The sequence below is a fragment of the Gossypium hirsutum genome, chromosome D05 (assembly GCF_007990345.1).
Source record: "Gossypium hirsutum isolate 1008001.06 chromosome D05, Gossypium_hirsutum_v2.1, whole genome shotgun sequence".
NCBI classification, from domain to species: Eukaryota; Viridiplantae; Streptophyta; class Magnoliopsida; order Malvales; family Malvaceae; genus Gossypium; species Gossypium hirsutum.
In genome coordinates this window covers 15,087,690-15,229,907 of record NC_053441.1, presented here as the reverse complement: position 1 = coordinate 15,229,907, position 142,218 = coordinate 15,087,690, and the positions used below count along the sequence as shown (strand labels likewise).

The 142,218-nt window shown below is 33.7% G+C and overlaps 15 protein-coding genes and 2 pseudogenes across 19 annotated transcripts; 10 read left to right on the top strand and 7 right to left on the bottom strand.

Moving 5' to 3' along the window:
* The first annotated feature begins 3,409 nt into the window (after positions 1-3,409).
* LOC107905953 (gibberellin 2-beta-dioxygenase 8) lies at positions 3,410-9,385 on the top strand. The gene is made up of 5 exons (XM_016832755.2): positions 3,410-3,518; positions 3,735-3,815; positions 5,975-6,405; positions 8,580-8,901; positions 8,989-9,385. Exons 2-5 carry the CDS (start codon positions 3,777-3,779, stop codon positions 9,217-9,219), a joined length of 1,023 nt encoding a protein of 340 aa, XP_016688244.1. The 5' UTR covers positions 3,410-3,518; positions 3,735-3,776; the 3' UTR covers positions 9,220-9,385.
* A 2,801-nt stretch (positions 9,386-12,186) lies between these two features.
* LOC107902698 (cysteine-rich receptor-like protein kinase 25) lies at positions 12,187-15,600 on the top strand. Its single transcript, XM_016828836.2, has 7 exons — positions 12,187-13,089; positions 13,360-13,475; positions 13,559-13,792; positions 14,026-14,236; positions 14,366-14,603; positions 14,787-14,937; positions 15,017-15,600. Exons 1-7 carry the CDS (start codon positions 12,327-12,329, stop codon positions 15,290-15,292), a joined length of 1,989 nt encoding a protein of 662 aa, XP_016684325.2. The 5' UTR covers positions 12,187-12,326; the 3' UTR covers positions 15,293-15,600.
* Positions 15,601-17,232: 1,632 nt separating this feature from the next.
* LOC107905955 (sulfite exporter TauE/SafE family protein 5) lies at positions 17,233-20,168 on the top strand. Its single transcript, XM_016832757.2, has 4 exons — positions 17,233-18,506; positions 19,242-19,376; positions 19,464-19,589; positions 19,691-20,168. Exons 1-4 carry the CDS (start codon positions 17,709-17,711, stop codon positions 19,997-19,999), a joined length of 1,368 nt encoding a protein of 455 aa, XP_016688246.1. The 5' UTR covers positions 17,233-17,708; the 3' UTR covers positions 20,000-20,168.
* A 43-nt stretch (positions 20,169-20,211) lies between these two features.
* On the bottom strand, positions 20,212-22,338 carry LOC107905957 (transcription factor ILR3). 2 transcript variants are annotated; one of them, XM_016832760.2, is made up of 5 exons: positions 21,777-22,338; positions 21,361-21,423; positions 21,183-21,260; positions 20,944-21,106; positions 20,212-20,775 (listed from the first exon to the last, which is right to left on the bottom strand). In XM_016832760.2, exons 1-5 carry the CDS (start codon positions 21,956-21,958, stop codon positions 20,509-20,511), a joined length of 753 nt encoding a protein of 250 aa, XP_016688249.1. In that variant the 5' UTR covers positions 21,959-22,338; the 3' UTR covers positions 20,212-20,508. The 2 variants fall into 2 exon arrangements, with proteins under 2 accessions (XP_016688249.1, XP_040949882.1); XM_041093948.1 differs by having other exon boundaries at positions 22,203-22,338.
* A 596-nt stretch (positions 22,339-22,934) lies between these two features.
* Positions 22,935-24,506, bottom strand: LOC107905960 (thioredoxin-like protein CXXS1). The gene is made up of 3 exons (XM_016832762.2): positions 24,119-24,506; positions 23,743-23,865; positions 22,935-23,247 (listed from the first exon to the last, which is right to left on the bottom strand). The coding sequence occupies exons 1-3, from the start codon at positions 24,218-24,220 to the stop codon at positions 23,095-23,097; spliced, it is 378 nt and encodes a 125-aa protein (XP_016688251.1). The 5' UTR covers positions 24,221-24,506; the 3' UTR covers positions 22,935-23,094.
* Positions 24,507-24,848: 342 nt separating this feature from the next.
* Positions 24,849-30,261, bottom strand: LOC107905954 (kinesin-like protein KIN-14C). The gene is made up of 17 exons (XM_016832756.2): positions 29,754-30,261; positions 29,420-29,659; positions 29,191-29,335; positions 29,008-29,117; positions 28,802-28,921; positions 28,517-28,720; positions 27,943-28,152; positions 27,791-27,865; positions 27,531-27,677; positions 27,322-27,457; positions 27,124-27,233; positions 26,673-26,834; positions 26,352-26,572; positions 25,948-26,029; positions 25,747-25,851; positions 25,562-25,666; positions 24,849-25,302 (listed from the first exon to the last, which is right to left on the bottom strand). The coding sequence occupies exons 1-17, from the start codon at positions 29,796-29,798 to the stop codon at positions 25,123-25,125; spliced, it is 2,397 nt and encodes a 798-aa protein (XP_016688245.1). The 5' UTR covers positions 29,799-30,261; the 3' UTR covers positions 24,849-25,122.
* A 123-nt stretch (positions 30,262-30,384) lies between these two features.
* Positions 30,385-31,842, top strand: LOC107905958 (oxygen-evolving enhancer protein 3, chloroplastic). Its single transcript, XM_016832761.2, has 3 exons — positions 30,385-30,801; positions 30,974-31,269; positions 31,452-31,842. Exons 1-3 carry the CDS (start codon positions 30,501-30,503, stop codon positions 31,548-31,550), a joined length of 696 nt encoding a protein of 231 aa, XP_016688250.1. The 5' UTR covers positions 30,385-30,500; the 3' UTR covers positions 31,551-31,842.
* Positions 31,843-32,256: 414 nt separating this feature from the next.
* LOC107905956 (uncharacterized) lies at positions 32,257-34,643 on the top strand. The gene is made up of 3 exons (XM_016832759.2): positions 32,257-32,394; positions 32,955-33,638; positions 33,793-34,643. Exons 2-3 carry the CDS (start codon positions 33,056-33,058, stop codon positions 34,425-34,427), a joined length of 1,218 nt encoding a protein of 405 aa, XP_016688248.1. The 5' UTR covers positions 32,257-32,394; positions 32,955-33,055; the 3' UTR covers positions 34,428-34,643.
* Positions 34,644-47,076: 12,433 nt separating this feature from the next.
* LOC107905961 (anthocyanidin reductase ((2S)-flavan-3-ol-forming)) lies at positions 47,077-49,377 on the top strand. Its single transcript, XM_016832763.2, has 6 exons — positions 47,077-47,496; positions 47,929-48,095; positions 48,198-48,398; positions 48,488-48,647; positions 48,765-48,978; positions 49,060-49,377. Exons 1-6 carry the CDS (start codon positions 47,370-47,372, stop codon positions 49,199-49,201), a joined length of 1,011 nt encoding a protein of 336 aa, XP_016688252.1. The 5' UTR covers positions 47,077-47,369; the 3' UTR covers positions 49,202-49,377.
* A 10,953-nt stretch (positions 49,378-60,330) lies between these two features.
* On the top strand, positions 60,331-63,345 carry LOC107905962 (BTB/POZ domain-containing protein At3g22104). 3 transcript variants are annotated; one of them, XM_041093945.1, is made up of 4 exons: positions 60,331-60,736; positions 60,962-61,119; positions 61,287-62,393; positions 62,714-63,345. In XM_041093945.1, exon 3 carries the CDS (start codon positions 61,338-61,340, stop codon positions 62,280-62,282), a length of 945 nt encoding a protein of 314 aa, XP_040949879.1. In that variant the 5' UTR covers positions 60,331-60,736; positions 60,962-61,119; positions 61,287-61,337; the 3' UTR covers positions 62,283-62,393; positions 62,714-63,345. The 3 variants fall into 3 exon arrangements, with proteins under 3 accessions (XP_040949879.1, XP_040949880.1, XP_016688253.1); XM_041093946.1 differs by lacking the exon at positions 60,962-61,119 and having other exon boundaries at positions 60,338-60,736; positions 61,287-61,838; positions 61,991-62,393; XM_016832764.2 differs by lacking the exon at positions 60,962-61,119 and having other exon boundaries at positions 60,390-60,736.
* Positions 63,346-74,740: 11,395 nt separating this feature from the next.
* On the top strand, positions 74,741-77,841 carry LOC107905963 (transcription factor bHLH112). Its single transcript, XM_016832766.2, has 7 exons — positions 74,741-75,217; positions 75,496-76,129; positions 76,262-76,378; positions 76,479-76,544; positions 76,677-76,742; positions 76,883-76,933; positions 77,062-77,841. Exons 1-7 carry the CDS (start codon positions 74,901-74,903, stop codon positions 77,209-77,211), a joined length of 1,401 nt encoding a protein of 466 aa, XP_016688255.1. The 5' UTR covers positions 74,741-74,900; the 3' UTR covers positions 77,212-77,841.
* Positions 77,842-82,897: 5,056 nt separating this feature from the next.
* On the bottom strand, positions 82,898-88,140 carry LOC107905965 (G-type lectin S-receptor-like serine/threonine-protein kinase At1g11410; annotated as a pseudogene).
* A 1,960-nt stretch (positions 88,141-90,100) lies between these two features.
* On the bottom strand, positions 90,101-93,441 carry LOC107905964 (G-type lectin S-receptor-like serine/threonine-protein kinase At4g27290). The gene is made up of 7 exons (XM_016832767.2): positions 92,026-93,441; positions 91,670-91,798; positions 91,431-91,585; positions 91,141-91,351; positions 90,796-91,033; positions 90,554-90,704; positions 90,101-90,464 (listed from the first exon to the last, which is right to left on the bottom strand). The coding sequence occupies exons 1-7, from the start codon at positions 93,296-93,298 to the stop codon at positions 90,162-90,164; spliced, it is 2,460 nt and encodes an 819-aa protein (XP_016688256.1). The 5' UTR covers positions 93,299-93,441; the 3' UTR covers positions 90,101-90,161.
* A 2,934-nt stretch (positions 93,442-96,375) lies between these two features.
* Positions 96,376-96,930, top strand: LOC107903204 (calcium-binding protein KRP1). The gene has a single exon (XM_016829245.2). The coding sequence runs from the start codon at positions 96,517-96,519 to the stop codon at positions 96,880-96,882; it is 366 nt and encodes a 121-aa protein (XP_016684734.1). The 5' UTR covers positions 96,376-96,516; the 3' UTR covers positions 96,883-96,930.
* A 13,120-nt stretch (positions 96,931-110,050) lies between these two features.
* Positions 110,051-112,928, top strand: LOC107924484 (uncharacterized). The gene is made up of 5 exons (XM_016854957.2): positions 110,051-110,634; positions 111,125-111,188; positions 111,370-111,534; positions 112,119-112,184; positions 112,356-112,928. Exons 1-5 carry the CDS (start codon positions 110,363-110,365, stop codon positions 112,548-112,550), a joined length of 762 nt encoding a protein of 253 aa, XP_016710446.1. The 5' UTR covers positions 110,051-110,362; the 3' UTR covers positions 112,551-112,928.
* A 2,680-nt stretch (positions 112,929-115,608) lies between these two features.
* On the bottom strand, positions 115,609-117,645 carry LOC107923122 (putative cyclin-D6-1). 2 transcript variants are annotated; one of them, XM_016853332.2, is made up of 6 exons: positions 117,180-117,645; positions 116,989-117,075; positions 116,704-116,799; positions 116,397-116,622; positions 116,145-116,275; positions 115,609-116,037 (listed from the first exon to the last, which is right to left on the bottom strand). In XM_016853332.2, exons 1-6 carry the CDS (start codon positions 117,357-117,359, stop codon positions 115,765-115,767), a joined length of 993 nt encoding a protein of 330 aa, XP_016708821.1. In that variant the 5' UTR covers positions 117,360-117,645; the 3' UTR covers positions 115,609-115,764. The 2 variants fall into 2 exon arrangements, with proteins under 2 accessions (XP_016708821.1, XP_016708822.1); XM_016853333.2 differs by having other exon boundaries at positions 116,397-116,598.
* Positions 117,646-127,329: 9,684 nt separating this feature from the next.
* Positions 127,330-131,679, bottom strand: LOC107924571 (uncharacterized; annotated as a pseudogene).
* Positions 131,680-142,218: the final 10,539 nt, after the last annotated feature.

Sequence of the window (142,218 nt, the reverse complement as noted above, 5' to 3'; positions counted from 1 at the left end):
TATTTTATATAATTCGCCCTTTAAGCCATAAAGTTATACTTTATATTAACAAAATATTTTTTTTAATTTTTAATTATATAACTTTAATAATAATCAAATATTAATGTATGATGAACCTTAAAAGATTAAACTTAGAAGCTTAATATAGACTTTAAAGTCAAATTTCAAAATTAAATGATTTTGGCCCATACCCATACATATTAAATTAGTGATTTTCTTGTATTTTGATTTGTATGTCTTGCTAATGAATTATTTTCTTCTGATATGGTGCCGACATTGCCGAGAGAAAAAGAAAGGAGTTTGATGCCGAGACTGAGAGCATAGAGTAAAAAAGTACAAATTATCTTCCTCTTAGCTCCTTATGCAAAAGACCTCTCGGTAAATATTTTTGCATAAATTATATTCTTTATTTATTTAACTTATTATTTTTTCTTTTTCCTAATATGCTGTTGTTTAATATATTATTACAGTCTTCAGGCTTTTCGATTAAATTATGGTCAACAAAAAGATCGAATCTTTTTTAAAGAAAAGGGTGTCAGAAAGCAATAATTATCAATCAGTTCCTCAATATTCTGTTATTAGTGGAGAAAAATCAAATATTAAATTTTTAATACAGTACTAGTTATTTTTTTACATATTGAAAAGAAATATTTAATTTTACATAGTGTGGTTTTTTTAAAAATTTTTTATAGTTAAATAATTCATACTTTTAAAAAAAACATTAAATTAATTTATTTGATAAGAAAAAAAGAAGCATTCGAGAAGAATTGACACTTTTTTACGTTAAAAAAGATTGTTCGAAGTTAGAAATTTTACCCCCGAATTAAAATCCTGATTCGTCCCTAACTCTGATGATGCCAAAATAATCCACGCTTCATATTCAACTTTAATTGTTATAGGGCACGATTCATAATTCCTAGCCTGCTAGCCATACATGAAAAACAAACCACCACTGTTTTCTTTGGGGTGTTATTAACATCCCTTACTGATACACTCCTAAAATACATTTGAACAAAAAAATCAAGAAAATAAAAAAATCGATTTATTTAGTTTGGTTTGGTTTGAATTTTATATTGTTTGATTTAATTTTTGATTGATATTATTATGTAAACCACACAATTTAAATTCGTTTTTTTCAGATGAAACCTATTTCATAAAAAAAAAAATCATGCTTAAAGAAATAGCTCTAATAGATGTCTCTGGGATAATACATTTAACCCTATTATTATTATTATTAAAAAAAATAGATATGATCGTACAAAAAGGTAAAGTTATAAAAATATTTCATAAAAAAATATATAAAAATAATGTAGTTTTATATTAGAGTACGTGAATTATTTTTTAAATATAATAATTATAATTATAATAATTTTAGAAAAACAAGTTATATATTAAACGTTATAATATTTTACTTATAAAAAGAATTTTTTTCACATTTTTCAAATATATATATATTTGATAGTTATGAATTTAATTGATTATATGACATATTATAATGTCTCAATTATAACTAATTAAACTTAGCAATTAATTAAATTAATTAAACAATTGACAAAAAAATAGGTATATCAATGATTTATGTATTAGATTTCCTTTTAACAACTTTGAATGATTTATCAATTTCAACTTACTAAATTCATTTTTGAAAATGGGTCTTAAAAGAATTTTATTGGATAAAATGATATATTTGATATATGATTGGTCATATAATCGTAGTTACATAGATATGTTTTATTCAATATCCTTAACAAAATATATAAGAGGATTGATAGAACTGACTCATTTTTTTGATAGGTGAGTAATCAATGGAATTACAAATGGAATAGGCATTACAATTTTTTTTGTGGGAGAAAGTATAAAATATCTAAGGGGAAGTCGCATATCGTTTTATCTATTATTGTATTTATTTTATGTATTAATTTTTTTAGTAATTTACTACTTTATTTTATTTTAATTTTATTCAATTTATATATATATATTATATTTTCATTTTTTTATTTATGGGAACAACTAAATAAATAGAAAAAATAAAAAAATAAATAAGCGTAGGAATGGATATATCAGAGAAAATTGGATTTTTTTATTCTTCCCTAATTTTTTTTTTGTTTAGCTTTTCTCTAAGACAAAATATAAAAAATAGGCATTTTAGGTTATAATGGATCAATGAATTATTGGGTTGAGCTAGATTTAAACCAGCATAGACATATTGCCAATGAATTTATAATCCATTCCCATTAACCGCTCGGGCATCAACCTAGAAAGAATCAATTCTAGGTTTATTGATAATACACAATCAACTTCCTTTTGTAATACCCTACCCCCAAGGGGAAGTCGAATCTTCGTCGCTTCCTTGAAAGAGAGGCGTCTTGAACCACTAGATACTGGAGGCTCGCTATACCAAAAGCGAGAGAAATTTCATCCCTCTCTTCCCTTTTTACACTTCCATGTCGCCACATGAGAGGCACCTAGGGGCGTAAAAAAGGATCCTATCAACTTGTTCCAGCTTAAGATAATAAGTTCATGGGATTGGTCTTACTTCACTGTCGAGAAACGAAAGAAGACTTTGATCTCCAAGTTTAATTCAGACGTAGCTCACTTCTTGTTTGGTGTAGAGTAATATTAAATTGAAATACCCAACAAGCATTAGCTCCCCTGAAAAGGAGGTGATCCAGCCGCACCTTCAAATACAACTACCTTATTACGACTTCACTCCAATCACTAGCCCTGCCTTTGACACCCCCTTCTTTGCCGTTAAGGTAACAACTTTGGGCATGACCAGCTCTCATAGTGTGATGGGGCGGAACCGACCTTGGAACAATCATGTGCGTTGCTTCTCAAATTTTAGCATTCACCATTCAAGAAATTAAATATAACTGGAGTTCCAAAACCCAAAAACCTTTAATTGGTTCATATTCAGCCAGGTATCTTCTCACCATTCACATACTACACCCGAAATTTTGTTTGGTTTTCCTTCTTACAAGTCTTTCCTATCTATATATATCATTAGAAAAAGTGCTTTTGAATTGTAGCAGTTGGTTGAACGAAAAACAAAGAGTTGTAGCATTTTGTGTTTCAAAAATCTCCCATTACCTTCCTCACTCCAATTTCAAAACAATGAGAAGCAGCAAGCCAGTTTTGTGTGTGGTTCTGCTAAATTACATTCGCCCAGCTGAGTTTCTCTGATATTCACAAGTGCCGCGTGGTCTTTGTATAAAGCATAGGTTCTGAGTAATCCCGTACTGTTTTCCCATTCGGAAATAATTAACGCCAATAATTATAATGATTGATGGGGGGGGGTCATTTCCAATAAAATATCTGTCCTTCAATCTTTTCCCGACTACACAAATAAAGTATTCGAATCCCCCCTTCCAAATTTTGCTCTACTATAAATACATGTTACCTTTCCCTTTTCCAGTATAACTCCCTCTAAACCCCTTTTCTGAGTAATAATATATAATATATCAAGCATTCTTCTCCTTCAAGTCGACTTGTTTCCTTTCCTGAGAATTGTTAGCTAGGTAGCATTTTTTTTCTGTGTGGCCCAATCCTCCTTTGCGTTATATTCCTTTTATTTTCAGTTAAGGATAGTTATATAATAAGAGAACTGATAACAACAGATAGACGTAGACAGCCACCGTCTACGTGCAGTGATGTGCAAGTAGTTATCAAATGAAACTCTTACGTTGTTTCCTTTCCTTTTCTAAGTTTTCTAATTTTTAATGTTAGTCATGCAGATGAATATGTTGTGCGAAGTTGCATATTGATGGAAGAGTAAAATGGCGGAGGGTGATAATGTCATGGTAAATGTTAACCAGGTAAAAATGAAGAGATAACCCGTTACAAACATTTTGAGTTTTTTTGGCATAATGATAAATTTAATCTTCAATATTTACATATTCTATCAATTTGACCCTTAATCTTAAAAAAAAAAAGTCAAATAGCTTTTTTTTTTGGAAATAATGACTAAAACATTAACTTTTAACGTTGTTGGTATAACAACTAACATAACAGTTCATATGCACGTCATGCTAACATAACATCATTTGTTTTATATTTAATATTAATAAATACTTTAAAAATTATCAAAATAAAATAAATCAAAGTTAAAATTTAAAAAAATATAAGAAGTTCATAAAATTTTTAAAAAAATTAGCGAGGAGTAATGTGGATTATTATGCAAGCTTTCGTGTTTAAAATTTTAACGTTTTAGTTAGTATTCTCATTAAACAAATCATTCCAACTCTTTTTCAAGAGGTTGTGGTCAAATTTAACTCTTTTTAAAAGATTGAGGGTCAAATTCAGTTAAAAAAATAAGGGCTAAATTAATAAAAAATATAAACATGAATGGTTAAATTTGTTTTATATTTTTTTATTACTTTTATGCAATTAATTTAAGTGAATTTGTTCGGTTCAGGCTAAGCTCATGTATTATCTTAATTTTATATATATAGTTACCCACGCCTATGGATTAAATTTTTATTATTATCTTTATATATTTTGAAAACATGCATTTTGAATATCAAGTAGGTATTGGAGTTTAAAGGAATAAATTAGACTGTGTTGAGCCCAAAATCAAAATATTACCTAAAATCAGAATTAAATAGCAAATTGAATTGTGTGTATTTTGAGATGCAAAATGGTTGGCTATAATAAAGACGTAATTGGCGTTTAATTTCATCAAAAATATTAATGTCTTTTGTCCGATTACATCACCATGTGAATATTATTATATAAAGAACAAAGTGGCCACCTCTTTTCTGTGATTTTCTCACTCCAAAATAATAAAAATAGAGACACCTAAAGACATATCCTGTTGACAATTAACAAGAATGATGTGACCGATTTAGCATTATTTGTTTGTGGCAATAAAATCTGGAGTGTAGGCAGCCCCAGTGGGGAATATGCGATATTGTTGCAATGTTGAGTTTCAACCTTGTAATTATTAGTAGCTCTCTTCATCAGGTTAGTTGGAGGTGGTGGTGCAAATTGACCAATATCCTAGCGTTTTATAAATGATCAAAGTGGGGATGGCGGCATAGCTTAGCGGACATAGAATTTAGTAACTTTGCATGGGTTGCTTATAGCTAGCCGTCCATTAATTCCAAAGGCCATCTGTTTTATTCATCCACATTTATTATTACATTACCTTCTATTTTCAGATATCGCTACATGCTAAAACCCGCAAATATTGGTACCCAATTCACATCCATTTCATTTTTGCATTGAAGATTAGATGTGTTAAATTTTATGATTTTTTCCAATCCAGTTCGATTCTCTAATTTTAATTTTGAAGTTAGAGCTTTTAAATTTATTTAGATTAAAATGGATTTTATTTTATAAATTTTGGATGTTATTCTTTTTGATAAATATTTTCAAAACAAAAATAAAATTTCAAACTGACAAGAAAAATCAATAGATCATACATATTTTTTTCAATTTTGATTAAGAAATTAGTATAAATATTCATTTAATTCCAATCAGTTTTAAAAAATAATAAATTTACCTATTTAAAAAAACAAAAAATTCCAAACTTTTATAATTGTTTATATATATAATTTTTTAAAAATTTCATAAAAACCATAAAAAATTTTAAATGGTAAATTTGAAACCTTAAAATAATAAATTATCAAATTAAATTTAATATAATTTAAATCTACTTAAAAAATACAAATCAAATTAAAATAATAAAACAAGACTCATTAATCAATTCAATCCAACCCTCACCTACAGTCCGTAAACAAAAAGACATGCAATGGAACTTTGTCTCCGAAGTCAAAAATGAGAGGGAAGAAAAAAATGAAAACCCGTATAACGTTTTCATCGAACGGAAACAAAGAAAATCTTCTTTGTCCCAATCCCTCCTCTGTCCCCTTCTCCCTCATCACTACCGTACGAACCGCTTATATGATTAGCCGTTTTAACCTCTCTCTTTTTCTTTTGCCTCTCTTCGATCTCCGTCTTCTGTTTTGATCAGCCTCTACACATGGATTCAGACCCCCCACTTCTGGAGACATACAAGACCCTCTTCGCCAACTCCAAGACCTCTTCCAACAACCACGACCACCGCCTTGTCATGGTGGAGGAACGCCACCTTCCCTTGATCGATCTCAGCCGTTTAAGCCATAACGAGGCGGAGAAGGAAAGGTGCCAGAAAGAGATAGCTAGGGCTGCACGTCAATGGGGTTTTTTCCAAGTCGTAAACCATGGAATCTCGATGGAGTTATTGGAGATGTTGAGGGAGGAGCAAGTGAGAGTCTTCAAGCAACCTTTCCACCACAAGTGCAGGGAAGACAAGTTCTTGAATTTCTCCGCTGGTAGTTACCGTTGGGGCACTCCCACGAGCTACTTCCTTAGGCAATTATGGTGGTCTGAAGCTTTCCACATCCCCGTGAACGATATCTCAAGGTATGTTATAATCAATTTACGGTTTTTTATTTTTTATTTTTCTTGACGATATCGCATTCTCTTCATCTCATTACCTCGTTTCTTTTCGACAAATTCGGCAAAACAAATAGTAACCAAGAATTAAAGAGCTAACGAAATGAGTTTGTTGTTATTATATATGTTCTCTTTAAGTTAAGACAGTAAAGCCTTTTGTTTTATCTATTAGTATAATTTATGTTGTATGTACTGATATCTCATGTCGGCATACAATTTAAGTTTACCTACGTATAGTTCTTATTCAAAAAAACCAACTATTACAACGATGAGACAGGACAACAACGCTCAAATCCATACTGTTTTTTCTAGGTTAATCCGATTGCTGTAATATAATAAACTCTTTTAAATCTTTGTCATATTATTACTTTCTGTTTTCCTTAATATTCTATATGTTGTGTCTAAGTTAAGTTTGTACGATTTTTTTTAAAAAAAAATTGAGTTTTGGATAATAATTTGTTTGTTCACAAATAAAGTAGGCAGTTATATGTATTTATATATGAGAATTACTAGTTAATATATATGATTTGTTTTCCATATTAATTTAAATGATCTCTTATAAAACTCAAGCTTAAAGCTTGCTTAGAAGAGCTAATAGTTGTAGACATTAATTATGGGATGAATTTAATCTTTCATACTTGTCTAGGTACTATGTGATTAGATGGGATAAGTTTTTATTATTTTACTAAAAAAATGGATTAAATAGTTTAATTTAATATTATTTGAATGGAGCAATATTATGAAAATATTTATCTAAAATTAATGGATAGCATTACATTAAAAAGAGAGAGAGAGAGAGATAGATTATGTTATAAATATTCAATTTTAAAGAAAAATAGTATTTTGGAAATTAAAACTATAATGAAAAATTTTCTTATTTTCTCTAAATAGTCAGAATATGGTTCACAAATATCATATTAATATAATAGTCCGGGGTCAATCTTGATAGGATAAAATTTTCAATTGAGTTGTTTTTTAAATTAGTATATCTTAAAATGAAGAACGTGTATTATCCTCCCAATCTCCGTTAAATTTAAAATTTTCACGGTTAGCATATCATATGAATTTCCTTAATATTACCCATACGGTTTTCTATGTTAAATAAGTTTTCAAATATTTAAGTTACAAGAACAACACAAGAATAACAAATTAAATAATTACACATGATAATTTGTGTGGGTGGTGTAGTTGGTTATCACACTAGAGACCCCAGGCTCAGATATATTTTTTAATTTTTCCAACTTTTTATACTTGATGGTCCTCTCTGTCAACTCGTACAACACTTACTGGGACTAAGCTTCAGACTGAGTTACTTATTTTCACAGTAAACATCAGGAATCACAGCCCCATGGTCAAATTGTGTGAGGTGTCACCCTATTTGTGGAATTAAGCTGCAACGTTTCGGTAGCTTTTTTCTCAGATATAGTGAGACAATTCAATGTTCGCTTTTATTTTATTTTTTTCAAAGAAGTTGGCATTTATTTCTTGTGGTCATGTTTGGTGGTAAGTGTATGGAATTTAACATACAGTACTGATACATTGCACCCTGATAAAAGAAAATGGTTCTGAAAAATCAGCATCAAATCCTTCAAAGTAACATGGGTATTTTCCTTTCCTTTGCAATTCCATTCCATGCATGTTCTTCTCGTTTTTATCTATGGCGAGTGGCTATGCATCATCCCTACTGACTTGAAGGTCACGAGTTTTTTTTAGACGAACTCAGTCAAATATTCCAGTCTCACAGCAAGGAAGGAAAAGCTTGACGTGGCATCACCAGTGGCTCTCGTTTTTGCTGATTTTTATCACTGTTATTTTGTTAAAATTAAATGTAATGAATTGGAGGTTGGTAAAATAAAATAAAAGTAAATTCATATAAAACTACAATTCTTTTATTTTAGAATAATTTTTTTTAAACTTTATTAAATTTTATTTATTTGATATTGAGTAGAATAAGGTGTTTCAATCTGCGTATTCTTTATTTATTTTTTCTTTTCCATATATTTTCATTATTCACATTCTATTTTTTTAGATACTCCCTACTGTGTGTGGACCACTTCCTCACAATTGGGAGATTCCTTTTCTATCTTCTTTTTTCAAACTACATACGTAATGATTCTAACACCTCGTAATGTATTAACCAGCACACCAATGGAACCGTTTGCCACCAAAGTCGCCATTCTTGCTCAGAAATTAGCTGAAATTTTGGCAGAGAAGTTAGGTCACAAATCGAGTTTTTTCCAGGAAAGTTGTTTGCCAGGCACTTGCTATCTCCGGCTGAACAGATACCCACCCTGCCCGATTCCTTCAGACATTTATGGTCTAATGCCACACACCGATAGCGACTTCCTAACTATATTGCACCAAGATCAAGTCGGAGGATTGCAATTAGTGAAGGATGGGCAATGGATTGCTGTTAAACCTAATCCCGAGGCTTTAGTCATCAACATTGGAGATCTATTTCAGGTGATCAATTTCATATATACCAATCACCTTATTTACCGGTTCGAAAATAGTTAAGGGTGTTAAAAAGCTTTGATTGATATTGTGCAGGCTTGGAGCAATGATTGTTATAAAAGCGTCAAACATTGTGCGGTGACGCATCCAACGAAAGAAAGGTTTTCAGCAGCATATTTCCTTTGCCCATCGTATGAGACAGTGATAGAGAGTTGCAGCATGCCCTCGGTTTACAGAAAGTTTAGCTTTAGGGAATATAGACAGAAAGTGCAGGAGGATGTTCAACTCTATGGATATAAAGTAGGGCTCTCCAGGTTTCTTGTATAAATTATTACTATCACCAGCTAAAATTTATCGATTGCATCTTCTTTCTAGCTATATACATAGTTAGGTCATTAATTTGTTTACAAAAATATCTAAGCTCTACCCCATCCCAAGAAAAACTTACGGTATAACCTATAAGTCCCGCTTAATTAGAAAGAATTTTGTTTTACCTCGGCTTAATCTTTCATGATTTTTACTATCTTTAAGAAATAATATTAAATGAATTTCAGTTACTACAACTCCTTTTGAAAAGCTAAGAGCGATGTTAAAATAGTTAGCTTTAAAACTGCTTTTCCAATTAGACTTCAGAAGCTTGCCTTATATTTGAAGTAATTGAAGTAATTTTAACCATTTTTATTTGAGGAAAGAAAAATAAATCCTTAATTATAATGAATTTCTACAGTTTTAAACTTTTCATAAAATTATTTATAAAAGAAATAGAAGGAAGAAAGAATAAAAAGAAGAAGAAGAAGATATTTTACAATTTTAATTTTATAAGCGGGATCCAACTATATCAGTGTAACGTTATTTTAATTTCACATACTTTTGTATCTTTTTGTACGTTTAATATTTTAATAATTCAATTGTTAAATTTATTGATATAATTGTATTTATCATACATGTAAAAATTTTAAACGATCTGATATCTCTAGCATATCGATATAAAATACTATATATATTAATATTGAACTATATCAAATTTAATATACATTATCTATACGAATGCAATATGAAATATGACGATTTGATCATTAAATATTAATCAAATAAAAATATACGAAAATGTATACCGATGTAAGTTGATCTCTCCCTTGTTTATATATAATTTTAATATCTAAAATATGATTTATATATTTAAATTAAATTTTAAGAACAATTTATATTAATGTTTTAAAAACATTTAAGATTTATATTTCATGTATCAAAATATAAATAATAAATTATAATAAAGCAAACATTTAATAATTTATTATAATTTAATTTGATATATTTATATATAATTTTAATGAATTTAAGTATATTTTTTACTTTATAACATTAAATAAATATTTATCTTCTCAAAATATTTTTTTCTAAACTCTTAAATATTAAATTAATTTTTTATAAAACATTTTTAAAAGTATTTTCTACAATATTTTTAAATGCTTCTCGCAAGCAAAATTATGACCATGATAACATTGAGAAATCCCATAGAAAGATAAAAAAGAACATTAGGTATTGGGTAAAAAATGATTATATTTATTTAAGGTAAATTACACTAAAGTCATAAACTATTAATATATTTATATTTTGGTCACAATGAACTTCAGAAAGTTAAAATATGGTTATTGAACTATTCAAAACTTTTTTATTTAAGTTATTGAACTATTAAAATCACTATTGCATGGCCTTCTTTGCTTGCACCGTCGCACTAATTGAATGCTTTCATTCATTCCCCTTCTCTTCTTCAATTCATTTTTTTTATAAAACAACTTTTAACATCACAAATTTACGAACCAAAATTCAAACAACTTTCTTTTTTTATTTTCAAATTGATCATTAGATTGATTTGGATTTAACGTATGCTCATTTACTTGTGGATAGGTACTGATCCATTGTACCGATTATCAAATTGTTGTTTGGAGGTTGCTAATCAGACTTTAAAAAAAATTTAACAATCCACTAACTTAAATAAAAACTTTTAAATAATTCAATAACCATTTTGTAACATTTTAAAGTTAAGTGAGTAAATTATAAATTTACTAATATTTTAATTACCCTTTATTTAAAAACTAGTGCTGAAATCTCATATTGTCTTGATTAGAAATAAGATATTATTTTGTGTAGGATAAAGGTACAGAATCATTTATCAAAACTTAATTAAAGCCCCAATAATGAACTTCTTGGCTCTTGCATAATGAAATTAAAGGAATTGGGAATTTGACAACATCATTTTCTTTCTTGCAAAATGAAATTACCTTAGAATATAAGAATTATTATTTCGTACATTAATATCTCCATAATATATTTTATTTATTCTATTTTAAATGTTTTAAATACCAAGTGAAAATACACATGATTACAATTACTTATTGAATTAAGAAGCTTGACGAATAATTACCTAAAGATTAAAATATGTTGTTAGCCTCTATACTTAAAAAATTAAGATTTAAGTCCTATTTTATTTATTTAAAAATCTCAACTAATCATTAAAATAGTAAGTATTTTTTGTCAAAAATGATCAATTTGAATTTTTAATTAGATTGTTCTCATATGACATGGCATATAATTAATAAAATTAATAAATTTTGACAGATACAACACAACCGATGAAAATGATGATTGAACATTTAACTTTAAAAATACGAAGACCAAATCTCAAATTCTATAGAAATACAATCACTAACCTTATCTAAAATATAAATGATCTTATCAAAGTTTGAAGTTGAACTTAACTGCTGTAAAAAATATTTACTTGATGTTTAGCACTAGATATCAATTAAATTAAATTTTTAAATAATTCAGTATTGATTTTTTATTTAAAAGACTTAAATTCAAAATTTCACATCAACCATATAATTCAAACTAATTCAATTTCCCAAATCATAAAAAAATGAAGGTCAAATTGTTGGGCCCTTTCAAATTGGTTTATTTTTTTTAATATAATTTTCAGTTCTATTTTATTATCTAGTTGTTTAATTATATCGTATTTAAAATTTGTATTTATCTTATTTCTTTGAAAATGCATACCATTACGCCCAATATTAATTAGTTTTTATTGTTATGAGGCTGGCCATCTTACAATAATACAATTACATCATAAAATGTACTCAATCAAGGTTCTTCGTATTTTCCTTCAGAAAAATCAAATGCGTCATTCGACGGACTCATTCTTTGAGAACCTTCCAAATGTCATTGCAGGCCTTTAGAAATCAATCAACTAACTCTCCAAACGAAGTGAGCATTTATTCATCAAAGCTTCACAAAATCAACAACGTGCCGTGGAAGCTGAACAAAGAGAGACGTCTATTTACCTAACCCAATCTAATTTCTACAAAAGAACAAATGGCCACCCAGAGCTTAGAATCATACCACTGATCCTTTTCTCAACCCATTTTTCCATCACAAGTATGAAGAAAACAATGAATTCCCTTTACAAACCCATATATTTGATCACAATCTTCGAGCTTATTAGCTTCATCGCTTGTCAGTCACCAACATATAATTATCATTTTTGTTTAGGTCCAGGTAATGATACCGCCACCGCAAGCTATAAATCTGACCTTACACTGCTCTTGGATTATATGTCCTCAAACGCTTCCGACAAGAGCTTCTACAACGACAGCTTGAACGGGATTTACAGTCTCTTCCTTTGCCGAGGTGATGTTTCTAGTGATGTGTGTCGGGTTTGTGTCAGCAATGCCTCTCAAACACTCACGCAAACGTGCCCTTCTGATAAAAGGGCAATTATTTGGTACGATCAATGCTTGTTTCGATACTCGAACATCAACTTTCTTGGCCAGCTGGAGCTTTATCCAAGGCTGTTCATGTGGAGTGCTCTGAACAACACTTCACCTGAAGAGGGCGATATCGGTACCCGAGGTTTGTTATATTCCTTAGTTTCTCAGGCTCCGTATAAGAACATGTTTCAAACAAATGAAATGGTGGTCGGAAACGGACCGGGGTGTAGGTATGGACTCGTTCAGTGCAGCATAGATCTTGATGTCGACGGCTGTTCTACTTGTTTGAGAGAATTATTGAATCAGACAGAGGATTGCTGCATAGGGAGAAGTGGGTGGCGAATTTTAACTCCAAGTTGCTGTATAAGGTATGAAATGTATCCTTTCTATGAGCAAACATCAAACCTACCAGGATCAGCACCGGAGAATGAAGGTAAGCCGAACAGGCTTAATATTTAGTTATTTTATCACCCTTGAACAATTTTTATTTAGACGGCAACTTAGCTTATATATGAAGTTAATACCTGAGGAAAGGGCACTATGAAATCTTTGGGGTGCTTTCTGATTCCTATGATAAATTGGTCTTATTATTATGTATTCCTAGCAATGAGGAATGATCTTCTCCACAAAGGAAATGTTACTAGCTTTGTTGATAAAATTGTGACTTGTTAAAATAACATGAATATTTGGTACAATGTGACAGGAGGAGTAGGTAAGGGAGGGAAAAGCACAAGGAAGAACACCATTATCACTGCATCATCATTGGCAGGCTTTTTGGCATCAGTTTTGGTGGCGGGTTTCTCGTATTATTCGTCCTTAGTCAGGAAGAGAAAACAAAAAGGTGTTCTTTGACTTTTAATTTTTTTCTGGTCAAACTATAACTTGTCGATTTTGCACAAAAGGTTAACATTATTGCTCAATACTCAGTAGAAGGAACAAGCCATGAAATATTAAAAAGAAGTTCTCAAGGCTCAAAGCCTGCACATTTGACGGAGGAAAGTATTCATCTACATCTATCAGATGAGGATCGCAGCGGGGACTTGCATCACTTCAATTTAGCTACCATACAGACTGCAACAAACAACTTCTCAAGGGAAAATAAGCTTGGAGAAGGTGGTTTTGGACCTGTTTACAAGGTTGAAACCAGTTCTTTGATCTATTGACATTTGGCAATTGATTAGTATTTGTCTTAGGATTAAGGGATTCACTAACTCATACAGGAGATGATTTCATGTGTAGAAATTTCAATACAAGATTGGATCATATGTATATTAACATGCCGTTAACCTCTCACCAACGACAGACATGCACTTTTGAGAATTGCAAGGAAAAATCTTCTGTTGCAGCACTAACTTCAAAATGCTTTCAGGGGAAAATGCCCACTGGGAAGGAAGTAGCAGTTAAAAGGCTTTCGATCAACTCGAAACAAGGTCTTGAAGAATTCAAGAATGAAGTGAAGCTAATTTTCAAGCTTCAACACAAGAATCTTGTAAGGCTATTGGGATATTGCTTGGAGGAAGATGAAAAGCTTCTTGTCTATGAGTACATGGCTAACAACAGCTTGGATGCTTTTCTGTTTGGTCCGTAACGTTCGTCCTCTCTTTCTTTAACCTGTCATGTCAAAAGTCTGGTCTAAGGATTTATTACTTATCAGATCCAGGGATTTTTAATAGCTAAGAACGTTACTCTTGTGCTTTTTCTGAAGGCAGATTCTGAAAAATGTAAAGTACTGGACTGGGAAAAACGCTCAAACATCATCACTGGAACAGCAAGAGGTCTTCAATATCTACATGAAGATTCTCGGCTAACAATAATTCATAGAGATTTGAAGGCTAACAATGTGTTGTTAGATGATGATATGAACCCTAAGATATCGGACTTTGGCACAGCAAGAACATTTGGAGGCAACCAAATGGAAGCCAATACTGAGAGAGTTGTTGGCACATAGTAAGCACTTCATTTTGTTCCTTCACGCAATTATCGTTGCTAAGCATTATGTGTTATGCCTCTCTAGCTATATTTCATCAAAGGTCAATATGAGATGGAAAACAAAAGGGGCAAATAGATTTGAAATTCATAATATAAACGATTGCAAGAGCGTAGGATGTTAATATTTACTCTAATGTGCAGTGGATACATGGCACCGGAATATGCGCTAGAAGGATTGTTTTCGAACAAGTCGGATGTTTATAGTTTTGGAGTCCTAATGCTAGAAATATTAAGTGGTAAAAGGAACAGGGGGTTCTACCATCAGGACTGCGGCCAAAGCCTTCTAACATATGTAGGCATCCTCTCTTTGTTATCTCTTTATTGTACCTAAACTTAAGGCTTCTTGCACCTAAACATATGGCCCTGAGCAGGCATGGCTGCTGTGGAATGAAGGCAAAGGACAGGAGTTGATAGATCCAAACATCGCAGGCAATTGCGCGATTCAAGAGGTTCTGAGATGGATACACATTGCATTGTTGTGCGTTCAGGATGACCCTGCACTTAGGCCTACAATGTCATCAGCTATTCTCATGCTTGGGAGCAAATCAGTTAACCTCCCCCAGCCTTCAACATCTCCATATGCAGCAGCAAGATTTTTACATATGATCAATCTTCATCCACTGAATCTTCCTACCTCAGAGATTTAAGAATTTAAAGGGATAGACTCCATTGTGGTGGACCTTATAGGTTCCAATTATAATTGTTCTTTGGGAGAATGGTGCTTTATGTGCTTGCAAATATAGATGAAATGGATTCTGAAGTTGATGTTGCACCATCTAAACATTCTTCATCTGATACTACTTTTAGCCTTAATGGAAAGTTTCATACTGTACAGAATATAGAATTGCTATAATATAGTACTGTTGTATCAGTCCATATTAACAGCCTAAAACCCAAGAATTATATGGTCCAAAAGGTCCAAACTCCTCCTCTATCAGATCCATCAAAACCCCGAAATGACCTTCGAAAACCAGTGATTTCATTAACAGCTTCATCTCAAAAAGGCCCAAACAAATACATACAAGTAAGAGTTGTAATATCATTCCATTGATGTTCGAAATAAAAAAACAGGCCGATTGTGACATCATCTGATAAATGCTTCCCCCAAGTTGAAAACAAGAAGAGTCTGGCAACTTGAGAACTTGAGAAACATCTTTCATAATAAAAAAAAGGCGTCGATTTGAAGTCTAAGATAAAAGAAAATGAATGTCTTTGAATTCCCCGACCATTTAATATCAACTTGACTGTGTTTTCAATGATAAAAAAACAATAGGTTTTTCATTTTAAATGTACGGAGGGTGGAATTGAGATAAACTTGACAAAAGGAAATGGATTTAACGCTATAAATCTCAGCCCTAATTGACCTAAATGAAAGTGACATTTTTCTTACATTTCATCCATATCCACATCAACCATTTCTTCCAGTTCAAATATTATTATATTAGTCAATTTTTGTATAATACCTTCACCTTGACAGTGATCCGTTCCAATCCAAACACTGTGTGTGTATTCGCACTGAGACCTTAAACCTTCCCTTACTTCCCTTGGGAAGATCAGCTCGAAATTTTCTGAGGGATGCTTTGCTGTTTTCACTATGTGGATTCATCCCATATAAAAATTAAAAGCCCCAAACATATGTCTGGACTCTAAAATCCGTTTTTTACAGCTAGTTTCAGGTGATCACTTCTTTTCTTCCCAGTTTTTGCTCTCATCAATTGCAATTGATTGTTGACTTTTCTTTATTCTTGAACGCCGTGCTTCTTTTGTGAGCAGAAGGGTCGCCAAAAATTAGCCAATTCAGGGGTCGTTCTTCTTTGCATTTTAATAAGTGTTTTTAATAAGTTAGGAAAGTGTGGGACCACGCTCTTTTTTAGGCCAATTTTAGTCCATGGGATATTTCTAAGTCCTCCACTTGTTGAACAACGAAATGCAAATGCAAATGCAAACCAGTTTCCTTGGTCTATTAGCTGAGTGTGAAACACATGCAACAAAATTTTTAAAATTTTAAATTGATAATCCTTTTAAAATTATAAAAATTTGATTTAATTATTTAAAAATTATAAAAATATAAATTTTATTTCACCTTATTTTTCTTACTGATCCTTCCATTTATTTGGATAGAAGAGGGGAAAATAGGATACTCCATGTACAAAACACAAACAGGAACTTTATTCAGGAGAAAAAGAGAAATTTAATACTCTTGCTGCAATTGTTATGCATATTAACACAAAAATGTCTGCTTATATATCTCCATTTCTTTATCCACTTCCAACCTTCATCACTCGGTTTTTTTGTAAGCAATTGCATAGCAGCATATCCTTAACAAACACAACACGTTTAATCAAGTTTAACACGCACATTGTTTTTAGAATTTCAACATAAAAAAGAAAACATGACAATTCTCCCTCATATTACATTAAAAGTTTCAAGGCATGCAAATGGGTTAATCTTAATGGTTAGAAAAAGCATGTGCCACTAGGAACAACCTTATAATAAATTAACCTACAAGAGGATAAAACCTGCCGCAGCAATACCTGCATTTTGTTTACTTGTCTAGTTTCACTTCAAAGTTTTTCGGAGTTTTCTGCCATTAATTGTATATGTATGTAACTGACGTCCCGCTTGGAATGAGAAGGGGCACTAGCTGTGCTTCACCCCCCCTATCCCCAATATAACCTTAGGTCGAACTTGCCTGTTGAATGACAAAGAAAAATAAGATATTGAATTCTTAAATTTAATGATTATATTTTTAATCATGTAATCCTTAGTTTGTATAAAAAAATGCTTAATTAAATCTCCGAAGAAGGAAGATACAAACGGAGCTGACATCAATAAAGTGAAGGAGATTTTTTTTGGGGGGGGGTATAAGCGGATGAGATATATGTGTTTATTATAATAATATGGTTAAAAGTCATCTCAAAAACCCATATTGAAATTGATCGCCTTTTTGTTCTTTTTCCCACAAACTGCCATGCAATTCAAGATTCCCGTCTTCAATATAAGAACATTCCCTAGGACTCTTCTTTTCCACACGAACAGCACCATCCAAAAATTGCCAGCTAAATGAAGATTCAGGATTTGCTAAGATGGGTTTCTCTCATTTTCCTCATCAGCCAGGGCCAATCCCATTCAACGCAAAAACATCCTATTTTAGATGATAATCTCACAATCGAGAGCTTCATCAACAAAACTCTCCAATGGAGGAAAAATACTCTTCACCTGTTAAAGTTGCAGGGGAACAGACTGGAGCTATCAACCTCCACAGTGGTAGCAGCAGTGTTGAGCTTCGTAGCTGCCTCCATATCTAGTGCGGGAGGCATTGGTGGGGGAGGGTTGTTTATTCCCATTCTCACCCTCGTGGGTTGTTTAGACCTCAAAACTGCCTCTAGTTTCTCAGCTTTCATGGTGACGGGAGGGTCAGTTGCGAATGTTATGTTTAACTTGGGTGCCCAAAGTGCCATGTTTGGGGGTAAGTCTTTGATTGACTATGATATAGCACTTTTGTCGGAGCCATTCATGTTATTAGGCGTCAGTGTGGGAGTAGTTTGCAACCTTGTGTTACCAGAGTGGTTGATCACCATCATGTTTGCCGTTTTCCTCGTTTGGTCTACCATTAAGACTTGTGGAAACGGGGTCAGGCTTTGGAAAAAGGAATCGGGTCGACATCCAGGAACCTTAGATGGGTACGGAGAACTGGAAAATGGTGAAAGCGGCGAGGTTAAGAGTCTAAAAAAACCTTTGGTGGATACGGAAGATAAAGAAAGTAGTAGCAGGTTTCCATGGAAGAAACTGATGGTCTTAATTATGGTCTGGTTTTCCTTCTTTGCCATCTATCTCCTTCGTGGGAATCGCTATGGACAGGTAACATTTTCTTGTCTAATTGTCTCGTCTTTCTTTGGGATAAATTTTGCATGACTTTCCTACTGTTTTCATTTTCAAATACGTCTTGCTCTTGTAATGTCCGGATTATGAAATGATTATTAAATGAAAATAATAACAACAATCCCATTTTTCAAGAAAAAGTATTACCTGACTGTTAGGCTTATGTTAGAATATCTCACAGGATTCTGCAAATCAGCTTTATGTGTATACCCTATTCTTTCCTTTGCAAAAGTTGCCTGGAAATTAAAGGACCATCTACTTTAAGGAAATTCGTATATTCTGTAATTAGCTTAGTGTAATCTAAAATGAATTTAAAATAATAGGTAGAATTGCTGATGCTCAAGGGTTGATTATAGGCCAAGGTCTATTTTCTCTTTACAGCAAACCCACTGGAAACATAAATAAATAAATAAAAAGGAGTGCAGAGTGAAAGCTACCTTATTTTGGATTTACCTGGAGAGTGAAAATTATCAATAGGCATTATGCTAAGTATATATGGTCCACTAGCTTTCAGTTTATGTGCCCACTTTTTGTATTAATCTTAATCCTTACATAGCATCAATTTTACAAAATTAGAAGCATAAAAAAGAGAGAGAGGAGATTTTTAACTTTTATTTAAAAATTTAAAATTGCATGGAATGATGGGGATGATCTTGAATCTATGTGATCAATCATGGCATGTTCAATGTTCATAGTTATTCAAGAAACATGCAGGGTGTCATACCACTGAAGCCTTGTGGAATAGGATATTGCTCTCTCTCCTTGCTTCAAGTTCCCCTCGCCATAGCTTTTACTGCATGGATCCTTCGCAGAAAAGAGTCCATTGCAGGCCAAGGTCCAAATCAGCAGGTGCTTCACAAAAATCTATTTACAAAATTAGCCAGCTACTTGAGAAATGATTAAAAGTTTTTATATTTTTTTTCTTTTTTTGTGAAGGGGTTGGTTAACAAGCTAATTTTCCCCTTAATGGCTCTAATGGCTGGGGCCTTGGGTGGAGTTTTTGGAATCGGAGGTGGCATGCTTATATGCCCACTTCTTCTTCAAGTTGGAGTAGCCCCCGAGGCAAGTAAACCAGTTTACATATCCCTGTTTAACCATAATAGAGTTCCATAGTTTTATCTACAGCAAAAGCCAAAAAGCAATGATGTAACCATTTGCTCCAGGTGACGGCAGCTACATGTTCTTTCATGGTTTTCTTCTCATCCACGATGTCTGCATTCCAGTACTTATTGTTGGGCATGGAGCACACCGGCACTGCCCTTATATTTTCGGTTATTTGTTTCATTGCATCGCTTCTTGGGCTGGTGGTGGTGCAGAAGGCCATAGAACGGTTCGGAAGGGCATCCCCAATTGTGTTCTCAGTTGGTACGGTGATGGCTCTGAGTGCCATTTTGATGACTACCTTTGGAGCTCTTGATGTTTGGGACGACTACTCATCAGGAAATTACATGGGATTCAACCTACCTTGTTGAAATCAAATTTTGAAGACCTGTTTGGATAGCCAACCGCGTTATATTTTAACTTTGTAATCGAGAGGTAGAAGATTAAAAACCTTACTGTGTTTACAAGAATCTGAGGTTTCCATTTCCCATTTAGAGATAAAAACATTTTCAAGGAATATCAAAGGGCAACTTCATCAAATGGCTGATGCTATCAAACGATTGCAGCTAAGGAATCAAATAGGTAAAAAAGCAAATAAGCTGGTTTCACTTGATTACACGTACAAGTTACACAAAACTGCTTTAACTGCAATGTAATCAATGCTTTCCAACTTTTGGGGATACAAAAGTTAGAATATCCGAGCAATCAATGTAGTTTCAAACATTGCTTTCAGTTCTCACTTCACATACTCTTTCAAAAGGGAGTAAAATAGTAAACAGTGCAGATCAAAAAGATCAACACCCGATGAGATGACAGATACAATTATGAACAATGGTTGTTTCTGCTAAGGAACGCAACCTCAAAATAACAGGTTGCCAGCTTACGCAACAGGAGGGCGGAGCATATGATCCTGTGATGTATCGACAGCAGCAGGAGGCAAGAACTGCCACATGGAAACTCCGGGATAGCCAACGAAAGGCACCAGTTTCCCACCAACAACTTGGCTTGGGGTAGAAAATGGAGTAGGAATAGCAGGAGCCTGAGGTATGAATCCTGGCTGAGAACCTAATGCCTTTCCTTGCCGCTCGAGATTATCTTTCTCGGTCTTTAGCCTCTGCTTCTCATCACGAAGTTCGTTCTTTTCAGCCTACAAATAGAACTCAGCCCATCATATACAAGAAGAAATGGATACTCAAGCCACCTGGAAATTTTAAGCAATACTGATGCATCTAATAAATTTTTTAACATGCAACACTTGTACATGTATACTGCCAAATATAACATAGAATAAATGAACATCAAAATCCAAGCTCACCTTAAGCTCATTAATCTTCTCCCGCAGACTCTCATTTGACTCCCTCAGTTTCTGGGCCTCATCCCGTAATTGAGTAACCATCCGAGCAGCGTCAACTAATATTACAGCCTTGTCCACTTTGGAAGACCTTCCAGGCTCTAGGATAGAACCCAATTCTAGGAACCTTGAGACATTAACAGACAAATATCAGAGGAAGCAAATTGGGTTGAAGGGAGAGAAATAGGGACAACAATACATGCCTGTCATTTAGCTTATCCCTTCGCATCTTTTCTCTGCAAGCTTTGGACCCAGATGCACTGGATGATCCAGACCTCATCCTGAGACAGAATAGGGAAGGGATTACTAAAGCAAACCAGGTATGAAACCAAGCACAATGGCAATATACAATAACAAAAGCAAAATAAAGTAGTTACATACCGTTTTCGGGAGCCTGTTTCATTAAGATTGTCTGAATTCCCAAACGATTCAGTGAATTCAACACTGCAGAAGCATGAAGAAAGGTCAATGAGCAGGTTTCAAGAACAGTGAGAAAATTAACATAGCCTAACTTGAAGGAGAAACTGGGGGCCTTGGTAGCTTGCCAACCACTTAGTCCATTGCTAAACATAATGGTAAAATATAAGGCTAAACAAATAACAAACTGGAAACAGAACTACAAAAGTTGTAAAAAAAAAAATCATTGCTTTGAGAACTATAATGTTAGAAAAATCCTTCCTTGGAACTTTTGCCCACTTGAAAGTTGAGCTAACCTAACATGAGGTTTACAACTAGTAATGAATTCCATGTCATTTCGAAGTTCATAAGCAATGAAGAAAAAGGGAGAAAAGAGGAACCTGAGAGGAGTAGAGCAAGTAAGGGAAGGAGATGACCAGATTGGGGCTGAAGGGTCAAGTGAGGGAAGATCACCACCAGGGACAGGAATGTCTTCTAACAAACCATAATCATCAAAAATCCAAGCATTGGGATTGTCAGAGGAGACCAGGTCCTCTGCACCCGGTTGCCGCCGGGATATCATTTTTCCCGGCAAGGATTCAGTTATGCCAGACAGCGGAAGATGTTTGATGCAGGAAGTGAAGAAAACAAAACAAAAGAGAACAGAGAGATAGATTGGAGATATGGAACGAGTGAATTTGGTTGATTTGGGGGAATCTGTGAGGGAAGAATGTGATGGTGAGGAAAGGTGGGGAATATTTTCTTTGGATTTGGACTCGGGAACCGAAAGAGATTTATCATTTGAGAGAAAGTCTACTCCTTTTTACCTTTTCCCAAAGTTGTTTCTTTTTAATGTCACTTGCACTCCACCACTGTCACAACTAAAGTCACCACACCACGGCCACATCCTTTCGGTTTCGCCTACGCAAGAAGAGTCTGTGTTGCTTTCATTTTATAATATTGTTCCCACATTTTAAAATGTTTACCTATTTTAATTACATTTTAAAATTATCAAAATTACGAAGTTATTTTTATTAAAATTATTAATTTAACTATTAAATGAGACATTAAATTCACATTTTATAAGATCTGTTAAAATTTTTGAAACATTTTTAAAAAAATTACTGTTTAATATTTCATTTTCATTTTCATGTTCAGTTTTAATTTATTTTAGTTTTAACTTTTATTTAAGATTTTCATTTTAAATTGTACTGACATGTTATTAACATATAAATTAACAGCTTTAATAATAATAATAATAACCTAATTAATATAAATGTAATAAAAATATTTTAAAATTTCAGGATTAATTTAAAATAAAATTCATAATTTGGGAATATTTAGTTTAATTAACTCCAAAAATAAACAACAGTCCTTTCTGGAATTGGGCTTTTATGTTTAATTCTTTCAATCACTAGAAAAATAATAGACTTGTAGATTAGCTATGAAATTCTCATTTGTAAGCCCAGGAAATAGGGCTATTTTGGTCCGCCGCTTAGGAAGCAAATTTAAAAAAAAAAGTTTGAAGTTTAACCCCCTTCACTTTCACCACTCGATAATAACAAAACAAGAAATTCGATATCTTCATGCTTTATACAACAAATATGGTCAAGTGAATCGGGTTCTAGAGTGCCATCTTATCAATCACACTTATAAGAACGCGATGCAAACACCTTTTTTTACACCTTCAAACATGTATAGACATCACAAGCATCCATACTATGCGACATATACACGATTGGATTGCACAAAGGCATCAATCCTTTTCCTTATCTCTTCTGGGTTTGCTCCCACCAACTTCTCTACTACAGTCCCTCCCTTCATCAGTAAAAATGTTGGCATTGCCTTCACCTCCATCCTCGTTGCTACCTCCTACAATAATCAACTCATATATATATATCATTGCTAAACCGCTTGACCTAACCAGAAACCTAATCTGGAATTAAAAAATAGAGCACAATGTGAACCCACTATACCTAATAATACCAAAAGAAATCATCCTTATCACAAAAGGAATGATACTTATCCTCCAATCCACAAGTTGTGATGATCCAACTTACAAGCCAGACCAGGGGCGTAGTTGAGGGGCGGGCCCCTCAATTTTTTAAGATCTATTTGGGATTTGGTCCTAATTTTTTTAAAAATTTTAAATTATCTTTGTATAATGAGTTGAAAATAATGTAAAATTGTATTAGGTCCTCCAATTTTCTTTTCAATTTAGTCCTAATAAAATTTGTGTGGATTACAAACAGCTCTATCTCCATTGTGATCAGTAGGTGTGAAGTCTAAATTTAAATGCCAAATTGCCAACCTATTATTTTAAAACTCAAATCTGAACAAAATATCAACAGATCATATAGTTGTTACCTTAACATCATCAACATCAACGGTGAGAAACAGGGCATCTTGAAAAGCTGAGGCCAGTTCTTTAAAATAGGGGTTCATGGTCACTGAAGGAATACACCATGAAGCAGTAAAGTGTACAACAATCTACAACAAATCCAGAAGAAAAAAAACTGAAATTAAAAAATAAACCATAACAAATTCCTTGGTTGAGATCAACAGACTGACCATTTATGATAAAGACATGAACCGTGGAATGTGGATATGGAACTTTTATAAGACAAAGCAAAGGGGACAGATGGGATTGTTGTAAGGAACAATGATGGAGGACGAGGACCAACGCTAAACTATTACCACTAGAAAGAAAATAGACATGGAGGTGACTGATTGAATAGCTTACTGGGCAGCCTTGATTTGTAGCTTGGTTAAAATAGAAGTCCCAGGATTCAACAGAGTCAATCTTCACAACTCTGGACTTGTTATGCTGCTCTGGAGCCTCCATGTTTTTCTCCTTCCTGCTCTTTCACCTCCCTAGGCGGTTCTCCTTGATGCTTTGGTTGTTGGCTTTGCTTGTTTGAACAAGAGAAATGTCTTTTTAGACTACGACAATACATTTAAAGCTAGGCCCACATTATTTTGATCGAAATTGTAAGATGAACCTTGAAGGAAAAGACAAAAGGAACCCTTTGAAATTACTGTGGGCGTTCTCCTGATAAAACCCCTGTTTTTTCCTCCCTTGATCTTGATAATTTCAACTTGTTAACGCTGTAGATTTCATTATATACTTTTGTCATATTAGCTGCCATTCCTATTCTGTATATAATATTAATACGTTTATCTTTTCTTTTGGAGATACTTGAAGGTTCTAGACGTCTAGAACTACAATGTCCATCACAAATAAAATATCTCCCCAGTTTGTTACTTTTTCATTAGAAGAGAAAATATGAAGTGTTTTTTTTTTTTTTGTGGCCATGAAATTCGTTTCAGTTTTGTCAAAACCTTGTTTTAGCATGTTTACAGAAAGGTGTCTTCCAGTGTTCTGAAATCCCAGTCTGCTTATATACTTGACGAAATATCGAATTAGAACTTGAAGAACAGTAAGAAAGCAAAAGCCTAAAACTGAACTCTGATAAAACATAGAATTCCTTTGTTTCTGTATTCATCAAATGATGAACTTTATATCATACAACAATGAAAGAGTTACTTTTGTGCCAGAGTCAAATAAAATGCACCGTTTTTTTTTCCTATCAGAAGCAGCATAAATCTAAGAACACAAGTGATTAGTAGTAGTAGCTCAAGCAGAAACCCTACAGTGATACAAAAATTCAACGCATAACACTTGAATTACAAAATATAGTTACGACTACAGTTATAAAAGAATGTGATAATAATCAGAACTTCATTTCAGCCGCAGCTCAACCGAGAATCAGCTGCTCGCAATGTCATCTGACGGCGGGGAACTCCGATTTCACATGCATTCACTCTAGCAGCAAAACGGAGGGAGCACAGAGACTCACCCACCGAAGAAGGATCCGGTGATACATTCACAAACATAAGGGTTTTTGAATCTCCACCAAGACAAGGCTGTAATTGTGGATGGAAACAAATTTAAAAGGAAATACAGTCATTCATTGATAATTATGATATACAACAACAAACTCAATGCTATCATAGATTATGCCCCCATGTAATGTATTAAAAGAAGGTATGTTTGTCAAAGTGATGCTACATTCAGGAGGAGGAACCGTTACGGTAATGTGAACTCAAATATGATATCATCAAACAGAGTTAGCATCAACAAGAGAAGGTATAAAATATTACAAGTTCTTTAAGAGCACTTTACCTGGAGAAGATATGTCAGCTTGGAATTCCTAAAAGGCACATGATCCTCCTTTTTGGCCAACGCAAATATGACATCACTCAAACTCGATAAGCTCTTGTTAATGGCCTAGTTTTATTGAAAGACGTCAGCGTAATAACATTAAAGAACAATTTATGAAAAGGAAAAATCAAGTAGTATGTAAACACCTGAGTCTCCTTCAACCTATCTCCAGTTGCACCACTCTTTGACAATCGTTCACTTCCTGCAAGATCAATGAGATTCAAGACACCCTGTACTTGTTGCTCAGTCCCCTTACAGAACCAAAGGAAAGAAATGTCAGTATACATAAGAAACAGGGTTATCAAGAGATTCAACATAAAGAACGCACTCAAAGGAAGTACAATTACCTCGTTTATGCCCAATATCCTTAATGTAAAAACCATGTGACTTCTAGACGATTGTTCATTCATCTGCGTCCTGCCCACAGACCTGGAAAACAGAAAAATAGAACCCCCTTGAATATCCAAATGTACCGTAACATGGTCATTAAGAAGAAACTCTTTTAGTTTTGTGCTACCTACACTAGAAACTAACTGCCTCATCATTCATAAACATTTCATAGTTTGTAGTGATTAGTAATTTAAAAGAACCAAGTCTTTCCATAAAAAGTCATTCACTTGGGAAATTTCTGGAACAATTTTAATTCCAACTTAACACTGTAGAAACTTACTCAAACTAAGGTAGATGCATAATGCAAGACAAATCAGTTCAACATTGGAAAAAAATTCATCAAGATTGTAAACAATTTTACCTGCTTTGAGCAGCCTGCCTTAAAAGAGAGGAAATCTCTGTTATGGTACTAACATCGACAATGGTCAGATCACTGACATGTGTATTACCATTTGCATCATGTTTAATTGTATACTGCTTTCCAGAAACTGCACTTTCTGCACGCGTTGGATCTGAACCAATAGATCGATTGGTTGATAACAAATCACGAATGGTCTCGTTGTATATTTCCAACATTGAAGCCTAAAATTTTATAAAGGGATGATTAAAACCATGATTAACCAATGTAATCGGTGGAAACCAGAATTTTGTAATCATGATTAACCATGATTAAAACAATTACCAGCATTTTGTATTTCCATCCTTGTGCCTGCAGTGACTGGCTACTTTGGAATATCTGCTCCAACGAACGAGGTATCAACCCTTTTTGCTCTTGGGCTTCTGGCCTTCCCATCATAGTATAAGTCTTACCTGATCCTGTCTGTCCATAGGCAAATATACAAACCTGGAAAACAAAACAACCCACCAACAGCCTGTGAATGCATATTTCCTCTGTATCTAGAGGCAAATAATGTAGATCAAATAGCAACCATAGACAATTGCTAGTGATTTTATAACTCAACTATCAGAATAGACATTCAGGATTTAGCTTCAAAGAAGACAAGTATGTGCAAAAGGAATTACCTACCTTTAAATGTAAATCTTCCTTAGTTTTGAAAAGAAAGAAAAAGAAAAAACAATCCTTCCCACCACTCTCAAAAACACAAGTATAAACTATAAAGTAGGTAAATCACCTTGTATCCATCAAGGGCACTCTGGACCAACTGGGATATCTCCACAAAAACATCTTGCTGTGAAGCTTCAGGATTGAAAACCTTGTCAAATGTGAAAGGATACTTTTGCCCTGTTAACAATGAGATAAAATTTATTAAGGCTGTTGCTTTTGACATGAACAGAAATTGAATAGCAATGAAAGAACAGAAAATTCATACCATTTTGTATCAAGTCAATTCCACGGCCAAGAGATTCCGTTGATGTAGGATAAGAGACTACTGCACCTTCTGCCACACCATCATCCGGTAATAGAGGACGTACCCGACAAAATACACGAATATTCCCTTTCAGTTCCTGCAATTATAGGTAAGTTAGTATCATCACATAATTACAAGCGACAAATGGAGGGCAATCGATCTTGTAGTACCAAAATAGTATTGTGCAGCTTTTTCCTCAAATTCTCTCCTTCAATCAGTTTATGTTCCATATCTGCCAATCGATCTTGTAGTTCTTGTATGGTTCTTTTTTGTTCTAAATATTCCACCCTTGTTTCTGAAGCTGATAAATCAGCCCTCTGGAGAAAGGAAAAGGAAGAAAAAGCTATGATATCAGGAGACAGATTGATGATATTTTTGCAGAAGAAGATAAAGAAAATAAAGTCTATATTTTAAGCATTGCCATTGTTACCTTTAGTTTCTCGTTTGCAGCTGCAAGCTGAAGTTCCAGTATTCTTAGTTGCTCCCTCTGAGAAGAGCATGTTTCCTGCAAAAGGTAAAAAGCAATCTAGGAAAGCTGGCCCAAATGGATTTTACTATTTGGTATTAAGAAAGTCAACCAACCTCCAAGGATTTTGATTTCATAGTCAAGTTATCTAATTCTGCAAATGATCTTCCAGTACTTTCCTTGAACTTCACTATTTCGGCAGATAAGGCTTGAACTTTTGACACTTGGTGTTCACGATCATCCCTCACTTGTTGTAGTTCCCCTCGTAGACATTTGACTTCATTAACTAATGTTTCCTTTTGATTAACAGCATCATCTTGTGAAGCCTGAAAATAATAACAACCAAAGGATAATACAGGTTGCCTCCATGCAAACCTAAGTGCTATAGAATAAAATGAACAGTTGGCATGTATGAGGACATGTATATCACAAACCAGCTACTATAAAAACCGAAGGTTACATCACTTAGGTTGACAAATAAAACAGAAAGTTGCACTAAAGACCTGAAAATGCTTTTGCCAGTTCAGAATTAGTCATCATGAAAATCTAACTTAACCAAACAATGGCAACATTAAAATAAGGTCAAACAACTCCAATGAAGCATATGGAGGGAAAAAGGGGAAGGGAAGCAAAAGAAACAACTGAATAAGCTAAGAAAAATTATACAGCAGGCTAAAGCAAAAACCATACTCTTGACAAAGTTAATTGCTCTTGCAATGAACTACAGTGGCCCCTTAGAGAGCTAAGATTCTCCACTATTGTCAATTTCTCCTTTTCTACACGTTTGAGCGACTCACGGACTGTTTCAAGGTCAGTGATTAATTTGGAATTGTACTGTTGAAGACTCAGGATGTACTCTTGTAATCGCTTGTGTGTATTGTCAAGTGATGCAGCCTGCAAAATACAACAAAATTCAGCCTGTAAGTAGACACTAATTTAATAATAGCATCAAATTCAATATGTATATTACCCTACCCTCTCATTCGCAGCTGCTATATCCTGCTGAGCTTTCTGAAGATCTTCTGTCAAAGAAGCAACTGACTTTTCAGCAGTAACCCTAGCTTCAATTTCACTTTTATGGCGGTTAATAGCATCCTAGTTATTAAAACCAAACACATATATAAAAGAACCATTAAAGAAGAGCATCTATGCACAATAGATTTTTAAGATTGATATCATACCAGCTTTTCAGACACTTCCTTCGAAAGCTTCTCCTGTAAGGACGCATTACTGTCCCTTAACTCAGAAATAACCGCATTCAATTCTTCCTCCTTGTTTTTCTTCTCTAACTCTGCAGAATCAAATTTTAATTAACATAAATCAAGCAGTAGTGCAAATTAATGTTTAGGAAGAAGTAAAATTACCTGTATCAATGCATTTTTTCTCAGCAGACTCTAATGAATTCTTAAGCTTCTCTTTATCAAGTACATGATTCTCATCACATTGTTGAAACCATTTCACACAAAGCTTAAGCCTTTTATTATGTTCAGCCGCGTGCTCATATTTAGCCTACAATAAAAATAAAAAATAAATAAATGACAAAATTAAAATCTACAAAAGGACAAAAAAAACTAATTGCAATAATAGCTTTACCTTCAGATCGAACTTTTTAGCTTTCGGCCTCTCATTCAAAATCGCTTCCACTTCTTCTTTAGTGAATTCATGACATTCCTCAGCGTTCTCGGCGTTAGCAGCGGTTGTGGCGTCTTGGAGATTGTTAACAGCTGAAAAAGCTCGTCGGGTTCGCCCTGTTGCTGTGGGTCCTACTCCTCTTCCTAATGCTCCAAGCCTTCTCCGTTTGTCTAACGGATTTTCATCTCCAATTTCCTTCCTCTGAAATTAATAATAAGAACAGTAAAAATTAAAACAAACAGATTGAAACATTAAAAAAATTCATAAAACTAAAACAAATTGAAAAACCGCTTACGGTGGAGGGGCTGCGAGGCGGTCGGTTCTGGTTGCGGGAAGCCATAGTTGTAACTCAGTCAAAAACTCAGTTGAAGCTATTGGTTAGAGTCGTTTAGTTTATCCTAGTGTTGTATGGGACGTTGATATCAGAGAAAAGGGACTTGAAGATTGGAATTTCGATTTGATTCTCTTGAAGAATGTGGATTTGGGGAAACAAATTAGAACGTTAGGGTTTGGAGAGCGAAAGAGAGAGCGTTGTGAGCCTTCGGGAGTGGATTTTTTGAATTGATTTGAAATTAGATCTGGCGCCCTCTCCTACGAAATGAAAAATAAAAAATTACTAACGTTAACGTCTTTCGGAGTTGGACCCATTTGGGTCGGGTAGCTTAGCCCATTAATATTGATCCTCTTGACCCAGGTGTGGACTCAAACATTGGGCCTCTGATAATTAGTCAACAACTGCTGACGTAAGCATCAAACTCCTTGCAGAGCCGACGATCCAAAATACAAGCAGGTCAACATTACACTGAAATCTAACATGTCGAATGTCAAAATCATCGACAACCACGTGTCTAAGAACAATTGGTTAAGGCCATATCCGTGTTATCCAAAGTAGAAAATGGCAGATAAGGTGCCTGCGCAAAAGGCCAAAACCAATCAACATCACTGAAAAAAATAAAAATTGGATCAAACCTGAATAACACCGTTAAAAAACAAAAACCATTATTCCACATTTCCCGACATAGTAAGTCAGATTGTTGTGAAGATGGCGCAAGCAATGGCATCCATGGCAGGCTTACGTGGCTCCTCGCAGACTGTCCTCGAAGGCAGCCTCCGGGTCAGTGGCCAAAACCGTTTGAACATTGGTAGCAGCAAAAGACTGGGTGTGGCTACGCCTGGTTTCACCGTCAGAGCCCAACAGGTACCTACCGAGCCTGAAACAGGACGCAGAGCCGTGCTGGGTCTTGCTGCTGCTGGTTTGGCCACAGGGTCCTTTGTTCAAGCTGTGCTTGCCGATGCAAGAAGCATCAAGGTCGGCCCGCCTCCCCCACCCTCCGGTGGATTGCGTAAGTCGCCGATTTATCTTTTGTTTTCCACCTTGCATTTAGTTCTGTTTGGAGGGGAATTTGGTTGAATTTGTGTCTGTTGGCCATGGTCTACAAAGAAAATGAAAACTTGAAATTGTAGGTTGAAAATGGAATTGTTACATATTTGACAAAAATGGGGGCATTTTGGCAGCTGGAACTCTGAATTCAGATGAGCCAAGAGACCTTAATCTGCCATACAAAAATAGGTTCTACCTCCAACCACTTACTCCAGAGCAGGCAGCTCAAAGGGCAAAGGAATCAGCCAAAGACATTCTTGGTGTCAAGAGTTTGATTGACAAAAAGGCTTGGCCCTATGTCCAGAATGATCTCCGTCTTAAGGCTGAGTATCTCCGCTATGACCTAAACACCGTCATTTCCTCAAAGCCCAAAGATGAAAAGAAGTCTCTCAAAGAACTCACTAAAAAGCTCTTCGACACCATTGACGAAGTAAGTTTTGAAATTTGCTTTTCGTTTTTGCCATATAGTTTACATCAAACTAATGCCCTATAGATAGTGTCAACGACTGGAGATTAAATGCTGAGATACCTCGTATTTGCCATTGAATGATGAATTGTCCAATCAAGTTCACCTTGTCAGTTCTGATATGGATTTTCTTTTGTTTCTTCAAGCTTGACCATGCAGCCAAGATCAAGAGCACTCCTGAAGCAGAAAAGTATTATGCTGAGACCGCATCTACTCTAAACGATGTTATTTCCAAACTTGGCTAAGATGAATTGTTGTATTTTGGATGTAAGCATAAATCACTGTTCATAGTTTGTACATGTCTATGCTTTCCAAAGGGAAGCTTTATCAACAAGACCATATCAAAGCCTTTATGCATCAGAAACCATGCACATTGCATCTCCATTCACGTATTTACCTGTAACCAAGCCGAGTTGGTCCGTTGCTAGGGTTGATCTCAGCTCAAATCAAAAATTTGATGCACAAAGTTTAGCTCGATTCGGTTCATACTCAAACTTGGTTTTTAATTTACTCTGCTATTGAACTAAGGTTTTCATACTAGTATTTTCATCTTTTACTTGAAATTTTATCTCCTAATTTTCAAGTACTCTGGCATTATTGTTCATTCTTTCGTCTTGAAGCTTTAAATGTCCAAAAATACGGAAGAAGAAAATACAATTAAACAGGGCAAAACAGTATGCTTTTCACACTTAATAGTTGTATTGATTTATAACAGATAATAACGAAAATTAATAATTGGAATATGATCATGTTCTGTTAGCATGTTGAAGTGTGAAAACTACGACTTCAATTCATTTGGATTGTAGCATAAAAACGTACTTAAACATGTTTCCAGCAGGTAGAGTGATAATCATCTTTCTAAACTTACAAAACATTAATATTTGTTCTGATTGATTTCTCTGTTCTGGACGTGACAGTAATTCATGCCCCCGCATGCTACGCTTGGCACGTAAGAACAAGAGCCTTACATCAAGTCATAAAGACTTTGGTGTCATCCGATATTAATGGAGATGATCAAGTATCTAACATCAGCCAACAAAGCCAAGGTTGCGGTGACAAAATTGTTATATGTTGACTTCATAAATCAAGGTTAAAGCCCTATGCAACTCTTCTCTTCAAAGTTTTCCAAAAAAACATTCATATATATAATACTGATCGGCACTCAAGTTTAAATCCTGTGACTTAAACTGTGAAGACTTCATAGACAAGACAGGGAGTTAAGGCAAATGTTTCTTTACATGTTTCACGGAAATAAGTACTATAAAATCTCTGAAATGTCTGATACTCCTAATAATGGATTCGGATCTCTAATAATTAGTGATTCATTAATTGGGAAATTTTATTTTTAAAAAAAGAAAATCAGAGGAGAAGAAAAAGAAACGGCCAGGCAACTTATTGATTGAATATATTTGGCAAGTACTTCTTAGGAATCTTCTTAACTTATTGCCTAAGATTAGCTTTGTTTCCCATTTTTCTCTGTCTGAAACCTTGCCTAGATTTTGTAATGTGTATGGCTGGTCCAAGCAAGGAAATAATTGCCAAACACAGAGAATAGTGCACAAAAACAGAAACAATATGCGCGAACTAAATATAGCTTTCCGTGATGGTATGTATGCTTGTCTTGTTTAATTCTAATGGCGCAATCATAGGGTGTGAAAGGTGAGACTTTTAGGAGTTGTGGAGATTGGAGACATAGAAAAAACATACTGGTAGAGAAGAGAAAAAGGGGTTCAAAGCAAGGGAGAATAAGATGTCTTCAGCTTGGTTAACTAGTCTCAAGAGATCAGTCAACTGTAAACCAAAGTTGCCTGATGTGAAGGAACCAGCAGCCGACGACAGCACTGAGAAAAACAGCCCATGTTTATGTAGTTCAGGGTGTTCAAGATCCTTATCTAACTTGAGAGATGTCATTCATGGAAGCAAGAGACAGGCTGACAAGGCACCACGAATTGGCAGCCCGACATCTATAGCGAGCAGTGAGATTATCAATCAGATAACCCATCAAGACGTTTTCACCGACTCCAAATGTGTTCTCGAGATCAAGACTCAGTGCTCAGCTAATGATGATGGCAAGGGGGGTTCAACTTTTGTGGGAACCCTTAGGCCTGGCACACCTGGTCCTGGAGACCGTTTTATGGAACCGGCCTACAATAGCAGAAGGTCGAGGAAGATCATTGCGGGTCCTTCACTCATGAGAAGTAGCTGTGGCATCTCTTCTTCCAAGCCTAGAAGATCCCTTGATTTTGAGTCCCAACGTTATGTTTGCCAGAAATGTGGTGAAATTTTTAAAAATTTGGAAGCCATAGAATCACATCATCTTTCCACGCATGCTGGTAAAGTTCATTACTCATGTATGAACATTTATATGTATTTTTCATCTGTCAATTAGGATGACAATTTTAGTTTTACATTCTGTGATTTATTGGTTCTTTTAAAATTATGTTGTTCTGGTTATCGAGAAACTTGAAAGTCATCTCATATGTGCAGTTACGGCACTTTCTGAAGGAGACTCCTCCAAGAAAATAGTGGAATTAATTTGCCAAACAAGTTTTTTGGAGCCTGAAAATAAATTTGGTGAAATTGAAAGGATACTGAAGATTCACAACATGCAAAGAACTCTTGTGCAATTTGAAGATTACAGAGAAATGGTAAAGCTCAAGGCAAATAAACTATCCAAGAAACATCCACGTTGCCTAGCTGATGGGAATGAGCTTTTGAGGTTCTATGGCTCAACCGTTGCATGCTCTCTTGGCATGGAAAACACTTCAAGCCTCTGCACATTGGATCAATGCGAAGTGTGTCAAATTCTAAGACAAGGGTTTTTCAGCAAGAAGGAAGCCAACGGATGCTGGGGTGTTTTAACTTCTTCCACAAGTAAAAGGGCTATGGAGAGTGTTGAACTTGATAAAGAACAGCATTCCCTAAGAAAAGCTCTGGTAGTGTGCAGGGTAATTGCAGGGAGGGTTGTTAAAGGTTTAGAGAAAATGCGGGAAATGGAAGGTCAATCAAGCTTCGATTCAGTGGCTGGAAAAGCTGATTGCCATTCAAATATTGAGGAACTCTATTCACTAAGCCCTAGAGCTCTCCTCCCTTGTTTTATATTAATCATCTGCAAAAATTGATTGACCACTCAAATTTTGACTTTGAGAGGAATATGTTGTACTCATCAAACATGTTGTCTATTTTCACTGGATCCTATTTCCTTTCTCAACCTTCTAGGTGGTTATTAATTCTTGTCGTTATTATCTAGAATAAATCTCAAAGTAATTTATTTCAAATAAAGGACAACCGCAAATTACATTAATTATTTTTAATTAAAGATATTTTCATATTTCGTATCTATACTTTTATAAAATGTTCAAATGGTACTTATACTATGAAAATATTCAATGTAGTACGTGAACTATCAATATGTGTTTAATCATAGCAGTTAGTGTTAACACTGTTAATGAATTATTAAACCCACCGATAAAAATTCAATTTGTAGAACTCTTTTTTCCAAATCATCAACTCCACATAGATAATGTACTATTATGTGAAAAACTAAATAAAATAAAAAAACAAATAACTAAACATATAATTACTAAAAAGAAGTAAATATTAAACTTACAATGTACACTTACTTTCTTGGATAAAACAAAATATTATTTAAAAACCAATTAATTAAAAAAAAAGTCTTTATAGAAGATAACCTGTAATAGCCTGAATTTTCAGTGATATCGGAATGGTGATTCGAGATCACTAAATCTGACAAATGAGTAGAAAATATTATTAATTTAATGAGTATAAGTTAAATGTGAAGTTAGGAAAATTTTTGAAATAGTGAATAGTGTACTAGGAATAAATATTAAAATAATTAGAATCAAAAAATGAGGTATCGAAACCTCAAACTCATAAATCGAGCCATAAATATTTTTGGAAACATTTATAGAGTGTCAATGAGTTGGTATTAAAGTTTCGTTAGAAAATTTTAACGTTTGGATAGTCAATTAACTAAAAAGAACTAAATTGAAAATAGTGTAAAATTTGTTAAATTGTGATTAAATAGCTTAAGTGACTAATGAGGAGGGATTTAAAAGGCAATTAGGCCCAAAGTATATGGGCTGGACGGTTGGGTAAGAAAAATCAGCAGAAGGTAAGGAGAAGCAGGGGCAAAATTGGGAACTTAACAAATTAAATATAAAAAACAAAGATAAAAGTGAAAAATCTAGATATTTCTTCACAATTTATCAGCAAAAATGCCATAGGAGGTCTGAAACAAGCTGGTTTTTCATATATTTGAATCATGTAAGTTTAATTCTTTATTATTTCTTCTAATTTTTGTGATTTTGATACTTTTACAATTAGGTCCAACTAATTATTTCATTAGTTTTTGATTTCATGGCTGATTTTGAAAGCTACCATTGATGAGTTCTGGATTTTTATGATGAATCAACATGTAATTAAAGCTTTAATTTTGTTATATGATGATTTTATTAAGTAATTTTGATAGAAATTGATTTTAGGGACCTAATTGTGAAAAAGTTTGGAATTAAGGTTTGGTGTTTCGGTTTTGAATATGAAAGGCTATGTAGTAGTCTAAAATAGTTTGAAAAGGTGTTAATTTAGAAAACTTAGATCAATTGAGAGGTTAATTGAGTAGGGACCAAATTGTAAAAATTGTAAATTTTGGGGTAAAAGTGTAATTTTGAAAATTAAAGGGCATAAATTGTGAAATGAGTTAGAATATAATTAGATGCTGATGAATGAATAAATTCTCATTTTAGATCGAGAACCCGAAGCAAGTCGAGGAAAAGAAAAAGTAGCTAATTAGTCCCTAAACTTTTACAAATTCAGTAAATCGACCCAGGTAAGTTATATGACTGAAATTTAATGATTAAATGTTAATTTCCTGAATTATATAATGTATGATGAAATATATATTTATTGTTGAAATGAGAATAAAATAAAAATGTGAAATTTGAATAAATGATCAAATTGAGCGGATCGTGCGGATTTGAGTACTTCTAATCAAGTGATAAAGTGATAAGTGGTAGCTTTAGCTACACTTATATGATCAAGTGACAAAGTGATAAGTGGTAGCTTTAGCTACACTTATCTGATCAAGTGACAAAGTGATAAGTGGTAGCCTAGCTACACTTATCTGATCAGGGAAAAGTGATAAGTGATCATATGTAAGACCATAGTTAAACTATGGCAAAGTGGAAGTGAAGTACTCAATTTTCCGTAACTGTTCCTTAATTTTGATCAAGGATGGTAAGTGACAAATGGGCCCAAATGAATCATGGTAAAAGAATAAGTAGCTGTGAGTTTATACCAAGGAACTCACCAAAGATTGTGGTTGACAGGTAAATTTAGTAATGGTGTATAATGTATAAGTGTATAAATGTTTGGTAAGGTTTATGTTTTGTGTCTATGAACTTACTAAGCTTTCTATAAGCTTACTTGTGTGTGTTTATTGTTTCATGTAGATTGACGTATTTATGCATTCGGAGGATCGGATCTACATCAAGAATCACACTATCCAGATTTACTCCGGTAGATTTTGTTAAACAACTTTTTGGATTTATATGGCATGTATAGGGAATTGAAGTAAAAAGTAATAGAATGAATGATTAAGTATGCAAAGTAAATTTGAATGTGATGGTTGTGTTAGACATTGAAATATACATGTTTTTAGTTTGAAATGGTTGACTGGTTGAACTTTATTAGTATTTAAATGAAGTAGTTGAAATACTGGAATTGGTTGTGGTTTGAAATTTGCAAAGAAGGTTAGATAATTATAAAGGGGTTATATTGAATTTAAAAAAAATTTGCAATGAAACAGTTTTTGGACAGCAGTATTGATGTAACTTTGAAAAACCACCAAAAATGGTGGAAATTGAATTAGAAGTTGAGTGAGATATGAAATTAAAGCTGAATGAATCTACTTTCACATGAAAGAAATAGAGTAAGAAAAAGAGTTATATATTTTTAGATATTTGAATTTTAGTGAGATAGGGTAAGAATAGTTTCCGAAGTCCCCTGTTCTGACTTTAGAAATTCATTAAAAATTGTACAGAAGGAATTATGAGTTATAATTTATATTTATAGATTCCTTAATGAGTATATTTTCAGTATAAATAAGTAGGAGCACTATATGAAGTCTGTGCAAAGAGAAAATTTAATTTTAGTGACAAGAGGTCAGGATAGTCAGTCACTGAAATAGGGGAGACTTTAACTAATAAACTGTATTAATTGGCTGAACCAAAAATTCTTAAAATTTTATGGTAAAAATATATATGAGTCTAGTTTCAGGAAAAATTTACGGATCTAAATTTCAAGTTTTTTATCTTTATTTTTAATTAATTTAGTGACTGTTGCGCAGGTGGACAGCTTTATTAGGAATAGTGAAATAACTTTTAAAAGTAAATTTTTATGCCCTTAACTTTTAAATTAAGTCAAGGAACGTCTCATGCTCGACTCCGGAAACGGTCTCGGGTAAGGGGTGTTATATAACCCCTTGCCTACATAAAGAATATGGCGTTTATTTAAAGGAAGAAAATGGCATTTTTATTTATGTAAGTTTTATTTTTTATTAACCATATGTTTAATTATTTATTTTTTAATTTAATTTGCTTTTTTTTACTGTACTTAGTTTTCACATATTCCTGTATTATCCATGTAGACTTGAAATAGCACAAAACATACCAATTCAACTTTTTCAATTGTAAACCATTCATCTAATCAACTAGCCATTCAAAAATCAACTTCTCATCGATGCTAATCTATGTGCAATCATGTTATTTTAAGTGTCATGTATACCTCAACCACAATTGCCAAAACATACTATTTCAATTAGGCATTAACATTATCAAAATCATGCCTTAAACTATGTTTAGTGTTCAAAACTAACATATATAAAACACCTATATACATGCCACAATTTCGGACTTAAAACAATTAAAAAGCTACTAATTCAAAAATGGGATAGTGTGAACTTTTAGGCGATCCGCTTGACATGTTCTGTAAAGTGACAATCTACAGGGAAAAGAAAAACAACAAAATAAGCATATGAATGCTTAGTAAGTTCCTATGAAATTTACTTAACTTACCTTAACAATTCAACAAGCTAAACATTTAAACAAGTTGGCAATCAATAAGGCATTCTTTGGCATACCTTGGAATGACTAATGCATAAAATCATATACAACCAAAAGGTTAATCCATTTGCATTTTAAGTTCGATAGATAAGAAATCATATACCATAATTTCATTTGCTCACACAAGCTGACAGTGATCAAGGTTGCTCACACAAGTTGACATCGTATCGAGGTTACTAGTCCAAGCTAAACCAACGATACTTATAAATCGAGAATCCACAACAAATTCTAGATTTCGTATCATCATGCGAATCCCTGATTAATTTCGTATTCAACCCTAATGGCATGTCATAAATATCGTAGTCTTTTTCTAAGTTACACTGGCATCGTTATCGTAATTGTATCATTTCAAATCCTGTATCAGTATACATGTTTCACACAAATCCTATAAACATTCCATATCCATTTTAGTACCTTGTACCTATTCATAATAATCATTAAACTTATGCTTTACAATTTAGTCAAACTAATGCCAATTTGCCATAATTCACAAATTTCATAACAATTTAAACTTATAAATAAAATAAACATAATTAATCAAAACAAAATAGTAAGTTCCATATGAACTTACCTAGAAAATATAAAACAAGCAAATATTTAAGGACTATTCGTCAATTTTTGCTTTTTCCCGATTATTTTAAGTTTGATTCAATTCCCGATAAATCATATTTGCTCTTTTGAGACAATGCCTAGAACTACCCATAACTCATCCCTACCCAATAAATAGGAGGATAATGCATGTAACACCCCTTACCCGAGACCGTTGTCGAAGTCGAGCACAAGGCATTACCTAACTTAACTTACTAGTTCGGAGCATAAAAATTTTCTTTTAAAATTAATTCACTCACATTCATTCAATATGTCCCTAAAAATGAATCTCGAGACCTTAAATCATGCAATATAAATAGTTCGGGTCCAAACCGGGAACATTAATAATTTTCTGAATACTAAAACAAATCAAAACAATTCATTTCACTATTCATAATAAAATTGTCCACCTGCGCAACAGTCACTAATTTAATTATAACTCAAGTTAAGAAACTCAAAATTTAGATGTAACACCCCTTACCTGAGACCGTTTCCGGAGTCGAGCACGAGACGTTACTTGACTTAATTTAAAAGTTCAGGGCATAAAAATTTACTTTTAAAAGTTACTTCACTGATCCTAATAAAGCTGTCCACCTGCGCAGCAGTCACTAAATTAATTAAAACTCAAGCTAAAAAACTAGAAATTTAGATCCGTAAATTTTATCTGAAACTAGACTTATATATATTTTTATCAAAAAAATTTTAATAATTTTGGTTCAGCCAATTAATACAGTTTATTAGTTAAAGTCTCCCCTGTTTCAGTGACTGACTATCCTGACCTCTTGTCACTAAAATTAAATTTTCTCTTTGCACAGACTTCATATAGTGCTTCCACTTATTTTTACTGAAAATAGACTCATTAAGGAATCTATACATATAAATTATAACTCATAATTACTTCTGTACAATTTTTAATAAATTTCTAAAGTTAGAACAGGGGACTTCAGAAACTATTCTTACCCTGTCTCACTAAAATTCAAATATCTAAAAATATATAACTCTTTTTCTTACTCTATTTCTTTCATGTGAAATTAGATTAATTTAGCTTTAATTTCATATCTCACTCAACTTCTAATTTAATTTCCACCATTTTTGGTGGTTTTTCAAAGTTACATCAATGTTGCTGTCCAAAAATTGTTTCATTGCAATTTAAAAAAAAATCAATATAACCCCTTTATAATTATCTAACCTTCCCTGCAAATTTCAAATCACAACCAATTCCAGTATTTCAACTACTTCATTTAAATACTAATGAAGTTCAACCAGTCAACCATTTCAAACTAAAAATATGTATATTTCAATGTCTAACACAACCATCACATTCAAATTTACTTTGCATACTTAATCATTCATTCTATTACTTTTTACTTCAATTCCCTATACATGCCATATAAATCCAAAAAGCTGTTTAACAAAATCTACCGGAGTAAATCTGGATAGTGTGATTCTTGATGTAGATCCGCTCCTCCCAATGTATAAATACGTCAATCTACATGAAACAATAAACACACACAAGTAAGCTTATAGAAAGCTTAGTAAGTTCAGAGGCACAAAACATAAATCTTACCAAACATTTATACACTTATACATTATACACCATTACTAAGATTACCTGTCAACTACAATCTTTGGTGAGTTCCTTGGTATAAACTCACTACTACTTATTCTTTTACCATAATTCTTTTGGGCCCATTTGTCACTTACCATCCTTGATCAAAATTAAGGAACGGTTACGGAAAATTGAGTACTTCACTTTCACTTTGCCATAGTATAACTATGGTCTTACGTATGATCACTTATCACTTGTCCTTGATCAGATAAGTGTAGCTAGGCTATCACTTATCACTTGTTCCTGACCAGATAAGTGTAGCTAAAGCTATCACTTATCACTTTGTCACTTGATCAGATAAGTGTAGCTAAAGCTACCACTTATCACTTGTTCTTGATCAGATAAGTGTAGCTAAGCTATCACTTATCACTTTGTCACTTGATCAGAAGTACTCAAATCCGGCATTCCACTCAATTTGATCATTTATTTAGTTTTCGCATTTTTATTTTATTCTCATTTCGTCAATAAATATATATTCATCATACATTATATAATTCATGAAATTAATATTTAATCATTAAATTTTAGCCATATGAACTTACCTGGGTCGATTTGCAGAATTTGTAAAAGTTCAGGGACTAATCAGCTACTTTTTCTTTTCCTCGACTTGTTTCAGGTTCTCGATCTAAAATACAAATTTATTCATTCATCAGCATTTAATTCAATTCTAATTAATTTCACAATTTATGCCCTTTAATTTTAGAAATTACACTTTTACCCCAAAATTTATATTTTTTACAATTTGGTCCCTACTCAATTAACCCCTCAATTGATCTAATTTTTCTCAATTAACACCTTTTACAACTATTTTAGACTACTACATAGCCTTTCATATTCAAAACCGCAACACCAAACCTTAATTCCCTACTTTTTCAATATTAGGTCCCTAAAATCAATTTCTATCAAAATTACTTAATAAAATCATCATATAACAAAATTAAAGCTTTAATTCCATGTTGATTCATCATAAAAATCCAGAACTCATCAATGGTAACTTTCAAAATCAGCCATGAAATCAAAAACTAACGAAATAATTAGTTGGACCTAATTGTAAAAGTATCAAAATCGCAAAAATTAGAAGAAATAATCAAGAATTAAACTTACATGATTCAAATATATGAAAAACCAGATTTTTTTAGACCTCATATGGCGTTTTTTCTGATAAATTGTGAAGAGATATCTAGATTTTTCACTTTTGTCTTTGTTTTATATGTTTAATTTGTTAAGTTTCCAATTTTGCCCCTGTTTCTCCTTACATTCTGCTGATTTTTCTTACCCAACCGTCCAGCCCATATAATTTGGGCCTAATTGCCTTTTAAATCCCTCCTCATTAGTCACTTAAGCTATTTAATCACAATTTAACAAATTTTACGCTATTTTCAATTTAGTCCTTTTTAGTTAATTAACTATCCAAACGTTAAAATTTTCTAACGAAACTTTAATACCAACTCAATGACACTCTATAAATATTTCTAAAAATATTTATGGCTCGGTTTAAAATCTTCAAGGTCTTGATACCTCGTTTTTTATTTTAATTATTTTAATATTTATTCCTAGTACACTATTCACTATTTCAAAAAATTTTCTAACTTCACATTTAACTTATACTTACTAAATTAATAATATTTTCTACTCATTTGTCAGATTTAGTGATCTCGAATTACCATTCCGACACCACTGAAAATTCAGGTCATTACATTAGATCTATACATTTTACCTAAAACTAGACTCATATATCTTCTTACCATAAAATTTTCAGAATTTTTGGTTTAGCCAATTAGTACAGTTTATTCTTGAAAGTCTCCCCTGTTTCATTGTTCGACAGCTCTAACCCCTCTTTACTAAAAATTAATTATCTCATTGTAAAAAATTTGGATAACATTCTCGTTTGTTTCTATCGAAAATAGACTCACTAATGAATCTATACATATAAATTATAACTTCTAATTCTTTCTGTACAATTTTTAATTATTTTCTAAATTCAGAACAGGGGATTTCAAAAACTATTCTGACCCTGTCTCACTAAAATTCAAATATCTAAAAATATACAACTCTTTTGCTTACTCTATTTCTTTCATGTGAAAATAGACTCGTTCAGCTTTAATTTCATATCTCATCAGCTTCTAATTCAATTTCCACCATTTTTGGTGATTTTTCAAAACCATGTCAATGCTGCTGTCCAAAAACTGTTTTAGTGGAAAATGTTGATAACTAGGTTTATAACACCTTCACTTTCTTTCAATTAAACCCTATACATGTCATATAAACCTTAAGATGCACAATAAAATTTACCGAAGTAATCTGGATAGTGTGCCCTGATGTGTTGATCCAATCCACCGATTTCACATCAATCTACAAAGAACATTAATCACACAGGAGTAAGCTTATGTAAGCTTAGTAAGTTCATAGGCATAGAAAATAATTCTTACCGAACATCTTATAACAATTATACAATATATAATTTCACTAATTCTTCCTTTTCTTAATCAATTTAGGAAACGTTACGAATTGGAGTACTTCGTTTTTTAAAATGCCATAGTATAACTATGGTCTTGCAAATAATCACATATCACACACCGAAGCCATAGCCCAGCCATGGTCTCACATGGAAGCATATATCACACCGATGTCGTATCTTGAATATGGTCTTATACGGAAATCACATATCACATATTGCCATGGTCCAACCATGGTCTTTTCCGTCAATGCGTATAAGTCACTGAACGAAAGTACTCAATCCAATGTTCCACTAAATTAGAACTTTTATTCAAACATTTATATTTTCACAATTATCTCAGTTTAATAACATTCATATAAAATAACATATCATAGCATTCATGAAATTTCAAAGTATAATACAACATTTCCTGCCAACCACAATCTCAAACAATGAATTTACTCAATTGAGCTCAATATCAAATATCAACTTATATTCCAACATTTAGCTTCAATTGCACTTACAAATACTTGTCAAATTAAAGATCGTCTTACGGATTTGAGTACATCGTTTGCCCGGTGCCACGATTTGCTTGAATATTTTACAATGCTATAACTCAGTATGGTTTCCTTCATTAAAATACCATACCTACTTTTCACAACTCAGTATGATTTTCTTCACTAAAACACCATACTTACTTTTCACAACTCAGTATGGTTTTATTCACTGAAACACCATACCTACTTTTCACAACTCAGTATGGCTTTCTTTACTGAAACACCATACCTACTTTTCACAATTTTCCATGGATTCACCATGGGCTTATTCGTCAATTCATCACTGATTACAGAACGTATGTACTCAATCTTGCATATCCCTTAATTTAAACTAACAATCTTATTTGTTTTTCTCATTTTTACCATAATCATAATTCAACAATAATATACGAATTGATACAATATATCATTCCCACATTAACAATTAATCATAAAAATTCAGTCGTATGAACTTACCTGGGCCAATTTGAAGGATTTGTAAAAGTTTAGTGACTATTTTGATACTTTTTCTTTTCCGCATTTATCTTCAGATTCTCGATATGATGAAAAATATGAAAAACCAGCTTGAAAACTCTCTCCTATGGCGTTTTGGCTGAAGAAAAATGATGATATCTCTAGATTTTTCAATTTTGTCTTTATTTTATATGTTTAATTTGCAAAATTTCCAAATTTGCCCTTATTTCTTCTCCTAATTTTCTTGCCCAAACCGTCCAGCCCATATACTTTAGGCCTAATTGCCTTTTAAATCCCTCCTTATTAGTCACTTAAACTATTTAATCACAATTTAACAAATTTTGCACTATTTTCAATTTAGTCCTTTTTAATTAATCGACTATCCAAACGTTAAAATTTTCTAACAAAAATTTTATACTAACTCAATGACACTCCATAAATATTTATAAAAATATTTATGACTCGACTTATGAATTCGAGGTCTCGATACCTCGTTTTAGACCCAATTTACCAATTAAATTCTTTTTAAATCACAAAATTCACTAAATCGCAAAATTCACTAATTCAAAAATTCTTCTAAATTCACACTTGACCCATAATTATTAATTTATTAAATTTTCAAGCTTACTTGTCGGATTTAGTGATCCTAAATCACTATTTCCGATACCACTAAAAATTAGGCTGTTACAATGTACTTCAGCGTACTCGAAACCACATCCCCCTGCATTAGCAACAATGCTTATGTCAATCGAGCTAAGACTCAATTGGCTATTTTTCTTTAATTTTTTAACTTATATACTTTGTTTAAACTTAATAAATCAAGATTAATTTAATTAAACATTAATTAATTAAGTCTTAAGCATGATTAACCAAAGTTAGTGGATATTACCATCCACCATCGTTTGAATTAAAAATTATCTAATTACCATTTTGATCCTTTAGCTATTTAAAAATCTATAATGATTAAATTTTTACAATCTAGTCACTGTACCCTATTTAAGCAATTAATAGGTAAAATTAAAGGACCATACTTTAATATATTTCTATATTAACCTCATAAATATTAATATTTAATATTTACGGACTCGAACAATAAAAATAGGGTTTTGAAATCGTTGTTTCCGATACCACTGAAAATCAAGCTGTTACAGATTATTTATTGGCATAACAAAAATTTTAGTCCCTAATGTTTATTGTTTTTGTCATTGTGGTCCTGATTTTTTAGATCACTTTGATTCTTAACTTTTAAAATTTAATCAAACTGTTTTTCTTTATACAAAAAAGTTTGTTGAACTGTTAAAAAGTTTAATGGCAATGGCATGATAACCCACGTGATAGTCTTTGTTTACTTCATAAAAACTTAATAAAATATATAAAAAATGATAATAAGAATTATGAAAAATGAAATACGCATGAACTACCACACAAGCTACCATGTCAACACCATTAAAATGTTAACAATTCTATCAACTTTTCATTTCAAGTTAAAGATCAAAATGATAAAAAAAATAGTTCCAAAGTGATGAAGGAACATATTAGTAGCTAAATTTATTTTGTTATTCTCTCTAGATTTCTTTGCAATGCTTTGATTTTGAGCCAAACAGCTTGGAGGATTGTCGGCGCAAATAAAGTCAATCAGGCCGTCAAGAAAGGTTGCCTTTTGTGTAATTCCCATTGATGGTTTCATTTCCAGGTAAATGCAAGGAAAAATAAGAACCGCAGTTCAATTTCCAGGTAAATGCAAGGAAAAACAAGAAAGGTTGCCTTTTTTTTTTTTTTAAATTTTGTACAAAGGAAGGAAACATTTTTATCTAGAAGCTAATTGAGCCCACTTATTAATGCTATTGAACTCAGACCACAACAATGCTTCTATATATACTAATGGTATAAATTTAATATCCTCTGATAAAGGTTGAAGCCTCCAATTGAAGTTCTCTGATTTTGACTCAAGGACTTTGTGCAGAAACTTTGATTTATGAAAGTAGATAACTATCTTCAAGCCTCTCCTCTTAGCTTCCAACATAGCTTCCCTAACGATGAATAAAGAAGCTTGTTTAACATCATTTACTTTCAAACTGCTGCAAAAAGTTTATATCTTCCTTCCATCCTTGTAAAAAAATGAGCAAGTAGTAAACTACCTAACCAGGGAAGAAAGGTAGATGGAGGTGGAGGAGTGTGTTTTTTAGGTGGCCATTCACTCAACTACCCCCGCCCCCTCCGGGTATTTGGCATTTTCAGGTTGCAGCGATGGTGGCCCAACACTAAATCTTCACCTGATTGCAACTTCAGTCTTCAGTACTACTCTATTTTCCTATTATGAATGTTGGGAGAAGTAAAAAAAAATCTTATTTATAAAATTATAATAGATAAAAACTAAATTATTTATGTTAAAAATTTAAATTAAATTATTAATTCTTCAGAGGGGACAAAAAGGCAAATTTTCATTTAATTAGAGGCTAAACAATTTTAATTTTCGGAGAACCTAAGAAACAATTATCCCATTTGTTCAAAGGGAGGAAAGCCTCTATCTACCTAACAAGCAACGGTCCTCGTACTTTATAAAATTAAATTGTTGTCGCAAAACTATCAGTTCCCTTCCCTTTCTTCCATAATTGTAATAATTTAGCCTACAATTACTGGATTAACCTTATTAATCCAAATTTCAATTGGAGGCTTATCTGCCTTTTCCAAATCACTTCAGAACTTAAGAGGTCGAAGAGAGGAAGAATCATTCGGGGTTAAGATTTCAATTTTCTTTAACATTAATTATGAGATGAATATTAAATTTAGAATTATTTTGTTTTAAAAATTGCTGCTACTCTTTTCGATTATTACATGCGCAGTTGAAAATTTATGTAATAAATTTCTAAAAATTAAATATGACTTTAATTAAAAAATGATAAACTTAAGATAAATGCTAGCATGTTTTAAATTTAAATCTTATGCTGTTATAAATATTTCTAGATTTTTATAAAAATATAATGAAAAATAAAAATATCTTTTACTTTATAAAATTAATAAACTCTGATCATTTTTGAGAATCAAATATAATTTTTACATCACATGTAGTAAGACTTTTTGTGTCGTTGGTATGCATAAGGTCGCGTTCTCACCTAAATATCTAATCTAGTCTAGCTTGGACCGAGAGATCAGCGTTTATTAAAGCAGTAGCTCATTCCACAAGTGTTTCTTCGTCGGAGTCGGAGAGCAGTCCCTAGAAACAATTAAAAAGAAGCAAAAAAAAACACACACACACACACACAGATTAAGACAGAAGCATGGCCAGCCAGATCGTAGGAACAAAGAAAGCTTGTGTCGTGGGTGGCAGCGGATTCGTTGCGTCATTGCTGGTCAAGTTGTTGCTCGAGAAGGGTTACGCCGTTAACACTACAGTCAGGGACCCTGGTTAGATCTTCTTTGTCTTTTATGTTTACTTTTTTATGGAGTTGTCTGTTCTCATTTTGCTTGCTTACTAGGAGAAATGTCGATCCGTCCCTCTTACAAGGGAAACTTTCACTAGCAGGTGGTAACAGTTGTTACTAGATTACTACAACTGCCTAACTCCCTAGCTTTTATCAGTTCGGTTTTGGTGGTCCATTCTAATATATGATTTACCTCCTTCGTTTTTTTCCCTTTTTATACTCCTTAGGCTGGCCAAGAATTCCAGGGCTTTTTAACCCCTTCCTCAGACCTTTTAAGCTTTTACCATGATATGAGATATCAACTGTGTAATGGGTAGAGTTTTCTTTTTAATTTTGATTTTTCTCGCGACACCCAAAGGCCAAACAAAGTAAGCAAAACATATAAATGGGGTTAATTAATCTCAATCTTATGCAGACAACCAGAAGAAGATCTCTCACCTTGTAACACTACAAGAGTTGGGAGACTTGAAAATCTTTCAGGCGGATTTAACTGATGAAGGGAGCTTTGATGCCCCTATTGCTGGTTGTGACCTTGTCTTCCATGTTGCGACACCCGTTAACTTTGCTTCTGAAGATCCAGAGGTATATAACATTAACACCCTTAGATTGGTTTTTTTCATTGATAATCAAATGACTTGCTGCTTCTGGAATGACAAGGTTGCTTTATTTTCTTTCATCTTATAGAATGACATGATCAAACCAGCGACCCAAGGAGTGGTGAACGTTTTGAAAGCTTGTGCCAAAGCAAAAACAGTTAAACGTGTCGTCTTGACATCATCTGCCGCAGCTGTGTCTATCAACACACTGAATGGGACAGATCTGGTCATGACAGAGAAAGACTGGACCGATATCGAGTTCTTATCATCAGCAAAGCCACCAACTTGGGTAACAATTTGATGCAAATACAAATTTTTTTTTATCTTATAATCAAGCAAAAGATAGTTGTTGTAAGCTTTATCCATATATATATGCAGGGGTACCCTGCATCCAAGACGTTGGCTGAAAAGGCAGCTTGGAAATTTGCTGAAGAAAACAACATTGATCTCATTACAGTTATCCCTTCTCTCATGACTGGTCCTTCCCTCACCCCAATTGTCCCCAGCAGCATAGGCCTTGCTACATCTTTGATTTCAGGTATTAAATCAGAACCTAATGTCATAGCTTTGTTTCATTGTGCTGCAGATATATATCTAAATTCATCTGAATAGGAGCATCGTAAACTATATCTGATGGAATTTCAACATTTTGCAGGCAATGAATTCCTCATAAATGCTTTGAAAGGAATGCAGATGCTGTCAGGTTCGATCTCTATCACACATGTGGAAGACGTATGCCGAGCCCATGTTTTTCTGGCTGAAAAAGAATCTGCATCGGGTCGATATATATGCAGTGCTGTCAATACCAGTGTGCCAGAACTAGCTAAGTTCCTCAACGAAAGATACCCTGACTTCAAAGTCCCTACCGAGTAAGTCGATATGCATTGAAAAAGTTCTCTTCTTCTATGTGAGAAATGTGGTTAACATTGTCTACTTTATAACGATTGCAGTTTTGGAGATTTCCCCTCCAAACCCAAGTTGATCATTTCCTCAGAGAAGCTTATTAGCGAAAGGTTCAGCTTTAAGTATGGGATCGAGGAAATCTACGACCAAACCGTGGAATATTTGAAGTCTAAGGGGCTGCTCAAGTGAAGCGCTCTGACGCTTCCCCAATGATTATGGTGTTTGATTGTTGTGTTATTGTGATAATATTCGAATAACTTCATGTTCTACAAATGAAGGCAAAACCGTGTGGCGTTTGTCATCCATTTTGATTATGAATTTCTATCACCTCATGTCCTTCAAATGAAGCATGCATTTTGATCTTACTTTTTAGTCTACTCAGCTAATCTCAAAACAAAACATAAACTCTCCGGTCTTCATCTGAGTCTCAAAAGAAAAAGGAAAATGAATAACCAAGTTACCTAATCACTTCAACGTTCAGTCAAAGAAGGATGAATAAATAATAGTCTCTTGTAGATCCATGATTTATCCAGTAATAAGCAAGGGCAGCAATGCACTTCACTTGTTAATTAAACATCCAATTTTCCTTGAAGTCAAGAATCTGTAATATCTTCCCATCCTACAATATTTTCCACATCAGTAAAATAAAAAATGTCAATGAATCATGCAGACATTTGTACATCATGGCTTGATCAAATGCATGTCTATATTAGTAAAACATGTCCATGAATCGAGCATGAAAAATTGTGTACCTCTTGAATTCAAACAGTGTTGAAGTCAAAAGAAAGGTTGGCCCAAGGAATACCAACTAACCATATTAGTGAAGGACTTGACCCAAAAGAGTTGAAGGCATTGCTTAGCTCAAGATCCCATCATTGGTTTATAATAGAAACTAGGAAAAGTCCAACAAATCTTTTTAGCTGTAGTTTTCAAGTGACTCAAGTCCCGTTTTGATGACAGTAAGCAGCGGAAGAAGTAACACAACCGAACCGAGACAGACAGACAGACAGAGGGAGACATTAACGTTTCTTTGTATCGAAGAAGAAAGAAAACCAGAGAGCCCGTCACTAAGAGGCAACCCATCCAGAGCTTCTACATTCTTCACTTTTTTTTTTTTATCTTTTGGCCTATTATTATTATAGTTTCTCCGTTTGCATTCCACCTTTTTAATAATTTGGGGTTCCCTCTTTTTTTCTATTTCCTTTTTTTTTTGCTTTCTGTTTGTCTTTTCTATTTCTTTAATTCAAACAAACGCATATATTTATCGAGAGTGAGTTAGAGACTTTTGTTTTTAGAAGAAGCAACTCTCCCATCGTAATTAAATCATAATTAAAACAATTGTTACATTAAAATAACAACAATAAAATATCGGAGGTCCAATTCATCCACTGGACTTTTAAGCATCAACTAAAAATTTATGTCTCAATTTAGTTAAAAATATCAATAAAGATTGTTGTTGGTATTTTGGGACAAGGCAGAGTGAACGACGAGGATGGTTGGTTCATGTCGTTTAGTATAAGGCAGAAAGCTGTTGGATAAGGTGGCTGGAGATGGTAGGAAATGGAGGGGCGTCGAAATAGGAGATGGCGAAGGTAGAAAGAGAATGAGGAGAGTCTTGGTGCTGGCCTTAGGCCTTCGGCCTTATATACCTCCTGTGCCAGTTTTGAGGTGTCATGTGTCAAAGTTTAAAAGGGAAGTGACTATTATGTGCTCTAAATAGCTTTAAATGGGACATGATAATTAAAGTTTGATGTAATGGTTAATTAGTATGACCCTCTAAATTATTGTCCGGAGGTGTGATTTCAAAGGTACTCTTAAAGAGTGCTCTTGTAGGGTGCATTTAGACTACTCATAAACTTAGTTCTCTTTCCGTACAGTTAAAGTATAAAAAAAGTTATTCAAAACGGGTAAAATACCATTAAAAGTCTCTCTTTTTTAAAAAAATTTATCGAAATAGGTCTGGTATTTTATTATTTACCGGAATGGGCCCTTTTTCCTGAAAACGCATCCACGTCAGCGCGATGTCAGGGGACATGTCAGCAAAACGCGTCCCTGAGGGCGCGTTTTGCCTACGTGGCAACAAAGCGCGTTCATGCCATCATGTAGGGGTGAGCAAAACTCGATTCGACTCGAAAAAATCGAAAAAAATTCGAATTTCGAGTTAAACGAATCGAGTTATTCAAGTTAATCGAGTTATTCGAATCAACTCGAATTTTTTTTCGAATTTCGAGTTCGAATCGAGTTGAGTTTTCGAATTCGAATAACTCGAATAATTCGAATATCAAACTATAATATTTTACATTTTTACCCAACTCCCAAACCTTTTTACTTTTCCCTCAAAACTTTTACTCCTTCCCACTTTCCCCCAAAACTTTTATTCCTCTCCCCTCCCAACCTCCCAATCTACCCAAAATCTATTTCCCACCAAAATTTTACTCTCCCATTTATTTTTTCTCAAAATTTTACTCCCAAAAACCCTCAAAACCTTTTATTTTCCCTCAAAATTTTTACTTCCTCCAACTTTTGCCCTAAAACTTTTATTCATTTCCCATCCCACCTCCCATCTATCCCAAACCCTTCCCCCTCCAATTTTTTTTTAATATTTTCCCTCCACCTATTTATTTTCCCTCAAACTTTTATTCTCTAAAACTTTTTATTTTTCCCCTAAACTTTTACTTCTCACCCTTTACTCTCAAATAAAAAATCAAAATTATCCAAAAAAAATCACTAAACATAAATAGTAATAATTTTATTTATATCTACTATTTATATTATTAAATTAAATTTCACATTTTATATTATTTATATTATTAAATTGTTTAGTCATATTGAATATTTATATTAAAATTGAATTATTAATTATGCCATAAAATATTCGTGTTAAAATTTTATATTGATATCAATTTCACATTTTATTTTTAAAATAACTTTTATTAAAAATCATATTTTTACATTTAATATATTTTTTAATTCTAAAATACATAGTGACAAGAATCTGAAAATTGAAACAACTAAGCAAGCAAAGAAGCTAATCAATATATAAAAAATTAATAAATAAATTATGAAGTGATGAAAGTTAATAAAAATTTTGATTAAGGTGGACAAATTTTATTACGATGGGTGACAATGGTTACAAGGACTCAAAATTATTTTTTAAAATTTAACTCGAAAAAATTTATTCGATTCGATTCAACTCAAATTCCATCTCACTCGACTCGATTCGAGAAAACTTCAAATAAAGTTAGGATGATAAAATGAGATTCGAAAACTCGATTAACTCAAAAAATTTTGATTCGATTCGATCGAATGCTCACCCCTATCAGGGACGCGTTTTGCTGCCACATAGTGCACCCCTGGGGACGCGTTTTCCCACGAGTGAACAGTGCAACGGTCATTTTTTTGACCGTTGCCCCCCTCAACGGTAAAAAAAACTATAAAACCCCCCACCCTTTCATTTTTTTCACAAACTAATCATCTCTCAATTATTTTCTCAATTTGCTCTCAATTTCCTTCCAAATTTCTCTCAAATTCATATTTAATTTCAATTTGCTCTCAATTTCCTCTTAAATTTCTCTTAAATCCCTATTTTTAATTATTTTTAAAAATTTTAATTTTTTTAAATTTTTTAAATCGTAAAAATTTTTACGAATTTAGTAATGGCCGGAGAATTGATTCGTCTTGATAACCAGCACATATCCGTCGAACAAATGAAAATGGTAAGTGTTAAATTTATTTTTTAAATATTACTTAAGATTTTTTTATTTATGCATTTTTAGATAATTATTAATTTATTATTTGTTATAAAAGTATGTAGATCGGATATTGGAATGCTATATCCGGAATATGCATGGTCCTCCATCACCGTTGGTAGAGAACTTCCTGCGGGAAACGGGTTTTTGGCACGTGGCGACGGTAAGCCAGGGATGCAAGTTGGACCCGAAACTTATCAGTGCGTTGATCGAGAGGTGGAGACCCGAGACGCACACATTCCATCTTCCATGTGGAGATGCACTATCACTTTGGAGGATGTCAATCTGCAATTGGGATTGCCGGTGGACGGGTACCAGTCATCGAGTCTGTTCAATCTGGCGATTGGAGAGCGGTGTGCTACGAGCTTTTGGGCGCTATTCCAGAGAAAATTAACGGAGGTCAGATCGAGATGGGCTGGTTACGAGACACATTCCCGGATCCGAATGATGATTCAACCGAAGTAGAAAGAATTTGATATGCTCGGGCATACATTCTTCAGATAATTGGAGGTTATCTGATGCCGGACTTGTCACGGAACCTCGTACATCTAAGATAGCTACTGAAACTCGTTGATTTTAGAGCAGCTGGTGAATTGAGTTGGGGGTTTGCCGTCTTGGCAACGTTATATCGGGAGATGTGCGGGGCGACACGACCGAGTAAAGCAAAAATCGGAGGTTGCCTGTCACTACTGCAGTCATGGGCACAGTTTCGCTTTCCATTTCTACGTCCTCAAGTGGACCACCCATATACATTTTCACTCATAACGAGGTAAATTTTATATTAGATTTTTTACAATTATTATGTAGATTTTTAAAAATAATAGTATGCTAAAATTTTATTTAATTAGGTAAAACCATCCGGCAAGTTATGCTCGATTACCTATCTCTCTTGAAGATATACAGCTTTTATTAGACCAACAGCCGGAAGCACATGTAAGTATTAAATAAAATTGATATTTCCATCATGAGCTAGTCGATTGGTATTTAGTATTTAGTATTATCTATATAACTAATATTTCTATTATGTTCATATAGTTTCAATAGACACCATACGAGGATCTGGCAATTTGGGCAGTAATTCCGGATGAGTTCTTCCAAAATGCAAACGCTTGGCACGTGAAAGTCACGTTGATCAGCTATACGACCGTAGAGATGCACCAGTCAGACAAAGTGTTACGGTAATTTGGATGTAGACAATGGATTCCCGTGGCACCTGAGGTGTTTGATGATCACCACAAAATTGATCTACGGCAATTACATACGGATTGGCCGAGATTCTGGTCCCACTACATCCAAATGTGGGAAGATCGGTATGATTATATACCTACTCGGGAACCGATCATCGTTTGGAGTTGGCGTGCGTGTCGGAATTCATGCCATGGTTTAGGATCCATTGTAAGCCATATTTACTGTCAGTAGAGGAGAGGTAGCGGTAATTACGTGTCCAAAGGGAACGACGTGGGCCTTTAAATCCAAGACGAAGGGACAATGACGCAGGCCGATCAACGAGGCCTAGACATTCACCCGGCCCATCATCAGCGGCAATTCAATCACCAGGCCCAGCGAGAGCACTAACACAGTCACTCAACCCAACAGTTCAACTAACGATACCCACGGCACAGCTTTTTCAGATGATGCCAGGTGCGTATCCTAGCCCTTTTATTTATCCTAACCCTTATATGTTTCATTTTTCGAGTCCTATAGCAGGTTAGAGCCAATGACCCGGTTCATCTCCATTTTCGGTTACGCCGAGTGGACTGTCGATGTATAGGCCAGCATCGCACGAAGGATCGCAAGAGGGGCCGTCGGGGAGCTCTTCTTTTTACCAATCTCCATCACCATATGAGTTTCAAACACTGTAACCGTTGGTGATGCAAACACCTCCACATTTATTATTCTATCAAGGTGACTCATCGTCCCAACACCGACAACCAGATGCCCTACCGGAAGAACCAGAATTCCCACCGGAGCAACCACAACCCCGGCCAGAAGCTGGATAAAGGAGGAATCCAGCGCATAACCGTCGACGACAGCCATGTGGCACTGAATCCGTCGGGCACGGAGATTGATTTGTATTTTAATATATTTATACAAACATTTTGAATATTTTAATATTACTTGATGTAATAAAATAGAAATTTATTTGAGTTATTACTTAAAAACCCTAAACTAATTTATTAAAAATTTATAAATTTATAAATTATAATTTAATTTATAATTTAATTGACAAACCCTAACAAAAACCCTAACCCTTAACTTAAAAACCATAAACCCTTAACTTAAAAACCCTAAATCCTTAACTTAAAAACCCTAACCCTCAACTTAAAAACCTTAAACCTTTAACTTAAAAACCCTAACACTTAACTTAAAAACCCTAACCCTTAACTTAAAAACCCTAAACATAACCCTTAACTATTCAAGCCCCAAAATCCTAATCTTAACAAAAACCCTAACTCTAACCCTAACCCTAATATGATATAATTTGATAAATTTACTAACAATTAATATAATTAACAATTAATAAATTGAATAACAAAATATTAGATTTTACAAAATGTTTTGACTGGTACTAACAATTAATAATTTGATATAATTTGATAATTTTACTAACAATTAATACAATTAACAATTAATAATTTGATATAATTTGATAAATTTACTAACAATTAATGCAATTAACAATTAATAATTTTACTAACAAAATATTAGATTTTACAAAATATTTTGATTGGTACAAAAAAATATAATTTGTTTACAGTGACATTCAACTATTGCGATTTGGGCATGATCATTTTGTATGGCCTGGATTCCTACACCATTCGCACAATTTCTGTTGACTGGCTGTTTCTCGGATATCTATATTATTACGTATTATAGTCGAGCAAGGTCGACCCTTTGGTTTGCGACACAATTCTCTATCCGGTAACAGCTTAAAAGGAGCAAGAGATACGGGTAGCCACTTACGTTCATCTGGGACTGGTGGGAAAACGTGTCTCTAAAAGTTGTACATGTTTTCTAATTTGTACACTTCGTCCACATAACTCATCAGATCCAGACGGAGATTCTGACAAGCTGCAATAACATGAGCGCATGGATAACGAACTGCATCAAACATCCTACAGTCGCAAGTCCTATTTCGCAAGTGTACACGATATTGCCCACCAACAACACCTTGGCGCGATCTGTCAAACTCTGTCACGCGAAATCATAAGTTGTCTCGATCGTGACACACTGTGTGCATGGTGTTCGTCCGCACCTTGGCCTTTTTAATTTCTTGCACTACATTACTGCACCATACATGGCCTCCTTGCATCTGGCCTGCATAATTCACTGCTCACTTTGGAAATAGCGTCGTCAAATGAAAATATATCTCTCGCACAACCGATGTTATCGGTAGATGGTGCGTTCCTTTTAGAACAGAATTTATGCATTCAGCCAGGTTTGAGGTCATATGACCATATCGTTGGCCGCCGTCGTATGCTTGTGCCCACTGTTCGAAACGTATGTTACAAAGGTAGTCCGCTCCTTCTCCATTAATTGAACGTAAAATTGCCAACATCTCGTGAAAACGGTCTTTATTTATTTCATACCCTGCCAATATAAGTTCATAGCGAATATTACATACCACATCTTCATTTACAACTAATTCAAATTGACAAATGAAATAACACAGATATATGGAGACTAAATACCCATGTTGGTCACTTGTCGTCGTTCGCTCTTAAATGGATATTGCCTGTAGTAATTGGAAGCAACGTGCCTTAGGCAATATCGATGGTGTGTGCGCTACCATAAGCTTCCCTGTTGATCAAATACAGCTAGTATATCGGTGCCCCGATCTGAAATAACACAGATATCAAGTTGGGGGCGCACATGCCTCCTTAACCTAGATAGAAAGAAATCTCAATCATCAGATGACTCTCCCGGTGTTATTGCAAACGCAATTAGAAGAATTCTCCCACCGCTATCCTGTGCCACTGCAAGCAATAGCCGATGAGTATACCTACCAAACATAAAGGTACCGTTAATTTGTACCAATGGCTTGCAGTATGAAAATACGTCTCGGTATTGCTTAAAGGTCCAAAACAGGCGTTTGAACACTTGGCATCCACGTAACAATCGGCCGTTGTAGTACGCATGTTCCGTTTCAAGGTGTATGATGGCACTTGAGACGTATCTCTCTAGCACTTGACACCACTATGCATCTTCTCCAACGCCTTCTGCTTAGCTATCCAAGCCTTGCAGTAAAAGGGCGTGTACCTCATTTGGCTACGAAAATTGGCAATTAACACCGGCACTGAAGTCTTGGGATTTGCTTTCACTGTAGACAGTATCAAGCTAGCTAACATAGCTGAATCTATCTTGGGATGATCTTGTGAAACACCTATAAACGGGGTACATTAAAAATGCAACATTACATAATAATAGTATTATTCAGAAACCGTCAATACTGTACTTGCAGCACATGTATGTGGACTTTTGTACTTTTTTATCTCCCACAACCCTGTCATTTTCCTCAACGAGGCGTAGATTTTCCATCAATATGTGTAGTCTTGCACGGCACACTTCGCCTCAAACTTATCAGATTTGGATTTAACGGCGTGGTAGTTAACGCCGTTTTTATGCTATGTTGTTTCAAAGCACCAATAAAACTATCTTTGCTGGAAAACTGATTACCAACTTCAAATTCACCCGAATCTAGCCCCGAACTTGTATGATCACACAATCGGTGTGGTAGATCTGGAAAATCTAACGCATCATCTGCAGACAGATCGACATTATGCACGTGGGCTGGAGGTGAGTATGCTCTGGATCGTTGATTTTTTTCTTCATCTGAACTCCTTTCAGCATCTTCAGGTTCTGTTGGAATAGATTCCGGTTCAAAAAATAAGCCAACTTCTGCACTATCAAGCCTAGGCTCTCGAGGTGGATCCACATCGGAGTCATCTTCTAACCCACCATCATCTGTAGTGTACGAGGTCCCTTTACCGGTGGATGTCATAGGGAGTACATCATCCCTTCTTCTAGGCATTTCATAACGTCCCCAATTGGATGTAGATTGTCAACCACTAGAACTTGATGTCGTTCCCCAATACGTATTTCTAGCATCAAACATTGAGCCACCGACGTACATGTCTCATCCACTGACAGAGTGTCTTGCAGGGAATGTGCATTCCACACCGCTACCAAACATGGGTTGTTCCGTGTTTTGTAACCCGCTAACCGAGTGTCGACCAGGGGTCGTGTATACATCTCGAACACCGGTCGTAAGTTCATCATTTGGCGATGTAAATTGTACATATAACTTAATATAAGGTGCTCTACTGGCAAAATGAGTCTGCACCATTGCCTCCAAGCTACGAACACCTTTTATGTCGAACGAGTCATATGTCACCGGATCAACAGAAGAACAAAATCGATACGTAACAGATAGAACTTTCATTGGTGTCATTCCGAAAATTTTACGCCTAATTCTTTTACGAAGTTCTGTCAAATCTATATTCTGGTTAAAAACCAGTCGCATCGTATTCTCCGAAAAAATAACACCGTTCTTGGTGTGGCAAACCTCACCATCATAGTAAATAACAGCATTAATACATTCACTCATATTTAATTTCTAATTTCTTTAGCCTCTCTAAATTGTTTTTGCTGTAACTTATGCAATTTTTTGCCTCATTTATAGCCTCAGCCCAAACATACTACTGTAGCAAAAGCGCGTCTACGAGGGCGCGATTTCAGAAATTCTTCTGATAAAGCATCCTGCTTGAAGCGTTTTTTATACTATTTGCTTAGAAACGTCAACTCGAAATTATTTTTCCAGGACCTACTGTAGCAAAAGCGCGTCTACGAGGGCTCGATTTCAGAAATTCTTCTGATAAAGCATCATGCTTGAAGCGTTTTTTATACTATTTGCTCAGAAAGGTCAACTCGAAATTATTTTTCAAGGACCTACTGTAGCAAAAGCGCGTCCACGTGGGCGCAACTTCAGAAATTCTTCTGATAAAGCATCCTGCTTTGATTTTATCTTAAAAACCCATAAACACGAAACCTAATCCAATTTTGAAAAAATTATAATTAATTTAATTAAGAAACCCTAAACCCTAATCCCTTATTTGTTTAATTTTTTTTTCTAAAACTCTAAAAACCTTAAACCCTAACCCTAAAAACCCAAAACCTTACGTTGTAGAAACGGAAAAAACGCGTCCCCAGGGGAGCACTACGTGGTAGCAAAATGCGTACACGTTAGCGCGCTTTGCCTATGTGGCAACAAAGCGCGCCCTCAGGGACGCGTTTTGTTGACACGTCCCCTGACGTGGACACATTTTAGGGGAAAAGAGTCCATTCCGGTAAATAATAAAATATCGGGCCCATTTCGATAAATTTAAAAAAAGGAGCTTTTTTTGGTATTTTGCCCTATTCAAACACTCCTTCAATGAACTTATGTTTCTGGTGAGGCTATTTTTGGTTAAGAATGAAAATGTCTTCTCCACGGTGAGCAGATCGTGCACTGTCATGAGTACCATCACAACTCATGAGCCCATATTCAGAACAACTGACATACAAAATCAATTGCTATGTCTTCTTTCTTATGATTCCCAATTTTTATTAGGCTTTTTTTTAAGGAAGCTGGAAATAGGCGGAAGCAGTCGTGAAGAAAGTCGTATTCTTTCAAGCTAATTTGAGTTTTATCGTTTCTTTTCGGGGATAAGATACTGCTTCTCATTGGGCCAATTTGATTAGCCTATACTTGTATCACTTTTGGGTCCAATGGAGCCTGCCTACTAAGTGTCACCAAACCAATTAATTTATTTTTGTTGTCTTTTTTTGGCGGAATAGATATGATTTTATGCCCTAATAGAAAATCTTGGACTGGACCAGCTTTTCTATCTCTTTTTCAAGTGGGATACAGAATTATAGATGCAGCCTCCACTATGGGTTCTTTTTTTCCCCTCAGGCGCAATTGAAACGGAAAAGTCACAACTCCATCCTTTGTGTTGGTCAACGAGAATTATCCCCATCTAAAAAGAAGCTAGTGACAGAAACCCTTGAAAAACGTGCATCATACAAATTAATATAAATATAGTCATAAACATTGTTTTCAAGCTCGGTTTTGATATATATTTGCCCGATGACTTTTGCAATATATGTTTATAAAGGTCATACGCATTGCAGCTGTTTACTTTTTAGTTTGACAGTATCAACAGGAAGAAGTCCTCCCTTTCTCTTTCATGGTTTCTGCTAAAAAAATATTCAACCAAATTTGATGTCCACTTTTCAATGCAACAAATGTAAAACAACAGTACCAACATAACCAAATTACCCAATTTTTTAAACTGGTTTTTTAGTGGCACAATTAATGGGATTTGGATGGGGGGTCGTTTAACATCGGATCTTATTGCCATATACACTAATGATAACGATGTGATTGAGACTAAAAATCATTTAACTTTTAAGACATCTTAAGATTAAAATTATGCAATTTTATTTTTTGATCATAGTTGTCGGATTTGATACCCTTTTTGATAAGGGCGTTGAATCCTCATAAAAACCAAGCGTGTATTTGGTAATGAGAGGGAAGAGTGTGTGGTGATGACCAGGCCACCATAGCAATAGCAACTATAAAAACTTCCATTGTTTTTTAAAAAATGCCTCGTTGCTTCCGATTCCCTCCTTTCCTTTCTCTATCTACTCTCTACTAACCAACCTTGTCGCTTATGCTCAATAGTCCATTTGACCAACCAACACCGCACCGGCACCAGCTTCTTCATACAAGCAACTTTTCTACGTCCTTTATCCTCCTTTTTTGGCTGTCTAAAAGAAAGTGCATCCCCTTTCTTTTTTGTTCCTAACCTCCCTAAACCTCTTTTACCATATTGGGGTTCTCAGCTTTTCACTTTAGTTTATCTGAACAATGCAAGTCTGCTGTGATCTTGAAGTGGATGTCAACGGTGAAGAGGTTTTTATGGTAGACAAGGTAATATATATTTACCATTGATGATTGAACCCCTTGTTTTCATTGTGGGAATTGTTCACTTCAACTTCAAGCTTTTGTTGGTAGAGAAAATCATAAATATCACAACTTTTGGCATGCTTTAACTCGTTGTTGTCTCAGCTTCTATGATTTATTGCATTCATTTGAAGTCAACTGTGTTTCTGCCTTCGTGTGCTCTCTTTTATTATGCGTCTTTATTTCTTCCAGGTTCTGATAAGCAATTCATTTCACCAATGATCATGGGCTTGGCCCCTCTTCTAGATTACAGAAGAAACAGGACCACTCTTAAATTTATTGTTGATGGACACTTCTCACCTCATTGTTTCACACATATGCAAGATTCTTTCATTTTCTAGCGTAGATAGGTATGTTTAATGCTAGTGGGGTTCATATTTAGCCTTTTTTGTTGAGTTGGTAACCGCTTGGCGTTTTGGATTAAAATGAACTAAATGTCATCAAAGAATTCTTCTTTTTCTTTTCACATATTCTAAGTATGTGCTATAATTCCTCTTGAATTTGTTTCTTACTGCAGAAAACTCTTGCATCATTCTCTAAAAGATTCGGCGGCTTGTTTGGTAATTCGATGGATAATAGCGGGAACCTGAAAGTTGTATTTCATGACTTTCCTGGGGGAGCTGTGGGATTTGAGCTCATAGCAAGGTTTTGCTATAACAACGGGAGAACCCAGATAACTCCTGCCAGTGTAGTCTTACTAAATTGCGCTGCACAGTTTATGGAGATGGAGAGTGATGGCCACAGGCCAAGCTTGTTGAACCAAACCAAAAAGTCTCTAGATGGCATCAGCTTCTGGTCCTGGTCTGAGCTCCTTGTAGCTTTGAAAGAGTGCCAAGATTTGCTGCTTTCTCCCTCAAAACCTTCTCTAATACTTGATAAAGTCCTCGATTGTGTTGTAGGAAGGCTTGTCTCTCCTATTGTTGCCAGTCCATACACATCTTCCTCTGAGAACTCAAGTTTCCAATGCTCATGTGATACAAGGAGCAGCTATAGTACCAGAAACAATTCCTCTCAAGTATCTTGGTGGTTTGAGGATCTTCTGTTTTTGAATATTGATTTGATTGATAAGGTAATCAAATTGATGATATGCCAACATTTTGATCATGCTACAATAACTAAGTTCCTCTTCTGTTATCAAAGATCAAGATTTGTTACTGCCACCCCAACTGAGAAGTGCAGAATCATGGAGGTCATAATCAATTTGCTTTCATTGCTTGATAGGAACTCCCTTTCTTGCAAGCACTTGTTCGATATGTTTCGAGTGGCTTCAAGTTTGGAAAATATTAGCAAGCATTGCAAATCCGTTTTGGATACTCTTATTGGTTCACAACTGGATCAAGCAACCATAGATTTTCTGCTTGTTCCACCACCACGAAAGAAACATTACATGTATGATATGAACCTGGTTCTGAGGCTGGTAAATGCATTTCAGAATGAACTGAATTGTTGCTCATCCCTGGTTCGATTACGAAAAGTTGCTAGCTTACTTGACTCATACCTTGTGGAAGTCTGAGCAGATTCCTACCTGACCCCTTCAAAGTTTGCAGCATTAGTCCTCCTGCTGCCAGATTCTGCAAGAGAATCCCATGATAGGCTTTTTCAAGCTATAGACATTTATCTACAGGTATTGCTATCAACTTATAAATCTTTACCCTTGTTATAAATGGAATTAAGTGCTTTGCACAAAATTTATAGCAAAACCTGATTCTCTATGTTACTTGGAATTTAAGTAATGATGTTGGTTAGAGTATATTCCTTACAAGTTACATTTTGCTAGGGATCAATCAGTTCTGGCTTCTAATGTTTAAGCAAATTCATTAGATTGCTGTTAAGCAGTAGCTAATTCTAATTTTATTGCTCGTGTTGGAAAGAGATCACTTAATAGTTAGTATCAGGATCAACGCCAATCCAAACTCTCAAGTTACTGATGAAATTTCTGAACAGGTTCATGGAGGAATATGTGAAGCAGAGAAAATGAGAATCTGCAGTGCACTTAACTATGCAAAGCTCTCCACAGATGCATTGAGACACTTGGCTCGGAACTCAAAATTTCCATCAAGAATAGCTATACAAGGTTTCATTAATCAGCAGTTCAAGCTTGAAAACTTATTTGAGGGCAAAAAGCACATTGACACCTTCAGTGGTTCCATCTCTATCGAGGAAAGCATCAAAGAGAACGAGAACTCTGATCAAGTCCTTGTGTATGCAAAACGAGTCAACGTTCCAGTGAAAGCCGAGCAACTTGAGGTACAGCTGCCAGGAATGCAATTCAGGGTAACAGAACTGGATAAGTTCTCTGGAACAATCCATACTCAAATAGGAAATATCCCAAGAACAAGATTATCCAGCCTTGGTAATAATGCTAGATTCTTACCAAAACTCTGTTCTTGAAACACATCCTTGCCTTCAAAGTTCGTTTTTTTTTTAATAGTTTGCCCCTACATTGTCTTTGAAAATAGTTGTACATTCTAAAGCCAATCAATGTAAATGCAAATTGTTTTTGTTTCAAATGTTGTAAAGAGTGGGTTGATAGCGAATATTCAATACATTGGGATATCTCCTCCGGTTTTACTTCATTCTGTAAGAACTATAAAAGCAAATTTGATTATCTCCTATTAGTTTCATTCTCAAATTAAGATTTTGCTTTCTTTTGACATTATCAAAATGAAATATTAAAAGAAGTCAAAAGAAAGTTCTAAGTTCTGGGTCTTACCAACCGGTGACTAAGAACAGTTTGTTGAATGTCAATGAAATGTAGTCAACAAAGCAGTCATTATTGAACATCTCAAAAAAAAAAAAAGTCCCAAATTACATCTCTAAATGGTCGTTATCAGTAATCACTTTTATCATCTATTTCCAAGAGAAGCTCCTGCATCAGATAGAAAACTGCAGCCAGCTTGTGCCAAAGCAAAGCTTTTCAAATTACACAGTTTTATGGAAGTTTAATTGTCCAAGTTATCAAGCTGACTTAGTAAGCATATTAAACAAAAGTAACAGATAAGCTGGTGTGAAACGATGGCAGGAAGTAACGAACTTACATCGTCATCTCATTGTATTATTATTTAAAAAAAGAAAAGGAAAATATGTTTTGAAGATACCAGAAAAAAATAGAGACAATGTGGGTATCTATGTCCTTTGTTAACCCAATAAGATACAGAGAGAGAGCGCACTAATAAAATAAATGGATGTTTCTAAAGGAATATCCGTAGTGATAGTCACACCCTGCCAAGGCAGACCGCGAACTATGCGGCGAAGTGCACGCGTGCTTACGAGGCTCACTACAAGAATGCTAATTTAGGAGACCCCAAAGATGTTTGCCAATAGCTCACATTTCATGTATTTTAAAGGGAAAAGCACTATGGCTTGCCTTGGGAGTTCCAAGTTTCAATAACATGGTTGTCTTTTCCTTGGAGAATGAGAATTTAATAAAGAACTAATGATTAACGATGAATGAGGACATCAAAACAGGGACAAAATACATGGCACTTCCAACGTTAACATTACGTTGGAAAGTGGAGCAATTTAATGAATCATTGTTTGTGTGAGCCACAAATGCAAAGGAGTTGGACCAACATCCTTGAAAGAGGCAGTGCTCTTACTCTCTCGGATACAATCGCCTACAACTTTGATATTAGTGATTTTTTAAAATTTATTTTTTGAAGTTTTACCAAATTGTGGGATCATTAACGAATGCCAAGTCAATAACAAAACCTTCTATCGAGGTGTTAAATTTATTATATTTTATTTGGAGATAATATAGTCAAAGCTTCGAGTTTATGAACTGATGCTATGGAGACAAACCAAAAATAAAGAGAGAAGCCAGAAAGCAGTTCCTATTTGAGCTTTTCTGATGGGCTCAAACGGCTAAACAAGGCTTATGCGATGCGGGCTCACTTGAGCTTTTTATTATTGTTCAGCCAAGGGGGTTTAATAGGCTTACCGCTTAGCCCTTTTTATTTTTAAAGCCGAAAGGTTTTTAAGAATCGATGCAAAACTATCGTATGTCTATTCTTTTTTTTCTTTTTTTGTATAATGTTGGTTTGACTAGATTCGTGATTATCATTCTATTTAGCACTTATTGATCTATCATCTATATTATAATAAACTCTTTGAATGAGTTTAATCAAACAATCAGACTCGAAATACGAGTTTAAAATTTTACTTAAATCTGTCCATATTTACAAAAGATTAATTCAAGCCCATTTTAGGTTCGTTTATATTATTTTTTAAAAAATATTTATTTTATTTTATTTTATTTTAATATTTAATAAATTTATATATTTTTTATTTATTGAAAATTTTCATATAGCCATCTTAATTAACATTATTTTAATGTTTACATTGGAATAGTATTATGTATTTAGTATAGGTTTATTTTTTTAATGTATTCTAAATTACATAATATATAAAAATAACATAATATAAAGTATTATAAACTTAAAAATGGGTCGGGTTGGGCTTGAACCTTGAATGTTCAAGCCTAATCTCAACTCATATTTTAAACAAGCCTAATTTTTTTTTACCTAGGCCTATTTTTCGGGCATAATATTTTTGCCTAAACCCTCTCAAATATTAGACGAACCTTCAGACCTAAATAAATAACCCGACCCATGAACAGTTCTATTGACAGCCCTAACTTCACTGCACAAAAATTATAAATATATAAAATAAAATCATTAATAAAAGAAAATTATGTCATCTAAAATTTTGATAAAAAACCTTAAACCCTGAACTCTTTCGTTACTGCCCAATATTCTTAATTAACTACCCACTATCTTTTTTAGTAAAAGTTAAACCATCCAATATTATTCATATAAATTTTCATCATTAAAATATTATTATTTGTATAATTACAATTGTCCTTGTTCGTATTATTATCTGAGCATAGTTTTGTTCGGACAATGGGTGATATTTAGGTAAAATCCTCCTAGCTATCAACAATGTCAACTTCAAAATTTAAACTTGACCCAAATATTTGAGGAAAAAATTTACTTCCACTTCTTCAACTATTTATTGATAAAAAATATATATTATTATTTCTCAAAATACAAAAAGTATATATGAAATATCATTTTTATTTTTAAACATAAAAATCATAAGAGAGGGATCCACTTACATCGGTTGTAAAATTAATATTTTAACGATCTAATAGCTAAATTTATCGATATAATTGTACCTATCATGCATGTAAAATTTTAAACCAATCCATTATCTCTATCATATTGATCTAAAATACTATAAATATATATTAATATTTATTGAATGGTTGATTTTTTTTTTACATAAAGTAAATAGTTAAATTTTAATTTACATCAAATTTGACATGTATGATCTATATAAATGAAATATAAAATATGATGATTAAATCGTAAATATTAATAGTACAAAGATATACGAAAGAATGTAAAACTATTTTATTTTTATATGGGTGTAAATGGATCTCTTTCTAAAATCATATATAAAATATTATTTATTTCACCCATGTAATTGAGAAATAACTAAAAATATTATTTCATTATTTTATAAAATAAAAAATCTTATTATAAGAGTATTTTTATTTAAAAAAAATATTTTTATATAAAATCCACAAAAAAACAAATATATATGTTCCTTGATTCCTTATATTATTTTGAGCATTAATGTGTCGGAGTATTAAAAGAAAGGTATAATGATTTTTTGGCCCTTTAATTTAAAAAAAAGTTATTTTAGCTCTTTATTTTTTTCTCTCTTTTAGCTCTTGAATTTGTATTTTTTAATTAAATCACCCCAAGATGGATGAGAAAGTTAATGTTTGTTAATTTTACTGATGTGGCATACATGTGAATTACCACATAAATGAAATTAAAAAATATATGTTTTATATAATTTTAATGATTTTTATTTTAAAAAAAATATTAAAAATACATTTATATATATATAAAAGTAAGTTGCTCGAACTTAATTTGAAATTTATTGAATTGAGGTAAAAAAAAATCAAAGGCGAACTTAATTACAAGCACAAATATTGTTATCAAGAAAAATTACTTTAAGAAAAAAGATAAAATCGTGTTTTAATTCATCAATTATTAAAAAGTCGCAATCTAGAAAATGAGAAGTTGATTCTAAAAAGTTAATGGTAATCAATAGTTAAGCCAAATGTAGCGAATCACAGTCTAAGCGGCGTATGTTTTTTTGTTTGAGAGTAATCCGAGTGTAGCAAAAACTCAAGGAATCTTTTAACAAATATAAGCAGTGTTTTATGTTGAGTATACTTACAAAGATTAGGTTCATATTCCGTCACATCAAATCAAGAAAGAAAAAAGGCTAAGCAGAGAGAGTCTCCCAACAGTGGGATTGTTTATTAATAAACAAAAATAACTCCCTCTATTATTATTTGAGTAAAATGATTTGACCAAATCTCGCATTCTATCAGCAGTTGAACAAAACTGGTTTGTTTTTAGAGGCAAAAGCCAAGGGAAGCAATTAACCAACTCTTGTTCCCACGCGTTTTCTTATTAAAAAGAAAAGGCTGGTCGTGATGTCATTAAACATCTTATTTTATCTTTAATTTGGCTTAGCCAAACTAAACTCAACTTAATACTTTGTATGTGGATTGATGTTTGCATGTTAATAACATATTATTTGACTTCTGTTGATGCAACCAAATTAAAGGACATCAGGAGCAGTTTAATTTAACCTTGTTTTGTGGGTGATTTGGACTGTTGTTGTTGGAAGAAAGCTGTATTGACCCCCCCCCTCCCCTTTTAAAAGGATAAGCAGTTATGTCTGACTTCAACTGGTAATAATTAAAATATATCTCACACAATCGTCTAATCTTGTTTCCCATTCTTAATTGTCTCACAAACAAAAAAGCATTTCCATATGATTTATTTTTTTTATTTCAATCAGCTACTTGCAAATGTTCACGAGATAATAATAAATGTGAAGAAGATATTATTTCAGACACAGGGAACGGGGGAAAGTGGAAAGAAGCGTGTGTTGACAATAAACTGAGGATGGAAAGAGATTTCTTTCTTTACCAATTATGACAAGAACTAAGAAGAAGAAAAAAGGAGTAGGTCCAGACCCATTTTTATTACCATAAACATGCATTCATTCATTTACCTCTCAAAGAATGAAATTGACCCATCTGTCAACTCTGTTTTTTAAACCAAAAATAGAATTGGCAAGTCAAATTCATTTTAAACCAAGATATCTTCAAGGATTTGTGTGAGCATTAGCTGACAAGGAATGACCCTTGTTTCAATCAGTGTCCTAAAAATTTAAAATCCATCTTTAAGAATAATGAAGGGGCTATAGTATCCTGGGGACCCCAAATGACCAAAAGAATGTTTGGGGTCAACCCCACCAAATGGAAGTCCACTTTTTTTTTTGGATAAGTTCACAAAAACAATGATTGATGACCTGTCGTGGGTTTGGAATTTAGGAGTAGTTTATTTATTTATTTTCCTTTTCTTTCTGGTGCAAGGTGCGTTTAAGATCAAAAGACTGAGATAGCCACGGAGGGAACATGCAGTTGACAATTGGGTTGTAGTTTTAAGTTGAGGGTTTAGACACATGAAACCCATCTATTCGAGTTTATAAATTTATTACTGGATTATGGTATTTTATATATAAAGTTAGAATCCGGATATGGTTTAATTAATTCATACAATTGTATTTTTAATATTCTTAAAATATTACTCCAGTATTAGTTTAGATATATCATTGTATATTCCTACTAGTTTTAAGTTTGAGTGGATTTAGACATTTATTCACTTACAAAAGTCTAAGGGGAAATTATCTAGTTAAATCCTTTTAATTTCTTCGCTCAATATTTAAATTATTTTTATCTTAGTCACTCAACCGTTAAATTTATAACGGCGGTTAACAGTACACTCTACATCATGTTCATACTTTCATTTCGATCACCTAACTCTTAAGTCGCTTTAATTTTAATCATCTAAATTTCTTTTTTAAGTATTGATTGAGATAAAAAAAATATTAAAGTGAAAAATCAGTAGAAACTAAAACAATGTAGTAAAAATTTGTCAAATTTTACTTGTTTATCACATTGCTGAAAACTCTAAATTTTTCTTTTTTTTCAATATTGAAATTTTAAATTTTAAAAAATATAAAAATCAATTAAATAAATTGGCAAAAATATTATGTGTTGATAATGTTAACCAATTGTTACTGTAATGTTGAAATTAATTAAATTAATTTCCTTCTAAAATTTAAAATTTTATTTTATATTTCTGTTTTATTGTTAATGAAATTAACTCAATAACTCATATTTAATAATTGTCTACAAAACTTAAATTTCTTTTGATTATATAATCTCAAATATTCTATACTAAGCTAAAATCATTGCAATTAATTAAACTAATTGTTTGTTCTTCGTTTGGGTAAAGAAGTTATGAAAATATTTTGAGTTTTGTTTGGCATGGAATATAAAATTAAATAATTTAATTAATTGTAAAGATCTTTCTTTGTTTTTAGCTTAGTATGAAAGACTCAATATCATATAATCAAAGGCAATTTGGGTTTTATGTACAATTATTAAAGATGATTTATTTGAGTTAATTTTAAATTGGAAACATAAAATAAAATCTTATTATTTTAAATAAGACTAAATTAATTAATTTAATTAATTTCAATATTATAGTAACAAATTGGTTGACACTATCAAGCAATAAAAAAATTTCAATACCTATTTAGTTGATTTTGAAATTTAAAATTTCAATATTGAAAAAAAAAATTAAAACTTTTAGCAATGGGGTAAACAAGTACAAATTGACAATTTTTAAAGTATTATTTTAGTTTTTACCGTTTTTTACATTTAATCATTAATGTTTTTTTACCTCGATCAATATTAAAAAAAAAGATATTTATTGGGTGACTAAAATGAAAGCAACCTAAAAATCGGGTGACCAAAATGAAAGTGTGAACATGACGTGGCGTGTACAAGTTAATTGTTGCTAGAGATTTAATTATTTAGTGACTAAAATGAAAGCGCCCTAAAAGTTGAGTGACGAAATTGCAAGAATTTCATTATGGGTGACTAAAATAAAAGCACCCAAAAATTGGGTGACCTTTACCTTAAATTTAATTAGTTGATAGCGTAAGATTTAGGGTAAATTAGAAATAAAAACCATCAATGGAAAAAAAGGATGAGAATGACCTGGATTTAGGGTAGTAACTCTAGACAATAATAATGACTTGAAAATGATAGAATTGTGGGAGAGGACGGCAACAAAAAAGAAGAAGGAATTGCGCGCTTAGAGTTGCTTTAATCATTTAGAGGTAGAGCATGCCATAGCCACGCTTGAATTTAACATATCATCTCCTTATGTTACTAACTATCATCTATTTCTTTTCCCTCCTCCTTAATTATGTTACTAACTTTGCTTAGTGTTTGTAAATCAAATTTCTAGAAACCTAATTAGCCTACTTGAAACATATATTTTAAGGTTGGTTGATGTATGTATTAAAATTTATAGCTGATGATTTTTCTTTTAATCTTTTGCATTGATTACATTTCCATGTAAATTTAATATTATTTTCCGCCAAGGTTTCAACGTGGAACTCATTCTCACTAAATCAAACTTTTTAATTTTTTTTACATACGTGTATATATAATGCACATTATTACCGTTAATTTCATGTATAAAATAAAGAAATAAAATAATAGTCGATTCACTCTTAGCTCGGTTAACATCGATATTATTGTCACTGTAAGAGTATGTGAGTTTGAGTGTGCTGGAGCGCATTTATTCTCATATTTAATGAAAAATCTAAAATACTCTCAATTAGTCTTAACTTATTTTAATTATGGAATAACATTTTCATAATTTTCCTAATTGAGTTGGTGATCCGATTAAGGACATCAACTCAATAAAACACTTACTAAATAGTAAGTATAGATATACAACAATTGATAGAAACAATAACTTGTGCATATTTCAATAAAAATGTATAAAATATATCAAAATCAAGCTTTAGTTAAGTGGTAAATTTGAAATTTTACTATTCCATGCTATGCATATTTTTATTGATTTTTGTTAAAATGAAAAGACTAAAATACTCTCGAATAATATAACTTATTATAATTACGGAATGTCATTTCCGTAATTTTATTAATTGAGTTGGTGATCCAGTTGAATGTTGGATCTCGTGCCTTAAGTGTAGTTGCTTCTGCAATAAATGTGACATCTTATAACTCAAACCCGACAATCGGGTTGGCATCGGGGTGTTACAAGTTAAAAGTTCAAGAAATACATATAATTAGACTCAATACAAGATAAATCTAAACCCCCTCATAAAACATATGAGGGGTGACGTACCCTAGTTAAATAAACTAAGGTGTGCCGCCCCTCTCTCCTAATTGAATTATAGGACTAATTTTTCTATCAGATAAGTGTTATTTGTATTTTACTAATTTAAAATTTTAAAATTTATGATTTTAGGAAAATAATTAAATTAGGATTTGGAGTTTAAATGACCTAGACTTTAGACTTAAAGATTTTAGGTTTTGGATTTTAGAATTTTATAAAAAAATAGATTATTTTTTTATTTTAGAGTTAAAAGAATAATAATAATTAACTTGATTTTATGATGTGAGATGATATTACTGGATACCTAAAAATGACTTTTCTAAAATTGTAGTAATCTAAAGTTAAACTCATATTTTTAATATTTAAATAATAAAGGAACTATTTAAGCGGACAAACCGAGTTCAAACTAAAATTAATTTAAAATCAGGCTATTACCCGATCCGAGCCATAACGACTCGTACAATGAAACTAAAGGGCGGCTGCTTCTGTTTGTGGTGTGTATCTCCCCGAGTTTGGGGTTTGACCAAACCAAGCAAAGACACCACACACGTTGGAATCACAAAACATGTGGACCATTAATTTGGGTCTGAAATTTTTGGAGTGGAAATTCCGTTTCATAAAATTATTTTGGTCCACAAAATTCATGATCTCTCCCTCAGCTTCATCTCTTAATTATTTTCAATTTGTTTATTAGTATTTGTTTACAATACCACTCCTTTTACATGTAATTTTCCTTTCATGTGGGCTCTTTGGCACGTGTTGTTTGTTGGTTGCCAACGTGATCCTTTAGGGTTACTTTACCAAGCCCACTGACTATTCCCACCTCCCTCTCTCACCCTATTTACATGTATTCCAACTCGTTTCGCCCTTTTGTCACCTTTTACACTTCACCATTCCCTCAGTATTATTAATTCACCGTATCTGATAATCGATGCCTTCAAGTCCTGAGATTTACTTCCAATTTTTGCATAGAAGCAAGTATTTCTCCCAATAAGTGATTAATTATACCACCCTTTGCTTATCCCGAAATAACATTATAATCCCTAATGCAATCATGTGTTAAAAGCTACAATTATTAAAAAAAAAGAAGAAGCTAATATTAATACACTATCAGTGAAATATTTTAATTTCAGGAACAATATTTAAATATTGCACACGTTTTTTTTTTAATAATTCAATTTGTATGTTTTGTTATACCATAAATGAGATGTATGTTAACTTTACATCCATCTAAAAAAATACTTTTAATTTATCAAATATTTTTTTATAAATTCGAAAAATACTTAACCCTAAACAAGGATAATAGTTTCACGCACATTTCGATAGTTGAATGTGTGAGTTATAAGGCAGGGAGAGTCATACGGCAGGCATGAGCAAAGAGCAATGGCTAGGTCGGGCCGCTCTGCGAAGAGTGAACATTCCACAATGCAGGTGAAGAAGAAGAGAGAAGAAAGAAAATTCAACAGATTAATAGATGGCCATGTCCCTACGTACAATCCATCAATGTATTAAAATTATTTATTTTTAATTGTGTAAGATATAGCTGGAGCCACACTTCATTAATTATATGTGCCAAATTATGATTTTAAAAGAAAGGCAAGATGATAAAGACAAGTTTAGGAAGTATTAATTACACATCTCAAAAGTGAAACGTGATAAATTAAAAGATGGAGCTCTTTGTTTAAGGTTAAGAATATATATAAAAAAGTTGTGGAATAATGGAATTATTGTTAGTTAAATGGAAGTACCACTTTGATTAGATGAATGAAAAGTGGCATCTCTTAATCTTAATTACTATATACTAATAGTATTTTTTTTTTATTTGGTGGAGTTGTAACATTCAAGCTTAAGCCTTCTTTTGATCTTATATACTTTTGTGGATAAAAAAAAATTAGAGAAAGGGAATCTAAGAGCTTGGCCTTTGTTAAGACTAATGAGCAATTATCAGCCAAGTATAAAATATATGATGAAATATTATTACTGTTTGATTACGTTAATGCTAGCTATGAATTATGAATATTATTTTAAGTATTTATGTTTTTTTTTATATTTTGGCAAATTTAAAATAACGTAAGATTTGAACTCAGTTTTTTTTTTTGCTAATTAAGGTAGAATTTTATTAGAAATTAATAATGAGGGGCTTGGTACACTACATAACCTTACAAGTCAACTAAAACATCATATAATAAACCAAAGACACTAAAAACCCATACAACACCACATGAAACAAAGTGACACCAACAAAAGACTCCACCAGATTACAAACAAATTCTTAGAACATCAGAAAGAGAAAACCCAAAATGAAAATAAAAATAAAAATCCCTGACACCCCCGTGTAGGCTAATGATAGAGAGGAACATCATCAATCTCTAAACATAGGATCCACACTTTTCATGGACAACAAGAAGCATTCACTCGATAATCAACTTGCAATGTGAAGCAAATTAGGAGTTTTGACAAAAAAAAATTCAATCCAACCTAGCGTAAGCATATTAAAATTGACAAAAATCATTAGCTAAAAGATAGATTCATCCGAATCATGACGTTAATGAACTTCAATGTGAAGCAAATTAGGAGTTTGAAGCTAAACAAGAAAGTCCCTTTCCTAGCTTTTTTTTGTTGTTGAGAAAATTAGATTCATCATTCCTAATTTAATTTTTTTCATTGGGACATAATTTAATTAACTTTTGATTTTTTAGAAGTCAGCCGTCTAATTTTCTTTCTTTTTTTTGCCTTTTTATGTTGATCCTGTAAACTTTACCAAGATCTAAAATTTTTGAATAAAAGTTAATAAGGTTTTGATTAAATAACAAATTCACGTTATATAAATATGTGGAATTTTGTAGTTATATTAATTAACTAACGTTTGTAATGATTTATTTGAATTGAAATGATTAATTATAAAAAAAAGTAATGTCATCGAAATGCTTAAAAGGTTTTGATATATATACATATATTCGAATAACGTCAAAGCATAAAGAAATTTTCTTCGTAAAAAAGAAAAGTCACTCATTTTCTTTACTTTTTAATCTTTTAAAAGCTATCAAAATCTTATAACTATAGTGACTACAAATAAAGATACTAAACAAATTATAATCTTATTTCTTTGTACAAATCCTTTCCACTACATTATTCATATTATTTAATAATATTTTAGTAATTTTTTATTTAATTGTCACATAATTTTTATCATTTTTTATCTTAAGCTCTAAATCCTACATCCCAAATCTAGAATCTTCTCGAATCAGGTTCAAAATTCAAGATTTAGGGTTAGGATAAAAAAATTATCAAAATTATGTGTCAATGACATGAAAAATATTACTAACTAATATAACGTATTAAATATTTTATTAGATTGCCCTATAATATAGACGATAAGCTTTTTCATTCGACTATTATATTTTAACCAAATATCAACCGTCCTAAAACAAAGTCCAAAACACTGACATGGCAGTCAGATCAAACATATCATCATCGTCATCCCTTTATTCGTAAGGAAGGGAAAAAAATTAAGCCGGTAAGGAAAAGAAAATTAAAGCAAAGGAAATAAAATAATTGCATTTTTTTAATTGGGAAAGAAGGAATGAGAACAAAGTTAAATTTCTTTTTAATTAATTATAAACAACAGAATTCGATTCAAAATGCTTTCTCTCATTCGTCCAATCATCCCTTGAAATGTCAACCAAATTCTTTTACACTAGACCGTACTCTTTATCAGAGTTCAATTTTCACATATAAATAACGATGACTCCCAAGGGGTGAGGGTTCTCACCCATACATAAACCAAAAAAAGGAAAGAGTTTGTAGTTTTGACGATGGCAGAAGAATTTCATGCTGGGATTTGTGGAGAGACATGGTGGGATTCCTCGAAAGCACTGTTTACGGGGTGTTCTTCGCCATGTTCCACGGGGCTTGCCGCTGACATGGGAAGCTTCGGATGGAGTGCTGATATGGTGGATATTAAGGCAAGGTCTTCTTGTGAGGAGTCTAAAGATAGCTTAGCTTTCCCGCTGGGGGCTCAGCAAGGTGATTCAGACAGTTGTGGCAGCAGTATTTTGAATGATTCTACCTTACAAATGATGGGTTTCGGCCTTTCATCATCTACAACATCCGATTGGAACCAATCTTTGCTGTAAGTTATTGATGTTTTGAAATCATAACTGGTATAATTAGCATAAAAACTATCTGGGTCTTCACTATGATTTAAATATGAGTTCTTTACATACAAGAAGCTAGACCTTATAGTCCAAAGCTTCGACCACAAGTTAGAAAGAACAACGACTTCTTAATTTTCCTTAGTAATGGAAGTCAACATGATCAGTCAATTAAATACTTGATTCTTAGATTAAAATTCTTTTCATCAACTGAATATATATACTTTCTGTTTTTCTACATCGTATTTGCCTGCAGTCGGAGTAATGGGAGAAGTGAAAGTTACAATTCAGTTCTTCAAGAAGGTATTAACTCTAGGCTGAGTTGCCGGAAAGAAACAGGCATGGATTCTTCCCAAATCCAAAAGGAATGGAGTCCAAGGAGCTATACAAGCCCCGGGGAAGATTCTTCCATCACTACTTTCAAGCCTCTCAATCAAGATTTCTCCTTGGAGCAGCAGAGATTGAATTCACTAACCAGCTCCGGTAACAGTAGACCAACCTGCCAGTTTCCGATAGGTTCAGTGTCATATGGGTACCCATCAACGCTGTTACAAACTTTGTTTGATCCTGACTCTCAACCCCAATCCCAACAACTATCACTTTTCAACAACAATCGGTCAATCGACTATATGTCGGCTACAGCTACTTATGGGGCAAATAACGCTACTGAATCATCACCTTCTTGGCCAAGACCAGCTCCTTTCGTAAGGCCATCATTGCCAAAACAGCAGCCCAGCAACTTGCACTTCACCAACAACGCACCCTTGTGGAACGCTTCCGCCACTGGTGTAAACGACGTCAAAGCCGGCTTTTCACCCTCGCAGCTGCAACCTGAGTTTCTTTTACAAACATTTGAAGAGAAACCTAATTGCCCCAGCCTAACGAAGAAGGTAAATAAATAATGGTGTGATGAGATATTTTTAAAGTATATGTCTTGATCATGTTCATCAGCTTGGATCCAGGGCTAGGGTTTATGGTACAGTTTTGATTTATTTATTTCATGTTGTGGACTGCTTTCATAGACTAATACCGAAGAAGTTCGGAACTCGGGGTCACCGGTGAAGAAAGGATTAAGTAGTGAACCTCCATTATTGAAGAGGCCAAGAATTGAAACGCCATCGCCATTACCAACTTTTAAGGTATTAATTTATAAATTTTACAAAGTTTCTTTACAGGTGGAATCATAGTGATCGCTTATTCAAAGAATTAGATGTAAAAGTTTTATGCAAATTTTATCAGGTTCGAAAAGAGAAGCTTGGGGACCGAATCACTGCGCTCCAGCAATTGGTTTCACCTTTCGGAAAGGTGAATTTTTGGAATTTTCTTCTTACTATATACTTTTTAGATATTTATCCTTTTGATGATATAATTGAAAGGTTTACCTTTATCTTGGCCTTCGGATTATTCTGTACCTTACCTTTTTCTTTTTTTCCCCAGACTGATACCGCATCTGTTCTTCATGAAGCTATTGAATACATTAAGTTCCTCCATGATCAAGTTAATGTATGGTTCCTCTATCTTCTTTCTATTTCTTATAAGTAAAACCCTTAACATGTTAATTTTTTATATAACATGAAAACAAGGATACTATCTAGAGAATTCTGTATATGGACTGAGAAAATGTTATTTTTACGTAATTTCAGGTTTTGATTACTCCATATATGAAACAAGCAGTACCTTCCACACAACAACAGGTATATACATAAATAAAAGAAGACTTGGATGATAATTGGCTATCTTTTTTTCTTTCTCCTAGGGCCTAGGAGTATTTGAATAATGCAGTAATTATCTGAACAATGTTGTACTTTTTCCCCCTTTGTAGAGTACTGAAAGTTTGAAAGAGCCAGAAGGGCCAAAACAAGATCTAAGGAGCCTTGGGCTTTGTTTGGTGCCAATCTCCAGCACGTTTCCGGTTGCTAATGAGACCACAGTTGATTTTTGGACGCCAACGTTTGGTGGAACTTTCAGGTAGGGATAGAAGGCTATTTAACGAAGCTAAAAGGAGATTGTACAACAACTATACTACTCATGCGGTAGATTAATTACCAGACCCGAGGCCGGCCATGACTTCAATATTCATAAAGTGGCAAAAAGAAAAAGATAATGGAAAACTTAGAAGGATAGCTACATTGCTTTGCTGTAACAGTCTTGATAAAACAAAGGAAAAGGAGAAAAAAGAAATGAAAAAGGAAGTGACGATTCGAAGATGGAAAGTACAGAGACGAAGGGTGCGCTGGAGTGCTGGGCCAAGGGCATGCAAATGATCAGGAACCAAACCCCTTGAAGGATTAAAATAGAAAAGATTAGTTAACCTAAGCATAGGTTTTTCATTTTTTATTTCTTTCAATAATCCAAATATAGTTGCAAGTGATTAAAAAAGAAGAAGGAACAAGTGCTAAATTCAGCGAAAATTGGACTCATATTTATAGAAGATTAATTATTTTGTTGATGTTTAGGATCTGAATTTAGCAGATTTGGGGGGGTAAGGAGCCCCTTGGCCTTTTGTTCCTTTTTGAGCATATGTGTATAGCCATCCCCTTTTATCATCTGGTACCTTATAAAGAGAGAGAAATGATTAAAGAGGTTTTATATTAATGGTGTATATGAGTTTCTACTTTCTTCTTTCCTTGCTGTTGAAGACTAGGATTGAGTGGAGCTCTTTTGCTGATTGGGGTTTCAACTGTCTTTTCCTTTTAAAAATATGTATTTGCAATGGTAGTTGTGGTAGTGGAAGCCAGGCGGTGGCCCACTGTTCCTGCTTTTAGGGTTTCTTAGAGGAGAAAATAGATTAAAAATAAAAAGGGTAAACTACACCACAAGTAATTCAATTATTGTCTATTTTCTTTTTGATCACTTAAATATCATTTTTTTATTAACTTTGTCATTTAACTATTGCTCTTTTATTTTGTCACCCAATTAATTAAGATTTTTTTGTTCATGTTCGTTAAGTTCCATTAAATCGCTAATGAGAGAGTGGCATGGTAGTTAAAAAAATTGGTATAATAACAAATTTAACCTTTGATTTAGTCACTGTTTAAAAAAATTTAATCCTCAAAATTTACAAATGATCTCAAATTAATCTTCAAAATATACCTTCCTCTTTCACTTCCCCTACCGCCACTATCATTGTTGCCTCCACCTCCTCCTCCACCAAATAGGAGAAAGGTGAAACCTCAAAAATTTTCTCATGATCAAAACCAAAATAATCAAAAATCAAACCCAAATCCAAGAAAACTTAAAAGTCAAAATTTTTTGAGGTTTCACCTTTCTCCTATTTGGTGGAGGAGGAGGTGGAGGCAATAATAATAGTGGCGGTGGAGAAGCAAAAGAGTAAGGTAAATTTTGAGGATCAAATTGAAATTATTTGTAAATTTTGAGTGTTATTTTTAAATTATGATTAAATCGATATAATATATAAAAATTAAGAGTTAAATTTATTATTATATCAATTTTTAATTGTCACATTACCCTCCTGTAACAAAAATTAACAAAGTTTAACGGAAAAAAAGGACAAAATATATATAGATACTAAAAAAAAAACCATCTTTCCAAATCTTCATTTGTGCTCCCGTGTGCGTGTGCGCCTTTTATGAGTAGAGTTGGGTGAAATTAGATTTTAATGGAAATTTCGTTTCGGTCCATTTCTAACATATTTTAAATTATAAATTAATCGGACTAGTGAGATAAATAAAAGAGATACAACCACATTTTGTTTTTATATTTCACAACTTTCTTTTAATTTGACCCTAAAAAACTTTGAAAACTTTTTTTAATTTATTTCTGAATTTGAATTTTTTTGGGATACAATGACGTGACATCATTTGAAGAGTTAAATTTTTTTGTATAAAATCTAGAAATTAATAAAGAATATACACATTTAAATTTTAAAAATTTTTAAGGTGATGATATGATATAATCTCAAAATGTCATGTCATAATATCTTGACAGAATCTAAGTCTAAAAAATAAATTTTAAAAAATTAATGCAAACAAAAAAACCTCAAAAATTAAGGTGGAAAAAGATTAATAGGAATGTTACTTTCTCATTAAATAAAAATGTTATATATCGAACTTGAACTTGTGACCTATTGATCAAGTATTCACTTACTTTAAGAACAACCTAAATATGAATCATTATTGTAAAAAAAAAAAGAGTAGATTATAAAAAATAGTCATCTTACTATTAGGGTGATCTATTTTGGTTACCTAAGTTTAAATTTTTCTATTTTAGTCACTAACATTATCGAAATTTAATATTTTTGTCACTCCTCTATTATATCACTAATGGTGGCCTTTTTATGGGCATAATAACAAATTTAGCCCTCCAATATTTATAGATTTTATCAATTTAGTCATAATTCTAAAAAAAAATCAACAAATTTAACCCTCAAATTTACATATTCTGTCAATTCAATTTTACTTCTTTAAAGTTCAAAATTAAAAAACTTTAAAAAATAAAAAATATTTAAAAGTTCATTTTTTATAAAAAAATTCATAAGATTTTATAAAAAAGAGTACATGAAAAATCTAAATAAATGAATACCCATTTTTCTCTTTTTTTTTACATGAAAATTATTTATTAAAATGATACTTTTATAAATAAAATATATATTTTAAAACCTACAAACAATACTTAAACTAGATTCAAACTTTTCCTTTTTTATGTTTATTTTATAAATAGTAAAATTTATTATATGTGACATTGCTATATCGTCTTCGTCAAATTTGCCAAGTGCTAGATGCCACCTTCACCAATAACCCTTACTCTTATTGGGTCTTCAAGACTTTATTATCATTGATAGATCCTCAATCATGCCCACTTGAAGCACAACCTCAAACGCAACAAACATGTTTTAGGCAACAATTTAAAGACATTAATTCTTAACTTTTTCAACTTTAGAATGTAGCTTTTAACCATCTTTGAACATAGTGATTATTAATGTTGAAAAAAGGAAAAAGTTGAATTTGTGTAAGTATTGGTCATGATTTTTTTTCTTAAACAATTTTATTTATAGTATTATTATTCTATTTATAAAATTATTATTTTAATAAATGAATTTCATGTTAGGAAATGAGAAAAATATATATTCATTTATTTATAAATATTATTATAATTTTGTATGTATTTTTATAAAAAAATAAATATTTTTAATTTTTAATTTTTAAGGATCAAGATTAAATTGACAGAATGTGTAAAGTTGAGGGCTAGTTTATTGAATTTTTTAGATTTAAGACTAAATTGATAGAATCTGTAAACACTGAAAGGCTAAATTTATTATTATGCCAATGAAAAAGCTGTTGTTAGTTATTTAATAAAAAAGACCAAAATATTAAATTTTAATAATAAAAAAGATTAAAATAAAAAAAATTTAATATGAATGATGAAAATAAAAAAATGCTAATAAAAAAAACTAATTTTATAATATACGAGAAAAAATGTATACCTCCCTAATTTACGCAGGGAGAGTGAGTGGGCTCTTTAATCGTTTAAGAAATTATCTTATTTTTGGAATGAATGAAGCTTTTGCATGGGATAGGTTCATGAATATGGGGTAAGATATTTCATGCATTTTAACTAGAAGTATGAAAAAACAAACTTTTAGAAAACTATTAAGTTGAAAAGATGTTTCCATGGTTTGGTTGACTCGGATTTATTTCTAATTATATTAGATTCATTATATAATTTATATCACATAAAAATTAAATCTTCAATTATCTATAATAATATATAATTATTATGAAATAAACAATAAAGAGAACAAAAATAGGAGAAATAAGAGAGCAATCTAGATGAGAAGTATGTTATTATGGATCTGTATGTATTATGGATGTAATTTCTATAAAGGCCCAATTTTGGCCCAACTTAAACCAATCTAATCCCAACCCAAACACAAAAAATAAATAAATAAATAAATAAAAACCTTGGCCACCTACTCCACCACCTTTGTTGGCCACCCACCTTAGCCACCTACTCCACCACCGTTGTTGGCCACCCACCTTGGCCACCAACTCCACCACCCTTGGCCACCTAAACCACCCCAACCACTCCACTTGTAAAATTTGGCTATAAAAGCCATTCAAGACTTTGTTTTTAGAGGTGGGTTTTTGGTTTTTTGGAGAAGGATTGTTCTTTGTTTTGGAGGAGGTTTTTTTGTTTTTTGGAGGTGTTTTTTTGTAAAAAAGGTTATTTTTGTTTCTTGGAAAGGCTAGTTTTTGGAGATTAATCAAAGATCAAAGCAAAAGAGGTTTCTTTTGTCTATTCTTATCTTTAGTTCTTTGTTTGTTTATTGTTTTCCTTTCAATTTTATTTTGTTTTTTTATACGAAAGTAAAAATAAAAGTAAGAAGCTTACCCATATTTTCATTATCGAAAAAAGTTTTTTTGAGGTCCGGCCGCCGTGTACGGTGGCGCCGATGGCGGCCCGTGGGGGTCCATGACCGAAGCAAAGCCGGACCAACGGCCGGATTTAGAAAAGAGGGAGAAAGAGAGTTGAGAGCTTTGTTTTATTATTTTATTATTTTACTATTATTTATATTATTATTATTATTTCTTATGTATATATTATTTTTTATATTATTATTATATTATATATGCCCTCTCCATATTTATTTATATTATTACTATCATTATTGTTACTTTTATTATTTTTATTTCTAACTACTATTATTATATATATGTATTATTGTTTGTATTATTATTATTATCACCCCTATTGTTATTACTTTACTTTTGTATTCTAATATATTATTAATATTACTTATATTTTTATTATTTTTGCTATCACTATTACTATTATATATTAGTGTATATTTTTATGTATATATATATTTTATATATAGTATTATTTTTTATTACTTTAATTTAATATTTTTATTATATTTGCTTTTTGTATTTCTATATTTATTATTATTATATAGTAGTGTGTATTTCTATTATATACATATATATATACATTTATATATAGTATTATTGTTTACTTTACTTTAATATTATTCTTATTATCATTATATCCAACCCAATAATAATTCTTTCATAAAAGTAATATTCCGTATTTGGTAATTCGAGACAATCGTGCCCTAACTTATTGGGTTTCGATTTTTCTCCTTTAACCTAAATAACGGAATACTCTTTTAAATCGTGACATGAGTTTTGAAAAATGCTTATTCTCGGAGATACGAGGTGTTGTTCCCTAACTTACTGGGTATGGCATTTCGTTACCTCGAAATAAGATTTTTGCAAGTAAAGGCAATATTCGGTGTTTGGGAATTCGAGGAAACGTGCCCTAACTTACTGGGTTTCGATTTTCCTCGCTCACCTTAACTAACTGAATAACCTTTTGAAATACACGAATTTTTATATAAAAGGCAAGCTCGTTCTCGAAAATTCAAGATGTCGTGTCCTAACTTACTGGATGTGACATTTTATATTGTGAGACGAGAAGATCCTTAACATTTGAGCATTTTCTTTACAAAGAGGGATCGTATTTTAAATTCTTTCAAGTTTTCAAATTTTCGACACTAAGACACTAATTAATCAACTAGGTACCAATTTTGGGCGTATCGAGGGTGCTAATCCTTCCTCGTGCGTAACCGACTCCCGAACTCATTTTTCTGAATTTCGTAGACCGAAATCGTTGTTTTAATAAAATTAAATCATTTATTAAAAACAACCACCTTTTAATCACACCTCGTCAAAAAAGGATTGGTGGCGACTCCCGTTTTCATTCTTTTTTTTCAAAATCCAAGTCGACCCCGTTTTCATCCAAAAAATGGTGTCAACAATTTCAATTAAATTGATAATACTAGAAACAGAGATTTATGTTCAGTAACAGACCAGGGCCCTGTGTGGAACTTTTAAAGTACCGAAGCATCTAGCGGGCATGGGGCATGGTGAGAGTCACTATATTGATGGATCCGGTGCCTTGACTACTACCTCTCTCATCACCTTGGCCGCTTCTGTTGATGAAAAATGCTGGTTGTTTAGGGGAAGGAAGAGAGGCATCATTGCCTAACATGGCAACAACAGCTGACATTTTAGGCCTATCTGTTGCACTCTCTTGCACACATAGCAACCCAATCTGAAGGCATCTCAAAACTTCAGCACTAGGAAGATCCCCTCCTAACGATGAATCAACTATCTCCATAGCTTTGTCGTTCTTCCATAATTCCCAAACCTAAAAAAAATAACTTGAATCATTTCAAAATTGTTTGAAAAAGAAAAATAGTTGAATTGCATTACATTACATTGCTTGCAAAATTAATTTGCTCACATGTTCAATCAAGTTCGAGGTAGGACTGTCGGGGTAATGTCCATTATTTCTTCTACCGGTGAGAATTTCTAAGAGCAGTACTCCGAAGTAGAGGTGTTTATGGGCCGGGTCGGGCCGGGCCTAGAAATTTTTTTTGACCCGGCCCGAAATATGGGCCTAGAATTTTTCCCGGGCCCGGTCCGGCCCGTTTTTTAAATAAATACCAAAAATTTATTTTAAAAATTAAAATAAAAATTAAAAAAGTATTTTAAAAATATTTTAAAATTTAAAAAATTAAAAAAAGTATTTTAAAAAATTTTTAAAAAAATTTTAAAAAAATTTTAAAAATTAAAAAATTTTAAAAAAGTATTTTAAAAGTATTTTAAAATTAAAAAAATATAAAAAATAAAAATATTTATTAATCGGGGGCCCGGGCAAAAAAGTGGTGCCCGAGGCCCGGCCCGTTTTTAATCGGGCCTCTTTTTTTGCCCAAGCCCATATTTCGGGCCTATATTTTTACCCAAAACCCTCCCATATTTCGGGCGGGCCGTCGGGCCGGGCCACCCGGCCATGGACACCTCTACTCCGAAGCTGTATACATCAGACTTGATAGAAAAGTGGCCTTGCATTGCATACTCTGGTGACATGTAGCCACTGCAATAGCATCCAAAAATAAAAGTTGTTTTAAAAGCACTTTATACAATGTAGCCAAATCCAAAGCAAGTAAAATACTAAGATTTATGCACTTACTATGTTCCAACGACACGCTTTGTATCTGCTTACTATGTTCCAACGACACGCTTTGTATCTGCTTCAACTTGATCTCCTCCAAATATTTTAGCCAAACCAAAATCTGAAATCTTTGGGTTCATTTGGGCGTCTAGTAGAATATTACTAGCTTTGAGGTCTGTATGGATGATTCTCAACCTCGAATCTTGATGAAGGTATACAATTCCTCCAGCAATTCCGGAAACAATCTCAAGCCGACTTTCCCAGTCTAAGAGTGATCTTTTACTTTCATCTGGATTCACAAGTTTATATATTTCATTACATCCTACGTAGAGGACCTCATCAGAAAACGAAGTACATGAGATAAGGAAACACGCATATATATACCAAAAATGAAACAGGCCAAGCTCTTATTTGGCAACTATTCATAGACCAAGATCTTCTCGTCTCGTTGTATGCAACAACCTAAAATCCTGACAAGATTCCTGTGTTGGAGTTTGGCAATCAGTGTAACCTCATTCTTAGACTCTTCTACTCCTTGCCCTGAGGATTTTGCCTTTTAACTGCTATCTCTTTTCCGTTTAATATACCCTGGAGTTAAACATAATTTAGAAGATTGATCATATTATTTCCCTAAAACTAAAAGCTACGAAAGCCATAGATGAAAGCGCTAAAAGGGTGCAAAACGCAAATGCAAGGCAGGTTACCTTATAAACAGGGCCAAAGCCTCCTTGTCCAAGTCTATTATCAGGAGAAAAGTTATTTGTGGCTACGGCAGTGGTTCCCAAATTAAATACTGGTAACGCAGCACTTGTTCCATTTAAAGAGTCCTCCAAATGCGTTGGATTTGTTGTGGAGCTGAGTGAAGGTCCTCTTTGTCTTCCTGGTAAAATGCATATAATTGCTTAGTTTGTAGAACTTGAGTGAAAACTGCAAGTTTTTATTTGCTTTAACCTAGACATAAAACGAAACCGCAGATATTTGGTTACCTCTTCTTATGCGCCTCACTAAACAAAATGCAAAGGCTACCATGGAAAGTATCACTGCAATAGAAACTACAAAAATTGCCACCAATTGCTTCTTGCTAACTCCACCATTCTACCTGTAACTAGCTAAACAAATGAAATGTATATATGCAAATTACTACTGCCAATGTTAAAAATTATTGCAAATTATGTACATTGCCCAGAATGGACCTTTGAAGCAAGCTTTGAAATCACATAAGACTTGAGAGATATCTAATTCAGATTCAAGTGCAACAAACTGGGTGTTCTTGGTAACACTTATTTTGGGGGGACAGGTTCTTGATAATGCATTAGTAAAGTGCTTAAATGACATTTTTGGGTTGCTAGCTTGCCTTAGAAGATATCGAAAGTGCCTAATCGTGACCCAACCACTTTCGACTTTGAGAAATTATTTCAAGTAGAGAAAAAGAGTTGAAAGTTAATGTGCGATATGGCCTACAAAATAGATATACTTGTTGCAAATAGAGATGATACCTACCTAAGACAACAGCATCCACCCGTATGAAAAGGTCTTGACCTGCATCTCTATAGGTATTGATATCCAGCAAATCCCCGTGCCAGGTCAAGCATCCGGTCCCTCCATTACTCTCAGAAAATGCACTCGCATAAGCCATGCAAGAGCAATTCCTCAGACACTTACGTTGGCACTGTTTCAGCCCCAACCCCATGTCTGCATTAGCCACAGCAGTATCAGGAATCTTCACCGCTGCCACCTTCACAAACCCTTCTCCATGTTTACATATGGACGCATTAGCCCTTCGTGCACATCCAGCCGACCAATCTCTTAGCGACCAAGTTTCGGGAGACTTTGGTTCGAATCCGGGTAAACAAGAACACTCAAGCTTGTCTACTTGAGTTTGGTCACGGTTACTATTGGGCCCGCAGTGCCCGTAAAAATCACATTCCTCCTTTGGGGCGGACCAAATTGTAACCCAGCGTTGGTTTTGATGATTCCATAAGAACCTTTGCATCTCTCCTGTCTCATTTGCGATCTTCTTGTGATTACAGAGGCGTCCTTTATATCTCCCGAGGCAGAAATTTCTTCATCATTATACACAAAACTATAATTGAAAATGGGACTACGCCTCATTTCTGGTATTCCAACCCATCTTTGCCCCGTCCATGACCCGGCTCGCCAGAATTTAGCCAAACCCTTGTACAAAAACAGCTGAGGGAAGCCTGTGGAATCTAGCTTGTAAGTGAAGTTTCCAATCCCGGGATCATTTGGAGACTTCCAAGGCGTGAGGAATCGATCTACACCAGTAGATAGATTTAAACCAACTTTCATAAATGGAAGCATAGTGTTTGTAGGATAATCAAAACTTTGCCAATAGGTGATTTCATTTTGGACTAAAACTAGATTCCCTGTATCCAAGAGTCGTGCCGTAGAATTATTGGAGTGCGTAAGGGTGGAATTAGTAGACCAGAGAGGAATAGTGTAGTTTTTGTGGTAGAGGACGAGGTTTCCTTGGCTGCTAATAGAGAGGGTTCCAGAGGTCTCATTGATAGGATTTTCTCTGTTGGCAACCCACACAACTGTTTGAATAGAAACTTGGTAATGCCATATCCCAACATAGCGATATCTGGAATTGGCAGGGCTGAAGAACCCAAGGACGAACGTGTTTCCTCTAGAGATCACAACATCACCATCTCGGAGGGAGTGGTGTGGTGTTATGGCATCCAAAGACAAAGAGAATGAAAAGTGAAAAAGCTGGTACAGAAGCATTGCTTTCGCCAACCATTTTACTGTATCCATGGTCAATCACGACTCAGTATGGCTTGTGATATAGCTCGGGAGAGAACTTAATTTATTTAATGCCGTTGGCATTGGGGGATTTTTAATGAATTTACTAGGCTTAGACGCAATGGGCCATCTCAAAGTTTTAAATGATCAAGGGACATCCTCGACCACCCTGTCAGTCTTACCGTGTCTGCTTTTGTCTTGGAATTTATGTTCTGGTTTTACAGGAAAATCCTCCGAAATTGCTATTTCTAGAATTAAGACGTAGTGCCTGCGTGCCTACGTTACAAGAAAATGAGTTTTAGCTAAAGTTGACAAAACAGACCTCCAAAAATTCCAACTTGAACTCGATGAAATTTCTTCTAAACTTTCTAATTTACAATTTTCAGGCTTCCATTTAACTGTCTACGCTAAAAGGAAAAAAAAATCAAATCCAACCTAACATGTCATCAATGGAAGCACTAGCCTTTTTTACAGTACTCAGATCAATTGATTCAGAAGCGCTAAACACAAAAGCTTCCTTCGCAGAAACGTTGAGGACATCATTCGACCAAATGGGTATTCAAAATTTTGGTTCATTTCTAATTTGCAAACCATCTGATCCATGCTGAACGGTTGTTGATAAACCCTGGCAGAAATTTGGTGTTGTTCATGATCATAATGACTAGCAGCCAACAAAAGTGTAAGGTCTTGGGACTAAGAGCTACAGTGGGTTATTTTGCATTTGAAGGGTAAATCCTTAATTACTCTAATTCTCAAAATTGCTTGGAATGCGTATGTTTACCTTATATGCAGAGAACGAAATAATAAGCATTTTAACAGAGTTCAATCAACAGTTGCAGCAACAGTTGCAGCAAGTTTACCAAAGATCAAAGAAGTTGTACAGATTAGACTTCTAAAGAAGAGTATTAATAGGCTTGATTCTGTAAATCTACAGCTACGTATAGAATGGGGAATTAATAAAATGTAAATAGATATAAGTTTTTGACTGTATTGTGCTGCTTCTTGGACTCGTAAAAAAAAGAAGCAGCAAAAGTAGTGTTTTTAGTCTCTATGGAAATTTGAGTCAACTGTATCTAAATATTCAACCTATTACTTTTCCAAAAGTAGCTCATCTGAGGCGAGAAGACTCCGCCTTAACTTTTGATTCTTGGCTAGAAGTATGCAACCTTTTCTTGCCATAGTATATTAATATATTAAAGGTTTTAATCTCCTTAGTTACACTGGTTTTTTTTTTTTGGTATTTAAATTATTCTTTGTCTTATTTGATACTTTAACTTTGTTCCGCTTTTTGTTTTAGTACCTAAAAGCTAATGCCATTAAAAAAATTGACCAATCAGAACACACCACGTCATCTGTAAAATGGCAAATTGACTGGTAACGTGATAGGTTGACCAAAGACGTGGCACATTGACCAAGTAACTAATTGTTGATTGGCATTGATTGATCAAAAATCATTGAAAATTAGTTAAAAATGTAAAAAAAAACTTGTAAAGTCATAAAAATTAGTAAAAAATTAATTTTAAAAAATTTAAAATTTATTTTAAAATATATAAAAATATTAAAAAGTTTTAAAATTTCTTAAAATTATAAATATTTATAAAGATTGTATTTTTTTTAAATTGTGAAAATCATTAAAAAGTTTTTTAAAATTATTTAAAATGAAAAAAATTATAATAAAAAGTGCAATACTGTTAAATGAAAAGATTGAACATTTATCCCTATGCCCATGGGTCGGGAATGACAGATTTCATGCCTTATTTGATTAATTAGGAATTTTTAAATAATATGCTTGGAAATTTTTGGCAAATCAACTAAACTTTGAATTAGAAAACATTGAATTAGAATATTAGAAGATAGTTTTAAGAAAAAAAATATAAATTAATTTTTTTTACGTTTTTTAAAATTTTTATGATTTTCATAATTTTTAATTTATTTTTACTATTTTGAATCATTCAAAAAAAATTAATGATTTTCACAATTTTTTTACATTTAAAGAAATTCACATTTTTTTCTTAATTTTTTTTCTATTTTTACACTTTTATTTTTTTAAAACAATTTTAAATGATTTTTAACCGATAAACACCGGTCAACTTAGTCAACATGCCATGACCCTAGTCAACTTAATATATCATCGATGACTGTCGCATTTTGATTGGCCAACTTTTTTTTATTTTTTTAATAATGTTAGTTTGTGGTAACAAAACAAAATTCAAGTATTAAAATGAGACAAAAAAAAATATCAGAGTAAAAAAAGGAGTATAGCTCATAAGATAAATTGTGAATAAAACTTATATTAAAAAAATCTTTAAACTACATTCATTTAAATAAGCTTTATACTATTTTTGCAGTTAAATAAGTTCTTAATATATGATTTTTATATATAAAAACTCTTGATTTTAATATTAAAATAAAATTTTTAAATTTTAAACTAATTTACATTTAATACTAATATAAATTTAATGAGAATGTTTCATTAAATAAAAAATAAAATAAAATATTAATTTTTTAAAGAAAATTTCGAATACTCTTTTAAATTTTTTTTAGCAAAAGTAAGGCTTTGAGGTTTAAAGCAAAAGTAAAAGTTGAATTGGATTTTAATTGGGAAGCTACTTTTGGGGTAATAAGATTTGGATTTACTTTGGGGTAAACCATCCGTAATAAAAACATTTACCAAATTATAAGTTTTTATTTTGAGTATTGAAAACAAAAGATTTAATTTAATATTACTGTTAATTTATTTTAATCACCAAATTTTAATAAATTTTTGTTTTGATTATTTATTTATTTTTATTTCAAAATTGAAATTCCCGGGTTTTTGTCTATAGCTTAGTGATATGGGAGAAGCCAGAAAATTTATTTAGAGGCTGAAATTAACTTGTAATCTTTAATAGTCTATATCATTATAATATTTAAATGACTAAATTAAAATTTTATCATTTTGAAGGAGTCAAAGTATAATTTTAACTTTATTAATTTTAAATTTTAAAAATTTTAAAATACTTAAATGAATAATTTTTTATTTTAGAGACCGGAGCTCTAGCTACGCCCCTGTCCTGAAGGCTGAGGTTTCTTCTAATACTATCGGATTCATCCGCTTGTTACATGAGAATTCAATATATTGATAAGGTTTTGTCATTGATTTGATAGTACAAAGTTAAAATGTGAGTGGGTCTACTGCTAACGACCCTCTAATAAGGTAACAGTCATCTCATTGGAAATTAGATTCCCAAGAGACGATGAATCCGTCTCCGAAAGACACCTTTCTGCATAAAACCCAGGTCTTCCAGGTTGAGGCAATGACATACTCTCGCTATCCAACATCAACACTACCGTTTGCATCACTGGCCTGTCTTCTGGCCTCTGCTGGACACAAAGGAGTCCCACCTGTATGTATCTTAGTGCTTCCTCTTCTGCAAAATCTTGTTCCATCAATTCATCCATTAATTCCAGGGCCCTCCCTTCATTCCACAGCTTCCAGGCCTAAACATTCATTTCTGGGTCAGATCAGTTCTGCACATATTTGAACCTATATATACCAATTGATTTCATTCACTGTGTACAATACTTACATGCCCCAGAAGGTTGAGTTTGTGGGTGGAATGAAAAAACCCCCGGTTCTTCTTTCCACTCACCATCTCCAACAATATGACTCCAAAGCTGAAGACGTCGGATTTCAAAGAAAAGTGTCCATCTATTGCATACTCTGGAGGCATATAACCACTGTGTTCACCACCACAGACAACACTATCATTTTCAGCTATAATATTCAAACTCTTAATTACACTATGCAGCTACACACCCTCGTACTTACTAGGTTCCAACTATCCTCTTTGTATTTGCTTCGGTTTGATCCCCGCAGAACGTTCTCGCCATTCCAAAGTCTGAAATTTTGGGATTCATCTCATTGTCCAACAGGACATTGCTGGCCTTTAGGTCCCTATGAATGATCCTCAGTCTTGAGTCTCTATGAAGATAAAGAAGCCCACGAGCTATCCCAACAATGATGTCATACCTCCTTCTCCAGTCAAGTGAAGACCGCCTTGATTCATCTGCAGCCATTGTACATCATATGTATCGGGACAATCATAATTTTAAAATTTGAGTTTGTAAATGATTAAGTATAAGAACAATGAATAGGAAGTTGAGATCTCGATACCAAAGATTAAGGAATCTAAGCTTCTATTTGGCATGTACTCATAGACTAACATTCTCTCTTCTCTTTCAATGCAACAGCCTAGTAGCTTCACCAGATTTCTATGTTGAAGATTGGAGATCAAAAGGACCTCATTTTTGAACTCTTGAAGGCCTTGTCCAGAATTCTCTGCAAGTCTCTTCACTGCCACTTCTTGTCCGGACGGTATCTCACCCTAATAGATTATTTCAAAGATCATTTAGTAACTCTAATGGGAAAAAAAAAGAACGAACAATCTGAAAATAGATTTATACCTTGAATACTGGTCCATATCCACCTTCTCCAATCTTGTTTGCAGGCGAAAAGTTATTAGTAGCAGCTTGAATGGTGGCAAATTCAAATAAGGGGAGTTCAAGATCCTCCTCAGTTTCAACTTTGCTAATGGTCACTTGATTTTCTGGCTGTTGAGCTGTCAATAGGGACATTGATAAGTTAAGAAAGATGAATTAAGAAAGCAAAACTGTGGTAGTACCAGGATTCATGCAAAGCTTACTTCTAATCATCTTTTGCTTCCAACTCACAAACCAACCAATCAAAACCAAGATTATCATTGCTGAAGCCACTGATATAGTTGTTGCAATAGTCACATTCTTCCTATTGTTGCTTGTATCAGCCTTTTTTTCTAACGATCAAAAATGAAATAAAGTTTAGTTTCAGGGAACATTTCTTTCAGAGACCAAGAATGAAAATTGTTAGATGGTAATTCAACCAAAGTAAAAGAACATCAATGTGGCAAGACATGCCCTGCTTCAGACAAAGCTAAATCAAGACAAAGAAAAGAGTCACAAGTGCCATTATTTGTTGAAAAAGAGTACTATTAGGATTTATATAAAGAAATAGAAACCTCACCAAGTGCGGAAGCTGCCATTCTTATATAAAGATCTTGTCCATATTGAGGAGCTTGTCTAATATCAATTAGGTCTTCATACCAGGTTACACAGCCATTCCCTGTGCCTCTAATGTCTAATTTAGCATAAGCAGCGCAAGAACAATTCTTCAGGCACTCCGCCTCGCAATCTCCGATTGTCATACTTACATTCACCCTAAACTGCGATGCATCCGGCAGTTTCAGCCCTGTGAATTTCACAAACCCTTCTCCTTCATGGCATATATGTGGATCTTTTCGTACACATCCACCAGACCAGTCAAGGACATCCCAGTCTTTGGACGATTTGGGCTCAAAGCCCTTCAAGCAGTCACAGTTGGGAGTCCTGTTAATGTTGCAAATACCGTAACTACCACACAAGTCATAGTTATCACATCTATCTTCTTGGACAGTGAATATGAGGTACCAGTTAGAGTGGCGATCATTCCAGGAAAGGTGTTGAACCGATCCAGATTGACTCAACACGAACCTCGATGGGATGTTGGCTGTTATGTTATATGAATAATAGACTTCATCGGCGTTGGAGACAAATATTGGAGTAAAAACTGGGTTTACCTTCAAAACTGGCACACCACTAAACTGTGTTCCATACCATGGTCCACTCCGGAACTGCTCGTCGGAACCCTTGCGAAGGACGAGTTGAGGAAGTCCACGAGGATCAACGCTATAAGTATATTCTCCAGGAGAAGGATCGTCCGAACTTTTCCATGAAGTAAGATGTCTATTGAGACCGGTTTTCTTGTTCCAACCAAGTTTCATTCCCGGTAATAATGTGTCTGATGGATAGTCGAAGCTTTGCCATAAGTACCTCTCATCATTGTCATCCCCTGCATCCTTCACAACGAGATTCCCAGTATCTAACAACTCCGCAACTGGATTTTTAGCCGTCAGCGATGAATTCGAAGACCAGATAATGCTCCTTGATTCATTGACAATGGACAGTGTTCCATCATCGCCAAGTTTTAATAAACCAGAATTATTTTCAAGCGGGAACTCTCTGTTTGCGACCCAAACAACAGTCCGAACCGGAATGTTCTTGTACCATATTCCTAGATATCGATAATTGGAATCCCCGGTATTGAAGAAACCTAGTTCAAATTTATGACCCGCGGACACTATTGTCTGGCTGTCGTTGATGGAATCTGCTGGAGTTATGGTATCAACGGCAATCGAACTTTCTAAGAACAAAAATACTAGAGATAAAAAAAACAAGAGGTTGCCTTTCAATTTCCCCATGAATTTGTGGATCTTCCATTTCTCTACATTAAATTCGGGTTCACGTATTTAGCACCTTTTCCCCCTCGTGTGAAACAGTAAGTTGGAGAGTCTAGGCATTTAATTGACTAGTCGAATGCAGAAGGCTTATTTTAGTGCGGAGTGGGTGGATAAGCAGCCCCCACCATAATTCATAGTTAAAAAATTCATCAAGGACTGAATTATAAGGGAAGTGATCATAAAAATATTGTTCAAATTTTCAATCTCGAGTTTAATCTCAAGCAAATATATACTAACAGTGCATTTGCATAAAATTAGTAACAAAAAGAAAGATTATTCCATTATATTTCAACTTTCTACCTTTATTTCATGACCAATTTGTTAATAAGTGCTGTGTATCGAATTGCTCTGCATGGCTCAAAAAGAACTAAGAGGGACGATGAGTGATGAGCCATGTTTACAGTATATTAAGACAAGAAATTTGTAGTATCATTTATCATCTTTTGGCTCGAATGGTGTAGCTTTCGAAGGATGATCTTTTTTCAGTGCTGTTAAGCCAAAAGCCTTTCTGCCCTTGACACAGTCTTTGTCTCAATTCAAAGTAGAAAAAAACCTAGGGAACTAATGTAGACACTAGCAAAAAGTTAGTCTGGTAGGTATTTTTACATATAATCATTAATATATTAGATATATTTCATAATTTATCATTGATGTTGCATGTAAGTCAATGATTCAGAATGTGGGAGCATTCGATGATGATGATGATGATGATGATGAGAGTGCCCCATGTAAAAAAAGATTATGTAACAATTCTGCTATAACTTTTTTGTGATGTAATACGGTTAGTGTCTCATACTTTAAGACAAAGCTGTTGTATCCATAACTTCAATGATCCAAGAAACCTGACATCACAACCTTTTACGTGTTTTATGTAATAAGATTTTCTTTTTATTAAATAAATTTGGCTTAGAAAAAAAACCTTCTAACGTGTCAGAAAATATCCACACATCAAAGATCTGGTTGTTGAATATATAAATTTTTTCGTTGGTTGGTAGGGCGTCCTCATCCACTATATTAGAAGATTTTATAAAAAATAACAGAAAAAAATGGGGACTAATCATCTCTGGACTTGACTTTCCAAATGCCCCGGTTGAATTTTCAATACTGCTGGGGGCTTCAACTGTACACATTGCAATTTCTTGAAAGTAAAAAAAAAAAAGAAAAAGAAAATTCATAAGCCAAAGTGGAAAACAGGAAGATTTGGTGCTTAGAAATTTGTTCACGTTCTTAGATCAGTTCATCTGTTTCTGAAAGAGAACTTGAAGACATGAGATGGGTGATTCATAATTGACCCTTCAAAAGAAATTGTAGTTGGAGTGGTTGGAAATCAGGGCCTGCCTGGTCTTCCATTTGCTCCACAGCTAAGATTAAATATAAAAATGATTTGCTGCTCCAAGGAAGCTTCTTACATGACTCATTTCGGACTAAAAACCATCAATATTAGCTTTTACATATGGCCTACAGGGAAAACAAATTCTTAGCCTAGTAACAACCCATGATCGATGACAGTTTTTGTCGCTGCATCTAGATAAACCAAAAGGAGGATCAGAGAACTAGGTCAATTTGTTTACTCAAAAGTTTGAAATTTGTGGCATCTTTGGCTTTTTTAAAACTGAGAAAAAGCTAAGGGTATCTTTGTCCGTATGTCATGCTGGCCCTGGTCTCGGCTTGACTTAAAAATTCAAACATCAAAGCCTTACCTTATTGGTCGCTCCTTACAGTCAGTCCGAAATCAAGAGAGAAATTTGACATTGTTACTGCTCTGTTTCTTGCCAACTGGAATAGCCACGCCAATAATACAAAGGAACCGTAATTACAAAGATATTTCTTCATCTTACAAAATAAAGACAAAAAGAGTGGCAGCAAAAAAACAACCTCAGAAGTTTGCCTCGCTGCAAGACACAAGCTGAGATTACTGTAAGAAACAAATTCCAATTTATAATTTGAAAAAAAGGAAAACCAAACAGTAGTCTTTGAAATCTTATTCTTAAGCCCAATAAAAGCAATGATGAAGGCAATGTTTAGAACATAATCCAACTCGATAGCCCAAAATATATGCCCAATTACGCCTAATCGTCAATCATGTAATGCTATGACTGTTACAGAATGGGCCCAAATTGTACTACCCAACCAATACGCTGCTTGTCAGAATTCAATACAATATTTTACAAACAATGAGACAAAATGCCAGATATAATTATAAGATAAGATGTCCTAAACCTCTGAATCGAATTTCATAGTATGGCTAGGCTTTTTACACCGGGTTGGAGAGGCAAATCACGAAGGTGACAAAGGGGGTATGTTCCATGAAAGGTATCAATCTTCGGCCAGGAAAAAGACGGGGCCGCTTAAAAGAAAAGGACACGGACCCACACTTGTCCAATACAAGATTTTGATGGACGTATTAACTTGGATGAATACGAAAGCTGTGAATTTAACAATATTAGCAAAGATTACAAGTAAAGACCCGTAAATCAATCAAATTGTGCCGGACTAAATTGGCAATTCTCTAACAAGTAAAGAGATTTTAAAGTTTAAACATAGAAAAGGGGTTCAATTTCAACAAAATAGATTAGACAAACTAGAAAGCAGGTATGATAAATTAATGGTAATCTAGATATCATACTCCTTCACAATTTTGCCATTAATTTATTTTTGCATGGAAAATATGGCGTTAATATATTAAACGAAAAGAAGTTTGTAATTTAAAAGATTGTAGTGAATTCGTATTAATTTAAATAACTATGAAATGGATATGTATATTGATCTGCCAGAGGTTAGGCAAAGATGGTACTAAAAGTAAATTGGCATTTATAGCAAGTCAATTCTCTTTCATAAAATTACTTGTAAGATCATTCCTACACAACCTTCTCACATGCAACTTCGAGGAAGGAGGACAAGTTTCATAGACACAAAAAAAGAAAGGCAGAAGACATCAGCAACTGCCAGGCCAGCAATGACGGACAACCTTCTCAAACAACTACATGTCTTTTGTCTTTACCTTTAATTTGTTCTCTTTACGACACTCTTTCCACGAAGATTTCATCTCTTTCCTCCCCTTGGCTTTATTCTCTTTCCATCACATATAAATACCCCTCCAACCTGCTCTACTTGCAAAATCATACTAACTAAAACCAATACCAGCTTCTTTTTTGACGTTTTAACGCAAAACAAAAAGAATGGGATCTCGAAATGTGGTGGTGTTCGAGGATTTTTTCCCCGCCATGGTTGAGAAATTGGGTGCTGAAGGTTTTATGAAGGAGCTGAGCAATGGGTTTCAGTTGCTTGTGGATGGAGACAAGGGAGTGATCACTTTCGAGAGCTTGAAAAGGAACTCGGCATTGCTTGGTTTGAAAGAGATGAGCGATGAGGAAGTGGTTTGCATGTTGAGAGAAGGTGATTTGGATGGGGACGGGGCTTTGAATGAGATGGAGTTTTGTACCCTCATGCTTAGGTTGAGTCCTGAGTTGATGAACAATTCCCGAAATTTATTGGTAGAAGCTATCCTCAATTTCTATGCCCTTTGTCAAATTTGTATTAATTAGGCTTTTGTAATTTGTACGCCCATGGAATATATCAAAATCTTTTAAGTACGTACTTCATTTTCGGTTTCTTTTTTCATTACCTTTGTCCCCATCGTTAGCCAATGTTTTCCTTTGTTGATAGCTTACTTAGCAGTTAGCTTGGAACCTCTTTTTCCTTTTCAAACTAACAACGCAATCTTGATGCTCATGGATCAAAACTGCTAATTAATAGAAAATGAACCTTATTTCCACCAGTTGATGAACTTTTTTTTTTTAAATTATGTTCTGATATCAATCAACCATCCTGTAATACAACTCAAATCGAGGATAGTTCATCCCCATGAAACGACCAACTACGAGAGAAAAGGAAAACATTAATAACTCAACATCCAAGCCTAGCATACGTTAGGCAAGCATAGCCAACAGACTAGAGATCGGGTGACACCTGCATTAGCTTCTCTAGGAATATAGCGATTCTCCCAACCCTGATCAGAAAATGGTCCCGCCGTTAGAGCCTGAGTGAAGCTCCTAAAGACAGATCGGGCCTTAGCTGGATTTTTTCACCAGAAGACAGTGTTACAGCTGTCACTTTCAATGATCAGTTTATTAACGTTGTGCCATATGATTGATCTACATTCAACCGTGACTAACATCTTTGCAACATCAAATCGATCTTTAGCCTAAGAAAAGAGACCCCGCGGTGGAAACCTTGAACACCTTGACGAGGTTCCGTACGCTGCTTACTTGGTGCTTTTCCAGCAAGATCTCGTAGCAACCAAAATTTTAAATAAGATTGTTAGGAGGATGAATTTTAGTTGCAAAAATTATCCTTTCTGATCTGAGGCAAGCCATATTATGCCATAAAATCGGCACATTGCTTAATGCTTATACCTTCCTTGCTGCTGGTTTATTATTATTATTATTATTATTATTATTATTATTATCTTTTAATTATTTCCTTCCACTTTTGGCCAATTTCTTGTCTCATAGTTCATGATTGAAAAGGGAACTCTCATAAGATAATTATGAGCAATTGCGCAAATAGATTTAAAGAGAATAAGTTATTGTAGTAAAAAATTACATTAGGTTTAATTCTTAAGAAAATTAGAGGATCACAAAGAGTCTCACTTAAAACTCAATCTTATCCTACAATATAATTTAATAGCACAATCTATCATTACAATTTTATCTTACAAAATATTGAAAGATAAATAAAAAGTAACAGAGAATATCAAAAATTTAACAAGGTTTGACAAATTCTTGAACACCACCAAATATATTTAACTACAAAATATATAAATGAAATATTACAAATAAGGAGAGGGAAATTTTGTTTTATGAAGAACATGACAAGTTTGAAGGTGATTCAAAAGTAGAGAAACGATTCTTATTTATAGTAGAATAAAAATCTCTACAACTTTATATTTTTTAGACGTGTGATTGTGCTATTTCAACATTTTTAACAATCCGTCTTCTCATAGGATATATTATAACAACAATGATTTTCACGAGGGAGGAAAGTGACGGTTTATCCAATTTATTTGATTAGGAGTTTCATATCTGCTTCATTGTTGGCGTTTTTGAACTCAAATAGTTTAAGGGTTTCAAAGGGCTTTTTTCATCTCTAACTTCTTTTTGTATTTTGGGTTCCACAACAATACAAGTGTGCATTTAATAATAAGATATAATAATTAATGAAAAGTAAGATTTGAAATTACTAATAACACAGGTAATAGGTATGAAATTAAAATAAAAAATAAATAAATACATATATATATATATTTGAAATTCAAACTTTCAAAACCTCGGGCCCCTAGGACGAAGTGATATAAGGGTTATGTCACCATAATTTAGGTCGGGCTTTTATGCTAGTGGGTCTCTTGTATAGAATATGAGGGTGTAACAAGTATAAATTTAAATTTGAATTAATAAAATGAGTAAAATTTTAATAAAAAATAAAATATCTTTGAAATAGGTAAAAAGTTCTTCACTTTTGCGGAAAACAAGCTATACGAGTGACTAAAAATTAGTGACCCAAGTTACTTCATTGTTAATTCATGTATTAATGCGCTGAAAAATAATAGCATAATTATTCGATTACAAAAACCAGACAGTTCAACTACTAGCCCAGAGCAGAGCATGTATTATGAAGACAACGTACTTGGGCTTCAAGTTGAATGCAACTTAACTAAAAAGTTGGGCTTTCATATGTTAACAGATCTTGTAGACGCCAGAGACAACATGCTTCGCTTCATTATAAGTTTCGTGTTATACGAAGTATTGATATGCGGTTGCAGGGTGATGCAACAGAAACAATACCAATTAATTAAGTCATTAGGGGACAGACTACTTTGTTGCTTGATGTTTGTCGTATTGTATTAACCACAAAACCGTTCATATTGTAGACAAATTGCCCCAACATTTGCCTTCTATTGGCAACTAACAGTATGGTTTTTTGAAATTTTAGCGTTAGTGGGATGGATAAACTATTTTGATTAGGGACACCGAGGAAGAGAAGAACTATTTTTGTTTGGTTGGTTGTCAGATGGAGATATAAAAGGCAAGACAGTACTGCAGAGTGAATGATATAGAAAAATTATAAATAGATAGTGTGGTGCTTGAGAGAATTAACCTTGGATTTCTCATGGAATGCTGATCCTGAAACTGGAAGTTTACTATACTTCAATAACGACATGTTTGATCTAAATGTATTCAGGGAACTAAAACAGAATTATTAAGAACGAAATGCCATGGGAGAAGCTAAACCAATGTTGTACCAACTACCAATAATGGTAGTAAGTACCTATTGTTTCAGTTTTAAACTAGTTTATATTTTGTTTTGATCAAAATTTCAGTACTTTTCGATTATTTTGATGTGTTATGGTTTGCCTAAGTTAATACTAACACGTATCGTATAAAATTAAATTATAATTTTTAATAGTTTATATCTTTATTTTTTAAAAGATCTCAAATTATTATTATTTTTAGGGGATAAAATATCGTTTTACTTTTATTAATTTAAAATTTAAAATTTTCTAAAGAGTCTAAATGCACAAATGTTCATTTTAAGGGGCACTCTGCTTTTAATTTATTAGACGTTTTATCTTTTTAAAATTACCCATGGTTCCAATAAAATGTTGTTTCAGAATTAGCAGTATTGCGATGAACAAACACCAATCAAATAAAATAGAAAAAAGAATCTATGTCTTAATACCGATCAATCTTGAAATTGAAGATGCAATGTAAAGAAATCCAAATAAAGAGCAACATAACTACCACAGACAGAGATGGGAATCTCCCGACTCCATCGGTGGAGAAATGCTATGGTTCAGGGATTTAGATTATTATCAACAAATCGCACCAGTTAAAATATAGTTGCTACATATATTTTTAGTAATTTTTAAAAATACTTGGTGTATTATGTTAAACGTCATACATTGTTCTTTTTTTTTTCAGTACAGTTCATTGTTAAACTTACTTGCATGAATTATATATTGTGGAACTAAGTTGTTCATGTCCAGTTTTAGGGTTCAATATTTAATAATTGTTTCTTATTTTATATGGGATTCAATTTCTGAAGACCCTAACTCTGCACAGCTATGGAATATTCATAGGCTCGTAAAGGCAGTAGGCGGTGTTGCATGTAAAAGGATTGACTGATGATTGGTGGCCTGCAATTTCGAGTTTCTGCCTCATCCAGCTTTCTTTTTAATTGGGTTGAGCCTGCTACAAACCCATCAGTGTGTTTTGCTTTAGTTCCATGACAGCCTCTGTTACAAATCGCCTCGCAGCAAGAGGCTAGTGTCACGGACTTAAGATTCTTGCCTCAGAATCCGTGCGGCCTTAGGCGGTTTCTTACTCCAAAACGCCTAAGTCAGCCTAACTTCCACAAAAGAAGGATTCAACAGAATTCCTCCCAAAAACACAACTCAAGCGAAAGCAACTCAAAGCCAACAAGATGAAGGAAAAATGAGACAAGAACAAGCCAAGGAAAATAAGAACACAAGAGAGAAAAGTTTGAGTGAATGCTCTCAAGGATTCTTCTTACTCAAAACTCAAGTGATTTACAATGAGGGAAGAGGTCTCTTATTTATAGTTGAGCCTCCCCAAATCCAACGGTGCAAAATTAAGTACATCAACGGCTATGATTAAAGGCCACCTACCACCAAACCTTTAAGAATATAAAATCATATCTTCTAAGATTACATATCTTATCTAAGATATGTAATAATATATTATATTTGTCTAACTTGTAGATGGGCCTTCAATCTCTTCAAGCAACGGGCCGGTCTGATTGGGCCAAATGACCTCCTGTCTTCTTGATGGTTCACACAGATGTGTCATGGTTGCGGGCTCCAATGCGCAACCCATGACATTCTCCCCCACCAAATCTAGCGACGCCCTCGTCGCGTCCTCTGCATGGTATCGATCTATCTTGTCTTGGAATTGCCACAAGGCTTCAGCAGGTTCCCAACTCATCTCACTATCCGGGAATCCCTTCCATCGGACTAAGTATTCGCGCCGCGGTCGGTAGTGCTTACGTCTGACCATACGATCTGCTTCGATGTTCTCGACCTCTCGATCATAGGCGGCTTTTACCCCCATTGGTGCTCGTTCAGACTTGCTTCGATTTGGGTCTTCTCCATCTTCATGGAATGGTTTAAGCATACTCACGTGGAATACTGGATGAACTTTAAGCTTTTCAGGCAACTCAAGCTTGTAGGCCACCTTGCCTACCTTCTTCACAATTCGAAATGGCCCCTCGTACCGCCGAACGAGTCCTTTGTGCAACCCATCATGTCGCAAAATCAGGTGTAGTTTGGCAAGAACTGGTTCACCTACCTGAAATTGTACGTCCCTTCGATTTCGATCCGCCCACTTCTTATTGCGCTTACTTGCCTTGTGAAGACAAGCTCTAGCCAAATCGTTTTGCTCTTGCCAATCTCTCGCAAATCGATAGGCTGCTGGATTCGGTCCCCCATAACGAGTCGCAACAGCATTAGGTGTAAGTGGCTGTTGTCCTGTTACTATCTCGAACGGACTCTGGTTTGTCGCCCCACTTCTTTGCAAATTGTAAGAAAACTGAGCCACATCTAGCAACTTTGGCCAGTCCCTTTGTGTGGCACTCACATAGTGCCGTAGATATATCTCCAATAACGCATTCACTCGTTCAGTTTGCCCATCGGTTTGTGGATGCATGCTGGTTGAAAAGTTCAAGTTTGAACCCATTAACTTGAACAACTCCGTCCAAAATCGTCCCGTGAATCGCCCATCTCGATCGCTGATGATAGATTGTGGCACTCCCCAATACTTCACCACATGTCTAAGAAACAAGCGAGCAGCCTCCTCAGCAGGACACTCCTTGGTTGTGGGGATAAAAGTTGCATACTTCGAAAACCTGTCCACCACAACAAAAATGCTTGCAAATCCATCAGATTTAGGCAAACCTACAATAAAGTCCATGGATAAACTCTCCCATGGGCGCTCCGGAATAGGTAAAGGCTGTAGCAACCCAGCAGGAGCCTTCAACTCGATTTTATCTTGTTGGCACACCAAACAAGTTTTCACATAAGTCTCCACATCGTCACTCATGTGAGGCCAATAAAATCGATCCTCCAAGAGAGCTAAAGTGCGGTGCATGCCTGGATGTCCAGCCCATCTCGAATCGTGACATTCTTTCATGACTTCCTTTCGCAAGTTCCCATGTTGGGGCACATATAGACGTTGTCCTTGAGTGTATAATAATTCTCTCTCGAGCCAAAATCGTCTCGTTTTTCCCTCTTTAGCAAGCTCAATCAAATTTTTGGCCGTGGAATCGTGGGACAACCCTTCTTGAATGCGCTCCAATAAGGGACTATTGGGTTGGCTTATCGTTGCAAATTCCATCTTTCGGCTAAGCGCATCAGCTACAATGTTGGCACTCCCCGGCTTGTACTCCATGCTAAAATCAAACTCTGCTAGGAAAACCTGCCAACCAGCCTGTTTGGGGGACAACTTTTTCTGGGTTAGGAAATAACTATTTGCAACATTATCAGTGAATACCACGAACCTGGAATCCAGCAAATAGTGCCTCCATGTGCGCAAACAATGCACCACAGCAGTCATCTCTTTTTCTTGGACCGTGTATCTCCGTTCTGTTTCATTCAGCTTTCGACTCTCGAAAGCAATTGGATGTCCTTCTTGCATCAATACTCCCCCAATTGCATAGTCTGAGGCATCCGTGCGTACCTCGTACGCCTTTGTAAAATCGGGTAAAGCAAGTACAGGTTCACTCACCATTGCTTGCTTTACTTGGTCAAAAGCTTTCTCACACCGAGAGTCCCAGTCCCATACTTTGCCCTTTTTCAATAAGTCCGTCAAGGGTGTAGTGATCTTGGAGTAGCCTTGAATGAAACGTCGATAGTAGTTTGCTAAACCAAGAAAGGACCGCAATTCCGTTACCTTGGTTGGTGGCTCCCAATCAGAAATTGCTCGGACTTTGCTTGCATCCATTCGGATCATGCCACCTTCTACAATATGGCCAAGAAAAGGCACCTCTCGTTGGGCAAATGAGCATTTTTCCTCTTTGACATACAGCTCATTTTCCCGTAGGACTTGGAACACCTCTCTCAGATGTCCAACATGCTCCTCAAGCGTCTTACTATACACCACAATGTCGTCAAGATAAACAACCACAAAGCGATCTAAGAAAGGTTGTAATACCTTATTCATTAGGGTGTAAAATGTTGTCGGAGCATTTGTCAACCCGAACGGCATCACCAAGAATTCAAAAGACCCATACCGAGTCACGCAGTCTGTTTTGGGCTCATCCCCTTCGGCTACTCTCACTTGGTAGTACCCCGATCGCAAATCCAACTTAGTAAACCATCTCGCGCTACCAAGTTGATCGAACAGATCTGCAATGAGAGGAATGGGATACCTGTTCTTCACAGTGATCTTGTTTAAGGCCCTATAGTCAATGCACAATCTTAAGGACCCATCATGCTTCCTTTGGAATAACACCGGCGCTCCAAATGGGGCTTTGGAAGGTTTAATAAACCCGGCATCTAGAAGTTCCCTTAACTGCTTCCTCAATTCCTCCAACTCAGGTGGAGACATTCGATATGGTGCCCTTGCTGGTGGCTCAGTATTAGGCAACAACTCAATCTTGTGATCTACCTCCCTCTTTGGTGGCAATGTCTTGGGCAACTCTGTGGGCATTACATCTTGAAAAGACTGCAACAACTGCTTCACTTCTTTTGGGATTTCTTCTTCGAATTTCTCCTCCACATTGTTCCTTAAGGTGGCTAAATAGGAGACTTCGTTTCTACGTACTCCTTTGGCAAATTGGATTGCCGACAATGTTTTGCCTTCCATGTTTCCCTTTCTTTTCATTCGCACCATATAACGATGGTTCGAATCAGAGATCATCATGTAGTTCTCGGAAGGATGAATATACGCATTAAGTCGGTCAAACAAACTCAATCCTACCACAAAATCATAATCATCAAGTGGGATTACCTTAATGGTTGCCTTGCCTGTCCACTCGCCAAGTTTGAGTTCCACCCCTTTAGCCACACCCGTTATGGGAATACTTTCTGAGTTTACCGTTTTTATTCGACCCGAATCTTCCTCCACTTTGAGACCGAGTTCCTTCGCCATCTCTTTAGACATGAACAAATCAGATGCACCAGTGTCAACAAGGGCATTCAATTTTCTATCTGCCACAATGATGTCCACAAACATCAGCCCATTACTCGTCTTGTCTTCAACACCGCCCAATATCGTACCAAGACTTTTGGTGTCAGGATTGGCCTCTTCGCGTGCTTCCATAGCATTGAAAGCGGCCCTCTTTGGACAAACACTCAACCGATGTGGACCTTGGCAAAGAAAGCATCTCATTGGCTCTTTCTTATCCCCTGGTCTACCATTATAATTCCTTGGGGCTTCGCCACTCCTTTCTGTTTGCTCTTTGTCTCCCCCACCATTGCCTTTGGGTCTTGGCTTGGGTTTGGAAGCATCATTATTGTCAAACTTTCTCCCACCAGCTTCGTAGAAGTTCTCTGCCTCAGCCATAGCTACAGTCAAATCGGTGATGCCTAGGCGGCGCAACTCTTGCTTAGCCCACATTCTTAGCCCATCCTCAAACATATAAAATGCTTCCTTCTCATTCAAGTCTGAGATCTGAAGCATTAGCTCACTAAACTCCCGCACATAATCTCGAATAGTGCCTTGTTGCGTAAGCCGACGCAACTTAGCACGAGCCTCCTTTTCAGCATGCTGCGGATAAAACTGCTTCTTTAACTCTCCTTGGAACTCCTCCCAAGTCCCAATGGTCGTTCCTCCACGTCTCTCATCCGTGGACCTACGTCGCCACCATAAGAGAGCAACATCAGTAAAGTAAATCGAAGCAGTGTTTACCTTAGTGGCATCATCCTCAATGCCCATTGCTCGAAAATATTGCTCCAATTCCCACAGGAAGTTGTCCACTTCTCTCGCAGACCTAGCCCCCTTGAACTTCTCGGGTTTTGGAACATCCACATGGCGTTGCTTCGATCTTGAAGTCAACATCCCATTTCCCAAAGCGACCTTACAAATTGTGAGCTCCCCCTTAAGCTCAGCAATCTCCTCTTTCATGGCAGTCACCAGGGCCTCAAGAGCTTCGTCCCTTACCGTCAGCTTGTCCGAAGTGGATCTAAGAGTGTCAAGCACGAATACTTTGCTGTCTTCCCTCAGTTCCTCCATACGGGTTAGGACCACTTCGAGTGTCTCCCTCATGTCACCAACAGACTCCTCGAGATTGACCACTCGATTTTCCAAGCTCGACAACATGTCCCTCGATCGACTAGCCTTCCTGACCCTTCCACGGGTCTCCATTGGCTCATTCTCACCAACTTCTCTCGACATCCTTCAATAGTGCTTTCGAAAGACTGGCTCTGATACCAACTGTCACGGACTTAAGATTCTTGCCTCAGAATCCGTGCGGCCTTAGGCGGTTTCTTACTCCAAAACGCCTAAGTCAGCCTAACTTCCACAAAAGAAGGATTCAACAGAATTCCTCCCAAAAACACAACTCAAGCGAAAGCAACTCAAAGCCAACAAGATGAAGGAAAAATGAGACAAGAACAAGCCAAGGAAAATAAGAACACAAGAGAGAAAAGTTTGAGTGAATGCTCTCAAGGATTCTTCTTACTCAAAACTCAAGTGATTTACAATGAGGGAAGAGGTCTCTTATTTATAGTTGAGCCTCCCCAAATCCAACGGTGCAAAATTAAGTACATCAACAGCTATGATTAAAGGCCACCTACCACCAAACCTTTAAGAATATAAAATCATATCTTCTAAGATTACATATCTTATCTAAGATATGTAATAATATATTATATTTGTCTAACTTGTAGATGGGCCTTCAATCTCTTCAAGCAACGGGCCGGTCTGATTGGGCCAAATGACCTCCTGTCTTCTTGATGGTTCACACAGATGTGTCATGGTTGCGGGCTCCAATGCGCAACCCATGACGCTAGGCTTAGGAGACTGATTTGAAAGCTAGCAAGGAAGGCATCTTTGCTACTCTTTTCTCTCCTCTTTTTTCGCTGTTCCTTTCTTCATAATGATTTGTGCTTTAAATATTTAGTAACATATTTTTATTGGAATGGGGAAACAGCGTAGCTGAATTTGCCCATTAAGAGGTCAATAAAGCATGTTTTTTTTGTTCCATGTGGCAGGAAGCTTGCTCCCCATGCTGCTCAGCAGATACAAGAAAAGGAAGAGGAGGAGATGCTAATGTTGCAGAAAGCAAGGGACTGAGCTTGATGCCTTTGATCACAAAAACCATGGTGCCCGCAGCAGAGGCAAGGCAAGGCAAGCAAACTGTGTGAAGGTCACTTCTTATGAAGAGGGGAGCACTCCGGAAGATGAAAGCCTTTTTGCTTTCCTCTTCCACTCGAAATGCACCTCACTAGAATCTGTCCACAAGGCAAAGGAGAAACTCAAGCTGAAGGACCTTTTTCTTATCTACCTCTTTGTAGATGACAGTAAGCACAAGAAACCCATTTCTCTTGTTAAAACTTTTTCTTGTCATGTTGCAATGCTGATAATGTTTCTCCTATTTTTATTTATTTCAATAAAATGTTCTCATGGCCTATGGGAATATGAGTAAATGAAAATGAACCAATGCAACTGGCTGATACATAGAATTCTAGTAAAAGTACCATAGCAGCCTCTCTACTATACTTGGATTGCATTTTAATCTCCTACTTAAGAAAATAGCAAATTGGTTTGCCAAATAAATCTCTGTTAAATTTTCCCTTCATTTTGTAGCTATCTATTGATGTAGGATTATTCTGTATTTTTTAGATTAAATGACATGGAAAATTACTGCTGATTAGGATTAAAAACTATTTTTATTGCACTCATTTTATATAATAGTACTTATTTACCCATTTACCCATCTTCCTATTGAATATGTCAAAACCCAATCCTTAAATTGGAGAACACCTATTTTATTTTTATAAAGAAAAAGAAAAGAAAAAGAAACCCCAATTTCATTCAGTTGAAGACCAAATCGGTAAGTACAATATCATACATTTAGGAATTAAATTTTATCAATTCAGAGGATTAACTCATTTAGGATTAACTTACTTTTTGTCTCACGCTACAGTATTTAATCTCATTACTACCGCTATTTTTACACACAGATAAACACACTGTCCATCAAAACCCACCTTACACCGTCCATCAAAACCTACCATTTCCACTATTAGCCAATAGATATTTTAGGTAACTCATGTGTATGTACAATATCAAAGAAAACTCCCATGAGCAAGCATGAGTCGTACTAGTTTAATGATGTTTATTTTTTCTTTTTTTGAGCTAGTTTAGATGGGATGGAATGGATATTTTTCAACATTTTTTGACCCTAATAAGCTATTATTTTTCGTGCCATTTAATCTAAAAGAATCATAATTCAAAATCAGCAGATAACAGTAAAATGGGCGGAAATTTTAACATAGGGATCATTTTGCTACTTTATTTAAGGTACAGGGGCCAGTTTGTTCCTTTTACAAGTAAAGGGACTAAAATGTAATTCAAGGTATAGTAGAGGGGTTGCTACTGTACTTTGACCATAGAATTCTTTGTCTGTTCAACTTTTGTCCTGGTTTTTCTTAGCCGCTCTTTAAAGAGGGAGGGATATGGATATAATATTGTAGCACGTGAACTGACAGTAAAGCAGTTGTTTAAATCAATTTTGACCAAAACTTGATATTATATGAAGAGAAATATAGGGTGATCATGTGAAAACCCAACAAGCAAAGTCTTAAAAGTAAAACTGTAGCCAATACCATTTTGTTATTAAAAAAAGAAAAGGAAGAGTTAAAAAGTAAAACAAGGGTAGTGCATTAAGATGCGGCAGGGGCCAAATCTCATACGTTGGACTTGGTCATTCTCAAGCCTCAATACCAACAAAACCATGCCTAGATTTGATAGTGGCCCTTTTTTTATAAAATGTCGAGTAACGCAAGCGAAACGACAGGCATCCGCCGTATTCAATTGCAAGTGGTGACTCGTGTGTGGACTGGGAGGATATTAGAAATCACTTCATTTCATATTGCAAATAGAAGCAGCATAAAACGCTTTATGCACGTGGGGTGGTTGAGAATTGGGGATAACTATGAAACCCACCTTTATTGGGAATTAAGAAAGCTTATCCGATCGCATCATCATTCCATTAGAATCCCACCACAGTTCACAACTTGGCTCTGCCTGCCCACCCTCCACCACCCGTCACTATAAATAAATATTGGTTCTAATAATGATAAAACCAACAGCTTTTGCCTTAATCAGGGTTGTGTGTAATACAGCTAAGGATCTCCCTGGCTGGTGGGCTCCCTCACGACACGCTGTTTCTTGCCTTGCCTTTGCTGGTCTATCCGTGTTTCCCTTCTTCGGCTGATTGAAGATTCCTAGTTTTCCCTCCACATATTTGATCTACCATTGATGCTTGAAATAAATTAATAAATATAGTTATAACACTTTATGGAAAAGAAAACTTCCTTTGTTTTCATTTTCATACCACTTTATAATAATATCATAGTCTTCAAAATTTTTTATAAAAAATAATTGAATTTTTATTTTTATTTTTGTATTCAATTGGATATTTGAACTTTCAAAATACATCAAAAGGTCCTTAATTTTAATTTTATTTTTAAATTAAAAAAACAATTAAGCCCTTACTTATTTTTTGTACTTAATTGAATATTTAAACTTTCAAAATACATCAAAGAACCCTCAAATTAAAAAAAAGCAATTAAGTCTCTACTTATTTTTTGCCACATGTCACGGCGTGATTATAACATGGGGTGACTTTAACTAAAAAAATTAGGGTCAATTAATTTTAATGGTCCAATGATATTTTCGATGCATTTTGACCGTTTAAGTATTTAATTAAATAAAAAATGAGGTTTAATATTTTTTAATTTGAGAACCTTTTTAATGTATTTTGAAAGTTTAAATACTCAATTAAATAAAAAAATAAAAACTTAATTTTTTTTTGAAAATTTAAAAAGAAAATTTACACCAAGCTTAATATCATTGCGGTGTATAATTAGGACACCAAAACTCAACCGTGAATTAACAATAATAATAGTAATATCATTGCGGTGTATAATTAGGACACCAAAACTCAACTTTGAAGAAAAGGTGAGAGAGACGGTGTTCTTATCCAATTCCAACTCCTTGGGTCAACTTTTGACTCCTAACTCTAACCACATTGTAACAGGCAGTCTAAAAGTGTTGGCTGTTTTTTCTTTCCCTATTCAACACAGTTTCAAATGTCCCCTACAATTACTAGCATTTATTTAAGTTTTTTTTTATGATTAATTTTCTCCCTCATAATTAAATTTCATTAATTTTAATTACGTAACAGTTATTATATCGCAACTCATAATTAATATTTATTTATGAGCTTTTAATTGTACATGTAGAACATTAAAAGTATTAAAAAGAAATTATTGAATTATTTTAGTAAATTTAAAACTTGTTAGCCATTTTTTTTGTTTTAATGAGGGTTAGGGAAGAGAATCAGTTTTATTACAAATAAATAATGAGCATTTATAAGATATAAATAATGAGTTTAGGAATATTGAAGTTGACAAAGAAAATCAACGAAGTAATATATTTATAGAAATTGTGTAGTTAATTAAAACAAGCAATGATAGTTATAGTTGTGAAGTTAAGTGGGTATGAAATGGTATAATTTTGAGCAACAAGTAGCAGATTACAATCTTAATCCCTAGAATATTGATCCTACGTGGCAATGTCCTTCCCGTTAATTGATCGCATCATACAAATTATTGAATAATTAAAACAAAAAGAATGAAACGCAATTTAAAAAGGCACATCTTTTTTTGTCCTTCACAGAGAGAGGAAAGGAAGGAACATTAAAAAGCAAAAAGAAAAGAGGGAGAGAGAGAGGTTAAGGCTTAAGGTGTGAAATTTCGTGGTTTGTCTGTTTTTCTTTTTAATGGCGGAAGTAGAGAAGCAAGACAAACTTGCTGTAAATGGAGGCAAAAGGGAAGAAGAAGAGACGCTGTTAGAAGGAATGGCGGTGTTGGATTTCGACATGCTATGTTCCACGGTGGCTTTGCAAACGCAAGGCAAATGGAGGAAACTCGAAAGCGCCGAGGATCCTTTAGAACAAGGAAACGCCGACTTCGGTGGTGTTTTGAGGATGTGGGAAGGTGAAGTTGTTCTTGATTTCTTGGAGGACCGCCGCCTCGCTCTCGAATCTGCCTGGTCATTCTCTCTCTCTCTCTCTCTCTCTCTCTCTCTCTTGTTTTTCAGAACGAGGTTGTTTGTTTCCTCGGAAAATTAAAAAAAATAATTCCGGGATAGGGGTACTAAAATTGTTTTGCTCCGTTTATTCTCATTTTTTCTCTTGTCCCGAACATTTCTGAGGCCGCCAAAATATGTCAAAAAAATCCTCACTTTTTTTTATGTCGGTGTTAGAATGAATCTAATCAATAGGAACCTGCTCCTTTTGCTGCCCCTTTTTCAATTTTTTTTATATATATTTGCAGCATTGGTTTTCTCCTGTAAATTAGCTTGATTAATTTAAAAATTATTTAATCGGCCGATTAATCAATTCTGGCTGTTCAATTGAGTTTGTATCATAACTCATGAGGTCCACCTCATGCCGTTTCCTTTAGCTCTTGTTTTGATGTTATGCAACTGATTTTGATTGATTGTATTTATGTTTGTGTAATAGTGTGTTTTGATATTGCAGTTGCCCCTGCTATAGATTTGGGAAGAACATGCGGCGGGCTGGTTTAGGAATTTGTTTGCTTCAGGTAAAAAGTTTTTCATATTTCTGCATTCTTATACGTGTTTCCATGGTCTTCTTATGATATACTAGTTTGGGGATTTTGCAAGTTTTTTGCATGTACCTTAGTTCCTGCCGTTCAGAGTTTATTGCTTGCCAAAGGTGCTGTATTTCAACATTTTCTGAAGGTTCTTAATGTGCTTTTGCAGGGAACTGTTTATTTCATCCTCGCAGTCACTGCTATTCTCAACTTTGTTGCCTTCTTCGTTACCAAGCGGAATTGCTTTCTGTATTTGGGTGTTACTTTCATCTTGTCTATTGGAGCATATTTGGGTTTCTTCCGTAGACAGATAAAAAGAAAATTCAATATTAGGGTGAGAACCTTTTTATATGTGGACATGCTTGATTCTTTTCCAACTTCATTCTCTGCTTAGTAATCATCGTATTATTCCTAATTGAATTTGTTGACCTGACTGCGGATGTTATCGTTCTCGTGGATTGAAATCAAAGTTTGAAGATTTCAAAAGAACCAACTAGATTGAGGAAAGCCTGTTACGCGTAACATGTTACTTCGAATGGCATTTACTAGAGCCCAAATAGATCACTTGTGTTTAACAATACATCCACACATTTGAGTTTGGAAATTTAACCCTTGCATTTCCTTGTTGCACTCCCACTAAATTTTCTTTGTTCCTGTGATATGGCATTGTCGATGCTTTAAACCTTGGTTCTTTTGCATATGAGAATTATAAAGCTTGATAATTGTGTATGATATGTTAAAACTCAACTCATGTAGACAATTGTAAGAGATGGTCTTTTATTGATTACTTACTCTATAAGACTAGCTATCTTGAATTTCAACTACATATTTGACCGACCATCATGCTTTGCTGATCTTTTGTCTAGTTATTCACGCTTCTAGACTCCTGATTCGGTTGGGAATTATGTATGTTTGCAGGGCAATGATAGCTTATTGGATGACTGCGTCTACCATCTGATCTGTCCTTGCTGTACACTATCTCAGGTTCTTATCCTTTTCGAACTTTCAGTATTCTATTGACTCTATAATCTAAAAATGCAACAAGACTCATTCAACCAGTTACAAAATCAAATGTGGCTCAAATTTTAGTTCTTAAAATCTTTCATTTTCCTGAAGATTGATGAATAGGCTTTTTTTCCTTCTAACATGGAGCAGGAGTCTAGAACATTGGAGATGAACAACGTCCAAGATGGTACATGGCATGGTCGTGGTGATATATGCATAGGAAGCTATGCTGAAGGCACCAAGCCGCTCTTTGGGCTACACCCTCCTCCTACCATGTCAATTAAGACCCCTGAACCCTGCAGCATGCAAAATGGTTTAAATGGCGACGATAATGGTCAAACATGAGAAGCTTACTCAAAAGATGTAGGCCAATATTAGGTGTGAAAGAGAAATTCAAACATCCGAGTCAATTTATTCTTTGATGGAGCGATGTTGCAGAGGTGGATTTAGAGAGCAAAGCTTGTGCAGCTTGGATCATTGAATCCTGCAGGAAGGAGATCCAGAAGCATAACAGTGCTTCCATGTGCATAGAAGGAAACTACTTTGTATCAGTTTGGGGGAGTTTTAGGACATCCGATCCATCTTTAGATATCATTTTCACTTTTCTCAGATACACATTGAGCCTATTAGAGAACACCTTTTTCACCTTAACTGTTCTAGATGTTCCTCTCTGAAATGTATATTATCTTTATTCTAAATAATAGCTTGGAAATAGATTTGTCACTTTGATCCTTATAATATAAGAATTTATAGTATTATGGAGGGTTAAATTGTATTTTGCCTTCTCTAATCAAAAATGAAAAAAAGCTGTCATTATTAAATCAAAGAATAAATCATTATTAAATCAAAGAATAAATTAGTTTTTTTTTAAATTTCATTCATAGAAATGGCATGGCTAACAGAATAATCAAATAATAGCATGTGACGTACCATATATATATATATATATATATATTGTGCTGATATACAAGGATTTTCATTTTTTTTGAAAAATACAAAGATTAATTTTTAATAATAGAAATTGATGAAATTTTTAACAGAATAATCAATTTACTATTTGATCTAATGTATATAGATTAATTTATATTTTTTAATAGAGACCGAAGAATGTAATCCGATTTCTAGTATAAGAACATTTATGATACTTTTACTATCTTAAATCCAAATTATTATTTTGGGTTTGAAGATGTTAATTATTATTTTTAGAATTCTCATTTGAAAGATATTAGTTTTAGGAGATTTTTAATTAAAAGTATTTTATATTGTTCAGAGTTTTTATTTTGGACCTTTGTTTTAATTTCTTTCTCTTTTTTTCAAATAAGCAAATGGGGTAAATATTAAATTTATACATAAATTTTAGTCTAATATGGAATTTGATATATGAACTTTGATTTGGTTCAATTATATACATGAAACTTTAATTGCAGTTCATGTGTACATAGAATTTTGGTTTTGATTTACCTTTACACATTTGCATACATTTATTTTCATAGTAGATTAATATAATTGTTTGTGTATACTATATATTAACATAAAATGATACTCATTCGATAATGTTGTCAATGATATGTGTAAATTAAATCAAATCAAATCAAAGTTTCATTTATAAAACTGTACAAAATCAAAGTTCATATATGACGTTGCACATTAGATCAATGTTTATATATAGTTTTCATATTTATCCTATAAGTATTATTCAAGAGGTTGATTGACATCAATAAAATTAAGTGAGTTAAACACACTAGACATCCCCAAATTATGATCTCCATTTCAAATTGACCCCTAAACTTTAAATTATTTTAATTACATCCCTAAACTATCAATGTTATATCAATTAGGTTATGTTGTTACTAAAATCATTAATCTAACTGTTACAAAAGCCTTATCATTCACTTTTTTTTCTTCTTAGTTTTGCTTTATTTTTAGTTTTTATTTTTAAGTGTTATGCGACAATGTTCCATTTATTTAAAATTTTCATTTTAAATTTAGCTACATAAGATTTGATGTATCATTTAACGATTAAATTAATAGTTTTAATAACAAAAGAACCTGATTAATATAACATTGATAGTTTGATGATGTAATTAGAACATTTTAAAGTTTTGAGTATAAATTTAAAATGAGGATCATAATTTAGACTTGTCCAAGGGCCGGACTTGCACAAGGATTTTTGCACTTTGGGTTGGCCCGGCCCAAATTAAATTTAAATGATAAAAAATAAATTTAAATTTAAATTTAATTATAAAAGTATAAAAATATCAATTAAAAATATAATTGTTAATATTTTACTATTTTTAAATATTGAAATGACTTTTGGGCGGGCCCAAAAATATGCCCGGGATTGAAAAGAATTTTGGAACTGATCCTAGAGCGGCCCATGGGCACCTCCTGCCATAAATTTGATGCAATTAACATTTTAATTTTAGAGGTCTAGGACTCTTCAATGAGTGCAGAGGGATTTGGAGATGGTGAGACTATAATTCAAAAAATGGTAAATTTGGAGAGATTTAAACTCCCATGTTCTCAAATGCAATTCCGGGGTTTATATTCTCAGAAGACAAGAGGATCAGGCAATGACAAATTGAATGCCAAACTGTGAACCGTTTCCTAACACTATCCAATGTTAAAAACAGAAACAGAAGGGCTCATCCGAAATTGATCTCCCACCAATGAATGCTTGAAAAAGCAATTTGGGTTTTAATCCTTGGACCATCCAGTGGTCCCTAAGATGTTCTTTTACCTTGAGGGACCATCAACCTTTGTCCAATCATCCAAACCTACCAATAATTAATAGCGAAAAAATTGCAGTGTTGCAAAGCAATTCAATTGTTTACACCATCTTCCCCCAATTGACATACAAGAAAACCTCAATATTTTAAGCTGATTGGTTGTTGAGCTTTAGACCGAAACAGAAATAAAAACTTCAACCACCATTTAAGTGTTGCCCCTTCTCTCGTGTTTCTCAATCCCTCAACAACCCACCAAGATAAGACAGTTGATTTTTGGCCCCGTTGGCCCTGCTTGCTTTCAAGCACATAAATTGTGCAGTTTCTCGACAAAGATACCATAATCTTTTAAGACAGCTACGTGCCTTGAACGTTGCCTTTCATCTTCCCGCCAATCCTCATTTTCTTTTTAAACCAATTTATTGTCATTTTCTAAGTAAACATTAAAATATCTCATTGAAGGAAGCATTGCTCTGTTCCCTATCTGCTACAAAACAACCATAACATCAACACAAAAACAATCTGTTTACTATTTTAACATTTTGAAGCCTGGTTTTGTCCTTCATGTCCCTTCTCCAACAGCTGCCCCCCCCCTCCCAAGTTAACTTTAATAATTAATTAAATAAACAAATATAAACCCATCAAACCAAAATGGATTGGATTGCCTAATTTCTCTCTTCTGCAAAATTTGTTTATTATTATTATTATTTTCTTTTCAAAATTTTGGTAGTCAAAGAAAAGGGCAAGAAAAATAAGGAGCTTAATGATAGTGTGCGATCTCACTTGCGAATTGCCATTCGTGGCTTTTTGTTTCTCTCTCTAGCTGCAAAATCTTATTCACATGATTGAAACTGGGAAATCTTCATTGTACTACTTTGGTTGCAAAACCCTTTCAATTTGCGACGCTTGATTTCTCTGTTTTCGGGTGTTACAGTGGCTGCCATGGTGCTGTTGGTACCCTCGTTTTCTGATTTGCTGCAGTGGCAGTCCAAAACACTTACTGGGGTTCTCATACTACTTGAGCTTGAAACCATATCTACGATTGATTCGCTCATTTCATTATTCACCATCTCTTGCATTTCATTAAAGCATTCCATCACCTTCTCCTGTCAAAATCATCGTTTGATTCTTTCATTAATGTAAACTAATATGAAATGAGCAAATTCCCTCTACTTTAAAACTAAATACAATTAATACTACTAAATTTGCTTACTTCGTTCACGTATTCACAAGACAAAACTGAGGTTTCGAATGATGGAAACTGCAACGGGAATAGCTCATGACATGCCAGAAGAAGAGCCGATGCTCCAATTATTGATGGTTTGAACTCTAACAGATTAATTTCTGCAACAACAACAACAACAACAAAAAACAAGAGTTTTCTTCATGAGTGTTTAAGCTGTTTTGTCATAAAAGAAGAAGAAGAAGATATTATCAGAAACGGTTTCATGTTCTGTTTTGTTACCATTACGAGCTTGGAAGATTATATTGGTTGCTCTGTCTTTCAATGCTTGTGTCAAAGGTGGATCTTTAAGTTGGAAAAGAGATACGAAGAAAGTGATAAAAGAGAAGGGTGTTATTGATCTCATTCGCCAATTCAAGGCATCAAGAACCAGAAGCTCCATTCGTTGGATAGCTGGGGGATCAAACATGAATCCTTCATCTCTCTGTCTCACCTTTATATTATTAGTCTTCTTGCATGAAGCAAATCAAATTAAGCAGATGAAAATTTAAGCTTTTTTTTAATCCAAAGGGAATAGTTTTTCTTTTACCTGGAAATCAGAGAAAGAGAAGTGTATTTCCTTCATCTTTGCAGCCAAAGAAATGCAAGCTATCACAAGGAGCCTCACAATCCATGGATTGCCTTGCTGCAAGTTCAAGATAATTTGCATTGATGTTAGCACAATTGTTTCAATGCATCGACCCAGCCTCTGTTTGATTACCGATAATAAAACAAAGGAAAACTCTGCATCTTATTCAAGGTTTTTGGGTTGAAACTTCATTTAACGATAAAGATGAAAAAGAGAGAATATTTATGTAGCTTGAGTAAAACATACCGGGATTTCCTGCCAGGAGATGAACCGATCCATGTAGTTAACAGCCAGGTATTGCGTGTAAGGATCCAGGTTACTAGAATACTGTGCCTGACAAACTAAAACAAGTTTACAACAAAATGCAAGAAAATAAAAGACAAGAATAGTAAACAACATTAAAAAAAAAAAAACAAAACAAAAAAAGCATGGGATACCTGCAAAATGAGAGAAATGGCTTCCTGTCGGAAAGAAACATAGAAGTCACTCGTCTTTAAACATTGAAAGTAGTTGTAAGAAGGCATATGATCAGATTCAGAAGAGAAAAGAGCTGAAATCGTATCAGATTGATGTCCATCCAAGCTTGTCAACGGGTCTTCGAGATCAAACTTATCCATATCAATTCTCTCTTCGCTTTGATTTCCCTGGTACTTGTTTTGGTGTAAGGAGTAGTGTTGGAATTGTAGAATGAGAGAAGAAATAAATGGTGAGAGAGAGCGAGTAATAATGATGGAAAAGAGAAGCTTCGCTTTCTGTGCAGAAAAAGGAGGAGAGTGAGTGAGTGAGTCACTGTGGAGTGTTCAACATTAATACTGAGTCTTCTCAGTCTCAGTAGCAGCTGCTCTATTTAACTTATATGTGCCTTGGTCCCTGCTGCTGCATACCCTTGCCTTTCTCTCTTTCTCCTTGGAAAAGAAAACCATATAATATAAATTACATATATAGAATCATACTTGTGTTGTGCCCACTTTTTCTTCTTTTAACAAAGACTGTAAATTCTTTCTAGTCTTTGATTGCACATTTGTTGCATAATTTAATCCAAATTGAGTTCCAGATGCTAAAGCTAAAGGGTAGTGCTTTTGAAAAGCTAAATAATGTTCGGAGAAATGGATAAAGGTGCCATTCCTCTTTAAATATTTCTGCAATTCCATTTGAAGACTTGGGTATAGGGTGAATATTCTTCGCCAATGGACCAAACACTAAAATTCAAAATAATTTTCAATCTTAAAATTTGTTAATCTTTTTTAACATTTGAATTTGTAATTATAAGAAAAGTAATGTGTACATGTTAACAGTAAATTTATAATTATAAAAGGATTGTATTTGGGTGAAATTTCATGCTTCAAATATTATCGTATCTAAGCTTTGCAATATAGTCTTCTATAGGTTATTTCAACAAGTTGCATGTTTTTTAGATTAAAAGTTTTACAAACATGTTAATTCATTACTAATTATTATATTCTTCTAGATATAAAATTTTATAAAAATGAAATTATTAGTAAAAAATTAGATATAGATTAATAATTTTAAACATAAACAATTATAAATTAATTTTACATGTTGCACATTGTGGTAAATAATTTACAATGCACGAATAAAAATTATTAGGGATAAAATAACAGTAATTGATAATAAATTTTATATCACTTATGAATTACAACAATTATATATTTTTTTATAATTATCATCAATTGAAAATATATATATCTAAATTAAAAGCCTAAAAATAAACTATCAATTGTATTTTTTAAAAATATTTCATTAAATTAATTAAAAAATAATATAAAATATTTAAATTGAAAAAAATTTAAATAATCCATGTGTATTTATGTTCTATTCATTTATTACATATATTTTTAATTTAAATTTAAAATTTATATGAATGTAACACAACGAGTAGTATTTTAATTATATTTTTATAAAAAAATATTAAATTAGTTTGTCATTATCTATAAAGATTAATAATTTAAAAAAATTGTGATTACCCTCTTTTCAACCATATCAAAGGATGCATATTCTCCCTCTTGCTACCCTATTTATGATAGAAGGGTGGCAGTGCCAGTCCCTTGTACAGATCAGAAGAAAGAAATTATGAAGCCTCTCAAAACTTTGCAGTAGGTGGAATGTATGCTACTATTTTTGTAACCTAACCTTTTGAAATTCAAGGACATGTATCTGTTTAGCTTGGATTCCATCATTTTGGATTTAGGGTTTTCAAGCGCTTTTTTAACGTTTATTTCACATTTTATTTCATCTTTCCGCTTCACAAATCACCTCCTAACTATTGTTATGTTTTCTCGTCATTATTATAGACAAAGATTAATACGCCATATCAAAGAGGTAGGAAATGTTATGCATCTAAATTTGAATAGCAAATATGAAGCGGTAATGTTGTCTTCAAATTAATATTCATAAAAGCATCTTGGAGTACTTTTGAGCTGGAATGCTATCCATAATTTGCTCTTAGACATCTTTTATTTGGTAATTGTCTTTATTTAAACACTAATGGAGTAGTTAAGGGTAAGTCAGGGTTTGCATTTGTCGGGGTAATTCTCCAGGATCAAGATGGGGTTTGGATTTTTGGATACAATCATTATTCAGGGGAGTGATAAGTTTCTGATGCTGAGCTTTGGGACATTCTAGATGGTCCGATTTTCCTACAAGGACGAGGGTATGATAGAGTGATGGTTCAAATTGATAGCTTAGAGGTCGTCAAAGTCATTGAAAACTGAAGATGGACACTCAACTGATTCAAACTCTGCCTTGGTTGGAAGGATTCAACAAATTTTATAAAATGAAGGGCATTGGTTGTTAAGGTATGTCCCTAGAAAGGATTCAACAGGAAAGAAGGTGTATTGAGGCTCTTAAGGAGCTCTTAGCAGTCTTATTTTCGAATAGAGCGAGTGGTTCTGTTACTCTTAGTAATTTGACGCAGTTATTTTCTGCTTACTAAAAAAAATGATAAAAGCAATAAATCCACACAAGCTATTATAGTTGTACCAATAACTGGGAGGCAAAATATTAGTTTGATTGCTCATATCTGACTGACCCTATTTAATTTATGGAATAATAATAAGGGTGGGGACGGTTATTCACATGAGCAACAGCAAAGCCACAGCCGTTAATGGCTTTGGCCGCTGTTTCAACCAAGATTACTCATTTGATGCTATTGGACGATTCCTTCAATTAAAAAAGAAAAAGAAAAACAGTTAAACCAGCTGAAAAAAAGCAACAAAGTTTCGCCGTAAATGTGATTCATGTGTTTTTATAGGTACACTTACCCGTCTGATAGACATTATCACATAATCATTAATTCATGTAAAATTATGGGTAGAATTTGAGGTTATTTTGCTTGATTCATTTGACTGCAATCTGATATTATGGGTTGACAGAATATAAGATTATTTAAAAGTACATTTTATTCAATTATTTTTGTTATAGAATTTGTTTTTTTTAAGTTTAATTCCTTTAATATTTGTTAGTTTTAATTTCCATAAAACTATGATAAATTATTACATTCTTATTATTTTATTACAATTGATATATTAATAAGTTTCTAAATCATAATTATAATAATTCATAAAAAGTGATTATAATATGAATCATAAATATAGTTATAACCATAATTAATATATTAATAAAAAAATTATCAAAAAAAATATAATGGCTAGTAATGTATGATATCTACTAGCTGTTAAAAAAAAACAATTACTTATTTTTAGCTAGTCCTAAACTTTATTTTAAAAAAAAAACCTAAATTGATTAGAATAATAAAAATAAAAGTAAAAGAGTCCAAAATTTAATATTACGCCTCTAAATTCTAATCTAATATTTTCAAAGGAATGGGTTGTAATAAGATCACACTTTATATTACGAATAGCCATAATGTGATATTACAGGGTGGTCGGAATATTAAAACCCAAAATACCGTAATCTTTTAAATGTAATATCACATGCCATAATATTACATTCGGTGAACCAAACACCCCCAAGAATAATTAATAATTTTCACAACAGTAAATAAATGGTATGATTTGAATCCCCTTATCAAGAACTCGGTAAAATGTTAGTGAGACGAACCCCACCACTGCAACACAGCCTCAGATTGTGGGAAAAATAGTTTCAGAATTGTGTGATGTATAAATTCATGCCCAATCCTGTGATCACATTTCGAATATACACACCACAAACACGTATATTGAGGATTAAGGTACCTTCCTCTGGCCCTTGGTATTAAATTTGTAGATAAGCCAATGGCCAATTCTTTTGAAAGAAACGAATATGGCATAGCTAGTACGTACGTGCGACACAGGAACCACATTCTTCTCTCCATCCGACGGTGTTTTTGATATAAAGTGTTAACCCTTCTTAAATTTTTCATAACATACAAATAGGTATTTTTAATAATCTTTCCTTTTCATTGCAGGCTTGACAGCTTTGAGTTCCATGTCCTTATGTTACATGTATGCATGCATACAAAACATTCTCTCTCTCTCTCTCTCTCTCACTTGTATTTTTCATTCACTTTATTAAAATTTAATTTCACCCAAATTAATTTAGTTATCATTGATTGCTTGCTTCCAACACCCTAGATTTAGTCGCTTTCTAGATAAGTTAGAATAGTTATGGTGATATTAAAAAAACGATATTGGTGAGATTAGTTATTGTATAGCAGTAAAATATATATTTGGATTCAAATCTAACAATAACAGATCGTAGTGTACTAAATTTTATTCTTTATTTTAATATGCGAAATACAATTTTATTTATCTAAATTGTTTTATAAAATATATATAATTGAAAAAAATAGTATAAACAATCATTTTCTTTAATTTTTACAGTTTAACCAAACAAAAGATACTAAACTTTACTTTTCTTTATTAATTTAAACTATCCAAACAAATAAAGTTATATCATTCCATCTCCTTAACCTTCTCTTCCTTCCCTATTTACTTTTATAAACTGGTTTGCTGCAAATGCACCAAATGTGCTGACTGCTGAGTTTCAATGAAATTCTTTTTACTCTTGAAATTGGTGCAATTGCATCAGAAAGAAGCCTATGAGAAAAGCCATTAAAACTTGAACATAAAACCAAAAGGAAAAAGGAAAAAAGAAAAAAGAGAGAGACTATTAAACTCTAATATGTGAATTCCCCTTACCCCTTATAATATCAGTGATTGATTATCTTCTTTTTCTTTTTGTGCTCTCATTTATATCTTTTTCTAAACAATTCCCCATATCGTTTCTTTTTCTCCATTTTCATTTTTTCTAGCACTGCGGTCTTCTTTAGACAACTATTGATCATCCTTGATGATCCATTGACCCCTAAACTTTTGTAGCAAATGTAGGCAAGTCCCTTTACTTTTAGTTTGTGGTTATCTAATATGCGACCGATAGAGATCCACATTGCACGCATTGCCATAGCCTTAGGATGGGAAAGATAGTATGAAACAATGACGGGAAAGATAAATGTTATATCAGCATTTTCGTCTTGAAATTCAAGATAAAATTATTAATGTAACATTACATTATTGAAAAAAGGGATACAATCCTTTTTCAATATCCAAATACATTTATTTATTAAACATTTATTTTTGGGGGCAAATTATTTGTGTAGACTTGCTAGTGTGAAAGCAGAAGAAACCATACCTACAACCCAAACAATCATATCCTCAGAGTGTGTTAGAGAAAAAAGATTTGCCGATTATGGAATTTATATAAAAATATCCCTTAATGAAGCTTCTAATTCTCTCGTACCAGACCAAAAAGGAAAAGGGAAAGTAAAGTAACAAATTTCATTATCATTAAAAGGCATTTTGTCACCTATACTTCCCTTGGTCTGTCTGTGTATGTGAATGTACCTACATGCATACATATGATTAGATATTACTCATAATTTCCTTTCACCTTTCCAATCTGATAAAAAATGATCACATATAATTTTAAATCACACCTAGATTTTAAATATATTTCAAAAATTATGTCTTATTTTATTATTTACGGTAAAAGATATAAGGCGTCATGTGATGAATAGAAAGACCAAATCATTGTAGAAATTTAGAGATACACTAGGATGTTTCAATCTTTCACATTCCAATTTCAAAGTTGAACCAAACCTGAGTGCCCCTTTCAAGGCAGAGCAGAGCCCTTCAGCCTTTCTTTACCTTTTCCAGTCATCAAACAATGATTGCACTTCATAGTCAAACCATTTCAACCTACACTTTACCTCATACGACTCATTATAAGATGAACCATACTGACATATCAACTTCGTCAGCATTACACCACCGTTTTCACTATCTGAATGCAGTAAGGCTAATAAACATTCATCATTTCATACCTCAAATCTTTAACTTTCTCGTACTTCCTACTCACATTATGAGCTCACTAATCATTCGTATAATAATAATTCACCTGTTGTAGGAGCTTTCCTTGTAATAATTTAATTTTACTGTTGTTGTTCGTTTTTATTTTTAAATTTTGTTTACATATCATTTCTTTTCATATTTGTCGAGTCATTTTGTCTCGTATCTTATTAATGGGAAAATTGGGGTATTTATAACAACTCAAGATAGGACCTTACTGTTTTGTCTTGACTCCGCCGTTCCTGGCACTGATATTCCGTGCGGGCTTCAGGCCTACTGGACACGTGTTTCACTCTGTGTTTGTCTGTGAAGCACGCAGTCTTTTCTGTTCCTAGTACTAACATTCCATGGCTTCAGACTTATTAGGCATGTGATTCCATCTGGGTTGCCTACGGAGTATGGTTCCCCTTCAGTGAGTTCCTTGGATGCATGCAAGTTGAGACCGCGACCTTCCCTTAATTCGTGCGAGCTAAATCCGCGAGCCTGCCGTGCAAGTTGGGTCCGCGTACACCCCTCGCTGTCCTTACTCGATCATCTGGTGGGACCTTGTAACACCCCTTATCTGAGACCATTGCCGAAGTTGAGCACGAGACATTACCTAACTTAACTTACTAGTTCGGAGCATAAAAAATTTCTTTAAAATTAATTCACTCACGTTCATTCAATATGCCCCTAAAAAGGAATCTCGAGACCCTAAATCATGCAATAGAAACAGTTCGGGTCCAAACCGGGAACATTAATAATTTTTCGAATACTAAAACAAATCAAAACAATTCATTTCACTATTCATAATAAAACTGTCCACCTGCGCAACTGTCACTAATTTAATTATAACTCAAGTTACAAAACTCGAAATTTAGATCCGTAAATTTTCCTTGAAACTAGACTCATATATATCTTCTTACCATAAAATTTTCAGAATTTTTGGTTTATCCAATTAGTACATTTTATTCTTTAAATTCTCCCATGTTTCATTGTTTGACAGCTCTGACCCCTCTTCACTAAAAATTAATTATCTCATTGTACAGAATTTAGATAACATTCTCGTTTGTTTCTATTGAAAATAGACTCACTAAAGGAATCTAGAAATACAAGTTATAACTTTCAATTCTTTCTGTACAATTTTTAATGATTTTCTAAATTCAGAACAGAGGACTTCAAAAACTATTCTGACCCTGCCTCACTAAAATTCAAATATCTAAAAATATACAACTCTTTTGCTTACTCTATTTCTTTCATGTGAAAATAGACTCATTCAACTTTAATTTTATATCTTACTCAGCTTCTAATTCAATTTCCACCAATCTGGATAGTGTGCCTTGATGTGTTGATCCGATCCACGGATTTCACATCAATCTACAAAGAACATTAATCACATAGGAGTAAGCTTATGTAAGCTTAGTAAGTTCATAGGCATAGAAAATAATTCTTACCGAACATCTTATAACATTTATACAATATATAATTTCACTAATTCTTCCTTTTCTTAATCAATTTAGGAAACAGTTACGGAATTGAGTACTTCGTTTTTTAAAATGCCATAGTACAATTATGGCCTTGCACATAATCACATATCACACACCGAAGCCATAGCGCAGCCATGGTCTTTTCCGTCAATGTGTATGAGTCACTGAACTAAAGTACTTAATCCAATGTTCCACTAAATTATAACTTTTATTCAAACATTTATATTTTCACAATTATCTCAGTTTAATAACATTCATATAAAATAACATACCATAGCATTCATGAAATTTCAAAGTATAATACAACATTTCCTGCCAACCACAATCTCAAACAATGAATTTACTCAATTGAGCTCAATATCAAATATCAACTTATATTCCAACATTTAGCTTCAATTGCACTTACAAATACTTGTCAAATTAAGGATCATCTTACGGATTTGAGTACATTGTTTGCCCGGTGCCACGATTTGCTTGAATATTTTATAATGTTATAACTCAGTATGGTTTCCTTCACTGAAACACCATACCTACTTTTCACAACTCAGTATGGCTTTCTTCACTGAAACATCATACCTACTGTTCACAATTTTCCATGGATTCACCATGGGCTTATTCGTCAATTCATCGTTGATTACAGAACGTATGTACTCAATCCTGCGTATCCCTTAATTTAAACTAACAATCTCTTCTTCTTCTTTTTTTCTCATTTTTACCATAATAATAATTCAACAACAATATACGAATTGATACAATATATCATTCCCACATTAACAATTAATCATAAAAATTCAGCCGTATGAACTTACCTGGGCCAATTTGTAGGATTTGTAAAAGTTCAGAGACTATTTTGATACTTTCTCTTTTCCGCATTTATCTTCAGATTCCCGATATGATGAAAAATATGAAAAACCAGCTTGAAAACTCTCTCCTATGGCGTTTTGGCTGAAGAAAAATGATGATATCTCTAGATTTTTCAATTTTGTCTTTATTTTATATGTTTAATTTGTAAAATTTCTACTTTTGCCCTTATTTCTCCTTATTTTCTTGCTGATTTTCTTGCCCAAACAGTCCGGCCCATATACTTTAGGCCTAATTGCCTTTTAAATCCCTCCTTATTAGTCACTTAAACTATTTAATCACAATTTAGTAAATTTTACACTATTTTTAATTTAGTTCTTTTTAATTAATTGACTATCCAAACATTAAAATTTTCTAACGAAACTTTTATACTAACTCAATGACACTCCATAAATATTTATAAAAATATTTATGGCTCGACTTATGAATTCGAGGTCTCGATACCTTTTTTTAGACCCAATTTACCAATTAAATTCTTTTTAAATCACAAAATTCACTAAATCACAGAATTCACTAATTCAAAAATTCTTCTAAATTCACACTTAACCCATAATTATTAATTTATTAAATTTTCAAGCTTACTTGTCGGATTTAGTGATCCCAAATCACTGTTTCCGATACCATTAAAAATTGGACTGTTACAGACCTGTTCGGGTCACGGGTAGATGACCCAGATCCTATTTGGAACTCGGGTTGGTGATCACTGATATATAACAATATTTAAATTAGACCTTTACATCAATTAGCAATTAATTTTAGGCTAAATGGATATGATAAGTGAAAATCCTTGTAAGTAATTATGGATTTAAATTGGTAAACTAGTTCTTTTGTGATACAAATAATGGCAAAAGGATGAAAAAGAATGTATAATGGAAAGGAGGGCACCTTAATTTGTCCCTATAGAATGTACCTTTTGTTTACGCTCCCTCTCTTTTTATTTTGTTCTTTCTTTACTTTGCTAGCGACTGTCTTCTTCTTTTAACCCAACCGATTCTCTGAATACTGTCATTGATTGAAGAGAAAGCCTTGAGAAAAAAGAAAAGAAAAAAAGAAGCTAACACAACCTCATTTCCATTCATTGGGAGACCGGACACCATCATACTTTTTGCCTTTTCCTTTTTTTTTTTCTTTTCTTTCTTGTGGACTTCGGTATATTGTGCCTCTATTACTTTTACCAAATTATGATTAATTATTAATAATTAAGTGTTTTTTTAAAGAATTGTTTGATTTTTCAATGTTAGTTAAATTATTAAGTAATAATCATTGGTTGAAATATATATTAATCGTTGAAGGGTGAGTAGGCTTTAAATGGAGGAGAGAGATTTAATGCATGTGAGGATACGAGTGCATGCATGCACGCCTTTCACCCCATGCAGACAGCAGCATCATATTGTCCAAGGCCTAAGCCAGTGATGTGGGGCTTAAATATATATACATATATCCGAATATAAAAGACAAAATCATTATATACAGATTTTATATTATTTTTGTGTTGTCATGGATTCATGATCAATCCTTATCACCCATGAGTCATGGCAGAAGAGATGAGACTGGAGAATGTATATGTCTCCGTGGCCTTCACCATTAATTTATTATACCATTTTAATTTTCTTTTTCGATTTTAGATCATTAAAGATTTTGAGACCATTCCATTGCATATACTAAATAAAATTTTGTGTACTTTTTAGGATTTACCTAACTATATATCTTTAAAATTAGATGTAGAGTTGAGTCACAAGCGACATAATAAGAAGCATTTCTAGTTAGCGAATTATCATTGCAGCCTAGGATTTATCTTCTTCTTTTTGACAATTAATTTAGGGTTTATCAAATTATATATAATTATGTGTAAAGTTTTAGTTATATAATCATTAAAGTAGGTATAACCCTAAATCTAAATCTTTAAAATAGAGGATATTATGTGTTTAAGTGTGTTTGAATTTATATCCTCCAAATTGTTACAGCATTCCTCAAAAAAAAATGATACTAACTAATAAGACTCAAATCAATTAGAGTGAGACGTGGAGAAGAGTAAGACAAAAATCAATGTAGCCTCTGGAACTAAACTTAGGTGTTGGACCAAGCAAATTTAATGCAATAATTAAACCTAAAAACAACATAGGCAGGGGCATTGCTGCAGTAGTCGACATCAGATTCAGTGTCGACCCCTTTCATCTGCATGAAACTTTCGGAAGAGGACCAACCTGTAACTAATTAAATTCTGTTTCCAATCTTGTTGAGCCTGCTCACCTTTCCATCATAGCTCACACAGACAGTCTATATATGTTGACTTAGGACCATATTGCCATAGTTAACATCAATTTTCTGCTGTACGAGGGTCGCAGCTGACTGGAGGGGGCTTGTATTGGACCACCCTAAGCTTGGTCTGGTCCTCATATCAAACGCAGTCCAGCTTTAAATCAAAATACCTGATGCAAAATAATATATGCAATGAAAATGGCTTTAGTATGTACCCGAAAGTAGGGGCAAGGTGCCTACCCAGCCCATCACCATAATTTGTTAAACCGTTCGGGCTTTTACTGCTCGGAGCGATGGCCTTCAATTCTTAGACACGGTCCAACCTTAGTTTGTAATCAATAGCCCATGGCCAGAATTGGGAAGAAAGGTCAGTCCAAGTTTATGAGTTTCATGATTTTCACCTTGATGGCACTCAACTATCAGCCAAGTTTGAAGCTTGCAACAACTATTTCTGAATACATTTATACACCATTTTCGGCTTTAACTAAGGCATATTTGGTTAATCACCCTTTATCCGATGGCCCAGACTTTCATATTTTGGTATTATGCTCGAAAAATTAAAGATTCTTTCGAATGTATATCTGTCAACTACACCAACAATACGAAGTGGGAAAAGAACAACCAACGTTAGTATACCATCAAAGGAAACACAATGCAAATCTTGTTTCTTCTATTAACACTTTTGTTCCAAAAATAAGAACCCCAGACAATTTTAATTTATGTCATCCATATTCAAATAAATGCCGAACATAATATATATATTTGGAATTCTTTGATGTACGCCAAAGATCATACTCCATACATATATGCTTGAAAATGTCTCAAACGCATACATCAAATGTAAGTGTTGTTTCTTGAAATCAGAAAACGATAACCTAAGTTTTCATCTTCCAAAAGGCCAATAGCTAGCTAATGACAATCAACTTATCACTCAACGTCAAATTATTAATGATTTCCATCAATAGAACCCTAGTAAATTTACGCAATTACCATGCCATATTGCCAATATATATAACCAATACTTACTGTCCTGAGTGGGGGACCCGACCCGGTGTCATATCCGATCCACGTCTAGCCATTTCCTCTCCACCCTGGGGAGCCATTCCAGGGTAAACTGGAACCGGACCCGAACTTCTAACTCCATAATATACTGGTTGATTCACACCATCAGGAACCACTCTTAATGCCGGGTCGTAAGGATCCAAGGATGTAACTGGCCTGTATGCTTGACCGACACCAGGAGGCGGCTGGTGATACTCAATTGGAATTTGGCCCGCGGGAACTGGATACTGCTGAACGTACTGTGTCTGGATTTGAACGGGTTGAAGTTGAACATTTCCGGGTTGAGCAGGACCCGGAACATAATAAACGGGAATTTGCTGTACGGGAGGAGCAGAATAATGAGAATCTGAAACATAATGCCACATGGGATTACCCGAATATGCGGTTGGGTGCAAAATGGGTTGCTCCAAAAAACTCTCTGTTTGGCTTTGCTTTGACTCCATAACCTGTTCGGTGTTGTCGGGTCTAGTCTTAACGGGTGGGAGATGGGGCATAGAAGGTACAGTAGGAGCTGATGACGTCGAACAAAAGGGAGAAGAAACATCCGGGGCAGGAGAACCCGTGTCCGAAACCGAGACTTCCTCATGCAAAAGCTGACGTGTCCTTAATTTCGGGTCACGAGGTTGGCCCTCTTCGGAATTCTCCATCCCAATTAAATAATCGGGAACTTCGGACACGACCGAGGACGCCTCGGAACGGCCACGTTCCAGGCCAGAATTCAGTGCATCGAAGAACCAGTGTTCACGATTAACCGACCCGTCCATGAGTGAGTTGATGCTACTGGGTCGTGAGTCATCATCGCCTTTGGAGAAGAGAAAAACACGAAGCTAGCTAGCCGAGGGTTGTGATTCTGTGCTAACCGTCATATTCTTCCATCATGTTCTCGAGATCTTCGTCGGTAGTCACTGAAATCAACGCGTCAAGATCCTCGTTTGGAAGCTGATACTTAACACTCACGTTGACAATTCCTGATAAGTAAACAAAAAAGATCAAAAACGATATTGTAAATGTGACGTAAGGAACAACTAAAAAGAGAAATTTCACTATTAATTTGATTGCCTGAGAGTTTGGAGAGCTTGGTGAGGAATGCTGAGAAGGATGTGGAGCGATGGACGGCGACGATGCGCGTATCACCGCCCATGTAACAGAGCTGATTATCGTGCGGACGAGGTAGAATTTTGCCGCCGAAACTGCACATGAACCGTACACGTGTATGGGCATCATGAGGAGCAAGGTGTTCGGAGCGTGGAGAGGAGGCGACGGAATCTGTGGTGGAGTCCATCTCAGAGAGGTGGTGCGAAGACATGTTTGTTGCGCTTGTAGTTTCCTGTTGCTGTTAGAAAACGTGTAAAGAAAACAAAAGCAAGCCCGAAATGAAGTTTGTTGCTTTATCTGTTAAAACTTAAAAGAATGTCAGCGTTGCCAAAAGGCTGTGAGAAATGATATTTGACTGACCATTCTGGACCCTTTGATATTTTTACGAGTTAATATTTTATTAGTCAAACTATCTATGACGTCAGTTATGTAGCTAATTATTTGATTCCTTTTTTAAAATAACATTTATATGTGACGTTAACATTTCCAAAACAGGATCATTTTGTAATGGATAACGTTTGGTTTGCGCGATTGCCTTGCTCCCAAGGGCACCAAATGGTGAAGTCTGTTTCTATTGTTTTCACTTTTCAGGTCGGCAGTGGTGAACCGTGGGATTGAGCCGCACCCGACAGAATAAACACCTTTTTCTTTTTAAAGATTATTTATATATCAACACAATATTGGTGCATCAATAGGATAGAATATAAGGAAAGCATTCAACAATTCGAAATATAAAATTGTAGAATGAGTTATAGGCTCTAGACGTTGCTTATCCACTATTGATTTGGTAGACAATTCATGATGTGAATCTTTATTAATAAAAAATATCATCCACACAAGACACTTGATATCCATTTTAACTATAAATCTCTATATGAAAATTATAATATTTAAAAAATTAAATATGTTTACGGGTGTGATGATCCATTCTAAAAAATAATTTGTTGCATTTTAAATTTAATAAAATTAATCTATCTTCGCCCACTTATAAAGAAGAAGAAGAAAAAAAAAAGGTCTAGCTTTTGTCATTTTGTTTGTAGTTGTATGACCCCCACCTTTTACCAGCTCCAGTTACAGTTGCTTTAATAGAAAGCAACAATGATGAGACAAAGATTCTCCACAATAAAACAACGGAAGCTAAATTCCGATCGGTCTAGCTCCGGACAGTTAGGAACGACGGCTAAAAGAACACAAAAAATCAAAGACTTGGTTTTTTTTCCAGCCATTTAGGAAGAAATTAACGAATAACGATTGTGTTAAATCATGCCCAAAAAAGAAAAAGGAAAAGAAGGAGTTACATATACAAGATTTATTAAAAAAGAAGAGGCTAATCTTACCAGCTATTCAAAAACCATTTAATTTGTATACAGAAGCAGATTATGAGTAAATGAAAGAAAGATAAAATACCCACGCCATCAAGGATTAAAAAAAGAAGAAAAAGAGAAATTATAAATAAAAACAATCAAGTTTACCTGTTCTAAATTGAATAGATTGAGGAAGGTGCTGCTGCAGGTCTTGAGTCTTGTTCTTCTTCAGTTCACCTACAAGAAACGAAGATGTTAGGTCGGGGAGTTTGGAAGTTGATGTGTTGTGGTGGTAAGTATAAATAGAGTTGTGGGTCCCGTGGGGGGGGGGGGTTGGATTGTAAGCAAGGATCACCACCCCATTTTGTCTCTCAGCTAATGCTACTTTCTTCTAAACATAGGCTTGACTGCTCAATCACATAACCCTGCTGAGAAGTCTGATTGGCATGTTTGGGTATGTTTTTCACGTATGAAATTTACCCAATTGTAAGGTCACTTTAGATTTCAGACTATTGTTGGATATTGCGGTCTGTTTTTAGGGAAGAATGGAGAGTGGTTTTTTAAGGGAATTTAACTTTTACTTTTAGCCTCCTCTAACGTTCATTTTAATCTCTAGTACCAATAGACTTTATATATATATAAAAGATTGTCAACTACTTTTTATTAATTTATTATTTTATTACATCTATGATATCATTTTAAATTTGTTTGTAAATTGTATTCATTTCATTAATAGTTTATATATATAACTTTCATAAATAATGGTTGATTGAGTAATAATTTGATTGACTGCGCATTGTTGTCAATATAAGAGAATGTGGGTTCAAATGCGTTGAAGCATATTATCAGTAACATCCCAACTTTAAAAGAAAAAAAAAGAGAAGAATAATATTTATGGTGAAAATCCTTGAATAAGTGATCTATAAATAAATAATAATATAATAAATTGTGATCGTTTTTAGAGAAAATCGTCAGACATAAAAACATAGTGTAACACCCCTTACCCGAGACCGTTGCCGGAGTCGAGTACGAGGCATTACCTAACTTAATTTACTAGTTCAGAGCATAAAAATTTTCTTTTAAAATTAATTCACTCACGTTCATTCAATATGTCCCTAAAAAGGAATCTCGAGACCCTAAATCATGCAATAGAAACAATTCGGGTCCAAACCGGGAACATTAATAATTTTCCGAATACTAAAACAAATCAAAACAATTCATTTCACTATTCATAATAAAACTGTCCACCTGCGCAATAGTCACTAATTTAATTATAACAATAAAACTGAGTTGTGAAAAGTAGGTATGGTGTTTCAGTGAAGAAAACCATACTAAGTTGTGAAAAGTAGGTATGGTGTTTCAGTGAAGAAAACCATACTGAGTTGTGAAAAGTAGGTATGGTATTTCAGTGAAGGAAACCATACTGAGTTATAGCATCGTAAAATATTCAAGCAAATCGTGGCATCGGGCAAACGATGTACTCAAATCCGTAAGACGGTCCTTAATTTGACAAGTATTTGTAAGTACAATTGAAGCTAACTGTTGGAATATAAGTTGATATTTGATATTGAGCTCAATTGAGTAAATTCATTGTTTGAGATTGTGGTTGGCAGGAAATGTTGTATTATACTTTGAAATTTCATGAATGCTATGGTATGTTATTTTATATGAATGTTATTAAACTGAGATAATTGTGAAAATATAAATGTTTGAATAAAAGTTCTAATTTAGTGGAACATAGGATTTAGTATTTTCGTTCAGTGACTCATCCGCATTGACGGAAAAGACCATGGTTGGACCATGGCAATATGTGATATGTGATTTCCGTATAAGACCATATCCGGGATATGGCATCGGTGTGATATATGCTTCCATGTAAGACCATGACTGGGCTATGGCTTCGGTGTGTGATATGTGATTATGTGCAAGACCATAGTTATACTATGGCATTTTAAAAACAAACGAGAATGATTTTCGAATTCTGTACAATGAGATAATTATTTTTTAGTGAAGAGGGGTCAGAGCTGTTGAATAATGAAATAAGGGAGACTTTAAAGAATAAACTGTACTAATTGGCTCAACCAAAAATTCTGAAAATTTTATGGTAAGAAGATATATGAGTCTAGTTTCAGGGAAAATTTACGGATCTAAATTTTGAGTTTCGTAACTTGAGTTATAATTAAATTAGTGACTGTTGCGCGGGTGGACAGTTTTATTATGAATAGTTAAATGAATTGTTTTGATTTGTTTTAGTATTCGGAAAATTATTAATGTTCTCGGTTTGGACCCAAACTGTTTCTATTGCATGATTTAGGATCTCGAGATTCCTTTTTAGGGACATATTGAATGAACGTGAGTGAATTAATTTTAAAAGAAAATCTTTATGCTCCGAACTAGTAAGTTAAGTTAGGTAATGCCTCGTGCTCGACTCCGGCAACGGTCTCGGGTAAGGGGTATTACACATAGAGGATTATTAGTAGGAGTACGTGGTTAAGTTAAAAATTCAGTATCGAGTTCAGAGATTAAATTGAATAAATTAGAAAAGTATAGAGATTAAAGTGCAATTATCCTATTTTATTTTGATGAAAAGAACTTAATGACAATTTTACTATTACTTAAAAAAATCAAAAGTTTCATGATGACTTTAAATTAGACCTGATCAAAGGTCGGGCCACCCGGCCTGGCCTGAAGGCCCGCCCGAAATGTGGGAGGGTTTGGGCAAAAATATAGGCCTGAAAAATGGGCTTGGACAAAAAAATAAGACCTGTTTAAAAAATGGTCTAAGCCTTAGGTAAGGCATTTTTGGCCCAAGCCCGGCCCAGTCCGACCTGTCCCACATTCTTAAAGGACAAAAAAAATCTATTTTTTTTGTTTTTGAATGTTATTTTTTTGTTGTTTTCTCCCTATTTTGCTACCATTTTACTATTATGTTGCTACTATTTTGTTGTTATTGTTTGGATATTGTATAAAACTTATTTTACTCTTAATTTTTGTTATTATTTTAAGACATTTGTTAATTTAGTTATTATTTTAGAGGCATTTTCTTGTTAAGTTGTATTTATCTTAGTGTTATTTAAGTCTACATATTTTTTAAAATTTATTTTTAATTTGTTGGGAAATATTTATTTTGATGTTTTTAGTATTTTTAATGTATTATATATATTTAAAAATTATATAAAAATAATATAATAAATTAATACAGGTGGGTCGGGTCTAGCTCGGGTTTTAGTATTTTTATCCAGGTCAAGCTTGAGAAAAATTTTAGGCCCACTTTTCAAGTCGGGCCAAGCCCGAGCCCAATAAATGGACATGAATTTTTAGTTGAGCCCGGCCCAACCCATAAACGCCTCTACTTTAAATGATATTTTCATTAAATAATTATTATTTAACATCTTATTTAAAATAATAGTAATTTGTTAAATATTATAATATATATACATAAAGAGTAATTTATTAAATATTATAATATATATATATATAAAGAGAGAATGATAAGTTATTTCTCATATTTCTCACGAAAGTTTGTGGGAAAAAAAGAAGAAGAAAACCCCTTTCATCATTTTCCTTTATAGATTTTGAATTTTTGAAGTTTAAGGTATGGTTTTTCTTCAATTTTTTATAGATTTTGAATCTTTGAAGCTTGTTTTACATATATATACCAACAATTTTTTATTTTATCAAGTATTTTGGAAGTTGTCATTAAAGGACATTGATGGAAGCTTAGAAAACTTAAGTGAAATAAATATATTTTTGGATAGGAAATTATTAGAAGATGAGTTCTAGCTTGTTAGAAGTGTGAAAAAAAAACAAAAATGAATGAAAAGTTTATTTGGTATATTTGGCCATGTTAAAGAGGAAGTAGAGAACATTGGTCACTTTGTGCAATATTGGTGTTAAATGATAGCTTGTGAAGCAGTGAGTACTCTGTTGAAGACGGAATTGAAAATGGATAATCGAGTCGAAAGATATGCGAATTTCGGACTAGAAAACTTAAGTTGTCAATATGAATAATCATGCATATTTAAGTTATTTGTTTCATATTGAATTGCTCCTATTGTAGCTAAAAACGAAGCAAACATTTTGAAGGAGAAAGACGAAGAAAAGGAGTAAAGCGATTAAAACTTCGGTTTCTGCTAATATCTTATTTTCATTATATAAAGTTTTAGAATATTTAATTTAATATGACTAGTTATATTTATTTTATTTTATTTTATTTTTATGAGTTTTGGATGAACTTGAATAATTTAGTTAATATTTATAAAATTATGTTTTGAGATGAATACTATGTTTTTCATAAGACTAAATTAGCGAATTCATGGTTATGATTTGGATTTGAGTATTATGATTTTAGGTGATTGAGCAAGAAAATATTTAATATGTTTCAAATTGGAAGCCTATTTTGCATTAGGTGATATATGATTTGAATATGAAACAGAATTGAAATGAGAATTATATGAAAATAGAATTGAAATGGATCATGAAATTTGGTTTTTTACCCCGTTTCACTAAGTTAGACTAAGGGTGGGTTTGGATGGGCGATTAGGTGCGGTGCAATGCGTTTAGCTTACTTTTTGTCTCATGCTACAGTATCGCTACAGTATCTAATCTCACCGCCACCACTGTTTTTACACTAACCGCAGAGAAGATTAGAGGATGAATAAAATATGAAATTAAAGCTTATTGTGTTGGATTGGTCTCGGTTTAAAAATTGCAGGGAAGAATAGATATTTATAAATGGTTATATTGAGTTCATAAAAAAAAAAGACTTTGGGATTTTGCAAAAAAAAATTCTTATGGTTTCGATTTAATCCCGGTTTTGTCCCGATGTATGTTTTGGGCTTCAATAGACTCAATAAGCTTTAGTTTCATATTTTATTCATCCTCTAATTCGATCTCTACAATTTTTGGTGATTTTTCAAAGTTAGATTACTGCTGCTGTCCAAAACTGTTTTAGTGCATGATGTTAATTACCATTTTTCCCCTAAGCTTTCAATAAATGATAATTTCATCCCTGCTCAATTAACCTCTCAATTGAGCTTATTTTTCTCAATTAGCACTTTATTCTATCACTTTAAACTACTTTATAACCTTTCGAAATCAGAATTTTAGCACTAGACTTTAATTCCAAACATTTTCACAATTAGGTCCTACAAATCAATTTCTTTTAAAATTACCTAATAAAATCATCTCATAAACAAATTAAAGCTTCAACTTCATGCTTATTTATAATAAATTTCCAGCACATATTCGTAGAAACTTTCAATTTCATTCATAAAATCAAAAACTAATGAATTTAGTAATATGACCTAGTTGTAAAAGTCTTAGAAACACAAAAATTTCAAGAAAAAGGCAAGGATTAACTCACTTGGTGCAAAAATTATGAAAAACCTGCTTGAATAAACCCTTAGGACATTTTTGGCTGATGAGAATGCAGAAAATATGAAGAGAATTCTAGATATTCCAATTTGGTCCTATTTTTATGTTAGTAAAATTTGTTATTTTCCCATTTTACCCTTATTTCACCAATTCTCCTGATTTTTCTCAGCTTATGCCGCCCAAAATATCTCCTTTTGGGCTTATTTGCAATTTCTGTCCCTCTTCATTTAACAATTGAGTTATTTAATCCTTCTAGTAACTTTTACACATTTTTCAATTTAGTCCTTTTCACTTAATTGACTACCCAAACATTAAAATTTTCCTTAGTCATATCATAAGGATACACACAAAATGACCAAGTCTTTATACATGCCATATAAATAAAAAAGTTGTTTAACAAAATCTACCGGGGTAAATCTGGATAGTGTGATCGTTGATGTAGATCCGATCCTCCGACCATATGTATATACGTCAATCTACAAGAAACAATAAATACATACAAATAAGCTTACAGGAAGCTTAGTAACTTCATAGGCTCATAATAAAATCTTACCAAAATTTCACTAACAATATTAATAAACAAATAAAAATTCAACATTTCCTGTCAACCACAATCTCAAACAATGAATCTACTCAATCGAACTCAATATCATATGTCAACTTATATTCCAACATTTAGCTTCAATTGCATTTTTAAATACTTGTCAAATTAAGGATCGTCTTACGGATTTGAATACATCGTTTGCCCGGTGCCACGATTTGCTTGAATCTTTTACAATGCTATAACTCAGTCTGGTTTTCTTCACTGAAATACCATACATACTTTTCACAACTCAATATGGTTTTCTTCACTGAAACTCCATACCTACTTTTCACAACTCAATATGCTTTTTTCACTGAAACACCATACCTACTTTTCACAATTTTCCATGGATTCACCATGAACTTATTCATCAATTCATCACTGATTACCAAACGTATTTACCCAATCCTGTGTATTCTTTAATTTGAAACAATCTCATTTTTCTTCTCATTTTTACCATAATCATAATTCAACAACAATATACGAATTGATACAATATGTCATTCCCACATTAACAATTAATCATAAAATTTCAGCCGTATGAACTTACCTGGGCCAATTTGTAGGAGTTGTAAAAGTTTAGGGACTAGTTTGATATTTTCTCTTTTCCACATTTATCTTTGAATAAATTTTTCCATTCATTAGCATCTAATTCAATACTAATTCACTTCGCAATTTATGCCCTTCAATTTTTTAAATTACACTTTTACCCCAAAATTTACAATTTTTACAATTTAGTCCCTACTCAATTAACACTTTAATTGAGCAATTTTTTCCTCCAATAACACTCTATCTAATCACTTTAGACTACTATACAACCTTTTATATTCATAATTTAAGTACAAAACCCGAATTCCTAACCTTTTCACAATTAGGTCCTAAAAATAATTTTCTACTAAAATCACTTAATAAAATCATAATATAATGAAATTAAAATTTAAAATCTATAATAATTCATCATAAAATTCCATAATTTATTCATGGTAACTTAAAAAATCACCCATGGAATCAAAAACTAATGAATTCAACAGTTGGACCTAGTTGTAAAAGTCACAAAACATTAAAATTTCAAATAAAAAGCAAGAATTGAACTCACATGGTATAAAATTATGAGAAACCAGATTGTTTCAGACCTCCTATGGCGTTTTTGCTGATAAATTATGAAGAAGTCTCTAGATTTTTCACTTTTGTCTTTGTTTTATATATTTAATTTGTAAAGTTTCTAATTTTGCCCTTGTTTCTCCTTACTTTCTTGCTGATTTTTCTTGAACAAACGTCCAGCCCATATAATTTGGGCCTAATTTCCTTTTAATTCCCTCCTTATTAGTCACTTAAGCTATTTAATCACAATTTAACAAATTTTACACTATTTTCTATTTAGTCCTTTTTAGTTAATTGACTATCCAAACGTTAAAATTTTCTAACGAAACTTTTATATTAACTCAATGACACTCCATAAATATTTATAAAAATATTTATGGCTCGGCTTACGAATTCGAGGTCTCAATACCTCGTTTTAGACCCAATTTACCTATTAAATTCTTTTTAAATCACAAAATTCACTAATTCAAGAATTCTTCTATAATCACACTTGTCTCATATGTATTTATTTATTAGATTTTAAAACTCACTGGTCGGATTTAGTGATCTCGAATCACTGTTTCCGACACTACTAAAATTAGGCTGTTACAGAATTTAAATATTTTCATTATGTTTTCTTAGCTAGTATTTTATAACTAATGTTTTGATAAAATAATAAAGCGTATAAATTTAGTTTATTGATATGTTTTGAGAAATCATAGTGCTGGGAATTGATTTGGGAGATAATTTGAATGTGAATATTTTGTGAAAATCTAAATTATTTTGTAGGGGTTTTATATAAAATAGGCAGAAATGCTGCCGAAATTTTTATAAAATAATTTTACTAGTACGTTTCCTTTTCAAAATATAAATGAAAAAGTGAGTTGCTTCAGCAATGAAATGTGACATTTTATATTCGGATCCAACAACTAGGTCGGGTATAATAAGGTATCACATTATCCTCCTATTTATGAGTTGGAGAGGAACTATGATTAATTTTAAGTATTGTGTTAAAAAGAAATAAATAAAGATTAAAAGAACTATAAAGAAAATAGAGAATGAAGTTGTTGAAGTGATCTCTTGTCCCCAAACATTTCTATTGCCTCCACATCTTCATGTTAGGTTCAACTATCTTCTAGAAACTTTTCAATTACCATATGGAAGTTCATTCATCCAAATACTTCACTATTTTAAATATAATTTTATATTGATTTTTTAAATTAAAATATATCATAGCATCCTTATATTCTTTATAAATTTGAAATTTAATTCATATAATTTTGTTTTTAGGGATTTACTTCCCTACTTTCAAGATTTTAAAATTTAGTCTAGTTTTTAACACTGTTAAATTTATTTGTGTGATATTTTGAAACTAAAAAAAAACTCATTTAATAACAATGTAACTAAAAAATTATGTTATAATGGATCTAAATTTAACAAAATAATCTTATGGCCTCTTTGGAAACTATGATTTTGGTATAAAAAATTGGATTTGGATTTAAAAATCTAATTTGATAAGAGTTAAATTTAGTACAATATAAATATTCAAAAATTTTATTTATACAATAATTTTCATAATTTTAATTTATAACCCCCTAACTTTTATTTTATAATTTTCAAAATTAGGCCATCGGTTTGCTGGTCTAATTGTTTGACCAATTTAGTCGGTTTATCAATTTGACTAGTACAATCGGTTCAACTGATCCATCCGGTTCTATTAAATAAATTATTAAAAATTTTAGAAATAAAAATATTCAAAAATTAAAAAAAAAATTGGTTCAACCACCCAGTCGATTGGCCTGTACCGACTTTCGAGTCAACCAATCTACTATATTTCTCCAAACCGATACTTTGGCTTACTCCAAGTCTGACAAGTCAACCCAGTCCGTTTCGAACAACGTTAAAAAATTCTCCTAAATAATTAAATTAAAAAATATTTTTAAGACTTAGAATTAGTTGAAATTCAAATCTAAATTTGAATTATTCAAACAATGATTTTGGATTAATTCAATTTGAAAATAATGAATTCATAAATCATAAATTTTAAATTTTAAAGCTAAAATTTTAAAATCCAAATTCTAATTCTCAAATCTACCTTAATGAAATTTGGAATCTAAAAAGTAAAAAAAATTAAATCCTTATTTATAGCTCACTGAACGAGCGCTCTTGCACCGAAGATGAACAGGGCTAAGGGATCTGCTGAAGCTGTGGGATGTAAAAATATATCGGTAGGGGAGCGTTCCGCCTTAGGGGGAAGCACCCGCGTGAGTGGTACTAGACGAATCAGAAGCAAGAATGTCAGGTTGAGTAACGCAAACATTGGTGAGAATCCAATGCCCCGAAAACCCAAGGGTTCCTCCGCAAGATTTGTCCACGGAGGGTGAGTCAGGCCGAAAGGCATAGTCGGTGGACAGCAGGTGAATATTTTTGTACTACCCATTGTTAGTATAAAAATTAAATTTCATATTCAGGAAAAGTACAAAAGCCTATAACATATTTTAACAATAAAAAATAAACATTAACAAATGTTTCCAAAATTTTAAAAATAAAATTAAAAAATTAAAATTAAAATTTTATTTTTAAAAGATTGAACTCCTCATTGGGCATTCAGGGATGAATATAATGTTAAACTTCAACCATGTTTTTCCACAGTTGCATTTATACATATTTTACTTTTGATCGCGTTAGTTTTTATTATTGAAAATTATTATTGCTAAAGTTTCAGGGTGAATTATCTAAAAATGTTTATTGTTAATCATAATTATTTGATTAGATCGATTTCTATAAAATTTATCCGATTAAGTCGATTTTAAAAAAGCGCTTTAAACTGAATGTGTTTCTAGTTGTAGTCAGATGGTTAAATGATGCATTTTTATCTTTGATTTTTAGATCTGATTCCTCTCCTACTCACATTTATATTTTTTACTTCATGTTATTTAAAATTTTAATTAATTTTTTTAAATGATTAAATAGTTGCAATTATATTATGATTCCACACATGCAAGGCAAAAGCTCCCTGCATGTTGACATAACATTTGTCTTCCTGGGGAATTGCTGTGCATTGAAGATAAGTTATTCCTTACGATTGGCATTTTGTGGTATCCTCTTTGAGCAACTCTGATGGCTGCTTACAAGGCCTGGGATCTGATCGTACGGAAAGATTATTGGAAAATACGAGGACTGAAAACTGCGTGCAGTACTCTCCCAAGGATAAAATTAGATCAAAAGCAGCAAATAAATTCATTCCAAACAAAGTCAAACTAAATTAAGTAAACCCCTTCCACACCGTTCTTCGAACTTCAACTGCAATTCAATTGGAAAGTGCCCCCTAAAGTGTTGGTTAATGTTGTACAAATATAGTTAAAAAGGATGAGAATGGTTAATTTTATAGTTATACTTTGATGGTAGCGATTATGTTAAGTAACCATTGAAGCACGCAGGGGTTTCCTTAAGAATCCAATTAAGAGAAGAAGATGCTTGACAGTTTCTGAAGATATCTCTCTGCCCCATTCAATCATTTGAATATTCCTTGCTCTAAAATAATCAATGTTCCTTTCTTTATCACCACTTCAACTTTTGTTTATCCAATGCCTAAGTAAAGGAGATAAACTTGTATGAGCCTAACCCCTCTGGTTTTCCTTCACCTTTCAAGTCAAACCTTTTTGTCTTCTTCTACATTCTTAACCATTTCTCGTTGTTAAAACACTGAATTACTATTTCCTTTTAGTTTTGATGTTTCATATGCTTCAGCAAGGACAAAGGAAATATTATTAGGAAAATGATGTTGGCCTTGGGCAATATTTTTAGGTGCCAAAGACTGATGCAAAACCCGGTGCGGTTGTTGGTTAGGAACTGGCACAAAGAACTTATTCCGGTGTCATGGGGAAAACCCAAAATCGGATGGACTAAGTTGAACTTCGACGGATCTTGTAAAGGTAGAAAAGGAAACGGTAGCATTGGAGGGGTCATCAGGAACCACAAGGCTGAATTTTTACTTGGATATGCTGAATCCATAGGGAGAACCA

Bases quoted from the DNA above. Each gene is read 5' to 3' on its own strand.
- LOC107905964 (XM_016832767.2), bottom strand. From the start codon at position 93,298: ATGGGGAAATTGAAAGGCAACCTCTTGTTTTTTTTATCTCTAGTATTT. The intron at 91,352-91,430 runs GTATAAATCTAT...ATAATCTATTAG, and splicing joins GATATGGACCAGTATTCAAG to GGTGAGATACCGTCCGGACA. The intron at 90,465-90,553 runs GTAAGTATTGTA...ATGAATGTTTAG, and splicing joins AACTCAACCTTCTGGGGCAT to GCCTGGAAGCTGTGGAATGA.
- LOC107905956 (XM_016832759.2), top strand. From the start codon at position 33,056: ATGTCTTCAGCTTGGTTAACTAGTCTCAAGAGATCAGTCAACTGTAAA. The intron at 33,639-33,792 runs GTAAAGTTCATT...TCATATGTGCAG, and splicing joins TCATCTTTCCACGCATGCTG to TTACGGCACTTTCTGAAGGA.
- LOC107905955 (XM_016832757.2), top strand. From the start codon at position 17,709: ATGAAGATTCAGGATTTGCTAAGATGGGTTTCTCTCATTTTCCTCATC. The intron at 18,507-19,241 runs GTAACATTTTCT...AGAAACATGCAG, and splicing joins GTGGGAATCGCTATGGACAG to GGTGTCATACCACTGAAGCC. The intron at 19,590-19,690 runs GCAAGTAAACCA...CATTTGCTCCAG, and splicing joins AAGTTGGAGTAGCCCCCGAG to GTGACGGCAGCTACATGTTC.
- LOC107905960 (XM_016832762.2), bottom strand. From the start codon at position 24,220: ATGGAGGCTCCAGAGCAGCATAACAAGTCCAGAGTTGTGAAGATTGAC. The intron at 23,866-24,118 runs GTAAGCTATTCA...GATTTGTTGTAG, and splicing joins CTACAAATCAAGGCTGCCCA to ATTGTTGTACACTTTACTGC. The intron at 23,248-23,742 runs GTAACAACTATA...TGATTATTGTAG, and splicing joins TTGATGTTGATGATGTTAAG to GAGGTAGCAACGAGGATGGA.
- LOC107903204 (XM_016829245.2), top strand. From the start codon at position 96,517: ATGGGATCTCGAAATGTGGTGGTGTTCGAGGATTTTTTCCCCGCCATG.
- LOC107905961 (XM_016832763.2), top strand. From the start codon at position 47,370: ATGGCCAGCCAGATCGTAGGAACAAAGAAAGCTTGTGTCGTGGGTGGC. The intron at 48,648-48,764 runs GTATTAAATCAG...AACATTTTGCAG, and splicing joins TGCTACATCTTTGATTTCAG to GCAATGAATTCCTCATAAAT. The intron at 48,979-49,059 runs GTAAGTCGATAT...TAACGATTGCAG, and splicing joins GACTTCAAAGTCCCTACCGA to TTTTGGAGATTTCCCCTCCA.
- LOC107902698 (XM_016828836.2), top strand. From the start codon at position 12,327: ATGAAGAAAACAATGAATTCCCTTTACAAACCCATATATTTGATCACA. The intron at 13,793-14,025 runs GTTGAAACCAGT...AAATGCTTTCAG, and splicing joins GTTTTGGACCTGTTTACAAG to GGGAAAATGCCCACTGGGAA. The intron at 14,604-14,786 runs GTAAGCACTTCA...TCTAATGTGCAG, and splicing joins GAGAGAGTTGTTGGCACATA to TGGATACATGGCACCGGAAT.
- LOC107905953 (XM_016832755.2), top strand. From the start codon at position 3,777: ATGGCGGAGGGTGATAATGTCATGGTAAATGTTAACCAG. The intron at 3,816-5,974 runs GTAAAAATGAAG...TGTTTTGATCAG, and splicing joins TCATGGTAAATGTTAACCAG to CCTCTACACATGGATTCAGA. The intron at 6,406-8,579 runs GTATGTTATAAT...TGTATTAACCAG, and splicing joins CCCGTGAACGATATCTCAAG to CACACCAATGGAACCGTTTG.
- LOC107905954 (XM_016832756.2), bottom strand. From the start codon at position 29,798: ATGGCTTCCCGCAACCAGAACCGACCGCCTCGCAGCCCCTCCACC. The intron at 29,336-29,419 runs GTAAAGCTATTA...TTTTTATTGTAG, and splicing joins CTAAAAAGTTCGATCTGAAG to GCTAAATATGAGCACGCGGC. The intron at 28,153-28,516 runs GTATGGTTTTTG...TATTATTTTCAG, and splicing joins AGCAATTAACTTTGTCAAGA to GCTTCACAAGATGATGCTGT.
- LOC107923122 (XM_016853332.2), bottom strand. From the start codon at position 117,359: ATGGATAAGTTTGATCTCGAAGACCCGTTGACAAGCTTGGATGGACAT. The intron at 116,623-116,703 runs GTAAAAGAAAAA...TCATGCAAGAAG, and splicing joins TCTCTTTCTCTGATTTCCAG to ACTAATAATATAAAGGTGAG. The intron at 116,276-116,396 runs GTAACAAAACAG...TTGTTGTTGCAG, and splicing joins AATCTTCCAAGCTCGTAATG to AAATTAATCTGTTAGAGTTC.
- LOC107905958 (XM_016832761.2), top strand. From the start codon at position 30,501: ATGGCGCAAGCAATGGCATCCATGGCAGGCTTACGTGGCTCCTCGCAG. The intron at 30,802-30,973 runs GTAAGTCGCCGA...GCATTTTGGCAG, and splicing joins CCCACCCTCCGGTGGATTGC to CTGGAACTCTGAATTCAGAT. The intron at 31,270-31,451 runs GTAAGTTTTGAA...TGTTTCTTCAAG, and splicing joins TCTTCGACACCATTGACGAA to CTTGACCATGCAGCCAAGAT.
- LOC107905962 (XM_016832764.2), top strand. From the start codon at position 60,674: ATGCAAGTCTGCTGTGATCTTGAAGTGGATGTCAACGGTGAAGAGGTT. The intron at 60,737-61,286 runs GTAATATATATT...TTCTTACTGCAG, and splicing joins AGGTTTTTATGGTAGACAAG to AAAACTCTTGCATCATTCTC.
- LOC107924484 (XM_016854957.2), top strand. From the start codon at position 110,363: ATGGCGGAAGTAGAGAAGCAAGACAAACTTGCTGTAAATGGAGGCAAA. The intron at 111,535-112,118 runs GTGAGAACCTTT...GTATGTTTGCAG, and splicing joins AAAGAAAATTCAATATTAGG to GGCAATGATAGCTTATTGGA. The intron at 112,185-112,355 runs GTTCTTATCCTT...AACATGGAGCAG, and splicing joins CTTGCTGTACACTATCTCAG to GAGTCTAGAACATTGGAGAT.
- LOC107905963 (XM_016832766.2), top strand. From the start codon at position 74,901: ATGGCAGAAGAATTTCATGCTGGGATTTGTGGAGAGACATGGTGGGAT. The intron at 76,130-76,261 runs GTAAATAAATAA...CTGCTTTCATAG, and splicing joins GCCCCAGCCTAACGAAGAAG to ACTAATACCGAAGAAGTTCG. The intron at 76,545-76,676 runs GTGAATTTTTGG...TTTTTTCCCCAG, and splicing joins TGGTTTCACCTTTCGGAAAG to ACTGATACCGCATCTGTTCT.
- LOC107905957 (XM_016832760.2), bottom strand. From the start codon at position 21,958: ATGATATCCCGGCGGCAACCGGGTGCAGAGGACCTGGTCTCCTCTGAC. The intron at 21,424-21,776 runs GTTCCTCTTTTC...ATGCTTCTGCAG, and splicing joins ACTTGCTCTACTCCTCTCAG to TGTTGAATTCACTGAATCGT. The intron at 21,261-21,360 runs GTATGTAACTAC...ATTCTGTCTCAG, and splicing joins GAAACAGGCTCCCGAAAACG to GATGAGGTCTGGATCATCCA.